Consider the following 119779-nt stretch of genomic DNA (forward strand, 5'->3'; position numbering starts at 1 on the left):
ATGCCTCCAAAACTTTGGTCAAAATGAAGACCAAAGGGGAATGGAATCATAAAACAATGTTGCCCACTATTCAGTTCTACAAGAATCAAGTTATTAGCCACTGCAGTCACTGACCTATGGTACACCCTGAAATTAATTCAGGACAAAGCTAAGGAAGAGGCACTTTGTTCTCTGGGAAAACTGGCAAAACTGGCCCTTAGAGAGTTAGATATTTCCAAGAGAAATTTTATGAACCCAATTTCTTGCATCTTCCTATATTTAGAAAAGCACACATGCATGCGTGCATGCATGCTCAGTCACTTCAGTAGTGTTCAACTCTGCGAACCCATGGACTGTAGCCTGCCAGCCTCCTCAGTCCATGGAATTTCCCAGACAAGAATACTGGAGTGGGTTGCCATTCCCGTCTCCAGAGGATCTTCCCAACCCAGGGATTGAACACAGGTCGCCTGCATTGCAGGTGGATTCTTTACCATCTGAGCCATCAGGGAAGCCCTATATTAGTAGCTTTGTAAGCAGAATTGATTCCCAGGTAGCACTAATGATAAAGAATCTGCCTGCCAATACAGAAGACACAAGAGACTCGGGTTTGATCCCTGGGTAGGGAAGATCCCACGGAGAAGGAAATGGCACCCACTCCAGTATTCTTGCCTGGGAAATTCCATGGACAGAGGAGCCTGACAGGCTACAATCCACAGGATCGCAAAAAGTCAGACTTGACTGAGCACACATACACACAAAAGCAGAATTGAAAAATTTATCTTCTCTCTCTGAATGATCCCTCCATAAATTGGAAATTCTTAGGTTTCAAACAGCCTTAACAGGCTTATCAGGTCTAAGAAAGGCCACCTCCTGACAGATGAAAGAATCTCAAGATATCTTGGGGACCTCAAAAGAGAGGAAGTCATCCAAGTCTATAGACACTGCAGGTGATGTCTGATCACAAGTCCTTGCCATGGCTTTCCTGGTCTTAAGAGGCTTTTTGAAATTTGAATCTAAGATTATGAAAAGTTCCAGCAAAGCCAGTTTTTTTAAAAACTCTGTATGCTCAATCACATGTGTAAATAATCAAGACAAGTTTATAAAAATCAGACTTATTTTACACACAAAATACTCTTAATTTAGCTATAGTTAGTAGAAATAAGGGTAATTTTAGACAGAAAAGAAAATATGTTTCAATAATACAGCTTTGTAAACATTCTTTGACATAAATCATACCAATGTTTTCTTAGGTTAGTCTCCCAAGGCAATAGAAAAAAATAAAATAAAATAAACAAATGGTACCTAATCAAACTTACAAGCTTTAATGGTTCTAAAAAGAACCATTAAAAATGGAAAGACAACCCTATGGAATGGTAGAAAATATTTGCAAATGATGCAACAGACAAGGACTTACAACTCGTACAACTCAACAACAAAAACCAAACAACCCAGTTGAAAAACGGGCAGAAGACCTTAATAGACATTTCTCCAAAGAAGACATACAAATGGCCAATAGGCACATGAAAAGATGCTCAACATCGCAAATTATCAGAGAAATGCAAATCAAAACTACAATGAGGTACTACCTCACACCAGTCAGAATGGCCATCAATAAAAACTTTACAAATAACAGGGACTTCCCTCATGGTCCAGTGGTTAAGACTTCACCTTCCAAAGCAGAGAGTACAGGTTTGATCCCTGGTCAGGGACCTAAGATCCCGCATGCCGGCCAAAAAAAAAAAAAAAAAAAACATAAAACAGAAACAATATTGTAACAAGTTCAATAGACTTTAAAAATGGTCCACATCAAAAAGTCTACAAAGAACAAATGCTGAAGAAGATGTGGAGAAAAGGGAACCCTCCTACACTGTTAGTGGGAATGTAAGTTGGTACACCCACTATGGAAAAAACAGTATGGCGGTTCCTCATAAAACTAAAAATAAAATTACTATATTACCCAGCAATCTCACTCCTAGGAATATACTTGGCCAAAACTATAATTCAAAAAGATACGTGCACCCCTGTGTTCACAGCAGCACTGTTCACAATAGCCAAAACATGGAAACAATATATATGTCTATAGACAGATGAGTGGATAATACATATATATATATAGGAATACTATATATATATATATAATGGAATACTACTCAGCCATAAAAAGAATGAAATACTGCCATTTGCAGCAACATGGATGCAACTAGAAATTATCATACTAAGAGAAGTAAGTCAGAAAAGGAAAGACAAATACTATATGATATCACATATATGTAATCTAAAATATGACACAAATGAACTGATCCACAAAACAGAAATAGACATGGAGAACAGACTGATGCTTGCCAAGAAAGGGGTGAGGGAGAAGGATGGACTGCAAGTTTGGGAGTTTGGGGTGGGTAGATGCGAATTATTACATTTTGAATGGATAAGCAACAAAGTCTTAATATATAGCATAGGGAACTATATTGAATATTCTGTGATAAATCATAATGGAAAAGAATATTAAGAAAAGAATGTATATATGTGTATAACTGAGTCATTTTGCTGTACAGCAGAGATAGGTACAAGATTGTAAATGACTTCAATTTTTTTTTAATTTTAAAAATAATACACTTTTGTGGATATTAAGTTCTAGTGCTGAGGTTTGGTTGTTGTTGCTGTTTTAGTTGCTAAGTCATGTCTCTTTTGTGACTGCATAGACTGTAGCCCACCAGGCTCCTCTGTCCATGGGATTTCCCAGGCAAGAATACTGGAGTGGGTTGCCATTTCCTTCTCCGGGGGAATCTTCCCAACCCAGGGATCAAATCTAAGTCTTCTGCACTGGCAGACGGATTGTTTACTACTGAGCCATTGGGGAGGCCCCTAAGGTTTGGCATTCACTGACTAAGACTCACTTCCTAGATGACTCCTTGTTGCAGTGTTATACTATTATAAAGTTTAATTAAATTACTAAAAGGACATCCTATAATAAGTTTCTTTCTGAGCTTATCATAGTAATCTATCTTGGAATAAAGATCAGATGCCTCATGACCTGCAACTAGGATATTATGCATACTGGAAAAGATACCATTTAAAGGACTGCCTCCAACCTAGAAGGAAGGACCCTTATCAAGTTCTCTTAACTAACTCATACACCACAAAACTGAATGGAACTGACTCTGGATTCATATTTCTCACTTACAAAGTGCTCCTGCATTGGACTGGTCTGTACAGAAGACTGCTGATCTCAAAATCACCTTAAACCAATGCTCCAACATAGGAGGAACTACACCCACATCATGATGAGAAGAAAATGACATCAGAAGCAGAAAACTATCCCAAGGTACTAGACCTGACCTGTATATTTACAGTGCTTTCTTAATTTCTTGGATGTTGCTGTTTTGTCACTAAGTTGTGTCCAACTCTTTGGCCCCCATGGACTCTAGCATGCCAGGCCTCCCTGTCCCTCACTATCTCCCGGAGTTGTGCCCAAGTTCAATTTCTTGGAATCTTGCATAAATCAATGTTTTTTCCAGCTGCTCCTCTATTGCTCCCCAGACTTCAGTCCCCTTTCGCCACAGCTAGCCCACGGAGTGGTGGGAAGAGGGTCAGGTAGGGGGAAGACAAAGAAAGAATTTGATAAGAATTCATTCTTCCCTCTCTTTGCCTGTTTTCCATAGATCCTCGATCCCACACTTACCTACATCCAATACTTCTGGGTCACCTTGATGGATTTCTCCTCTCCAAGGCTCTAATTGGATGGCCCTTAGGAAATTTATTCTAGAAGAAAGAAGTTATAGTTCTGTTTTGGCCAGTATTGATAATTAGTAGATGGGATTCCCTCACTTGGCCAATCAATCATACTTGCTCTGACCACGACCATAAATGACTTTTCTTTTAAAGTTACTCAAGCTCAGTCAGAGCAACTAGATAAATTTCAATCAAAGAACATAACCTTCTTCAGTTATGGAATAGATTAATATGATTAACATCAGGCTACGATCAGCTAAGTTTACAGCCCCCAATGTTAGGAACAAATGAATCATACTAAGGTTAATCAGCCTAATGACACTACATAATTGAGCTGGGTGCCTTATGGGCAATGCCAAAATAATCATTACCTTGAAGATAGAGATTGGACTGGAACAGACCAGGTCAAATGACCTGGGGATATACTGGGCCACACTTAATCAAAGTTCTTACATAAGTATGTACTTTATAACCCTATTAATGTTACTAGCTAGGAATTCCCTGGTAGTCTAGGGGTTCTGACTCCATGATTTCACTGCCGAGTTTGCAGGTTCAATCCCTGGTCAGGGAACTAAGATTCCACAAGCCACATGGTATGACCAAAAAATTATCAAGCAAAAAAACACAATGTTATTAGTTATATTACTTGCAGTCTGCCTATTTTACAAGACTATTGTTTTTTGCATTACCAAAGTATGACTGAACTTCCAATAAAAATAATGATGGCTAGGTAACTTGAAACATTTGACCAAATACAGTTCTATAAGATCAATGATTGTAATAGTGTAACTCTAGTGTAACTCTAGATATGAGACTAAGCAACAAGAGGGAACCATTTCCTGGACCACAATAGACTAGTACATTGTGTGGCTTATCAATGAAATCCTCGCCTGACCTGGGAATTAATATTCCTAATAGTGTGGAATCCTAAATGGTCATAAAATGCCTCCCAAACTTTGGGCATATGATGACAATAATGGAGCTGCTGCTAAGTTACTTCAGTCGTGTCCGACTCTGTGCGACCCCATAGATGGCAGCCCACCAGGCTCCCCCATCCCTGGGATTCTCCAGGCAAGAACACTAGCGTGGGTTGCCATTTCCTTCTCCAATGCATGCAAGTGAAAAGTGAAAGTGAAGTCGCTCAGTCATGTCCGACTCTTAGCGACCCCATGGACCGCAGCCTACCAGGCTCCTCTGTCCATGGGATTTTCCAGGCAAGAATACTGGAATGGGGTGCAATTGCCTTCTCCACAACAATGGAGCCAACTAAAGAGGGGTTTCCCTTGTGGCTCAGTTTGTAAAGATCCCCTGGAGAAAGAAATGGCTGCCACTCCAGTATTCTTGCCTGGAGAATTCCATGGACAGAGGAAGCTGGTGGGCCATAGTCCATGGGGTCTCAAAGAGTCGGACAGTGCCAAGTGACTAATACTTTCACTTTCATGCCAACTAAAGAAGGTCATTCACCACCTGCTTCTACAAGGATTGAGTCATTAGCCAATGAAGTCACTAACCTTTGTTGTGCTGTGTTGTGCTGTGTCAATATGTATATATTGACCTCCCCCCTTACCTCTTGGGAGCAGTTCCTCAGAACTTTCTGAAAAGCCGTCTCCAGAGCTATAGACCTCAATATCTCCAAATAAACCTGAAACTCACAACTCTCGCTTTTCATTTCTCTGAAATCTTCCTCTTCACCTCTTTGGAGCACTGCTCAAAGTTCTTTAAGAGCTGGTCTCCCAGGTTATAATCCTGAGGTTGGTTCAATAAAAATGTCCATTTCTTTCTTAAATTGACTATGATTTAATTTTTTTCATCTACAGGGGGCCGTATTTAGCATGCCCTAGATGGTTACCAAAGTAGTTTTCGCCCATCTCAGAAATGGGCAGGAGGGAGACTTCCGAAGTCCTTTCCTCCTGGAAGCCACCAGCTGTCAGTCATCGCGCTAACCACGCCCCCTCATACAAGGCCCGCGCTTACGCCTGAACGGCTAGGGCCAGACCTCTTCCCTGTCCCTCTTGGGAAACGAAATACACTAGGGGGTTGGGTGGAGAGTGTCGAGGGTCTCTGGAAAGCGGACGGTGAGAGGGAACAATGAATTCTTTCCAAATTCTTTGTCTTCCAGAGGGGCCCTTACCTGACCCTTTCACCGTCACTCGGCGGGCTAAACCATCTGGAAAGCGTACTGCAGTCTGGGGAGCTATAGAGGAGCCGCTGGACTCAGCGCTTATCAGCGCCACCCTCCTGACTCACATCCCAGGGCAAGACTACCCTTACATCATCCCCTGAGGATCCGAGGCATTTCCTTCTCTTTCCCTGGCCAGACGTCATTTCCTCTCCCTCCAGCATCCTGCTTCTTCCCTAAAGACAAGGTTGATTCTTACTCTCCTAGAGACTTAGTTTTCTCATCTCTAAAGTGGGGGTGGCCTTGACGTAATGACGTGCGAGCTTGACAGACGAGCCCTGTGCAAAGGAGGGAGGGATGGAGAAAAAGGACTCTTGGAAAAAGCATTTCCACAGAAGCTCGAGGCGCAAACTAACACCCTCTTCTCCCAAACGACGTCTTGCACCACGCTAAGCTTGTGACCCCATGCACATGTGTGGTTTTTTGGGGGTTTTTTTGCATTCACAAGACCGAATTTTGGTCAATGTGGGAGTAGGTTGTGAAATGGCCCTTGTGACAATCCCACCCTGGTATCAGGCACAGCAAATGGACTTTCACTCCATCAGCTGCTGTTTTGCAACAGTCCTCGAGGCTCAGCTTGGTGAAATCCTCATTTCTGCTGACAGAATTTTCCCTGAAGGAAAAGACCTTGATTTGTAGATAAAACTTACAGTGCATTTGTGTATCAGTTCACAGGGTGGTTGGGGCGGGGTGGGCCGGGATCAGCCAAACCTATCCTGGGGTTTGGTGACATCTAGTGGCTAACTGGAGAATCTTCGCTTATACTAAGAATGTTCTGGAAAATTAACTGAGCAGCCTGGAAAGCAAAAACTCCTACTTGTGATCCCTCTGAAAAAAGCCTGCTGAAAGCCTTAGGAGGGCAAAGTAAATAACTGGCTCGGTATGACATGTGTTGAAATGGTACCTTGCTTTCTTGGCAATTGTGACAGAAGTTAGAAGTCATTGGAGAATTTCAAATCACTGCCCACTGTATCCTCAGCATGATTTTCAATAAAAAGTGTCCTTGAATAAAATGGAATCAGGTAATACCAATTTGGTAGTTGCTTCTGACTTTAGAGCATTTCTCTGGGCCTCAAGCTCTAAACAGACCAAGGATTTCCAGGCTAGGCAGGAAATCTACAAAATCATCTATCAAAGTTCAGGTGCAACTGGTATTGGCCTGAGGGCATCCAGGCCTGAAGGCCATTGAGAAGTGTAATTGTTAATGGCCACTATGATATGGATGGAAATGTAAGGTAACCTTAGATGTCACAGGTTTTCAAAGTCCTCACAGGAGATGCAAAGTATTATAAACAGCCATATGCAATTTATACTGTCATAGAAAGTTTAAACTACTTGATACAGGATAGTGGGGGAGGCAATCAAGAATCAGGGAGCAAGCAGCTTCTCAAGAGTTGCATTTTAGGGTTTAGAGGCCTGTAGCCATTAGAGAACTATGATGAAGCACAAAACACGGTCTTGAGACCAGCCACATCAGCAGATTCTCGAGCACCACCCCCGAACTACTGAATTTCAGAAACTCTTAAGAGTGAGCCCCAGTAACCAATGGTTTAACAAGCCCCATAAGATGATTCTGGCGCATACTAAAGTTTGAGAACCAATGATTTAAAACAAGCTTTAAATGCCCCCTTAAAAACCTTAAAGAGCTGATTCATTTCATTGTACAGCAGAAATCAACACAACTTGTAAAGCAATTATCCTCCAATTTAAAAAAATACCTTAAAGAGTGTTTAGAGACTATTAATAAATTCATGGAGGACACCAAATTGTTTCTGTAACATAGGTCTGCTTCTTCTTTTAAACATATAAAGGTGTCTCAGATCTTCTAAACTGACAGTTAAATGAATGGAAGAGGATTATTTACTGGCCTTTACTTCTTTGGATTTTGGAACATGCTGCCTTGAAAAAGTACAATGTCTCCAGAGTAGCTCAAAAGTCCTGTGGATGTGATGAGGATAAACATAGAAACAAACACAAAGATGCTCCATCTCAATATTAGTCTAAGGAAGACAAAGTAAAATAATAATGGGATACAACTTTCAACTAACAAACTGGCCAAGATCAAGGAGAAAAATGTGCTTCACTGAGGATGCTATGAGGATCCTATGAGGATTCATTCATATGTGGATGCTAAATTTTTAAAAATACACTCCTAGTGGAAACACAAAGTACCATAATCTTTCTGGCAATATAAATCAGACGTCTCAAAAATGTGTGGACCTTTGACTAAGCAATTCCACTTCTAGGAATATATCTTAGAAATAATGATATGTGCAATGATGTATGTATAAAGATTTGAAGGTATATTCATAATAATTAAAAATTAAAACCAATTTAAATTTCACCAGCAGAGGACTGTTATATAAAAGAAATGGCTTGTAAGATAGAACATAATAAAAATGAAGCTGTACAAGATTTTTCCAGTTTTTAAAAGGAAGATTTATTTAACAAGTTTCACTTAGTACAATACATCTAATGGAAATCACAATACAAGGAAAGATTTAAATCAAAGCCTCAGAATTTCATACAAACGACATGACCAAACTCCTAAAGTATTGGTATTACATCTCAAAATTGTCCCAGAGCTTTTTAAAAAAAAAAAGTGAAAGTGTACACTCACGTGCCTTACAGGATATTAAACCAAAAAGCTAGAATTAACAAACATGCCAAATGTTTTCACTTGAAATCGTAGACATAGCTCCTATATTTGAGTTTTACAGAAAAGCATGTTTCTCAACATGCATCCAAAGTTTTCAATGTATCATGGTATAAGAGCAACATTTAACATAAGTGAAACTGCTTTAACCTAAATAGGCTTACTGCTTAAGTACACTCCTACAACATAACTAACTTGAAGAAAGCTGAAAGTTGTTTTAACAGTTATGGTCAATACTGAACTTTGTTATTACATCCTAGGTGAATGTTTCAGTGTTCAAAATTATTGAGCTTGAAGTTTTAAAACAATCCTGATTTCCACTTTACAGTAAGCATGAATTACAAGCCTGTAATGCAAAACTGTTAAACTTAATTTTTGTTTCTTAAAAAAAAGAGAGAAAAAGAAACAAAGAAAGAAAGAGGGAGGGAGGGTAGGAGAGAGGGGAGGAGAAACAAAGGAATGAAAGGAAAAAGAAAAGGAAGCTAGCTGACCAAGAGTGATCAGAATCAATGATAATTCCCATGTACCAATCATACTGGATATGCCTGACACCATTCCTGTTCTAGTTAACGCCCATAGATGCACAGCTGTTATTTCTGTTGTTGTTTGGTACTCCTTCTCTGCCTAAGCGAGGTTTGATTGATAGTCACTGGAGTTTTCCTGCAGAACTTGGTCATATCCACTCATACTACTCTGACCACCATATCCACCTCCGTAACCACCACTCAGCTGCTGACTGGCAGGACCTCCATAACTAGACTGGTTGGATATGCCCATGCCTCCCATCATTTGGCTACCATAAGCTCCACCACTTGCCCCGGCTGTAGAATTCAAAAAGAGTTCTACGTAGCTGTGATCATAGGCTCCCCCACTTGTGCCTGCGGTAGAATTCAAGAAGAGCTCCACGTATCTGTGTTGCATGTTAGCTTTGTCTTTTGCCATAGCTGCCACAGCATCTTCATGAGTAGCAAATTCAACATCTGCCTCACCAGTAACTCTGCCATCAGGTCCGATTTCAATGTGTACTCTCATGGGATTAAGAGGTGAGAAGAAATTGTAAATATCATTCTCAGTGGCTCTGTAAGGTAATCCCCTCATGTGTACACAGTGCCCTGTGGTGCTCTGAAAACTGGACCCACCATCTCCATATCTATGATCAGACATTCCTGAAAAACAGTAATTGAGGTCTCTTCCAAATCTATCAGATCCAAAGCCATATCCATCATTATAGCCACCATAGTCGTCATAGCCTCCATACCCTCCACCATAGGCACCCCTCCTCATCCTTTCAAAACCAGCCCCTCTGCCAATGCTATTATACCCTCTGCCAGCCCCTGGCCTATCATAGGGACCTGGCCGCTGCATAGCCATGAGCTTTCGAGGGGGGTCATAATGGGTTCGGACTTCAGCTCTGCTACTCTTGAAGATTTCAATGTACCGGTGCCCTATTCTTTCCTTGTGTTTCTTTAAGGCCTTTTCAGCTATCTCCTGTGAAGCAAATTGCACAAAGGCCTCCCCTGTGCTCCGCCCCTGAAAGTCCACCGGCAGTGTCATCCCATTTGGCACAATTTCCAACCCTGAAAAGAACTGAACAATCTCTTCCTTGCTACAGCCAAATGGGAGTCCTCTAAGCCGGACGAAGCCATCATTGGCAGTATCAGGACTATTCGGACCTGTGTGCTTCAACACCCAATCCATTTCAACACTGTTGGACTTGAATACTTCAACATATCTGTGTCCCATGGTTTCTCTGTCCTTCTTCAGAGCCAATTTCACTTCATCTTCAGACTCAAGTTCAACAAATGCTTCACCACTTGGTCTGCCTTCTCTGGTGTAGATGAAACGAATACCTGATGTGCCGTTTTGGATTTTACAATCAGAGAAGAAGCGCATCACTTCATCAGCTGAGCAGGACCAGGGCAGGCCCCTGACCTTCACCACGAACCCCTCCCTGCCTTCTGTACTCAGCATCATTGTGGCTGTTGAATTCTTGCTGGCAGGTTCAGTTCAATGTAATTTCGGTATAGCTGAAAAAAAATTAAGACTACTGTCATGGAAAAATGTTCATAATATGGTTAAGAGAGAAAAAGCAAACTATTAACAGAAAACTCAATTACACTGATAGCTTTTTCTTAAGACATTTGTATAACAGAAAGACTTCACCAAATGTCTAACTCATTCATTCATTCAACAACTATTTATTTGATACCTATTTTATGTGCTGGATACCATTAATGGTGGCTATTTCTGGGTGGTAATATTATGGGAACTTTGTTTCAGGGAAACAAAGAAACTTTGTTTCTTTGGCCACTTCTGTATGTTCTAGGTTTTCCACATTCATCATATACAAACACAAAGTCAGGAAAGATATACAAAAGATGAAAAGATACACAAAATGAATGGCAACTAAATCAGTGAGACATTACCACATAAAAGACATCTGATTATATAAAAATGGAAAACTTCATTACATCAAAAGATTTAACATAAAAAACAACAAACGAGAAGATAACTACAACAAATACATTACTATCTTTATTATATTGAAAAACTCATACAAATTTTAAAAATCAAGTAAATATTAAGGCCAAAGAGATAAATGGAAAAAAGACATTGTAGAGAATTCACATCTTCATTTTACATTGTTCAGTTGCCAGATCCACTACTAGGTTCTGGCATATAAGGATCAATAAGCCCAGAAAGGACTCATGGTCCTACAGAGGCACTGTACTGAAGACAAAATGAGCAAATAAATATTTCTCTACTATGACATAATTATGGACAGGGTGAAAGGGTGTTAAAAAGCAGGGATTGACTGGTCAATTCTATCAGCATAGAATAGTTAAGTGAAAAGGACCAACCGGCTCAGGGATCCACAAATTCTAAAAATTATGATGGAGAATAAAATAGGAGGAGGCACGGCAGGAAATAAGGCTGGCAAGGAAAAGATCCATCCAGGAGGTCTTATCAGACAGACAAAGGCTAGAGGCCTTTTAAGGGTTTTACATGGGGCACTGAGGGGAGGAGAGAGAGGGGGAGGGAGGTAAAGGGAGAGAAGTGGGGGGGGAAGGAGAAGAAGGAAGGTGAGGGGAGGAGAGTCAAGTAATCAGAACCTTTCAGAAAGATTACCATGGCAACAGTGTGACGCTCAAACAAAGGGGGTTGGGGTGACACTACCAAGAGCAGCTACAGCTCTGTTAGAGATACTTAAGGTATTTATCTAAGGCAACAGCACTTTTAAAAAGGGGGGGGGAGGCAAGATACTTTTTAAAAGGGAGAGGCAAGATATGATCTATGCACTCAAAGCAGTGGACTCTGGGAGACTAGGTAACAGATTAAATATATGGGCAATAGAGATGCGAAGATAGAGAAGAGTCTGGGAAATGTTCAAACCTCATCAATCATCAGAAATACAAGTTAAAACTACAATTAATTGCTGTTTTTCATCCATCACCACAGTGAAAGTAAAACAGGAAGGAAAAGTTGATACTGATATTCAGGGTTCCCAAACTAATACACTCCCAGAGCAGTGAAAGTTGATGCAGTATCTCTGGAAAGAAATCTGGAAATATGTCATGCCTTTTGATACAGTAAATCCACTTCTGGTTATATGCCCTAAAAAGATCTGAAATTCAGACAAAGGTTTATGGAGCTAAATATTCTTTGAAAGATATTTTACTAAGAAAGATGAAATATTAACCACTTTAAAAATTGGAAATCTAATAACATAAGAAATTACTTATGCTATAATCTTAAGTGACCCAAGATCATAACTGTTTTATAACCACAACTGTGAGAAAAATATATGTTCATATATCCTTCGACCATGCTAGAATTCCTTCCAGGAACCTGGTCAACAGAAATGCTCACAAATGTTCACTGTTGCATTGCTAGTGATGGCAGAAAATTAGAAAAGTAATTACCCAATAATAGGGGAATGGTTGAGTGAATTATACTTTATCATTAAGACAGAAAGCCAGCAGCTGTTTTTTCTTAAAATCTGCCAGAGGGATCAGGTGGAGAGGGAGGTGGGAGGGGGGACCGGGATGGGGAATACATGTAAATCCATGGCTAATTCATTTCAATGTATGACAAAAACTACTGTAATGATGTAAAGTAATTAGCCTCCAACTAATAAAAATAAATGGAAAAAAAATTAAAAAAAAAAATCTGCCCTGACCCTGGAAGATTTCCAAACTAAATTAAATGAAGGAATAATGTATAGTATGAACCTACTTATTTTAAAATATAAGCAGGCACATCTATATGTATGTAAATGCAGAGAAGTTCTGGAAGCATGTAAGTTGTTTTTTGAGAAAAGGAGCACTGTAAGGTAGCAAGAATGTAGAGAAATTTCACTTTTTACCCTATATACTTCTAAATAGTTTAATTTTTAAAAATCATTGTAATTGGAATTTTTTTTAAAGTTAGGAAAGTACATGCATGGGGAATTTGTCACATGTTAATACAGGCTACTCTGAGTGGTAAATTTATGGTTTTTTCAACTTTTTTCAGTTCTTTTGTGCATTCCTAATTTTCTATAGAGAAACTTATCTTTCAGCAAAAAAACAGAACAAATTAAAATGTTTACTTTTGTGATATTTGGTATAGCAAATTTGATTAAAATTTCTATTTCTGAATGTGCATGGTTTATCTGACATGGTCTGGGAACAATGGACCTCTTGGAAAGAAAGTGCAAAGTGTACTAATGTCCCTAAAACTACACCAAAGATTCAAGTCAACATTCACTAACTCCCTAAAATGTGCCTGAACAATGCATGTGCAGTGCTAAGTCTTCCTATAGACCATTTTCAGGTCTGAGTGACAGATTTACACACTGGTTTTTTGCTTGCCTTAACTCTTGGACAACCCATTCTGTCCCTACAGCCCTCTAGGCCTTAACATCCCGTGTGGGGACACGGAGGTTCTGCTTCATCACTGTGTCTCTTGGGAAGGCCACGAGGACACTGTTGCCTGAAGTAGGAACCCAGATTCCATTTGTGAGTTAAGAATTTGTGCGTTTATGTGCGGGTTATATACAGACGTTTACAGACCGAAATAGTTATCTGCGAGTGATGAATTACGTGTATTTTTTTTTCAATTTATAGCATACCGTTATTTTTCCAAAGTCCAAAAATTGAACATGTAGCTTGTTAAAAGCCGGAAAAATAAACGTTATTTAAATATTTAATTCAGCAAAAACATTCATTGGGCGCCGCGGTCAGGCACGCAGTTATTTGCCTAGATGTGACTCTACAGATCAAATCCGCTTGGTGCCTCTCCCTACAGACAATCAGGCACTGGAGACTGGGTCCCTGAATGGGTGGACTAGCATTCAGACCACTGGACTGAATCTGTTTTTCCTAATCCAGGGACGTGGTTTTCCAATGTTTTTCAGCTTACGGTTTCTCTTAAGGGTCCTTTGAGACCCGCCCAGACAGACAGATATACAAAAACACAGACAGTCACGAGCGTCCACCATTTCCCCACCAGGCGCAGCAAAGGCGGCTTCCCGGCACTGAGATGGGGGAAGGGGGAGCGGGGGAGGGGAAAGCAGGGAACGAAAAAGGCGGAGGCGGCCCGCGGACCCCGCTTTGGTCTGCATCATCACCACCCCCGGGTCCCCGGTTTCCACCCACACACCAACCTCTAACGATACCGGATAATTTTCCTCTTTCTTTCCTCAAACGGCTTATAGCGAGACGGTAGACGACGACCAGAACTACTTCTGCTCACGTAAGCGATTGGTCACGTGAGGGCCTACGTCATGTGAGATCTCGGTCACGTGAGCACCGCTAGGCTCTAAACCCGGATCATTAAAGTGCCGCACTTCCTTCTGGTATAAAAATAGGGCGGGTCGATATTCAGAAAGAGGGAGAGTGGTTGGTGGCGGCGCGTCGTCCTTGACTGGTCATTGGTCGGCCTCTGGGGATACCATCCCAGTTGCTGGAGAAACAGTCACGTCACGGCTTAATAACTCACCGGTGATTGGTGATGGGGACCAAAGCGGGTTCCGCGGACCGTCTCTGCCTTTTTACCCCCGAAGGTTAAATTTAAAAACCCTAGGTGACTCTTGGAAATCTGTGCTGTATGATGACAGCGATGATGAAACCGTTGAGCAGAGTCCTGTGGCTGGGCTGCGTGCTGGTCTTTTGCTTCCAGGTCCTGGTTCCCTGCGGGCTCCCTGGGGCTTGCGGCCTGGACAACGGCTTGGCGATGACCCCTACCATGGGCTGGCTGCACTGGGAGCGCTTCATGTGCAACGTGAACTGCCAAGAAGAGCCAGATTCCTGTATCAGGTATCAGAGATTTGGGGTACCTTCTTCCCTTCGCCTTTCCATATATTTTTCTGGATGTGTTTGGAAGGATGGAGGGTCTCAGCGAGAAAATTTTCAGCTGGAGAGAGAGCTCCCTTATCGCTGCTGCTTTTTTATCCCCAGCAAACTGCCCTGGATGGAGACTAGCCCTGAATTTTCTCTGTGAACCCTGGATGGGGACTAGCTCTAGATTTTCTCCATGTGACCCCTTGGGGTGGGAGTCTGGCCAGCGACCTCTGCTTCTCCACCTCTTTCTGCCTGTTCACTCACCTAAGGTCTTTCTCCATTTACCATCCAGTTCGTTCAGACCCTTATTGAGAGCTACTGCTCCGTCTCTGCGGGGTACTAGCACTGAGAACAGCTGTGGCGAATAGGAGAGACGGGACTAAGATGCGTGTCATTTCTTCTTTTGGGGTCACGGGTTCCTTGGCTCTAGTTTGAGGGAATTTAGAGAGACCATAGTGTCTCCTAGATCTCCGCACCCCATAGCTCTTGGGTATGGCGCCTGGTTGGAAGGTTATGCGGAGGATCGTTAGTTGATAAGACGAGTGTTGATCCTATCAGACTCACACATCCTTTGTCTGCAGATTGGGAAAGCAACTCTTACCCCAGGGAACCAACTCTGGTGATCTGCAAAACAGTTCTTATCTCACACAGGTTGACTAGATAACCCATTTGAAGGACAAAGCACAGTGCAATACCAGACCCCCTCAATTAGGCATATGGAAGGAATGTTCTTACCCCATGCTCATGCTCAGCCCACGTGTCCGACCCTTTGCGACCCCATGGACTGCAGCCTGCCAGGCTTCTCTGCCCATGGAATTTTCCAGGCAAGAATACTGGACTGGGGTGCCGTTTCCTCCTCCAGGGGATCTTCCTGACCCAGGGATGGAACCTGCGTCTGTTTCATCTCCTAATTGGCAGCCGGATTCTTTACCACGGCTTCCTAGGTGGCGCTAGTGATAAAGACCCTGCCTGCCGGTGCAAGAGATGAAAGAGACATGGGTCCAATCCCTGGGTCAGGAAGATCCCCTGGAGAAGGAAAGGGCAACCCACTCCAGTATTTTTGCCTGGAGAATCGCATGGACAGAGGAGCTTGTCGGGCTACAGTCCATAGGGTCACAAAGAGTCGGACACGACTGAGTGAGGGCTCAGGCAAGGAATATTCTTAGCCTGGAATCTATGGGGGAATTAATGCAAATCTGCAAATGTGAGTATATGTGTTTTTCTGGAGAGAGGATCTTGAGCTTTGTTCAGATTCTCAAATAGACCTCTATCTAGAAAATTTTAAGAATCACTGACAGATACTGTTTAAAAACACAATAAAGACAGCCTTGGTGCAGAGGCCCCTCTATAAGCAGCGGTCATGGTACATACCAGTGGCCATAAGTTATTCCTTTGAATGTCTTTACAAATATTGGTCGAACATGACAGAGTTAATTGGCTTTCTAAGTTTCAGACTAAATCCATCATGACTTTGGAGTAAATTATGGCCATCCCATATTTCTGTCTTTTCCTTTTTTTCCTAAGCGGTAGTTGTCTTATTTTTGTATCTGATTATGAAATTAATGCATGATTATGGCAAAAAATGTGGATAGTAAAGAAGAGTATAAAGAAAATAAAGATTCCCCTCATTTCACCATCCAGAAATAATCATGGTTAAAGTGTTAATATGCAACTTTTCCATTTTTTCTATGTAAATAAAAGCACAAATTTCTTTTTAAAGAGATTTTCAATAAAAATGAGATCACGTTTATGTCACGAGCAGTTAACAAGACTCTGAAGTCTGCCTGCCTGGGTTCAAATTCTAGCTTATTATTACTTTGCCAGGTGATCTTGGGCAAACTGATGATCCCTTTGTAAATTGAAGAATGAGTGCCTGGCGCAGAATGAGAGTTTCATAAGTGCAGATTGTATGTATATGCCATACTTTATTTAAACAATCTTCTGTTCATAACTATTCACACTCTTCAATTTTTCATTATTATGAACAAAACTTGCTAATAACCACCCTTGTATATCATCTGATTTTTTTCCTTAGAAGTCTAAATCCTGGGTCCAAGGGTATGCTCATTTTGTTTCATATCAAACTGTCCTCCCCCAAAAGTTTTACAAATGCACCTTCCCAACAACCATGTGGGCTTCTGTGGTGACTCAGAAGGTAAACAATCTGCCTGCAATGCAGAAGACCTGGGTTTCAATCCCCGGGTCAGGAAGATCCCCTGGAGAAGGGAATGACTACCCACTCCAGTATTCTTGCCTGGAGAATGCCATGGATAGAGGAACCTGGTGGGCTACAAAGAGGCAGACAGGACTGAGCAGCTCACGCTTTCACTTTCAACAATAGTGTATGAGTTCCTGTTTTCCCCCACAGTCTGGCCAACACTGCATTTTTGTTGTTCTTCTGAAATTTGCCAATCTGGTAGGTATTTTTATTTTCATTTATTTGCTTACTGATAAAGTTGAACATCTTTTTATAAGTTAAATTGGCTGTTTGTTTGCATGATTTCTTTTCTGCACTGCTTGTTTGTTCCGAATTTTTCAATTGGAGTGTTTGGAGTTATTTTGTCTACTTTTTGGGTTTTGTTTGTTTTGGGTCCACCATAAGTTGTGAACTCAGTGGTAATTTTTTTTTTTTTGTACCATTTCGTACAGCTTGTGGGATCTTAGTTTCCCAACCAGAGATCCAACCTAGGCCCTTGGCAGTGAAAGCTCAGAATCCTAACAACTCGACCACTAAGGAATTCCCAAAACAGTGGTTCTTGCTGTATGTTGGTTTTGATATTTATGTATCAAACACCAGGTTTTTTCATTATGATTTCTGGCTCTGGCATCATGCAAAGAAAGTTTTTTCCTATCTGAATATAAAATAGAATATAAAATTTATATTTTTTACTAGTATTTTTATGGGTTTTTAAGTATTTAAATCTTTAATCCAGATGAACTTTGTTCTCCTATAAGCAATATTATTTAATATGTACTAAATTTCATGATATCAAATGGCTTGAAGGATCTCTTTTCTAAACTTCCTCTTTGATTCTATTTATCTGTGTATTCTAATGCTAATAATACAGCACCAGCTTCATTTATCTTTTGCAGACTATTCATGTATATAACTTTTGAGGTGAAGTTTTTGAGTCACGGTGCAAACTTCCTTAAAAAGTCATTTGGGGGATTAGTTAAAGGTTTTATTAAATGTCTAGAAGTGTACAGGGAGAGTTTGCTTTTCTTTAATATTGAGTTTTCTTATTCAAAAACAATGTCTCTCCATTTATTCTCATAAATTAGAACATCATCAGTCAGTCAGTTCAGTCGCTCAGTCATGTCCAACTCTTTGTGACCCCATGGACTGCAGCATGCCAGGCCCCCCTGTCCATCACCAACTCCCGAAGTTTACTCAAACTCATGCCCATTGAGTTGGTGATGCCATCCAACCATCTCATCTTCTGTCGTCCCCTTCTCCTCCCGCCTTCAATCTTTCCCAGCATCAGGATCTTTTCTTTTTTTCATCAGTGTCTTTTCAAATGAGTCAGTTCTTTGCATCAGGTGGCCAAAGTATTGGAACTTCAGCATTAGTCCTTACAATGAATATTCAGGACTGATTTCCTTTAGGATGTACTGGTTGAATCTCCTTGCAGTCCAAGGGACTCTGGGAGTCTTCTCCAACACCACAGTTCAAAAGCATCAATTCTTTGGCACTCAGCTTTCTTTATAGTCCAACTCTCACATCCATACATGACTACTGGAAAAACCATAGCTTTGGCTAGACGTCGTTGGCAAAGTAACATATATGCTGTCTAGGTTGGTCATAGCTTTTCTTCCAAGGAGCAAGCATCTTTTAATTTCATGGCTGCAGTGATTTTGGAGCCCCCCAAAATAAAGTCTGTCACTGTTTCCATTGTTTCCCCATCTATTTGCCATGAAGTAATGGGACCAGATGCCATGATCTTAGTTTTCTGAATGTTGAGTTTTAAGCCAACTTTTTCACTCTCCTCTTTCACTTTCATCAAGAGGCTCTTTAGTTTTTCTTAGCTTGTGCTTCATCCAGCCCAGCATTTCACGTGATGTACTTCTGCATTTAAGTTAAATAAGTAGGGTGACAACATACAGCCTTGACATACTCCTTTTCCTATTTGGAACCAGTCTGTTGTTCCATGTCCAGTTCTAACTGTTGGCTTCCTGACCTGCATACAGATTTCTCAGGAGGCAGATCAGGTGGTCTGGTATTCTCATCTCTTTCAGAATTTTCCACAGTTTATTGTGATTCACACAGTTAAAGGCTTTGGCATAGTCAATAAAGCAGAAGTAGATGTTTTTCTGGAACTCTCTTGCTTTTTTGATGATCCAGCAGATGTTGGCAATTTGATCTCTGGTTCTTCTGCCTTTTCTAAATCCAGCTTGAACATCTGGAAGTTCACGGTTCATGTATTGCTGAAGCCTGGCTTGGAGAAGTTTGAGCATTATTTTGCTGGTGTGTGAGATGAGTGCAACTGTGCTGTAGTCTGAACATTCTTTGGTATTGCCTTTCTTTGGGATTGGAATGAAAACTGACCTTTTCCAGTCCTGTGGCCACTGCTGAGTGTTCCAAATTTGCTGGCATATTGAGTGCAGCACTTTCACAGCATCATCTTTTAGGATTTGAAATAGCTCAACTGGAATTCCATCACCTCCACTACCTTTGTTCATAGTGATGCTTCCTAAGGCCCACTTGACTTCACATTCCAGGATGTCTGGCTCTAGGTGAGTGATCACACCATCATGATTATCTGGGTCATAAAGACCTTTTTTGTATAGTTCTTCTATGTATTTTTGCCACCTCTTCTTAATATCTTCTACTTCGATTAGGTCCATACCATTTCTGTCCTTTATTGAGCCCATCTTTGCATGAAATATTCCCTTGATATCTCTGATTTTCTTGATGAGAGCTCTAGTCTTTCCCATTTTGTTGTTTTCCTCTATTTCTTTGCACTAATCACTGAGAAAGTCTTTCTTATCTCTCCTTGCTATTCTTTGGAACTGTGCATTCAAATAGGTATATCTTTCCTTTTCTCCTTTGCCTTTTGCTTCTCTTCTTAGCAATTTGTAAATATCATCATTTATTCAAATGAACCCTGCACTTAATTTTAAAATTACCTCTGGGTATTTTAGGTTTTGTCTGTTGCTCTTGTGAATGGTGTCTTTTTCTCTGAATAGGTTATTGTTGATATCTAAAGAAGCTACTGATTATGTTTACTTTGTAGTTTTACTTTACTGAACTGTCTTCTTAGTTCTAATAGCCTTTTCAGTTTCATGTATTTCTCATTCCTCTTTTAATTGTTTGGGGTTATTAGGGGTAGAAGGGGAAGGAGTGAGAAGAAAAAGGCCAGTCCATTTTACCTTCATTAGTTGTAATTATTACCAAATTATTACTGGGTTGAAAAATAAATTGCAAAGCCTCGAGATGCCTAATAAATCAGAGTACCCAAGCATTTGTCTAATGAATTGTAATGATTCTTGGAATTTGTCTTTCAGCGAGAAGCTCTTCCTGCAGATAGCTGAGATCATGGCCTCAGATGGCTGGAAGGATGTAGGTTATGAGTACATCTGCATTGATGACTGTTGGATGGCTCCTGAAAGAGATTCAAAAGGCAGACTTCAGGCAGACCCTAAACGCTTTCCTGGTGGGATCCGCCGCCTAGCTAATTATGTGAGTGTATGGTAATTCTCTTTTTCATTCAGGTGACTATAAGCATATCTGTACATAATCTTGCTCAAAACACTTGGAAAGTAAAATAGCTGTTACTATCCAAACAATGAATTGTAAGGCTTATTGGGTGGAATTTTCATCCCATCAGCAGATCTGTGTTTTGCAATAGTTCTTGAGGCCCATCTTGGAGAAGTTCTCTTTTTGCTGAAATCACTGAATTCTCTAGGAGAAAAAAGGAACTTGGTTCTTGACATGCATGCATATATTGCCATATAAATTTTGAGCAGTTATCACAATTGAAATATAGACTACAACTTTAGAAGATAGAAGGAATATATTCTGGAGATTGTTAAAAGAGTAATGGAGCCAGACACTAGCTAAAGGCAGTGAAGACAGATACTGAGTACAATTCAGTACTGTTGTAATAGGGGAAAGAGCCAAGTTAAATCCAAAATACACCAAAGATGAGTGGAGTTTTAAACAGCCAGATTGTGGGGGGTCAGTGGATGAACAATTACTAAGAGGAGATATCAGGAGGCGGGGAAGCAAGCCAAGCACTTAGACATCAAGGGTGGGGCAAAAGGAATTTGATCAAATATTAAAAGGTGGAGGGGGGAGGGTGACTTTGCAGGATTCTTACTAAAACTAGACAGGGAAAGCTAAGGTAGATGCCTACTAGAGAGGGGGTTCAGAGGTGCCTGAGGTTCAGTCAAGGAGAGAGTCTTTGTCCAGATAAATCTTATCATTGCCCTGAAAATGTAATTTTTAAGATCTCGTCAAATGAAGATCAGAGCAGCTGACAGCTTTCACATCAGTTCTATGCTATTGTTACAAGTAGAGTTTGCTCTTTATCTCCTGACAAACTAATCTGGATAATTTTATGGACTGGGGGGCAGGGGAAAGCCCCACCCACCCAGTATCTACCTGGTGAAGTGTACTGGTCTCTGCCTCTAGCCTGAAGTGGTTCTCTCTATTTCATGATTGCCCTTCTAGCGAGGTGACTCTTTTCTCTCATTTCAGGTTCATAGCAAAGGACTGAAGCTAGGGATTTATGCAGATGTTGGAAACAAAACCTGCGCAGGCTTTCCTGGGAGTTTTGGATACTATGACATTGATGCCCAGACCTTCGCTGACTGGGGAGTAGATCTGCTAAAATTTGATGGTTGTTACTGTGATAGTATACAACATTTGGCAGAGGGTATGTTTCATCCACAAGATTTAGCCAAGAGCAAAAGGCAGAACTTTGAGGACAAGGTAGCTAAGCATCCAAAGAACTAATCCTCGCTTTGGAAATATCCAGTCACAATACTGGAAATAATGATTCTCTGTGTCCCAGAGCTCCTGCCTCTTCTTTCAGTTTGTCCACGCATTTATTCATTCATGCATGTAAAAGCCACGTGTACCTAACCACAGCTAATGTCGTGAACTTTTCATGTAAGAGAGCTCTGGGTTGACTGCAGATAATTGTTAACTCTCTGTCCATCACTGAGAAAAGAATCCCAGATGTCAAACAGTCACAGAGAGAAGAGCATCTTCCTTCCTGCCCTTCCTCAATATAGGCACCATCCCACACTCTCGCCTCAGAACAATCCCAGCAGTCTGGGTGGCACTACACACAGTGTAACCACAGAGTCACCTCTCTGTGCTGCTGGTTTAAAATAGAAATGTGGCCCTTCCAGGCAGCTTCTTTTAAAAATATACAGCCCCAGTTGGAAATTCTTTTCTTTATTTTACACATTGTTTTCTCATACAGGTTATAAGCAAATGTCCTTGGCCCTGAACAGGACTGGCAGAAGCATTGTGTACTCCTGTGAGTGGCCCCTTTATATGTGGCCCATTTTTAAGGTGAGCTAGTGAGCCCAGAATCTCACAGAGCCTTGCTGATAGACTTTCAGAACTCAAGAGCAAAGGAGATGAAGGTCCCTGTCAAAGTCCAGCCTTACTTAACAGTTTCATCCTGCCATTTCTCCCAGGATCCATCCACTTCTCACCATCCCCACTGCTGTAATTGGAGACTAAGCCACCATAAACTGGGAAGCCAGTCATCTTTGATTCTTTTTGTCTCACAGTTCACAACCTATCTGCAGCAATCCTTTTAGTACTGCCTACAAAATATATCCTGAATCAGCCCACTTCATTATCATGTTAACCTATTCAATTTCCTTCTATGAGCTTAGCACTATTTACCTATTTACCTATTGTCTGTCTCCTCCATTAAAATGTAAGCTCCAGGAGGGCTGGGGCCTTTTCTGACTTTATCAGTATATCCCTACCTTATGGTAAGTGTTGAATAATTACTTATAGAATGAATCCCTGCTATCTTCTTCTGATCTCTGCAAAATTCTCTAACCTCTTTCTAAACATCTTAAACCTCAGATAGCCCACCTGCCTATCTACAAACTTTTATTTCTAATTAAACATAACAAATTATATTCCTGGGATTCAAATTGCCTTATCATCTGCTGACTGAGTCCTGTGTGATTTGGAACTTTTAGTTATTAAGATCATTTTAGTTATTTTTTAATTGAAGTGTAGTTGATTTATAGTATCATACTAGGAAATCACTGTATTTGCTTCTGATTATAGAAGTAATACATGTGCATTTTGGAAAAGTTTGATGGTGAAGTATAGAAAAAATTAAAATCCTCCATAATCCCAATACAGTAGTCCCCCCATCCCATAGTTTTGCTTTCCACGGCTTCAGTTACCAAAGTATTAAATGGAAAATTCCAGAAATAAACAACTCTAAGTTTTAAATTGCACATGTTCTGAGTATCGTGATAAAATCTTATGCCATCTCGCTCTATCCCACCTGGGACATGAATCATCCTTTTTGTCCAGCATATGCATGCTGTGTACGCTACCCACCCATTGGTACCTGTATGGGGAAAAAAAGTACTACATATAATATACTGTCTGTGGTTTCAGGCATCTACTTGGAGTCTTAGAATGCATCTCCCACACATAAGGGGGGACTGCTGCATCTAGTTACTGTTTGCTAAATTTCCAGCAAAAACAGTGTTAGAACCATTTTAAGTTATATAGCCTACTTCTGAAGCAAACGTCTTTTTTTTTTTTAATCACATATCTGTATTTATTTATTTATTCCCCCCCCCCTTTTTTTTTAGTTGGAGGCTAATTACTTTACATCATTACAGTAGTTTTTGTTATACATTGAAATGAATTAGCCATGGATTTACATGTATTCCCCATCCCAGTCCCCCCTCCCACCTCCCTCTCCACCCGATCCCTCTGGGTCTTCCCAGTGCACCAGGCCCGAGCACTTGTCTCATGTACCGAACCTGGGCTGGTTATCTGTTTCACCCTAGATAATATACATGTTTCAATGCTGTTCTCTTGAAACATCCCACCCTCGCCTTCTCCCAGAGTCCACAAGTCTGTTCTATACATCTGAGTCTCTTTTTCTGTTTTGCATATAGGGTTATTGTTACCATCTTTCTAAAGTCCATATATATGTGTTAGTATACTGTAATGGTCTTTATCTTTCTGGCTTACTTCGCTCTGTATAATGGGCTCCAGTTTCATCCATCTCATTAGAACTGATTCAAATGAATTCTTTTTAATGGCTGAGTAATATTCCATGGTGTATATGTACCACAGCTTCCTCATCCATTCGTCTGCTGATGGGCATCTGGGTTGCTTCCATGTCCTGGCTATTATAAACAGTGCTGCGATGAACATTGGGGTGCACGTGTCTCTTTCAGATCTGGTTTCCTTGGTGTGTATGCCCAGAAGTGGGATTGCTGGGTCATATGGCAGTTCTATTTCCAGTTTTTTAAGAAATCTCCATACTGTTTTCCATAGCTGCTGTACTAATTTGCATTCCCACCAACAGTGTAAGAGGGTTCCCTTTTCTCCACACCCTCTCCAGCTTTTATTGCTTGTAGACTTTCTGGATAGCAGCCATCCTGACTGGCGTGTAATGGTACCTCATTGTGGTTTTGATTTGCATTTCTCTGATAATGAGTGATGTTGAGCATCTTTTCATGTGTTTGTTAGCCATCTGTATGTCTTCCTTGGAGAAATGTCTGTTGAGTTCTTTGGCCCATTTTTTGATTGGGTCATTTATTTTTCTGGAGTTGAGCTGGAGGAGTTGCTTGTATATTTTTGAGATTAATCCTTTGTCTGTTGCTTCGTTTGTGAAGCAAACGTCTTAACAATGAAATTCCATTATATTAATGATAAGCATTTAGCTTTCCTCAGAGACCTTTAATCTGTAAACTAAGGAGGCTACAAGTGCCTTTTTATTTTTTTTCCATTTATTTTCTGTTTTTTTTTTCCATTTATTTTTATTAGTTGGCGGCTAATTACTTTACAATATTGTAGTGGTTTTTGCCATACATTGACATGAATCAGCCACGGATTTACATGTGTTCCCCATCCCGATCCCCCCTCCCGCCTCCCTCTCCATCCCATCCCTCTGGGTCTTCCCAGTGCACCAGCCCTGAGCACTGAGAGAATAGCATTGAAACAAGTATACTATCAAGGGTGAAACATCACCAGCCCAGGTTAGACGCATGAGACAATAAAACATGATTGTTTTCCTATCACAGGAATGTTAGTAGAAAGTAAACAGAAGAGTTCTCTCTGTTTTCACAGCCCAATTACACAGAAATCCGAGAGTACTGCAATCACTGGAGAAATTTTGCTGACATTTATGATTCTTGGCAAAGTATAAGGAATACCTTGGACTGGACATCTTCTAACCAGAAGATAATTGTTCCTGTTGCAGGACCAGGAGGTTGGAATGACCCAGATATGGTAAGAACCTGAGCCCTCTGGTTCAAGTTCCTGAAGTGGACCTGTTTCCTTCCTACTTGACACCCAGGACAAATCAGAAGGGAGAAGTTCCTGGGAGGAGGCTTTATGTGAGAGTAATCAGAGCAGGATGCCCTGAAAGGTGACTTGTCTCTATGTCTAGGTAACTTTAAGAAATGTTTTATCTCCCTTGAATTCTTACTTCGTTCTTTGTCCCAGTTGGTGATTGGCAACTTTGGCCTCAGCCGGGATCAGCAAATAACTCAGATGGCCCTCTGGGCTATCATGGCGGCTCCATTACTCATGTCCAATGATCTCCGACACATCAGCCCTGAAGCCAAAGCCCTTCTTCAGGATAAGGATGTAATTGCCATCAACCAGGACCGCTTAGGCAGGCAGGGGTACCGACTTAGAAAGGTAATGTTCTGTTATTAGAAAACTAATGTTCTATGGGAGAAAATAGAAATTGGCCAGGAACATCTTCTCCTGCCTTCTCATTTACAATTCATCCAAATGTTTATTTGGGGTGTGTATTTTAAGATGGTTTAATACTCAAGTACCAAGTTTGTCTTGGACTGAAATCTGTTACTTTATAGAGGATATGCACTGATCTTTTAAGAAGGCATTTTTTAATCTTGATATCATAATCAATAATGAGGCCCCTTTGTGCTACTTTTCTCTAAAAGTGCTCGATAATTCTAAGACATAATGCCATAAATAATATGGCAGCTTATTGCTAGTTACCAAACTATCACACCTCTTTTCCTGGCTTGCTTTTCAGGAGAACAACTTTGAGGTGTGGGAACGCCCTCTCTTGAACTTAGCATGGGCTGTGGCTATAGTGAACCTGCAGGAGATAGGTGGACCTCGTTCTTACACCATCTCTGTTACTTCCTTGGGTCGAGGACTGGCCTGTAATCCTGACTGCCTGATCACAGAGCTCCTGCCTGAGAAGAGGAAGCTTGGGTTTTATGAATGGACTTCAAGTTTAAAAACTCAAATAAATCCCACAGGCACTGTTTTGCTTAGGCTAGAAAGAACAAGCTCAGTTCAGTTCAGTTACTCAGCTGTGTCTGACTCTTTGTGACCCCATGGACTGCAGCATGCCAGGCTTCCCTGTCCATCACCAACTCCATGAGCCTACTCAAACTCATGTCCATTGAGTGGGTAATGCTATTCATTCATCTCATCCTCTGTCATCCCATTCTCCTCTCACCTTCAATCTTTCCCAGCATCAGGGTCTTTTCCAGTGAGTCAGTTCTTTGCATCAGGTGGCCAAAGTATTGGAGCTTCAGCATCAGTCCTTCCAATGAATATTCAGGACTGATTTCCTTTAGGATGGACTGCTTGGATCTCCTTGCAGTCCAAGGGACTCTGGGAGTCTTCTCCAACACCACAGTTCAAAAGCATCAATTCTTTGGCACTCAGCTTTCTTTATAGTCCAACTCTCACATCCATACATGACTACTGGAAAAACCATAGCTTTGACTAGGCTTCGTTGGCAAAGTAATGTCTCTGCTTTTTAATATGCTGTCTAGGTTGGTCATAGCTTTTCTTCCAAGGAGCAAGCATCTTTTTATTTCATGGCTGCAGTCACAATCTGCAGTGATTTTGGAGCCCCCAAAAATAAAGTCTGTCACTGTTTCCATTGTTTCCTCATCTATTTGCCATGAGGTGATGGGACCAAATGCCATCTTAGTTTTCTGAATGCTGAGCTTTAAGCCAACTTTTTCACTCTCCTCTTTCACTTTCATCCAGAGGCTCTTTAGGCTTTCTTTGCTTTCTGCCATAAGGGTGGTGTCATCTGCATATCTGAGGTTATTGATATTTCTCCCAGCAATTTTGATTCCAGTTTATGCTTCATCCAGCCCGGCATTTCACATGATGTACTCTGCATATAAGTTAAATAAGCAAAGTGACAACATACAGCCTTGACATACTCCTTTCCTGATTTGGAACCAGTCTGTTGTTCCAAGTCCAGTTCTAACTGTTGCTTCCTGACCTGCATACAGATTTCTCAGGAGGCAGATCAGATGGTCTGGTACTCTCATCTCTTTCAGAATTTTCCACAATTTGTTGTGATCCACATAGTCAAAGGCTTTGGTATAGTCAATAAAACAGAAATAGATGTTTTTCTGGAACTTTCTTGCTTTTCTGATGATCCAGCGGATGTTGGCAATTTGATCTCTGGTTCCTCTGCCTTTTCTAAATCCAGCTTGAACATCTGGAAGTTCACAGTTCATGTATTGCTGAAGCCTGGCTTGGAGAAGTTTGAGCATTATTTTGCTGGTGTGTGAGATGAGTGCAACTGTGCTGTAGTCTGAACATTCTTTGGTATTGCCTTTCTTTGGGATTGGAATGAAAACTGACCTTTTCCAGTCCTGTGGCCACTGCTGAGTGTTCCAAATTTGCTGGCATATTGAGTGCAGCACTTTCACAGCATCATCTTTCAGGATTTGAAATAGCTCAACTGGAATTCCATCACCTCCACTACCTTTGTTCATAGTGATGCTTCCTAAGGCCCACTAAGGATGTCTGGCTCAAGGTGAGTGATCCCACCATCGTGATTATCTCGGTTGTAAAGATCTTTTTTGTACAGTTCTTCTGTGTATTCTTGTCACCTCTTCTTAATATCTTCTGCTTCTGTTAGGTCCATACCATTTCTGTCCTTTATTGAGCCCATCTTTGCATGAAATGTTCCCTTGGTATCTAGAATTTTCTTGATGAGAGCTCTAGTCTTTCCCATTCTATTGTTTTCCTCTATTTCTTTGCATTGATCACTGAGGAAGGCTTTCTTATCTCTCCTTGCTATTCTTTGGAACTCTGCGTTCAAATGGGTATATCTTTCCTTTTATCCTTTGCCTTTAGCTTCTTTTCTTTTCTCAGATATTTGTAAGGCCTCCTCAGACAACCATTTTGCCTTTTTGCATTTCTTTTTCTTGGCGATTGTCTTGATCACTGCCTCCTGTACAGTGTCACAGACCTCCACCCATAGTTCTGGCACTCTATCAGGTATAATCCCTTGAATCTATTTGTCACTTCCACTGTATAATTGTAAAAAATTTGATTTAGGTCATACCTGAATGGTCTAGTGGTTATCCCTTCTTTCTTCAACTTAAGTCTAAATTTGTCAGTAAGGTGTTCATGATCTGAGCCAGTCAGCTCCCGGTCTTGTTTTTGCTGACTGTATAGAGCTGCTCCATCTTTGGCTGCAAAGAATGTAATCAATCTGATTTCTGTATTGACCATCTGGTGATGTTCATGTGTAGAGTCTTCTCTTGTTGGAAGAGGGTGTTTGTTATGACTCTTGGCAAAACTCTGTTAGCCTTTGCCCTGCTTCATTCTGTACTCTAAGGCCAAATTTGCCTGTTACTCCAAGTATCTCTTGACTTCCTACTTTTGCATTCCAGTCCCATATGATGAAAAGGACATATTTTGGGGGTGTTAATTCTAGAAGGTCTTGTAGGTCTTCATAGAACCATTCAACTTCAGCCTCTTCAGCATTATTGGTTGGGGCATAGACTTGGATTACTGTGATACTGAATGGTTTGCCTTGGAAACGAACAGAGATCATTCTGTCATTTTTGAGATTGCAAGCTAGACTGCATTAAAAAGCTTCCTTTACAAGTGACTACCCTGCTTTTGTCCATCTTCAGCTGTTTTTATTTCCTTGAATAAGATTTTCCACACTTGAGCTATCTGAAAATATTTTGGGGAAAAGCCTTTGAACCAGATATGAATAGCTGAGAAAGAATAGCTTAGTAATATTAATAAGTAAAATAATAATTTACAGACATACCTCATTTCATTGCATTTAACAAATACTGTGGGGGTTTGAGGTTTTTTGTTTTTTTTTTTCACAAATTGAAGGTTTGTGGCAACCTTGCGTCTGTCACAAGTCTATTGACCCTGTTTTTCCAACAGCATTTACTCACTTCATGTCTGTGTCACATTTTGGTAATTCCCGCAATATTTCAACCTTTTTCATTATTATTGTATTTGTCATGGTGATTGTGATTTACTATGGCAAAAAATATTGACTCTCTGAAGACTTAGATGATAGTTAGCAATAAAGTATTTTTAATACATCCATTGTTTTAGATATAATGCTATGGCTAGTATTTAATAGATTACAGTATAAACATTAAGTTTTATATGCACTGGAAAACCAAAAAACTGGTGACTACCTTTTTATCTGTTGCCTGTATGGGAACTACAGACCAGGCACTATTCTAGATGCACAAGGTGTACTGACCTCACAACAACCCTGATGCAGGTACTTAGTCACTGTAAACTACAGCCAGGATTTTAAAACAAGGCTGATGGCTCAACTGGTAAAGAATCCACCCACAATGTGGGGAGACCCCAGTTCAATTCCTGGGTCAGAAGACCCCCAGAAGGGAGAGTCTACCCACTCCAGTATTCTTGGACTTCCCGGATGGCTCAGCTGGTAAAGAATTGACCTGCAGTGCAAGAGACCTGGGCTCAATCCCTGGGCTGGGAAGATCCCCTGGAGAAGGGAACAGCTATCCACTCCAGTATTCTGGCCTGGAGAATCCCATGGACTGTCTAGTCCTTGGAGTCCCAAAGAGTTGGACACAACTGAGCAACTTTCACTTTTTAACCCTTACACCACTACCTACTTGGATGGCACTAATTCTTAGCCTAAAGGCCAGTACTTTGGCCACCTAATGCAAAGAGCGAGCCAACTCATTGGAAAATACCCTAATGCTAGGAAAGACTGAAGGCAGGAGAAGGGGGTGACAGAATGAGATGGTTGGATGGCATCACCGACTCAATGGACAAGAGTTTGAGCAAACTCTGGGAATAGTGAAGGGCAGGGGAACCTGGCATGCTGCAGTCCATGGGGTCACAGAGTCAGACACAGCTGAGTGACTGAAATGAACTGAAAGGGAATATAAAAAGAAAACTACTTAGTTGAAGGGAAAAAAAAAGCCCTACCCTAGAAGGATTACCCTTCATAAATAGACGATTTACAGGCAACCCATGCATGTGTGCTCATTTGCTTCAGTTGTGTACTACTCTTTGCAACCCTGTGGACTGTACCTCACCAGGCTCCTGTCCTTGGCAAGAATACTGGAATGGGTTGCTATGCCCTCCTCCAGGGGATCTTCCCATCCCAGGGATCAAACCAGTATCTAGTACGTCTCCTGCAAAGGTGGGTTCTTTACCACTCACTATGCCACCTGGGAGGCAATCCAACAGACCACATTACTGAATTTTTATGGAAGAATCTTGTCAGGAAACACCCCTACACACACACTTAACTTTCTAAGTCTAGAAACAGTTGTTTTTGTAATCCAACAAATGCAAATGGCTTTCTTTCACCAACAGTTGGTACATTATGACCTAAAATACCAATGTCTGGAGAGAAGACCCCCTACCCTTCAAGATGAATTGCCTTATCTTGAGGTCCTATAGCAAGGCAATGAACTTCAGATTGGGGTATGGAGGAATGAGTCATTGGAGGATTTCCAACCTTCCTTTTCCTCTAATTGGTTTACCTGAGGACCAACCTGCAGCTAATGCTTCAGGCCTACTCCTTTTCCACTTCCCCTTTTACTATCACCCTTATCCCACATAAGCAAAAAAGCTGTTCAGCTCACCCATGATGAATGCAGGACAGTTCAAAAGGCCCACTCAAAATACAATATGCATGTTGTAACATTTCCTTAGCCTGTCAGGTGATAACTGACTTTTTTTCAATAAAACTGGAGGACTATTAACTGGCTATAATTGTCAGTTAATAAAATTGGAATAGAATTCACAAATTCAGACGTAATTCATCCACAGAAACTAACTTGGAAGGAAACACCTCCATCTCCAGTTACCAAAATGCATAACTTAATTGCTTCACCTCCAGTTTTGCTGCACAAGAATACAAAAGCATACAGACGATTCCAACTGTTAGGCACTTTACAACATGAACAGGTTATTCCCCATAGATTCCACTGGGGAGTTTAGTAAAGAATCCACCTGCCAAGCAGGAGACTTGGATTCAATCCCTGGGTTGGAAAGATTCCCTGGGGAAGGAAACGGCAACCCACTCCAGTTTTCTTGCCTGGAGAATCCCATGGACAGAGAGAGGAGCTTGGCAGGCTACAGTCCATGAATGAGTCCATGAACAATACTATGCCTAGAGAACTGGGTTGAAATTCCTCAACTTTAGTTGACTTAAATTCTGGTGAATTTAGTAGTAAACATGAGACAAAGTATGTCACTCCTGGTGAACCCCATTTTCAACATGGACATAACTGTCCCAAGTGCTGAAAGTAGCAAACCCATCACAGCATCTGATGTGATATCAGTCAGATAACTCCTAATGAGTCAAGAATCCCAAACCATCAAGCATAAATTTCCCAAAGAGGATTTTATTGATGGCGTTTTTATTTCCCTTTCAAAAAAACCAACTGGAACTAAATGAAGTAAACGATCTCAAACTTTTATTGTCTTCATAATAAAACAAAGTATGAAGCTCAAAATTGGATCACTTGGCCCTGTAATAGAACAGCAAAAAAAGTGAATTTTTATAGTTTGTGAACAATCTTTACTCCATCAAGAATAGACACATCCCTTATTAAAAACCAGTCTTCCCATTTCCCCCTTCTTACTCACGTCAAAACTCCAAAATCTATGGATCTTAGTTAATATATTGAGAGGACTGACTGCCCCTGATCTTAATGAGGGGCCACAAAAAACGAGTAGGCAGAAATCTTCACCTCTCAACATTACAACACCTCTCAACATCTTCCCTGGTAGCTCAGACGGTAAAGCATCTGCCTACAATGTGGGAGACCCAGGTTCAATCCCTGGGTCAGGAAGATCTCCTGGAGAAGGAAATGGCAACCCACTCCAGTATTCTTGCCTGGAAAATCCCATGGATAGAGAAGCCTGCTAGGCTACAGTCCATGGACATGCTGAGCAACTTCACTTTCTTTTCTTTCAACATTACAAATCCATATAGAAAAAACTGCACCTTTCACCCCATAGTTATACCTTTCTCTTCTTATCACCTCCCAACTCAAAATGCTTGCATCTCTTAATAGCCAGCATTCTCTTCGATCTACAGTTGGGCTCAACACATTCAAGCCTCAGTACAATCTTCTTTGTAGTTTTAGCCTGGAAAAATAAGTCAAAGCCTTCATAAATCACTGCAGAAAATCCTTCTTCAAAAATATGACTGCCGGGTCAAGTACTACATACAGCAAAGTTCTGCAAAAGTTGTGACAATTTGTCTTAAGCTATAGGGAGAAAACAGAATTGTGAAAATAAGTGGATGTTGTAATGACCCAAGGACAAAAGAGCAGATAAAACCAAGGAGGGTCTTGGAATGCAGGAACAGAAAAACCAGACCCTTATGTCTCCTTTCCTACCCCATAGGGAGAAGGTATTTGCCTACCCAGTATACATGCCTCATCCAATCAGCACATGATCCCACTCCTTGTACCCTGAGTATAAAAGTGGACTAAGGACCCCTGTTCAACGTCAGTTCTCCCTTGAGCTAGCCCGCTGTTCTAACAGCGTCTCCCATTCTAATAAATTTTATTTCCCACTCATTCTGTCTCATGTCTTGAAATTCTTTTCCAACCCGCACCCAGACCACGACAGATGTAAGAGAAAATGGTGGCATTATCTACTTGAAATCAAGTTCTCCATTCATATCAAATATCATAGAGGATTTCTTATCAAATAGGCTCTCATCACACCACCTTGGCCTTTTAGCAGTTAAGGATTCTGCACAGGCAAAAACGGGTCAACTGAGTCCATGCAACTATACTTCAAACAGCATCTGCAACCCATTAAACAAGGTTAATAAATATTACTTAAATCTACTCTTCAGAGACTACAATTACATCGAGATTTTATGTGATATTACTTAACTCAGAAAGTACACTTCCCACAAATACTCAACTTTTAAAGCTGCTCCTGTAGTCAGAATTCTCTTGCTGCTAGTCTGCAGTTCTCAAAAGGGCAAAAACATAGGTACAACGTCCCCATCTCCTAAACAAGCTACCCAAATGTGGAAATGGAAATTACTACCTTGAGATCAAACCATTGGATCCATTAGGTCCAATGTACCTAAATGAACACTGAAATCATTCCTGAATACTTTCTGGAACCAGGCTGAATGAGGAGCTAAGTGATAAAGAAATGCTGTTTGTGGGAATGCTATGCTGCAAGCATTGTGTACTTTAAGGGGTAGACAAGTTACCTGGGGTGGAACAGAAATTCAGACTGAGAACCACAGGTTATTCAGGAAGTCAGTGACAGACCTAAATGGCTATTTTAAGAACTTTTAAGACTTCGTCAGGTAAGTAGCTGACTTCAGGCTTCTGAACAGATCTGAGACACAAATAAGAGAAGGATTCTTACTGCAAGTATGAGAATTCCTTAGGACATGACAACAGATAAGAACAGGGCAAAGGAGAGGATTTACAGTTGTACTCAAAACTTCAGTCCTTAGGAAAGCAGGTCTCATTCCTTCGTGTTTGCCTCTTCACAAAGAGGACAAAAAATATAAAACAGTGAAGCAGTGCAATACTGTACACTGCAGTCAGACCTGGACTGCACTCCCAGCTACCTCCACTGACTACTAGATGTCTCCACAGGTAATTGAGGTAACTTCACTGAAACTATAAAAACACACACCTATATTGTAGACGTGTGTGGGCTAAAAATAAATGTGAAGTCTCTAACACGGTCAGTGAGAAGCATATCAAACGGTAATTATTACGAACCTTTTTCCGGAAAATCGGCTTAGTCTGCCCACCATAGCCACTCTGCTTCCTGTCATAACGCCGCTTTCCTGGGAGAATGCAAGGTATTCGTCAGGGTTTATAAAACATAACCAATCAGGACACATGAAAAAGTCTTCTCATCGATTTTACCTTGGACTTTCCAGCAGTAATATCAATCAATGCCCAAGTGGGAAAGGGAGGGGAGACTGGGCTCGCGTATTCTATTACTACACAAATGCTGCATTAAAACCAAATCACGTACAAACCATCTTACCCTGGGCATATAGAGAATCCTTGCCCTTCTTGTACTGTGTCACTTTGTGGGGCTGATGCTTCCCACACTTCTTACAGAAAGTCCGGCGGGTTTTTGGAACGTTCACCTAGTAAATAAACCGTTCAGAACATAGTGTTATCAGACCATCGGCAGAAAGCCCAACCCGACCCCGCTGAAGCTAAGGCATCCCATGAGGACTCGACTCTCAAACTCCTCGCCAACACACAACGATGACTATAAAGTGGCCAGCCCCATGTACTTAAAGTACAGCGGCCTCCACCGAGTCCCAAACTAAAATAAGAACATATTCCCGCTGCCGCTGCCTAAATTTACCCCTTAGATCTCATCACTTCAATTCCTGGCCCCAAAGCCCAGTCCCTTTGGGCTCGATCCTGGCAACACTGGGTTCCTTTGGTACAGCGAGTCCACGCAGGAGCCTGGTCACATCCCGAGACGACACCATCAACAGAGAGGAAAAGATTAGACTGGATGTTACCAGACCCCACACCAAGATCCTACCATGTTTGCGAGAGCGATACCAGCACAAAAAGAATGAGGTCTGGCCGGAAACGGAAGTATATAGGAGGTTTCTCGTCGCGCTTCCTCATGGGAGTCGGTGGGAACAACCATAGAGTCTCAGGCTCTGTGCACACCTCCCTCTGGCGTCTGAGAGGACTCAACTCAGAGCTGCAGGCGCAAGCTTAAAGAAGGGCTCCGGCTGAGGCTGATCTACTCTCTTCAACTTCCTCTCGCCCCCCTCCAGCTTTGCAGCTTTTCCTCGCTTCCTCACTTTTGGCAGATACTGCTGCGTAGCAGCGGTAAGTGAAGGAAGCAGTGCTTCCAGACCGTCTAGCTTCCATGTGCCTATCCTTGAGGGAAGCCAGGACCAGAGTGAACTGTACGAGCCCTCCACCTTCATGTCCGATTCCTGTTCCACTTCCAGGTCACTGGGAACGACATCTTTCAGTGAACTATCGGTTCACTGAACGCTTACAGGGAGCCAGTGCTCTAGTTCATCTATCACATCGCTATTTGGTGCATTCAACAAATGTTTATTGAATGCCTATTCTGTGTTGGGCACCGTTCTAGCGGAGGGTGGACAGGCTTAGTCGCTTCAGGTGTCCGACTCTTTGCGACCCTATGGACTGTAGCCTGCCAGGTTCCTCTGTCCATGGGATTCTCCAAGCAAGAATACTGGAGTGGGTTGTCATGCACCACTCCAGGGCATCTTCCCAACCCAGGGATCGAACAGGCAGTCTCTTAGGTCTCCTGCATTGGCAGGCGGGTTCTTTACCATTGAGCCACCTGGGAAGCCCTCATAAATGTATAATTACAGACTAAATACTTTGTAAGAAAGGAACAGTGCTCAGCATTAAACAGCCCCCATTTGTTTAGGGAGCAAGTTGGCTGCCCTAGGTTCTGCAAAGTGAGGATGAAATTGTTCAGCTCCAACAACGGCAATAACCAGGCCAAAAGATAGAACGTATCCAGCAGCTCACTTCTCTGCACATCCGGTGGAAGGCATGTGCCAGGTTTCAAGAGAGTCCAGCAGAGAAAGACTGAAGGGTTCTGGGCATTTTAAGTGAATTGTCCCATAAGATTCTCACAGTAATTCTAGGAGGTAGCTGATACTATTATTTCCATTTTACAGTAGAGGAAACTGAAGTCATAGGGTGTTAAACAATTTGCCCAATGCTGATAGTATTTAGTCTGGAGGAGGAAATGGCAACCCACTCCAGTATTCTGGCCTGGAGAATCCCATTGACAGAGGAGCCTGGCAGGGGTCTCTAACAGTCCATGGGATCTCAAAGAGTTGGACACGACTGAAGGGACTAAACACACACAATAGTATTTAATAGAACCAGGGTACAAACACAGGTGATCTGACTCCAGAGCTTGGGTTCCTTTACCATAATATGATTGTTGTGGCCTGGTAATTATAATCACTTCAGTTGCTCAGTCGTATCCAACTCCTTGTGACCCCATGAACTGCAGCACGCCAGGCCTCCCTGTCCATCACCAACTCCCAGAGTCCACCAAACCCATGTCCATTGAGTCAGTGATGCCATCCAACCATCTCATCCTCTGTCGTCCCCTTCTCCTCCTGCCCTCAATCTTTCCCAGCATCAGGGTCTTTTCCAGTGAGTCAGCTCTTTGCATCAGGTGGCCAAAGTATTGGAGTTTCAGCTTCAACATCAGTTCTTCCAATGAACACCCAGGACTGATCTCCTTTAGGATGGACTGGTTGGATCTCCTTTCAGTCCAAGGGACTCTCAAGAGTCTTCTCCAACACCACAATTCAAAAGCATCAATTCTTCTGTGCTCAGCTTTCTTTATAGTCCAACTCTCACATCCATACATGACCACTGGTAAAACCATAGCCTTGACTAGACGGACCTTTGTTGACAAAGTAATGTCTCTGCTTTTTAATATGCTGTCTAGGTTGGTCATAATTATAATAACTAACAACTATTGAACACTTATTATATGCCAGGCATTTTCCTAACTACTTCACATGCTACCTGTTTTAATCCTAACAACCCAGGTGATATATACCTTTATTAGTATTTAACAGGCATGAGACATTAAAGTTAATTTAATGGTATGACATTACCCAAAGTCACACCAGTGGTTATTATATGGAGCTGGAATTTGATCCCAGGTAGTTTCAAGACCACAGCCTGGTACCTCACCATGGCATCACAAAGGGCAGCAGGAGCATCTACAGAGTAGAGAATGATGAAGAGACAGAATTGGCAGAGACCCAGGAGGAGGTGTTGCTAGATTAGAGGCTAAGGAACCTGGAGTTCGTGCTTGCATTACCCTCCAGGAACACCCTTGAGTCTAGAGCTGACTCTGATCAGCTCTATTTTGTTGAGCAGTGTCTGGGAATGAGATAAAAACATTACCACTGCCTACCACATTTCCCGAAAGTTTCTTTGCCCAACAGCCAACCTATAGGCTCAGAGCATTTCCTTCTTCTCCTCAGGCTCTTATGCAGTGTTACTGGCCTTCGAGGTGTTTCTAGAGATTTCTGACGTTAGCTACATGGAAATATGAAGACAATGGACATGGCCTCTCTTAGTCTAATGGACCTTAGTTCTTTCTATCACACCTCATGTGGCATGGCTTTGGTTTAGATTCCTTCACCAATCCTGGTCTCTGGTTTGAACATGATCCTGCTCATTGATTACCCTTAAGATGAGGAACTCAGAATTGAACACAGGACTCCTAGACGTAGCCTGGCCTCTCAGTGTATGTGACTTGTTCACTTACCTACATCTAGACATTGGCACTATTTGGGTGCACTCCTTCTGTCACCTGGACAAGTGTGTGAGAGGAATGCGCATGGGCAGAGTGAGGGAAAGTGAGTGTCTGTGACCAACTCTCAGGCAGACCCCTGGAGCACCTATTCAGAGGTGACTGGTGAAAGGATAGAAATTGTCAATAAAATAGATCGTGCAACACTGGCTGCCCCTTTATCTTGTGTGGATGTGAGGATTAACTAGTCAACTAGCCTACAAATACTTTTGAAAAATGTCTTGTTCCCTTAAAAATTCTAACAGACTTCTAGTGGGATTTATGATCTGTTTCTACATATAGCACCTGTGCTGTGCTGTGCTGTGCTTAGTCACTCAATCGTGTCTAACTCTTTGCAACCACATGGACCATAGCCCACCAGGCTCCTCTGTCCATGGGGATTCTCCAGGCAAGGATACTGTAGTGGGTTGCCATGCCCTCCTCCAGGGGATCTTCCCAACCCAGGGATCGAACCCAGGTCTCCTGCATTGCAAGCAGATTCTTTACCAGCTGAGCTACCAGGGGAGCCCTACATATGGCGCCTAGGGCAAGTAAATATGGCAGTGGCTGATGTGTCAAGATGGGCAAGCAGATCAGTCACCCAGGGCTCTGTGGCCATCATGGTCTATGGCCAGTACTATCTGTATGTCCTAGCAGAGCCCTCCTAGAGACAATTGCTGCTAGAATGTGAGCTAGAAGGTGGCTGAGGAAACATTCAGGCTTCAAGCAACACATCTTTTATGAGACCAAAGAGAAAGTTGTAAATGAAGAGTTAATCTCCGAGGCCGAATCTAAAATGGAGAAAATCAGCATCCACAGAAAATGGGAAGGACACATGTCAGTGTGTGGGCTTACACTCAGACATTTTTATCTGTAGGAAAAAAAAGTGCTTTCTTAGAAAATGACTCAGCAGGGGGAAGTCTTGTCTCTACCTCTGTCAGGATCTGTACTTTGGGGTCCCTTCATCAACAGTCTCCATCCTTCACTGTCAAGTTTAACTGTGTTGCCTTGAGTCTCTGCCTTAGAGGACATGAGAAGCTAAAGACACCCTCCCTCGCCAGTCCCTTTGTTTTGTCTCCACAGATCTGCATTTCTCCTCTTTTCTGGAAGTCTCCACTCCCTGTGTTGACCATCCCAATGGTCCTTTAGCGATGTCGTCCCTTTACGTTGGGGAGGTTGGCCTGAGGACATGTCTGCTCAACCCAACCTGGTCTAGAGTCTCAGTAGCCCCAGTCATGTAGAGAAGAGTTCTTTCAGAGCAGACTCAACTAGTACTGTCAGAGGTCCCAAGCAAATGAAGGGCGGGGACTGCTCGGGGGGAGGGGGGTGGAATAAGGACAGCAGCAGGGAACCAGATACCATGCTGCTGAGAAGAAGAAGAAAAAAAAAGACATTGGTTTAAGTCAGGAAACAAAAAAAGGGAACTGAGTGGCTGTGAAAGGGTGGGGTTTGCTCAGACTGTCCTTCCTCTCTGGACTGTAAGAATATGTCTCCAGGGCCAGTGTCTTCTGACAACGAGTCCCAACTTCCAAGTCCCGGCATCTCAATGCATCCGGGGAGCTGCCTGCATTAAAGTCAGAACTGAGGTGGGTCCGGGGCATGGCAAGGGCTGGACAGCAGCAGCAACTGCCTTTCCTGGGACCTTGAAGGTCAGAGAGAAAGCGTGGCTGGTGCCATGTAGTCTGAGGCCAGAGGAGGCTGATGGAGGGTGGGAGTGTCATCAGCCCAAGGCCCTGGTAGTCCCTTCTGATGATCAGAAGAGGCTGGAAGGGTCTTTTCTGGGGAGGTTATAGTTGGGTGGAGACAAGAAGAAAAAAAAGTGATATGAGGTGACCATCTGAACAGGTAGCAGATGTTGGAAAGAGGCAACTCTGCACAATTTGGCAGAAAAGTAAGCTTTCATTCCTGTGGCTAAATAAGCCAGGATAAAAATAAACTGTTTGGGTAATATTGTCAGAAGACCCCAAATGGATCCTTGTGTCAATGAGACCTTTGGAAGAAGAAATTTTTAAGAGGCAGATTGTCTTAAAAAACTGGTCAAAGCGCACATGCTTTTGAGTTCTGTAAGCTACGGAAAGGCTCAACCAGAGTGGAAAGCCTCTGGCTGCATTGGGCCAGTATTGCTGGGATCAGAGCTGCCTTGTTGGAAGGACTGTGTGTGCCAACCTCGTGGTAACAGTGGGTAAGAGACTGGGCCAGAAGTCAGCCTCAGCCTCACGGCCCAGACAGTGTGGCCAACCCCAGAGGTCGCGGGGAAGATTTTTCCTATTAAAACTGCCTGCCATGTGCATGGCTTTTTTTTTTCTAGGCTCCATCGTTTGCTTCTCTCCTTTCCTCTCCTCTTCATCTGCCTCCCCCTTCTCCTCCTCTTCCACCTTCTCCTTTCTCTACCCGTATCCCCTCTTCTTTATTCCCTCCTTTATTTTGTTCATGACCACCCCAGAACAGAGTCAATGCATAGTAAATTCATGGGGAATCTCAGTGAATTCTTCTTACCCCTTTCTTCCCCTGCTGTTTTCCCTTTGCCCTTTCCCCCTACTTGCCTAGTGCCTTCCCCATAGGATTGTCGTGAGCAGTGTGTTATCCTATGTAAAGTAGTTAAAATGGGATGCAGCAATAGTCAGTGTCCCTATCTCAGTGTTTGCTATTATTTGTATTCTGCCTGAGACCTGTCAGGGTCCCCAGAGGGCCCTTCTAGAACAAATATGTGGTGTCTAGAATAAAAGAGATTGCTGGCCCTGACCAAGACATCCCTGGGTGAGTGTGGGATCTCCAAATGGAATCCCGGTCCAGTTTCCCAGTCACCCTGCTCTGCAAGCTCCAAGTCTCTGTCTCATGTTGTTTGTTTCCGAAGATAGGGCAGCAGCAGAGCCCAGAGGCAGGGCTCTGTACAGCTCAGGGGTTATCTTCTGTGCTGTTAGTTACATGCTGCTTCTGCTCCTTCCCTCATTTTGCATGCCAAGCCCCTGACCAAGGGTGCTACGGCCTCTTGGAGCCTCAGTTATTTGATAAAAAATGTCATCTACCAAATAAGCCACAAGATGCAAATACCCTAAATAATCTAAAGCATTCTACTGAAATGGAATCCCTTAGTGTTAGCCCTGTCTGGTCTATTCTGACCCCTTCAGACTACTTAAACTGACTACTTGCTTTCAAGTCCAAATTTCTGTGGCTTATGGCTAGCGATGTGTTTGTTTAGAATCTTTCGTAAACTCCTCATGGTGAGAACTAGTGCAACTTTCCATCCACTTCTAGGGTCTGGGTGCAATTTAAAATTATCATCAGTATGATATACTATTTCCATTCGAGCAAATTTCCTATAGAGAGTTTCCTTTCAGTGGAGTAGACCCGTACCAGGAAGTGACTTAAGTAAAGGGGAAGACATGGCTTTTGAAAACCAGTCTGAATATTCTCCAAAGAATCATCAAACACCTGCTGCTTTTTGCCTGTGGATGCCATGCCAATATCTGATGGCTAGGACCTGGGAATAAGAGTGACGTAGAATTTTCAGGGAGGCAGTGCTCAGTAAGAAGTTAGAGACAGACCTTGACCTAATTCACTCCAAAACTGCTGGGTTATGCAAATGAAGCCATCAGGGGGAGGGGGAGAGAGAAATGCTCTGAGGACCCTGAAACAAATGGGCCACGTGTGACTTTCGGTTTCTCTGGAGGTTCATGTGCACTGGCTGAGGGTGTTGGGAGAGCATTTGAAAAGCAAAAGCCTTAATCCCAGGCTTTCCACCTCCCTCTCTGTGAGCAATTACCACATGCCCTCAGGGTTAACATCAGTTAGCTGAACTTCCAGGAGAAGCTATTCTCCCTGCCTTGCATTCCCAAAATGAAAATGAACTATAGTTAAACTCCTTCCTACATATTTATCTGTAATAGAAACAGAATAAAAAGAAACTGATTAGAAGTGGAGCAGAAAAGAGACATAAGTATGGAAAAATAGGTTCTCCAAAACTATTTGGAGTGGAAATCAGTTACAGTGTTTCTGGAAACTATTTTGTCAATATATTTCAAAATGCAAAAGGCACAAACTTTTTGACTCAATATATGGTGTTTATATAGAGATCCTAACAACATGGGAAAATATCCGGAATAATGTTAAACAAGAACTTTAGATATTTTGTGGACAACGTATGTTGGGTGAATGGATGGATGGATGGATACTTAGGTAATAAGTATCTAAGTATAAGAATAAGAAAAATAAGCAAACTATAAATATTAGGTGCAATATGATCTCAAATATAGTCAGAAAAACAGAGAAAAAGAATGGAAGGAAACATACCTAAAGATTAATGTGTCTGGATAATGAGCTTATAACTGTTGTTTCCTTTTTAATATCCCTGTACTTAAAATGTTTTCTATAATGAACATGTTTTACTGTGACATTGAGGGAAAAAATAATATGTTTAAACCAGGGAAAACAAAAGCTAAATTGAGAAAGAAGGCCAAAGGGTCACACAAATCCAGAGTGAAAGACGGACATCCTAGAAGTCACCCTCAGGGCAAAGAAGCAATGCTGAAAGTATTACCTGTTGCTCAGGGTAAACTTGCAGATTGGTTATCTGGCTCTCCTTTCATCACTTGGCCAGAATCTATTGTGTCTAGTGCAGGGCAGAAGAGTTGACAGAGACCCAGAAGTGTCCAAAACCATAGAAGAAAATTTTAAAATGTTAACAACATGAAATGCTGAAGAAGAACCAGAGTGCTGAGACCTCTTAGAAATGATTGCTGCTGCTGGTGCTGCTAAGTCGCTTCAGTCGTGTCCGACTCTGTGCGACCCCATAGACGGCAGCCCACCAGGCTCCCCCGTCCCTGGGATCCTCCAGGCAAGAGCACTGGAGTGGGGTGCCATTGCCTCCTCCGAGAAATGATTGCAGTAGATGAGAATTTCCCAGATTAGCCAGCAGCCAGGAAACTGATTTTGCTGGAAGTCTTCATCACAAATTTGGTCACCTGTAGCACTGACCCTGAAACATCATCAAATAATTAGCTTTCACTGGGACCTGAACAGACCTTTTTGAGGACTTAACAAGAGTAATTATGGCTCTTTGTTGCTATGGGTATAATATTTTAATGACAACTTCTCTTCTGGTTCCGAGATGGGGAAATTCTCAATCAAAATCTCAATCAAAACCTGAGAGATGCTTCTTGGACCTGAGAAGAGATTTGTAGTAGGCCTATCAGTATACTCTACTGTACTTAGAGACCACTGATAATTCTACCAGATTTCATAGAAAACACTCAGGAAGATTGAACTAAAAAAGGAACAAGGGATTACATAAAGTGCATAGTCCAACACGCAAGCTGGACTGGGTTTGCCACTTTGACTAAGTAACTGAGAATTCATTCTGAGAGTGGAAAACTATGACCACAGGTACAAGAATGTTCATGGTAGCATTCTTTATAATTGAAAACAAATAATCTAAGTATCCATCAATAGGAGAACAGATAAATGTGATGTATTCATCATATAGAATACTTGATACATATCAAAATGAATTAAAATATATGAACTAGAGCTACCAAAGTAAAAAAAAAATCATAAAGTGTTACATTGAGAAAAAAAGCAAGTTGCTAAACAGTATGTAACACATAAATTCAAATGTGAAATGTGTAAACCAATGCTAAATATCTCTTTTGGATACTTACTTAGTATTACCTATTACATGGTAATACCTACTATTACCTATTACATAGTAATAGTAATATTACCTACTATTACTTGCCTACTATTACCTATTACATAGTAATAATATAAAAACATGCCTAGGAATGCTAAATGCTAAATTCCAGATATTAATAGCCTGTAGGGAGGGAGGGGACTAAAATTGTGAAAGAGCACACAAGGGAGTTTTGACTGTACGGATAGTATTATAGTTCTTAAAAAAAAAGAAAAACAGAAACAAAGTGGCACAATGTTAGGATTCTATAGAGCTAATGGTGAACCCATGAGTGTAATGTTATTTTCTTTTCTTTCTGCCTATATTTCATAATATAAAAGAAAGTACATTCAAACAAAGTTTTATATGCACAGTAAGCAATAACAACCCTAGAACAAAGAGTTGGTGTTCCACATAAACGCTATGCTTCTATCCCTTTAACAATGAAAAATCCTGAAGGAAAAAATAGCTGGTGAATCTAAAAATCCACCAGTTAAACAAGATCTCCTTAGAGAGGATTTAAAGGAAAACATAAGAAAACCCTGGTGGAACTGAGAAGAGCCCTCATATGGGAAAAAGTACTGTTATCAGTTAAATGGGACAGACCATCCTTTCATATTTAGAGGAATATTGCAGAGGAAAGTGCCCCTGGATCCTGAATTCTTTCTTACTTATCCCCACACTTACCACCATTTCCTCCTTTGTTGAAAGTTCTTAGAAGATGGAGAGGGTTCTGTCCCCACTGCTCTTTGATGATAGCCATGGGCAGTGACAGAGTGTTGAGGTGAATGACATCACACTTCACTGAAGGCAAAAAACAAAATTCCCTCTGGGAGGCAATGAGGTACAACTAGAAACGACAAGGCTGTGGAGTCACAAATGGATAGATCTAGGCAAGTCACATAACCTCCATGAGTCTTGCTTTCCTGTTTGTCATAAGGGGTAAATGAAAAAATGTGTGTAAAATGTGTGATGATGGACTGCACTAAGAGAAGCAGGAGTTTCCTCCCATTCCCCTGGGGAGAAAAGGGAATGGCTAGAATCTTGCTGGGCAATTAAGTAATGCTTTAAAGGAGAAGTAAACACAAAATGCAGCTTATTGGATATTTCTGTTTTAGTAGTTATTTGAACTATGACTGACTGTTTCTAACTAGCATCTCCCAAGACCTTTCCTAATCATAGCCGGGCTGAGCCGTTTTCTGATTTTTGCTCTGATGTTGTCCCTAATGATGAGCAAAGATAGGAATCAAAGGTGGTTTACTTTCCCAATTCTGCAAGTGCTATTTTTATTAATTCCTTGGCATAGGGCAGTTTTTTTAAATGGCTGAACTCTTACTACTAAGCATTCTCTTTTGGAACTCTACTGCTCCATAGGGAACCTAAAGGCTGCACAATGTGGCCGTGTGAAAATCCTGCACCTGTAGATTAATAAAGAGAACATCATAACACTGTAACTTTATTTTTTAAATGAAAAACTGTGTGTGTCTATTCTTTTTTCTCCTCTTTCTTTCCCTATATGATGTGTGTGTGTGTGTGTGTATGTGTGTCTGTAACATTCATGTCACTTCCGTTTCCACCCCACCCCCACCACTTGAGTGAGGTGCAGGGTCAGCCCTCACTGTGCATCTTTGTGGTCAGTTGACTCTGTGGGCTGCTGAAATTGTTAGAAAAAAATTAGGACCTTCCATAATAAGTACCCAAAGAAGCTGCAACTATCCTCTAAAGCAAAGTGTCCATTACACACCAACCTTCAGGAAGATATAAAAGCAGATGCCTCTCCTTTCACCATTAATGGACCAATGGTGACTAAGGAAGAGCTACCACATTGTCAGACCATGTGTGTCTTGAATGGATCACAAGGAATAGGGGGAAGCAATCGAAGAGGGAGCAATCAGGCCATGGAAGTCCCAGCAGTCCTCCAGTTCGGTGACCTACAGGTAGAGGCCATTTCACCCCATGCTCAGAGAGGCGATGGCTAGTGAGAGGCGTACTTACTTCCTCATACTTAGACCAGCTCTAAACCCTACCCCAAGACAGACACTTGAAAGAGAGGAAGGCTTCCTCTTGTACAAACTGGATTTGTTCTGAAAAACAAAAAGAAGAGGCAGCTTCCAGAAGGGCCTGTCTTATGGGAAATAAGAGGAGAGGCCAAGGCTGAAACAGATGCTGGGTCGAGCGGGGAGTGTATTCACCAAGAGCTTGCAACAAACCTAAAGGTAAAATGATGGGTGTGCTTTACTCAGCTAAAAGAGGCACAACTGGACGTGGTTTGTTCAGATGCTTCTGGACCAATTTACTGGTCATGTTTTTTTTTTTACTGGTCATGACTTCTTTAGGGTATTACTTTCTTTTTTCTAAGTTGAATCTTTGGTTGTGAATAGGTACTTAACTGGAATTCACCATGGGAACAAACATGATATTAGTACAGGATCTCGATGAGTTGGCAGTACCTGAGAGCCAACCATTATTAGTCGGTTATCACTACTTCTGATTAAATGAAAAATCTTAATGTTACAAAAACTCTTTTTGGGGATTGAGCTGAATCTGAATGCTATAACTCTTGTCAGTTTATCACTCCTGTGAGAGAAGATTTAAACCCGGGAGTCAGGGAACAGAGCTGTGTGGCAAGGTATAGGGAAAAGTGTACTTCTTGGCCCAATTTTCTCAAAAGATCATTTATAAAAAGTTGAACAAATCTATCACCAGAGAACAGTGGCATCCAGACGATGAACAAGTAGCAAAGTGATCATTCTGAACATCCCTGGTGTTCCTGTAACCTATTTTTGTCTCCTCAGTACAATAATAGAACTGTTTACACCACAAGAAAGAGCAAAATAATAGTGTGGATAGCCTCAGACTTCGATACAAACCATTCCCTTGCTTTCCTGGTGTGAGAAGTAACTTATGTTTGTCAAGTAGGAAAAAACTACTGACTTTATTCTGCCACCAAAAGCATAAGGAATTTAGTTAAAACAAAACAAAACCTATCCCCTTCAGGAAAAGAACTTACCTCCAACAAAACTGGATGGGGAAGAGGCTGATCATTTGGTGATTTTTTTTTTTTCAGAATTTTTTAGTGCTCTGTTTTTGTGTCAGTATTTATGTCTTCACTTTATCTTTCTAATGAAAGCTGTGGGTTAATATTACAAGATGGTGCATTTAAGTGAATAACTGTGTGTTTTGTGTGAATTAAAAAAAAAACCAAGGGTGACTTTGTGTAACTTTCTTTGCCTTTGTATATTTCAGTTACCCAAACTGAATCTTTCTGAATTATCATTAAGTTTGTAGAGACTAAACAAGTTACTTTTCATAAATGATCAAAGACGGCATCTCTAAGAGTTGATGATCCTATCTGAAAGAATGCATCTAAGCAAAAAGGAAGGGAAAAGCAAAAACCAGCAAAACAACTGCCTCTCAAAAATTGTTTTTCAATTTTAGAACAAAGCTCAGCCAGAACTACAAAGGATGGGCAAAATCGGTTGGGTGGCAGTTAGTATATGTCCACAACTGCAGGTGCAGCCTCCATATCCTTATTAGACCCCTTGGTTACAGACCCCAGTGGGACAAGGTATGAAAAATTACACTCACTGTCTAGGAAACCGGGAACTGAAAGTCCAATATCTGCCTCAGTGGAGTTCTGGCACCTGCATTATACCTTCTGGGGATATTAGGGCCAACAGCTGCACCGAGACTTTTTATTGTTCACAGATTCTGCACATTTAGTAAAAGGGTGGTTAGAGTAGAGTTGCTTCTAGACGTTACCAAGCACATGGTACATGTCCTTGATATCCAGAACACTCCATTGACTTATGCAAGAACCCAGTTTATACGAACTCATGATGTAGAACCAATCATCCCAATTGAGTGTGCATCCATTATACCTGAAAATTGGCAGCAATGAGGGTTATGGAAGGAGGACATCAAGGTAAGAAGATGGTTCTTTGTTAGCTTTGAACATTTCTGTTCTATTTGAAAGTAGGTGGCTAGGCTGAGGGGGAACCAGGAGGGATGAGAAGGATCAATGTGCTGGGTCCTCAAAAACTTTCATTATCAATAGCACCCAGTGAGCTCCAGAAAGAAGCGATGGCTGCAGTGATATTGGAGAGCATCTTCCTGAAGCGATCCCAGCAGAAAAAGAAAACATCACCTTTAAATTTCAAGAAGCGCCTCTTTCTCTTAACCATGCAAAAACTTTCCTACTATGAATATGACTTTGAACGTGGGGTAAGTTTCTCTGCTGTGAAACCTGAGTTTTAAGGACTTGGCCTTAAATCTGCCTTGGTGAGAAGGTAGATCCTTTTCGGTTGGAGTTGGGGGGTGGAGCAGGATGGAAGGGACCTAAGTACACTTCAAACTCAGCAAAGTATTTCCTAACCTAGAACTGGGAAGTCATACTGGAACAAAAATTCAAAGGTGCTAAGAAGCTATCAGGGAAATCTCACCATGGATTTTCGAAGTTGGTGAGCATTCATTAAATGATTGTTGAGAATGAAATCCAAGAGTTGGAAATTGTTTCCTTATTTTTTTATGTTAAAGGCACACATAGTCAACCACTCTTCTATAGCATTTGCCCTCCATCTGGTAGTTAAAAAAGATCAGGTTAATAGATCTGGAAGTTGTTTGGGTTTGGTTTGTTTGCTCATTTATTCAAAATGACAGGTCCTGGTATAGAGTGTGGGTGTCACCTCACTATGTTGAATGATGAAATAGCAAAATCTAATCATCTGGTTGCTTAATCACTCTTAACCTTTCTCCATTTCTTCCTCATTCTCTTTCTCAGAGAAGAGGCAGTAAGAAGGGTTCAATAGATGTTGAGAAGATCACCTGCGTTGAAACAGTGGTTCCTGAGAAAAATCCTCCCCCTGAAAGACAGATTCCGGTGAGAAGAGACCATTGTTAGAACCAGGAGCAGGGGGTGGGGTGGAGTTCAGAAACTTGGAACACGTCAATAAACAGTAAATAAACTGGTGATATTGTGCAGTGTGGGACACATAAAGGTCCCTTATACCAATATGCTCTTTACTCCACCACATATTCGTTATGCTGAGTCTCAACGTCTTTTTCCCCAGATGCAGAACAACTCACTTAACTGGAAAACTTGTAACATCAATTTTAAGATGATATCAGATCAAGTGTTCAAGCTGATCAGAGATGATTGGTTTTACTCCCTCAATCACCGGGATCAGATTTACAGGCTTGAGTTAGTCTGCAAGCCAGAACCCTAGGGCTCTGAGTCTTGAGATTCTCACTGCTTCTTCTCTCATTTCCCTGAAGACATAACATCTACTGATTTCCTGATTTTTTTAAATATCATTTTTTTCTGATGACAAGAGTAAATGCATATTTATTACAGAAACTCTGCAAAATACAAAGAAAGCACATAAAGAAGATAAAATTATGCATAATCTCATTTAGCTAAAACAACTATTAACATGCTCATGTATGGACTTACTGATGTTTTTCTCCATTAACAACACATACACTCACACTATTATACATGTTATATATTTAAAACACAGAATCATACTAAACATCTTGCTTTGCCACTTACATTTTCAATTTAACAATATATGAAAACTTTTCCCCAGGACAATAGGTAATCTTTAATAACATGATTTTAATGACTATATAGTGTTCCCTATCGTGGATATATTCTAATTTGTTCAACCAGTCTCCTATTACTAGACATTTAAATTGTTTCCAATTATTTTATATCAGAAATCATGTTGAGGGGAACATTCTTGCATACATCTTTATGCATCTTTGTTATTCTTTCCTTTATAACAACTTCCTAGGAGTAATATTTTGTTCTTTAGGAAATCTGTACAGTTTGGTTATTTTTATAGTTTTATTCTATTTCATTTTGTAGAAGTAGAATCTGAATATTATATACTCCCACAAGCTGTATATGAGAGTATCTATTCCTCTACATTCTTTTCAACACCAGATAATTTAAATATTTGCTAATTTGAAGGCCAAAAATGATATTTAATTGCTGACTTATTTTGTCATTTTTTTGATACTCAATTATACATCTACAGCTCATTTATACTTTTTTCCATTTGTGAATTGCCTGTTAATTTTTTGGCCCTTTTTTCTATTGAAATATTTACCTTATTCCTAGTACTTTTTAAGAGATCTAGATATATTAACATGATAATATATGTTGAAAATATTTTTCCAGTTTTTCATTTATCTTTGAATTTTGTTTATTTTTTTAAACCATACTGTGTTTTAAAGTCTATGTCATCAAATTAGCTCATCTTCCTCTCAATTGTTCTTAACTTTTAGCATTATATTAGAAAGGCCTTGCCTCTCACAAAATTATATATAAATATTCACTTTTTTCTGTTATTCATAGTTTCATTTCTTCATAAGCTCTTGAATCCATCTGGAATTTACTTCAGTGTATGGTGTGAAATAGCTACCTTAACTACTCTCCTACCTCTGCCAATATTAGTGGTTAAATGTTTGTCCCAGCATCATTTATTGAGTAACCTCCATTTCCTCAATAATTTGAGAGTTTTTTGAATGAGGGTGTGCTGGATCCTATGGCTATGTGTCCCCACTGGAATATAGGAAGCCATCACTAAGGATTAGCATTGTCCGTGCAGGATAGTCTTGTGGAACCACTGCAAAAGACTCCCAGTACCTTAGGAAATCCAGAAAAGAGTAATGCATCAACCAATAACTATGATTTTTTCTGTCATTGCAGAGAAGGGGAGAAGAGTGCAGTGAAATTGAGCAGATCTCAATTATTGAAAGGTTCCCTTACCCCTTCCAGGTGAGGTATTTTCTCTTATTAGCTCACAAGGGGACCTGTAATGTAATCATCAGGGATGACATGGGCTGAGGGTGTTTGCTTTTCTATTTTCCAGTCAAACATAGCTTTTTTTACTCTTTACACCTCAAAGAGAATCCATAATGGCACTAATTCTACTATGGTGTGTCTTGTATATGATAACTGCATTGAGAAAGATGCTGTTTGTTGAGTGAGCATTTCACTTCCTTCTGGTTCTGCCTATCTGTCTAATGGTGGTCATGTGGGTTGAAAAGACAGAAAAGGGGAGGGAAGGAGTAGTATTAGGAAGTTCAGTGTGGGGAAGACTTATTAGATTTACGTATAAACTTAAATTCTATTCAAGTCTGGGATAACTGAAGAGCCACATAGACATCTGTTTGATAGATGCAATGTAAGCCATCAAAGAGAGCAAGAGCTTCAGATTCAACTAATCTCTGATTTGGTTTGCTTATGTCCTTAGAACTCTGTAGGCTACATACCGTGAATAAAGCAGTCTGTGCAACAGTGAAAGCCAGAAAAGGAAGTGGAAAGTCTCAGGGGAGGGGGCTTTCTGTCATGGATTTATGAGCACAGCAAGACTAACAAGCAAAAAGAAAAAATGTAAAAGGATCTTGTTCATGTCCCTGACTATAACAAAGTTTACAAAACCTGTAAAGGGAGGGTTGTTTTAGACAGTTTTTACTACCATTGTTTTTCACTAAGTTGATGTTGTAACTGGCCTGGTGGATAATGGTAAATAGCAGATAATTCAAAATTAATTTACATTTGACTTTAGAATCTACTGTGATGATGTCTACTAAATCTGTGAGTATTGAAACCATGTTTTACATGTTTTGTACATCTCCATAACACCTAGCACAACGTCTTGTACATGTGTAGTGTTCAAAAACTACTGACTGATTTGATGATGCTGCTTAATATATACTTCACTCTTTTTGAAATAGGTCTGTAGTTCCAAACTTAGTTTATTTTGGCTAATATTGGCTAGGGGATGCCACTAGGCATTGGGGGGAAAATTAGACATGAGTTAAAATTTTGCTCATATTGATGAAGTTTATAATTCATATGTACTAATCAAGACTTGTTACATAAATCATTACTTCAATTATCTTCTATACAAAGCTTAATAAGATCATAAAATATCCTTCATTGGAGAAACACAAAGATTATGAACTAATATTACACACAAATTGAAACACAATTCAGGAGGACCTAGAATTCACAAAGCTAAGAGTTTCTTAGTCCTACATCCTTGGATATGAATTGTTCAGGGATTCTTCTCATGACACCAGCCCCACTGCTCACTGAAGATCCTGCCTTTTTGTATTCCACTGTCATTATACAAAGTTGTAGCTTAAGATTAGTTCCTTCAAGGGCTTTATTTTTTTTCCGACTCCTAACTGCTGAAGTCTATGTGTCCATTGCCCCAGGTTGTATATGATGAAGGGCCTCTCTATGTCTTCTCCCCAACCGAAGAACTGAGGAAGCGTTGGATTCACCAGCTCAAAAATGGTGAGAATTATTTGGAAAATAAACTAGTTTCCAAAGGAAGGAAGGGAGGGAGGAAGGAAAGAGGAAAATTGAGAGAGGGAGAAAAAGATAGAGAAAGAAAGAAGGAAAGAAAATGGGGACAGGGAGGGAAGTAGAGAGGGAGAAGGAGAGAAGAAAAAAGAATGGATGTAAGAAAGGAGGCAAAAAAAGAAAGGGGGAAAGGGAAGGAGGGAGAGAATGAGAAAGGAGAAGGGGGGGCAAGAAATATTTCATTTTCTTCAATATTAGTGATACAATTGACAATAATATTCCATCTTATTTGATGAAAGATCAGGTGTTAGACTAAGAGTTTCAACTCAGTTCTTCCACTGTCTCTTTAATGCAATTTTGTAATTATAAGCTCCTCCATTTCCCTACTTACAAAAAGGTCCCATTCTTTACACCAGTTTACAATGGTGGTGTGGTGTGGCACTCAATGGTTATTTCAATATTTTGAATCATAGATATGAAATATCTGGTTCCAAAAAAATTAATATATGAGAGTGCTTAGGGTCAGAGTAAAGACCCTGGTTCCAAGTCTTATTCTACCACTGCTAGGCTGGGTGACCTCTGGTAAGCAGGCCAACAAGCTTCTTTGAGGTTCAAGTTCTTTTTCTGAAAGAGGAATAATAATGATGTCCATGGTACCTACCTCTGGGAGGTAATGTATGTGAAAGCACACAGCAGCTGTAAAGCACTGTACAAGAAAGCACTGTACATCTTTTCATTGTTGGTAAATATTTTCTAAAGAGTTATTTTCTGTTCCTTGCTTTGTGAGGACCTCAATTAAACATAGTTCAGTTGTTCACATAGACCATAGAGTGTGCTCAAATAAACTCGACTGTAAATGCTTACAGCACAGGATGCATGCACACTTATTTGTGTGTATATATAGCCACATGTCAAGTGACTGAGAGATTAACTGGTTGAGTTGACATCAGGAAAGGCTGCCTAGAGAAACAGGAAGGATGGCAGACTGATAACAGCATGGTTGGGTTATTGCATGACAGCCCTTTGTCTTAATAAACATGTAGATTCTGATATTCAGTGGTTGACTACACCAGCTTTGTTCAGTCCCTTGAATGCAAGTCTGATTGGCCAGTACAAAAATCATCAGATCTTTCGAGCCAAAAGAGGAGAAAGAAACAGAAGGGTCATTTACTTAGTTCTTTTTGTGTGTCAGACACTAAGCTAGATATCTTGTAATCATTATCTCATTTAATTCTCACAGCAACCTTGGGCTAAAAACAACTAACACCTAATGAGCATTAACTCTGTACCAGGCTCTATGCCAAGCGCTTCAAACATACTAGCACATTTAATCCTGCCAATAAGTTTATTTAGTATGTATTATACTCCTAATTACAGATGAGAGAACTGAAGCTCTAAGAGGTTAAGTAAGTTGCTCAAGCGCACATAGCTAGTGAGTGGTGGAGCCTGGGTTCTTACTACGTCCCTAAGTCTGTTTGACTCTGAAGCCTAAACTCACTGCAGAGTTTTGTGCTGCCTGGTTCTCAAGCCCAGAAATTGCACCTGTAGTTGGCTGCAAGATATTTTAAGAGTAAGGCCATGTGGACATTACAAATAGGCGATATCTTGCACCATGTAGTTCAGTTCCTGGCATGTTTTGAAGAGGTCACCTTTAGCCTTGAGGGTTCAAAATGAGCAAACACTTCAGTAATGCTTATTATGATCCAAGATCTTAAGTCCTTTATGTACATTAGCTCATTTCTTCTTCCACTGCCTAATCAGCCACCCTTAGGCAGTTAATTTCACCATCCCCATTTTAGAGACCAAAAAAACAGAGGTACAGGAGGTTAAGTAACTGGCCCAAAGGCACTCAGTTAGTAAGTGGCATGGTCAGGCTTTGAGCTCAAGCTCCAAAGTCTGTGCTCTAAACCAAGATGCCACCTCCAAGGCAGAGAAATACATGCAGAGGCTGAGCTGGAGTTCCAGAGGGCATATATATTTGTACTTCTTTGGTTCTCTCCACAGTACCTTATACATTGCCTTGCACACAGAAGGCGACCAACAAATAGGTGTGTTAAATGATTTTTCTGCAGAACAACAACCACCAACTTGGGATCCACATTGATGGACAGCTAGGATTTAGTTTGGAAATAGAAGGTGGGACAAACTAGATGAGCGAGAAACAAAAGGGAAAAAATGTGGTGTGTATGAGTTAGTAATTCCTTTAACACTTCAAGCACCAATTTCAAAACCAGTTTTAGGTTAGCTCAAAAATACATAGAGTGCCCACTATATTCAATTTATGAGCAATGACTGAGGATAAGACTATTCAGCATGTAAATTTGTTTTATTGACTCTGATATTAACCTTACTATTTTGATTATGCCCTGCTATTAAAGTTTCATAGGTAAGTAAAATTCCAACAGTAAAAACAAAACCGAAACAAACAGAAACCACTACTACTTCAGTTAGTTCATTGGTTCAATTTTGCCTTCTCTTCCCTTGTGTTTTACCGAAAGCTTTTTTTTTTTTTTTTCATTTACTCCAGAATCTACTTGGGCTGACAAGCCCCAGAGTAGCTGCCTTGCAACAAACACCACAGTTGTTGGGAGATTTAGATGCAAATCCTAAAGATCTCAGAACAGCCCCAGATGCTGGCAATGCCAATAATGAGATACTCTGGAAGCTGTAAAATCCCACTCTAGTGATAAGTTATCCCAATCTGGGGTAAAATGCACCAGTTGCAAATCACTAATATGAGAAGGGGGCCTCATGGTATGCAGGCTACCTCTGTAGCTGTATTGGCTGTGAAGAGGCACGAGGGAGCCTTCTGAGGTGCTGGATCTGAGTGGTGGTTAAATGGTTTTACACAAATGTGGCTAGCTGGATATCTCAGATTGCATGTTTTATTATATATTAGCTATACCTCAATTTATATATTTATATGTAAGCTATACCTCAAGGGCTTCCCTGGTGGCTTGGATGGTTAAAAAAAAAAAGCTGCCTTCAGGGTGGGAGACCTGGGTTCTCCCTCTGGGTTGGGAAGATCCCCTGGAGAAGGAAATGGCAATCCACTCCAGTATCTTGCCTGGAAAATCCCATGGACAGAGGAGCCTGTCAGACTACATGGAGTTGCAAACAGTCAGACATGACTGAGCGACTAACACATTCACATTCATACCTCAATTTAAAAAGTAGGATGTCAGGTATCTCATATTGAACTGCATTTCTTTTCAGTGGTACTTTTCATGCAAACCTTGTATCCCTGAGGACTGAGCCCTGAGCTCTCTCCTTCCATTTCATTGAATATGGCAGTGGGTACATGTTACAGCACCACAGATACTTGTCTTCATTTGGTCAAGCTCAATAGAGCCTATCCTAACTGTAGCTTAAAAATAAGCGAAAGACCTGACCTCACCAAAACGAATGAGTGGCATTTGTGAAACTCCAATGATGCATATGAAGGGTAATCAATCAGTCATGCCCCAAACAGAATTTGAGCCATTATCCTGATAAAAATGGATATGAGAGATCAGTCCATGATATACTTGAAATGTGCATCAACCATTAGTGCTTCCTGGTCCCATGTACTGGTGAAGTAAGCAGTTTTCTCCTAGTTCTCCCACCTGGATGCTGTCATAATCAGCTTGGGATACCACAACAAAATATCATAGATCAAGTGATTTAAACAACAAACATTTTTCTCACAGTTTTGGAAGCTGGGGAGTCCAAGACCAAGGTGTTGGCCAGTTTGGTTGCTGGTGAGAACTTTCTACCTGGCTTGCCGACTGGTCACTTTTCTCACTGGTTCTCATATGGCAGAGAGAAACAATCTCTCTCTGGTCTCTTCTTATAAGGACACTAATCTCATCTTGAGGTTCCACTCTCATGACCTGAGTACGTCCCTAAGGCCACATCTCCTAATATCAGAAGGGAGGCATCATTATATGAATTTGGGGGGACAGAAACATTCAGTTTGTAACAGACACTGCTTTGCAATTCTAAATAGTTGGAAATACCAGCTCTGCATTAACCAACAAAAGAAGAGTGTCATCTTCAAGGGACCTCTTAATTATTTGGAAATGTAGGGTGGGTTCTTAATGACTGTGCTGGAGGTAGGGGGGTAGGAAGTCCTATAGCCTCTCATTAGCATATTAGGATAGCTGAATTTATCAGAGCAGCTAGTTGTTGATTAAAAATTTTTGAAATGTCTACTGGTGCTGAAGTGTGCACCCAAGGTTCTTCAAATCCCTCAGTGACAGTGGTGGCACAAGGGAGGGGTGGCGGGGGGGCAGAGGGTAGGAGCAATCAGTTCTAGCTAGGAAGAGTATCTGGAACATTGTTCAAAATTGCTAGAGTCAGTTCAGTCGCTCAGTCGTGTCCGATTCTTTGCGACCCCATGGACTGCAGCACGCCCGGCCTCCCTGTCCATCACCAACTCCCGGAGTTTACTCAAACTCATGCCCATTGAGTCAGTGATGCCATCCAACCATCTCATCCTCTGTCGTCCCCTTCTCCTCCTGCCCTCAATCTTTCACAGCATCAGGGTCTTTTCAAATGAGTCAGCTCTTTGCATCAAGTGGCCAAAGTATTGGAGTTTCACCTTCAACATCAGTCCTTCCAATGAATATTCAGGACTGATTTCCTTTAGGTTAGACCGGTTGGATCTCCTTGCAGTCCAAGGGACTCTCAAGAGTCTTCTCCAACACCACAATTCAAAAGCATCAATTCTTCGGCGCTCAGCTTTCTTTACAGTTCAACTCTCACATTCATCCATGACTACTGGAAAAACCATAGCCTTGATTAGACAGACCTTTATTTTTTTTTTTAGAAACAGAAAACTTGAAATTTATTATAAAGATGTATGTAATAAGAATGGGCTTATTCTGAAAACAAAACAAAATGTCTTAAATAATTAGAAAAGAGTTTTACTGGCCAGAGATCAGGCAAAATATGACTTTAAAAATAAGGCATGTTCCAAAGACCATTCATTTATAATCTGGTATTGAAGTTTACGTAAATGAAGTTACTGATAATATAAATTTTTTTGTTAGCAATATATTTTATTTATTACTAATCTACTAACTTTAAAGCCTAAGTTCTGTGAAACAACTTTTTTGGGGGTTTTATAATATTTTTGGATGTTATAGATACTATTGTTGACAAAGTAATGTCTCTGCTTTTTAATATGCTGTCTAGGTTGGTCATAGCTTTTCTTCCAAGGAGCAAGTGTCTTTTTATTTCATGGCTGAAGTCACCATCTGCAGTGATTTTGGAGCCCCCCAAAATAAAGTCTGCCACTATTTCCACTGTTTGCCATGAAGTGATGGAACCAGATGTCATGATCTTTATTTTCTGAATGTTGAGCTTTAAGCCAACTTTTTCACTCACCTCTTTCACTTTCATCAAGAGGCTCTTTAGTTCTTCTTCACTTTCTGCCATAAGGGTGGTGTCATCTGCATATCTGAGGTTGTTGATATTTCTCCTAGCAATCTTGATTCCAGCTTGTGCTTCATTCAGCCCAGCATTTCACATGATGTACTCTGCATATAAGTTAAATAAGCATGGTGACACTATACAGCCTTGACGTACTCCATTTCCTATTTGGAACCAGTCTGTTGTTCCATGTCCAGTTCTAACTGTTGCTTCCTGACCTGCATACAGATTTCTCAAGAGGCAGGTCAGGTGGTCTGGTATGCCCATCTCTTTCAGAATTTTCCACAGTTTATTGTGATCCACACAGTCAAAGGCTTTGGCATAGTCAATAAAGCAGAAATAGATGTTTTTCTGGAACTCTCTTGCTTTTTTGATGATCCAGAGGATATTGGCAATTTGATCTCTGGTTCCTTTGCCTTTTCTAAAACCAGCTTGAACATCTGGAAGTTCACGGTTCATGTATTGCTGAAGCCTGGATTGGAGAATTTTGAGCATTACTTTACTAGTGTGTGAGATGAATGCAATTGTGTGGTAGTTTGAGCGTTCTTTGGCATTGCTTTTCTTTGGGATTGGAATGAATACTGACTTTTTCCAGTCCCGTGGCCACTGCTGAGTGTTCCAAATTTGCTGGCATATTGAGTGCAGCACTTTCACAGCATCATGTTTCAGGATTTGAAATAGCCCAACTGGAATTCCATCACCTCCACTAGCTTTATTCATAGTGATGCTTCTTAAGGCCCAATTGACTTCACATTCCAGGATGTCTGGCTCTTAGGTGAGTGATCACACCATCATGATTATCTGGGTCATGAAGATCTTTTTTGTACAATTCTTCTGTTTATCCTTGTCACCTCTTCTTAATATCTTCTGCTTCTGTTAGGTCCATACCATTTCTGTCCTTTATTGAGCCCATCTTTGCATGAAATGTTCCCTTGGTACTCTAATTTTCTTGATGAGAGCTCTAGTCTTTCCCATTCTATTGTTATCCTCTATTTCCTTGCACTGATCTCTGAAGAAGGCTTTCTTATCTCTCCTTGCTATTCTTTGAAACTCTTCATTCAAATGGGTATATCTTTCCTTTTCTCCTTTGCTTTTCACTTCCCTTCTTTTCACAGCTATTTGTAAGGCCTCCTCAGACAGCCATTTTGCTTTTTTTGCATTTCTTTTTCTTGAGGATGGTCTTGCTCCCTGCCTCCTGTACGATGTCACGAACCTCTGTCCGTAGTTCATCAGGCACTCTATCAGATCTAGGCCCTTAAATCTATTTCTCACTTCCACTGTATAATCGTTAGGGATTTGATTTAAGTCATACCTGAATGGTCTAGTGGTTTTCCCTACTTTCTTCAATTTAAGTCTGAATTTGGCAATAAGGATAATAGAAGGCCTACAGATTTTTTTTCATTTATTTTTATTAGTTGGAGGCTAATTACTTTACAATATTGTAGTGGTTGGTTGGCTTTGTTATTGTTTTAAAATCCTCTACAGACAATGTAGCCCCTTTTAGCTTGCACTCCATCTGATCAGCTCCCAGCACTCTGCATTTGGTGCAATGGTGAAGGAATATGCTGAAAAAGTAAGGGATGAGTGTGTAGGGGCAGGAGACACTGGTTAGAAGTCTTCAAATCCATGTTTAGAAAAGCATCAAGATGGCAATTTAAAAAAAAAAGAAAGAAAGAAAAAAGAGACAGCACTTTTTCTTCATTTGCCTGTAAAATGCACCTGGCCACCAGTAGCTTCTAGGCCTCCTCCAAAGTCTTAAGTGAGTAGAGGGTGACTAGCAAGCTCTTAAGGACTTAAGCTGATCTTTACAAAGGAAGGTTTTATTTTGTTTTTATTTTTATCTTTTAAAAAAAATTATGCAGGGCTTCTTTTTAGCATCAAATGCTGAAATGAGTATGTCCTCAAATATGCATATTCTTAGGCCAGCCTAGATCTTTGCCCCAAGGCTAGCTATTGTCAATTATTTCCTTTGTCTTTGCTTCTCTGTCACCTGGCAACAGGATCACAGGATGACTTATCTAATCAACTTCTGGTTAAAATTCTTACAATGCCACAATATTAAAAACTGTAAAACTAATTCCTCCAATGTGCAACCCACCCTATTGTCTATTCTGAGAGATCTTTTGGGCCTTACAGCCCTGTGAGGGAAATAGAACTGCTGTGTTTGTCTCCCATAAGGAGCTCAACCCTTGTGGCCACTCAACCTCAGTGGCCCTGGGAAGACTGAACTATGTTTATTCTAGAGGCAAAATCACCTTCATTTGATCCTGAGCCCTGTTCTGTTGACTGTCTTATGAACAAAGAAAGTGCGAGGCAGGAGTTTTCACAAAGACAAATAGCTCTAAAAGAGCACTCTAGGAGCTGAGGCATTGCTATATTGAGAGCTGGAGTGAGAGCTGGCTTGTCATATTGTTTCCCTTTTCTGGGAAAGACCACCAGAGTCAACACCTGCTTTACAGGAAGATTGTAATGGCTACCAGGAAACCATAGATAACATATTTTTGTTCTGGGGCTCTGGAGACATCAGATACTCTTATCGCTTTGGTCACTGGTTGGGAGATAGTCATCGTAACCGAACCACTGAAGAGAATGACACAGGAATTCTCCACGGCGAAGCATGTGAGCCAACTGGTCCTGTGTTTGCTTCCCTTTAGGGTGGCTGAGGAAGGGGCAGCTGTCTGAAGCTCACCACTATGCTCAAAGAGGAAAACATGCCTATGGTAGATTCTCCCACACGTCAAATGTCACCTCTCTCTCTCTTTTCTCCTCTTACAGTAATCCGGTACAACAGTGATCTGGTACAGAAATATCACCCTTGCTTCTGGATTGATGGGCAGTATCTCTGCTGCTCTCAGACAGCCAAAAATGCTATGGGCTGCCAAATTTTGGAGAACAGAAATGGAAGTAAGAGATCTGATCAATATAATCTCTCCCTCCTTTGACTCTATCCATCACTTTCTCAGGGTTCTATCAAACCCAGGTTTGTACATTTTGGCCAGTGTACAAAGGAGCCTAGGAGAGGGGATGGGTGGGAACTAAAATCCAGCTGATGCTCTGTTCTTTCTAGCTGGGCAAACTGGCACTGGGCTGTAGCCATCAAGACTACAGTAGCCTTTACTATGTAAAGGAACCAAATACAAGAGTAAAGTTCCTGACCAAACCTGTCCCTGGGCCCTTCCCAAATATGCACTCTGTATCACTGGTTTCTTACTTTGCAGGCTTAAAACCTGGGAGTTCTCACCGCAAGACAAAAAAGCCTCTTCCTCCCACACCTGAGGAGGACCAGGTATACAGGAAAATTGGGTGCTGCTTCAATGGAAACTTACAGTTACACCCAGAAAACAGACGAGTCTTAGAATTCTCCCTGGAATATGGCAGTGTAAACTGGTATTCTTGTTGAGATAGGGGATTTGGCCTTCTAAGTAGGACTTCCTGTTCGGTGGAGAGACAGAGGCTTATTACGAAGCTCTTGGCAACCATTTAATCCAATCACTTGTTTAGAACAAAACAAAGCCTGATTTTTTTTAATGAAAAATATTTTCAAACATAAAATTGAAAAATTTTAACAGTGAATGCCTGTATACCCAATATCTTGATTTTACCACTAATATTTTACTTTAAAACTTGATTTCGGGGGTTACTTTTGGAGATCTAGAAAGGCTTTTCTCATATATTGTAGGTAAGCAAGGCAGGAATTATTATGTTCACTTTACAAACAAAGAAAAGAAGATTCAGAGCCACTTAGTGGGTCCATGTACTAGTTTAGTGCTAAGAAGTTTTCCAGATGGTGGCTGTACATGGTTTTTGCCCAGGAAGCTTTATGAACACTGATGCCTGGGTCCAACCCTCAGAGATTTTGACATAATTGGTCTTTGAAACTATCTGGGTGTCGGGATTGTTAACTGCCCTCAAGATGGTTCTGATGTGCATTCCATGCTGAGAGACCCTGCATGGGTGCTTAAAAATGGTTGTTGAATGAATGTTGAATAAACCTTTTATTTTGCCTGATTTGGGTTAGAATGGTTGGGGAACAATAGGAGAGTGCCTGATATCTAGCCAATCTCCCCAACTTTTTTTCCCTAACAACACAGATCTTAAAAAAGCCACTGCCCCCTGAGCCAACAGCAGCACCTGTCTCGACAAGTGAGCTGAAAAAAGTTGTAGCCCTTTATGACTACATGCCAATGAATGCAAATGATCTACAGCTGCATAAGGGCAACGAGTATTTTATCCTGGAGGAGAGCAACTTACCCTGGTGGCGTGCCCGGGATAAAAATGGGTGAGTTCATGTCTGCTCTCCCTGATCCTTGTGTCCATCTACTTTGTGCTTAGTCGCTCACTCATGTCCAACTCTTTGTGACCCCATGGACTGTAGCCCACTAGGCTCCTCTGTCCATGGGGATTCTCCAGCCAAGAATACTGAAGTGGGGTGCCCTCGTCCAGGGGATCTTCCCAACCCAGGGACTGAACCCAGGTCTCCCACATTGTGGGCAGATTCTTTACCATCTGAGCCACCAGAGAAGCCCAAGAACACTGGAGTGGGTAGCCTTTCCCTTCTCCAGGGGATCTACCTGACCCAAGAATCGAACCTCCTGCATTGTAGGTGGATTCTTTACCAGCTGAGCTGCCAGGGAATCCCTCCCACCTACTCTACACACATGCAAGATCCTGCAGCATAATTCCCCTACTCAGTATCCTGATCAGAAATTGTTCTTCCCACATCAAAGGGAATATGCTCTCCCTGCAAGTACTTCCCAGAGCTCAGCTCTACACGTGGCCCCCTCCCTGAGCTCACGTGTTGTGGAGCACAATCAATGCTGCAAGTGCAGAAGCTACACACTTCACTGCCCTAGCTGTGCATTGGCAACATGATCCTCTTTGAGGGTGGGACATTTTATATACCACCATTTGAGACCGGTTCTGAGCCCCAGGATACAAGGTAACCAAATCTGTCTCTCACCCAGATTGGGGAGTGTTGGATGATCAACCCTGTTGTCTCCTCTACAGGCAGGAAGGCTATATCCCTAGTAACTATGTAACTGAAGCGGAGGACTCCATAGAAATGTATGAGTGAGTATGCTTATGTTCCCAGTACAGAATCTTCACAATACAGTATAAACCTTTTTCATACTTTCAACAAAATTTTTATTTCAAGATACTTATTAAAATCAACATCAACTGGGTCAAATGATGCCACCAGTTCAAGTGATAGTGCCTACATCTTACCCTTATCCCAAACACCCTGTTGATGGAATCTGGAGAGGTCACCATACCCCCTCCTCTCCAAATCCGAAGAACTACACTCAAAGGAAAACACAGCCTGATAGGAAACATTTGAAAGGGTGAAAAATGGCAAACTATTGTGGTTGTCCATTCTCCCGAATCATGGAAGTGGGTTGTCTTTGAAAGCCCTGACCCTCATCTGTTCCCTGCAACCTTCTGCCACTTACTGTCCATTTCCACAATTCTTCAGCACCAAGCAGGCTTTGGGAAAGCGATATAGTGTGCTATGAACATGACAGGCACTCAGTAAATGGCAGTTGAGTGAACTAACTGACTCAATGGCATGGGTGAGCCACAGATAGCACTCTTATGAGCTACGCAGGCCATGGCCTAGAAACCAGCCAAGCACTCTCCCTTTCCAGGTGGTATTCCAAACACATGACTCGGAGTCAAGCTGAGCAACTGTTGAAGCAAGAGGTAAGTGTGTGACCACAAGTAAATGGCAGTCTCTTTGCACCACAAGCAAGGATCCTGAATTGAGAGCTGGCTGCTGTCCGCCACCTCCAGGCAAGGCAGTGTCAAGATTCTCATTTTATGGGGTCCCAATTATACTTTTCAGTGTCAAAAGCAATGAGGCTGCAGCTCAAATGTGGAACTTGGCAGTGAAATCAGGGCTTCTGTTTTGTCTTGGGTTTGGGCAGTTGGGATGCTGGTGGCAGTGCCATTTCCTCCTGATGGTCAGCTTCTTTTCCCATCTTTTCAGGGTAAAGAAGGAGGCTTCATTGTTAGAGACTCCAGCAAAGCTGGAAAATATACTGTGTCTGTGTTTGCCAAATCTACAGGGTGAGTGTTACTGTTTTAAGGCCCTGGGGACAAAGAACAGGGGCACCCATCCAACAGTTCCTTAATGAAGTGCTTCTCCCACTTCCTCTGTCCCTTAAACTCAAATCTCACCTCACTTCACTTCTTGGGTCCTTTGGGCCCTTGTTCCCGAGTTGCTGACTTAGCGTCCACTTCTTCAGGGAACCTCAAGGGGTGATACGCCATTATGTCGTGTGTTCCACACCTCAGAGCCAGTATTACTTGGCTGAGAAGCACCTTTTCAGCACTATCCCTGAGCTCATTAACTACCATCAGCATAACTCTGCTGGTAAGTACAAGGGGAACCAGAGAAGAAGGGTATGACAAGTACCAAGAGAAGGAATTTAGGACAAGGTGGTTAGGTGAAACATTAAGCCTCATGGGGTAGTGAGGATTAGCTGTGAAAATGAACCCCTGTGATGCTGGACTGAGGTCAAATGAAGAGGTGGTCAAAGGCAGACCTTACACCCAGTAGGGACTGACTTCTTATTTGGTGATTGATGCTCAATGCTAAGGAAGGACATAGAAGAGACTGGTAATTAATCAATCAGCAATATTCATTGAATTCCTAGCATCTACTCAGTAATTTTCTTGTTACTAGAGAACACACAAAAACTATTACTTTAGGTCCTTGCCCTTAAAGAACATACAGGTTCAAAAACATCAGAAGAGAGTTTCTAAGCAGTGTAGACATTCTAAAAACTGGGAGATTGGAGAGAACATGAATACATGGGAAAAACTTCATCAAGAAGGCTTGCAGCTGTCCACCACATCCAGGCAAGGCAGTATCAAGGCTCTCATTTTACGAGGTTCCAATTACAATTTTCAGTATCAAAAGGAGAGGGAGGATATGAGTTAAGCCTGGGCTGGAAGGTGGGGATATATTTAGCTGGGGAGCATACTTCAGTTAGCATTTTCTTTTTCTTGTCCCTGAAAAACGTTTGTAAGAGGAGACACTTCCAGAAAAATTCAGGTTCATGGCAATCTTTTGGGATTCAAAATGTACTAGAAAGATGAATATTGGAAGTGTGAGGCATTAAGTGTGCAAGGCATCTCACTCCCTGCTCTGCACCAGCAGCATGACCCTCTCTGTATGTTCTAGGACTCATATCTAGGCTCAAATATCCAGTGTCTCAACAAAACAAGAATGCACCTTCCACTGCAGGCCTGGGATACGGTAAGTGCTTATTTCTCTAGGGCAGGGTGGACACGGAGAAGGCAATGGCACCCCACTCCAGTACTCTTGCCTGGAAAACCCCATGGACGGAGGAGCCTGGTGGGCTGCAGTCCATGGGGTCGCTAAGAGTCAGGCACGACTGAGCTACTTCACTTTCACTTTTCACTTTCATGCATTGGAGAAGGAAATGGCAACCCACTCCAGTGTTCCTGCCTGGAGAATCCCAGGGACGGGTGAGCATGGTGGGCTGCCGTCTATGGGGTCGCACAGAGTCAGACACGACTGAAGCGACTTAGCAGCAGCAGCCAGCAGCAGGGTGGACCAGCCAGTTGCAAGCACTGCTACATCTGACAGACCCAACCAGACCTTGCCTCTCAATCATTCTTGCAGTGCACTGTTCCATCCCAGCTGCCACAAGGAATGTTAACACATTATTGACCAGAGACCTATAAATGCCAGAGACGTTAGTTTCTGCAAAAATCCCCCAGTCAATAATGTGTTAAGACAGAGACAAATAAAAGTTATCTAATGAGTTTTCTCCCTCTGGTGGCTCCTACTGGGACTGCAAAAACGTAGATTCATAAAGGCTTGGTTTTTTTTTCAATTGTGGGGAAAAAAATCATAAAGGGATTTTTAAAAGAGGTTGTCTGATTGATCTTCTTGCTCTATGCCTGACTTGTACCAAAAATTCCCAGACTCCTCCAATCAGTAATCCCATGTCCCTGAGATTTACCTGAGCAAAGATGAATTTATACCCCTGAGAATTTCCCTTTTACTGCTTGTCTATTTCTACCCCCAGTAGGGATTCTAATCTATTGTAGAAATTATACATACATGACTCAGAGAATCATATCAAGGCGTTGTTATTATAGGATCATGGGAAATCGATCCAAAGGACTTGACCTTCTTGAAGGAGCTAGGGACTGGACAATTTGGAGTAGTGAAGTACGGGAAGTGGAGGGGCCAGTATGACGTGGCCATCAAGATGATCAAAGAAGGCTCCATGTCTGAGGATGAGTTCATTGAAGAAGCCAAAGTCATGATGTGAGTTACAGTCCAAACTCAACTCTCCATCCAGTCTAGGAATTAAAAGGATGATTCCCACTGTGGTTTAAGGTGATTTATAATAAGGGAGATTTGGGAGCTGGGCCTGAGGTCAGCCTTTGATTGGTGTGAGTCCTAACTGCTAAGGTACTCATTTCTCTTTGAGACTGATGGAGGATAGTATTGCTCATGGGTGGGTATCATCTTGATAGCATTTGAGGGTAAATGTAGAGAATGAGACTTTCAAAAGGAAGACATTTTAATGTACCCTTAGTGTTCACTCAGCCCTGGAGTTGTTTCCTGTTCTATCGATGGCTCCAAATCCTGGTTCACCCTCACATATTAGGCACTGTTAGAGTTTAGGGTAGGAAAAAGGTTATTATGATCTCTCATTTGACACTCTACTCCAAGGCCAACTCCTTTCCTCCTCAGTTCCTTTCTGAATGATATTCAGAGTCAGAAAGGGAGGACTGGTTCATTGCCTCTCCTGTAGGAATCTTTCCCATGAGAAGCTGGTGCAGTTGTATGGCGTCTGCACGAAACAGCGCCCCATCTTCATCATCACTGAGTACATGGCCAATGGCTGCCTCCTAAACTACCTGAGGGAGATGCGCCACCGCTTCCAGACTCAGCAGCTGCTGGAGATGTGCAAGGATGTCTGTGAAGCCATGGAATACCTAGAGTCTAAGCAGTTCCTCCACCGAGACCTGGTAGGATCTCAGAAGGATTGGTCTGGGTCCAAGGGCTGAGGGGGTGGAAGTAGCACAGGAAGACATACCATCCATGGCTGAGGAAGGTGGCTGGAGCCATGACTTCAGTTTTATCTAGAAAATACTAAAAGTTTGGTGAACCTCTGCCCTAGTGGTCAGCCGGTCAAGGAACTCCAGCCTCAACACAAGTTCTGCCACAGTGGGAGCTGAAGCCCTCACTCCCAGCCCCTCCTACTGTGACAAGGAAATGGTGGAGTCCTCCAGGGGCAGAAGGGCAGCCCTGCTTCCTGATAGGACTGCTTTTTAGCACAGAACCATCATTCTGATTATATCAGAATCACAAACTGGGTGTCTGTTGGTGCATTTTTAAATGTTATATTAATATATTAGTTAGCAAACACTTGAAAACATTTCACATTAAAGAACTGTAAATTCATACAGCTTCTCATGAAAATTGACATCATCTTGTATCACCAGACTCATATTCTCATAGGCCATGTTAACTGTTGGCCTATAAAATATGGGCTTGGTATTACAAGATGGTCTAGCTGATCACAGGAAAGTGGCTGACCTCCCTTAGACCAAACACTTTCCTGACATCTCCACCTACCCACTTCACTCTATCACTTCCCCTGCCTGGCCTCCCGGGGCATGTTTATTTCAGCCAGGCCAAGGCAGAAATAGCCCTAGTCCTGCTGGTAGAAAAGCAGAAAACAAAACACACTTGCCTTCTGTTCTCTCTTAATTCTCTCAACATTTCAATGCAGGAAAGGTTGTCATGGAACTATCAATATGAGTGAAATCGTGCTGCAAGTCCTCAGAGCTTTACAAAATTAAGACTTTACTTATTATGGGGGTTGCTGTATATGTGATGGAAGTACATCAAAATTCCTCAGTGGCATCAGCTGACTCCTGTTAGGTGGGAAGGTGTCTCTGGGTAAAGGAGATGAGTCTTCCCTCCCCTGGTGGGCACAAGCTTTGTGCCTTTAACCTGTGCTCCAAGGACAGAGTCTCACTGGTATCTGTTGCACTACAGGCAGCTCGAAACTGTTTGGTTAATGATCAAGGAGTTGTTAAAGTATCTGACTTTGGCCTGTCCAGGTGAGTGCAGTCTTTTTCACCTTTCCCTCTAAAAGTAAAACTGGCACAGTATAAACGTGAGATGACATTATAACTTTTAATCTTCTCACTTTCCCCTTATAATTCTAGTTTTTCCCACCATCTTTCTATACCTTTTCTTTCTCTGAATGGTTTAAGTCACTTTTCATCTTTCTGTTTTATTGTTATAGCCCTTTCTTCTCCTTTCTCCTTTGCTCTTTTTTAAAAAGCTAATTTCCCCTATACTCTGTCTTGTTCTGTTAATCCTGTTGACTTTACTCTGTCTCCTTTCCTAATGAGCCTAATTGCCACTGTTGACTGCAGAATTGAAGGAAGGGAAGGGTGAGAAAAGAGGAAAGGGAGTACCTATTAGACCTTATTCCACTTAATCCTTGCTGTAACTATATTGTCAATCAGGAAAGCTAAGTTGGATATGAAAACAGGAATATGTTAGTAATGGCATTTGTAAAAGACACTGGTTGGCCTGTAGCATTTGTGCAATTCTTATGGCTCTGCCAAGAAAATTTAAGCAAATATCAAACTCTCCAAATTGTAACAGCAACAAGTCCTGAATCCTTTGCAGGTATGTTCTGGATGATGAATATACAAGCTCAGTAGGCTCCAAATTCCCTGTCCGGTGGTCTCCACCAGAAGTTCTTATGTACAGCAAGTTCAGCAGCAAGTCTGACATTTGGGCTTTTGGTGAGTGGATACGATTACATGGATTATACAGCTCAAAGGAAAAGGAATGCTGTGGGGAAATTCACACTCTGCAACCTGCACAGAGAGACTGATATTTGTTCTTGCTTTCATTCATCTAATCCTTAGGGAATCGGGCACCACAGGGGTTTCTGGGGATTAAAAACAGTAAAGTAGACAAGATTCCTGCCTTCTTAGAACTTAGAATCTATTAAGGGAAACAAACAATTCATTCAGTATTCCACAGCTTCTTGAATACTAATTATGTACCAGGGACTCTGCCAGACCCTATAACCACAAAGACAAATAAGATGCTGTCTCTCTCCTAGAGGAACTAATGGTCCAGGGCAATCCTGATTACCTCCAGCGTACTCAGTACTATAGCAGAAGTTTGAACAACAACATCAAAAAAAGCCCGGGGATGGGGTAGGGGGTGGAACGAGCTGAATGTAATGTTTGAGGTTGATCTAGGAACACTAGGATCCCTCCTACCCAGAAACAGCACATTGTTTTTTTCATTTTCTAGGGGTGCTGATGTGGGAAATTTACTCTCTGGGGAAGATGCCATATGAGAGATTTACTAACAGTGAAACAGCTGAACACATTGCCCAAGGCCTACGTCTCTACAGGCCTCATCTCGCTTCAGAGAGGGTATATACCATCATGTACAGCTGCTGGCATGAGGTAAGTGTTTTAGTGGGACCTCTTAAATTATTTCCTTGAACGTACTTTCCCATTTAGCTGACCAAGCACCCACACCCTACTCTCCCTCACCATATAGTAACTGAGCACAGACAGATAGCTGTACACATTCTCAAACCCCAGCCTACATCCCAACCCTTTCATGGCCAGTTTTTCCAGGCCCACTCCAATTCTCACTAGAGGAGCACTAGTTTTTTTCTTTAGTCGCTCAGTCATGTCCGACTCTTTGCAACCCCATGGACTGTAGACTACCAGGCTCCTCCGTCCACGGGATTTTCCAGGCAAGAGTACTGGAGTGGGTTGCCATTTCCTTCTCCAGAGGGTCTTCCCAACCCAGGGATCGAACCCGGGTTTCCCACATTGTAGGCAGACACTTTACTTTCTGAGCCACCAGGGAAGTCCCAAGAGGAGGAGCATTAGAAGACCCCAATACCATTTTGGCTTTAGGGAGAGGGGTGTCATGGGGCCATGTCACCTAGCATAAGTAGGCAGCCAGAGGCATTCAGACAAGAGTATGGACATTAAAAAAGAAAACTAATTAAAATTTGTGTTCATTCCTTTGGGAGTCATTGGCCCTTTCTTCTACTTTACTAACTGCACACTTTCTCTGGCTGTGGTCCTAAATGAGATTTTTTTAAAATGCTAACACCTGAAAGGGAACTAAAATAGGTAGTTCTCGTGGTTTTTTTTAATACAGTGCATTATGGGATATGTGGGTAGATGTGGTATTTTGAAAATAAAGAGCCTGTCCCACTATTATTAAAATGCTTTGCTGCTCTCACCTTGGGTTCTTCAGGGGTGCCTACTCCATTTTCTATAGATCCTTGGCAACCTTAATTTGGCAAACTAAATCTCTAGTAGGAAATGAGTGCTCAGCTCTCAGTTCTGCCCCATTAGTAACATGGAAAGACTGACAGTGTCCAGCAAGCACGTATGTGAATCTGGAGCCACCCTAGTGGGGTAAAAAGTAGGCATCTGGATCAGAACATGGCTCTTTTCCCTTTGACAAATGACTGAGGTCACAAAGAAAGTGTGGAGAAAGGGAGAACCCCAAGAGTCATTTCCCTCGTCTCTCCTGTGCTGGGCAGGATTGAGGGTAATTGACTGCTGCTCTCTCCCAGCTAGCTCATCCTCACTCTGCTAGTTAAGTATTTCAGATAGGTACTTTCTCCACAGCCTGTTAACGAAGTAGTCATGAAACTAGAATCACATCAGAATCTCTGGGGAACTCTTGAAACTACAGATGACTGGGCCTTACTTCCAGAGATTCTGATTAGGTATGTCTAGAGTGGAACTTGGGTATGTCTTTTAAACCTCCCAGGAAATTCTGATACTCAGGTTTCAGAATCACAGATTCAAAGGAACAAGAAGTTGATGACTTTTGGGTTCTGATGGATTGAGACTTTTCTTACATGAATATATCTTGAATCACTAAATACCTCAGGGGCTTATGGACCATGGCTATCACAAAAGGCCTTAGTCTGGAGGCCAGATGGTGGTAATAAGAGGTCCCAGGTGCTTAGGATGCCTGCCCAGTGAAGCAGCTCCTCCTCTTGACATGTTCATTCCTTTGTTAACTTTGGCTTTAGGATGGTAGAAACAAATGGTTGAAACCAAACCAAAATTATCACAGCTTATAGGATTTCAGTTCAGTGAACCACTTAAATTTGTTTGGTAGCCACTTGAGGGTCCAAAATAAGAATGCATTGGTATGATGAATTTGGCTTTAGTTTCAATCAGTGTTTGTGAGAATAATTTTCAAAATTTCCTCACCACATTAATAACCCGAGTTACTAAAGATTTAAAGTGCACAAGGACTTTATGGAATACTTCTATTTCTCTCTCTCTCTTTTTGGGTAATCCACAGGGTATGCTACTGGGCATATAGTATAACTTCGTAAACATTTGCTGTTTACTCATTGTGTTTCCCTTGAATTCTGGACTCTAGCCCACTATAACACTCTATTTTTTTTCTTTGGTTTTAGAAAGCAGATGAACGTCCCACTTTCAAAATTCTTCTGAGCAACATTCTAGATGTCATGGATGAAGAGTCCTGAGCTCACCAATAAGCTTCTTGGTTATACTCCTCTCCTCCACAATCTCAATTTCACTTTCTCTGAGGAAATCCCAGGCCCTTTGTGCCCTTGCTGAATACACAAAGGCCCCTCTCCAGATCTAGGAATGCCTTTCTATCTCTTCCCTGGGATACTATTAATACCTTCTGAGCAAAGGCCAAGGAATTTTTGTGCCTGGTATTTTCCCCCAGAGAGGAAATTTCCCAAAAGTATTAAAACAGACTGAATGTGGGATGGAATCATTTGGAGGGAGGGAGGGATGTAAATAGCCTCACAATGGGTCCAACAGCTCTTTGGGTAGGCAATAGAGCTTGGGGGGAGGGAGGTAGAACTTGGCAGGAATAAAATGGTGTCATAAAAATGGAAGGGGAGGGTGTTTTGATAAAATAAAATTACTGGAAAGCATGCAAGTTTCTTGCTATTTGGATTAATCATGCAGCCTCCCTGAAGCGCCCTATCTCGGTGTTCCAGGAAACTACTGTGTGGGATTGGTTTGTCACATTTCTACTTTCAGAACTCCACGGGATTCTCCACATTTAACCCCTCTGTGTTAGTCGCTCAGCTGTATCTGAGGAGCTGTATCTGATAGGAGGGACAGTAGCCCCAGGCTCCTCTGCCCCTGGAATTCTTCAGGCAAGAATACTGGAGTGGATTGCCATTCCCTTCTCCAGGGGATCTTAACCACCCAGGGATGGAACCCAGGTCTCCTGCATTTCAGGCAGATTCTTTACCATCTGAGCCACCAGGGAAGCCCTTTTAGGCCCTCTGACTCTTGGTAGATTCTGCTTCTGAAACAGGTGGTGGTGGTGATTTAGTTGCTGAGTCGTGATCAACCCTTGAGACCCCATGGACTGTCGCCTGCCAGGCTCTTTAGTCCATGAAATTTTCCAGGCAAGAATACTGGAGTGGGTTGCCATTTCCTACTCCAGGGGATCTTCCTGACCCAGGGGTCAAACCCGCGTCTCCCGCCTTGTAGATGGTCCATTGTAATGCAAGGTGATGCTTTACCGCTGAGCCCCCAGGGAAGCATTTGAATCACAGACAGTGATCACAAAGAAATCACAAACCCTGGCATGGGGTAGGCATTAGATATCATCGGAATGAATCTGACAGGTGGAGACAAAATCTGCCAGCGCCACTTTTTGCTACGTCAGGCGGGGTAAATTCCATTAAAGAACTAGAGCCAGGGGCCCAGGACAGCAAAGCTACAGGCCCAGCAGTCCCTGCCGAGCACCAGCGCGGCAGCGGGGAAAGCGTGGGTCAATTTGGAACCCGACTGGGGCAGGGCTGTTGGGCCAGTCGGGAACGGGCCACATGGTCCGAAGTAACTTCCTTTTTTTAACCTTCTTCTTTTCTTTTTGAAATAACGTCCCGACAGCGCCACGGAGCTGGGCGGACAGTCCTGAGACCTCCAGTCGCAGACACGGCGCCGCCGCGGGGTCGCGCACGGGGCGGAGGGAGGCGCGTGGACGGCTGGAAGGAGAGCCCAGAACCCGAGACGGGGTGGGGGGGGGGGGGAGGAGGGACGGGGACAGGTCCCGGGGGGGAAACGGGGGCGGGCCGCGCGCCCGCGCAGTGCGCTCGCGGGGCGGTCCCAGAGGCAGCGGGTTGTGGTTCCGGTTCCGCCGCGGAGACACGTGAAGGTCGGTGAGTTGCTGTGGAGTTCGTCTGCGCACGCGTGACCGCTCTGGGATGGATTCCTCCTCGTCTTCCTCCGCGGCGGGTTTGGGCTCGGTAGACCCGCAGCTGCAGCATTTCATTGAGGTGGAGACTCAGAAGCAGCGCTTCCAGCAGCTGGTGCACCAGATGACGGAACTTTGTTGGGTGAGGTGCCTGGGGCTGGGACCTGACCACGGTACCTACTTGCCTGTCCTTGCCTCGCGCAACTCGCCCCGACGGCTAGGATTCGGGCAAGGGACAGGACCCGGCAGCACCCCTTGGTTTCCTTAGGTTCTTCAGGCTAAGCCGGGAGGGGAAAAGGGTGACTCCGCTTCTCAGGAGGGGTGTCGCTCCGGACCTCGGCTTTGTTAGTGCAGAGGATTGGGTATTGTAGAAGACTTATGCTGTTGTCTCAACCAGAACTTTAGGCTGGTTCAAGGTTGAAGCTACCTAGTGCTGGTCACCAGGACCGATGAGCGCCCCCACTATTGGTATTTAATGTTTGGCATCCTGCGTCCCAGAGAATCAGTGAATCTCCCGTCCCTGCACTCCTCAGAGTTTGCCTTGATTACTTAGTTGCTCTAACCGTCCCTGCTGAGGAGTGGCTCTAACCCACGAACCAAAAAAGTGGAGTAATGTCTACCAACATACACATTTTTTTGCCTTCTTGTTGGATTGTTGTGTAATACCAAGCCGTTTCAGGTCTGAAGGTTGAGGAACTGAGTATGCCCTGTTAGGGGACTTTGGCAAAAGGGTAGAAGGCATTTGTTTGTAGCTTGGAATCAGAGTGTTCTCTGGCTGCCAAGGACAGCATAACTACTCTGCCTTGACATACAAAATTCACAGAATTCAGAAGCCAAGGATAAATTTCCTTGAAAGTGGAAAGTCTGAGGCTTGTGTACACAACAGAATAATGAACGAAATTCATTTGAATTATAAACTTATGGTATAGCTGGACTCTGACCCTTAACAAATGATTGCTTAGTTCCCATCTGCCTTGAACTAGAGCGGTTTGATTCTTTTAAATATCTGATTCGATACATTTGGACCAGGTGGTGGTGTGGTTAAAGACTCCTTTAAGAATCTGAAAGCAGTGGGCAATTTAGGAAAATTCATAGAATTTTCCATTCGTCTTGAGAGAGGATTCAAGAGCCTCTGGTCTCAGTAGATATTATGGAATCTCCAGTCATACTTTTTTTTTCCTTTGGTAGCTTTTATGGTGTCTTGCTGCAATGATCTATCCTTTCACCCATTTATTCTGCAGTTAATTTAAAGGCACTTAATGCAAGCAGCATTGTAGAGTTGTAACCAAATTCAGTGAAGGGATAACTTTCTTTGTATTTTGTCATTTGTCTTGCTCTGTAATATCTTAGCACCATCATTTTCTGACCCTGTGACTTAGTATCTCTGTGCCACAGCTTCCCTCTTTGTAAAATGAAGATTAATAATAAACAGAATCTGTTCCATAGGGTTGCTGTGAGAATTTAAGGCTGTGGAAAATTGCCACAAAGTAAACTGTTGAGTGTGAATTGTGATTAACATATCAGAATCTGTTTTTAGGTGAAGTTTTTCCTCTAAGCAACAAGAAGGTCCACCTTCTTCTTTTTTTTTTTCCAAATTCCCTTTGTAATTCTGTATCTTGTCCTGAGCAGGAAAAGTGCATGGACAAGCCTGGGCCAAAGTTGGACAGTCGGGCTGAGGCCTGTTTTGTGAACTGCGTTGAGCGCTTCATTGACACAAGCCAATTCATCTTGAATCGACTGGAACAGACACAGAAATCCAAGCCAGTCTTCTCAGAAAGCCTTTCTGACTGACCTCAGCATTACCTCTTTGGAAAAGGAAGGTAGTTCAAGAGATGAAGAGCGGTTGATGGGATAGTTGAAGAAAAGGCTATGGGGGAATTGGCCCCCACCTTTGTCACTCTTGGGACATCCTGTCATCTGAGAATGAACAAAGACTAATTTTTGATGTGGGGGATTTGAGGGTCAGATGTATTTGGGGTTGTGTTTTTTTAATGCTAATCTTGTGAAAACAATTGACAGATGAATGAAAAACTCTACTAGATGCATATTACTGTTTGTGGGATGATGCTTTTCTTGTAGTCCCATTAACTGCTTCCTATAATTTTAATAGTGGAATTGCTCTATAATTTGATACTGGGACCAGATAGGTAATAATCTGTTATTTGTGTGGATTCATTTCAGATTTGGGGGGAGATCAGTATACATCTTTGTGTCTCTCAGAAATGGCAGCAGTAGGGGAAGAGTAATTTGGTACTCAACTGTAGGCCTCCTTATCTAGTGTTTAATTATCAGTGCTGGAAAAAATATATTTCAACTTTCTAGATTCTCTGTCTCCCTTATACCATGATTCACTTAAATATCTATATGACATGATCTCGAGCTAGTACAGGTTGCCTGAGAGTCTAGAGGCCTTTAGTTAAAGGAATCTAGCCAGTGAACGTAATTTTCATACTAAACTGCCAGAGAAGAAGTTAATTTACCCTGTGTGTCAGAGTTCAAAAAAATTTAACGATGTGCCTCAATGAAAAAATTAAGATTTGGGTCAGTCAGAAACTAACAGCAGTATCAGGTCGAGGTGCATGCCTAATGTAAATCAGTGTAGTTTCCATTTACTGCATCTTTTAATCACTGAAATAAAAGCTACAAGATTTAAGTCTGTGACTGAGAAGGCTTTGTATTCTGATTATCACCTACACCCTGGAGAGATTTGGTTTCAAGTGGGCTGGTTCCAAGGCTGAAATGTAGTCAGCCTGGGTACCTGTTCTGTGCAAGTTATGGCACGGTATTACAGCAACCCCTGACCTTTCTGAGAGAAAAGAGGACTTTGAAATGAGATGGAGGAGAAGGAGTTCAGTACTGACGGTCAGTTACCTGAATGTAGTGGAAGAGATTCTCGAAACTGGATCCCATTCCTCTTACTTCACATCCTAGTGGAATGGAGTATAGACCTAAATTGGAACTCTTGTCGGGAGCCTCTAGTGCCAATCCATGAAGACTGGGAAATACACATTTCTAGAAGTCTCTAGTCCCTGCTTAACTTCCCACATATAGGCACTACAAGGAAAGTTTGAAAACTAGAAAACACAATAAAATAAACATTTAAGTACTTACTCTGCCATACACCGTTTTGGGGACCAGGATGTCAGCAGTGCTCAGAAATAGTCCCTGCCTTCATACAGCTTCTGTTTTAGTGAGGGGAGACAGGCCACAAACACATCCACATGTCAATATAAGGAGTGCCATGCAGAAGAAGCAGAGTGAGGATATCAGGGAATGTTTGTGGGGCATTGTTATTTTAGCTAAAGATGGTAGGAGAAGGCCTCCTGGGGGAGGTGACCTTTCAGCAGAGACCTGAAAGAACTAAGCAACCAAGTCATATAGGTATCTGAGAGAAGAACATTTCAGGTAAGGGTGATGCTAAGTCCAAAGGCCCTAAGGAGGGAACACCAGTGTAGTAGAAGAATCTGAAAGTGAGTGTGGCTGAAGGTGAAGTAAGGAGGATAGTAAGAGATACATTGGAGACTGATTGAAGATGGGGCCTGGGGATGTGCACTGATCATTTTTTTTTGTTCAGTCACTAAGTTGTGATTCTATGTAACCCCATGGACTGCAGCATGCTAGGCCTCCCTATCCCTCACTATCTCCTGGAATTTGCCCAAGTTCATGTTCGTGTCCCACTGGAGGAAGGAATGGCAAACCACTCCAGTATTCTTGCCTGAAGAATTCCATGGACAGAGGATCCTGGCGGGCTACAGTCCATGGGTCACAAAGAGTTGGACAGGACTGAACAACTACCATACACATGTATTTTTTTTACTGTATAATTTCTTATTTTACTGTATCATTTATTCTTCATTACCTTTGGACACAAACCGATTTGTCTGTTCTTACAAAGTAGTATTGCTTGCTCAGCTAACATACATAGTAAGAGGTGAGTCTCAGATTCAGGCAGTACACTTGAGCACAAAGTATATGTTTGTTGCTGCTAGACACAAGGGGAAAGAAAAAGTAGACCATTTGCCCACATCCTCTTGGAGGTTAAGTCCCAGAGCAACAATTTGAGCTCTTGTTTGTCAGTCTCAGAAATTTATTTCAGAACCTTGATAGAAAAGGTACTGTCAGCCCTAATGACATTCAAAGTCCTCATTTCAAATATTGAGGGTAGAAAATTCAAACCTCAACTGTAAAACAAGAGGACTGGATTAGCAGACTTTTCCTGAAATGAAATGGAATCTAGGATATAAAATAGAAATACAAAGTTGCTCTGGTGGGGGCATTGTCTGGAGGCCTTCTTGTCTCCTCCCCCTCCCTGTGCAACACCTCCCCCTAGTGACTAAGGCACTGTCTCTAGGGTCTACCCAAGCATTCTGTGAAAACTGGAACCATACTATCCCTAAGGCCCTTGCCTATGAATGAGCATCAGGGATAACTGATACACAGAAATCAAGTAAGAACTTGGTATTTATGCCAACAAATCACGAGGAGTGTGAATTAAAAAAAAATTCAGTAAACCCCATGTAAAATAGCCTTTACATGGAAAGCAGTCGATGGTCCTTTTTTATCCAATTTTCCCTTAGTACAAAATTTTGGCCTAGGGAGATTTTAATCCAGTCCTCCCAGTAGGGCTTCTTTTAAGATTCCTTATTCTCTCAGCCTCATTTTTTTGTTGTTGGCATTTTGCTGGACTCAAAAGAGATTGATGGAAAAAGTCTGGTAACTTTCATTTTCATTCCATGGAGGAGTAAGGGTATTGTTAGATTTATTGATCATAGACAATAGGGGCTTCCCTGGTGGCTCAGATGGTAAAGAACCTGCTTGTAATGCAGGAGACCTGGGTTCGACTCCTGGGTCAGGAAGATCCCCCTGGAGAAGGGAATGGCACAGTATTCTTGCGTGGGAAATCCCATGGACAGAGGATACAGTCCATGGGGTCACAAAAGAGTTGGACACAACTGAGTGACTTTCACTTCATTCACAGAAGACAATAGGTATGGACCAAAAGGAATATCTTAAAAGGTATAGAGGAAAAATGGCCAAGAGCTGTGAAAAGGAAGCCACAGGAGGTACCACTAAAGTTGTTGAGGGCCATAGGCTGCCATTTCTTGAAAAGAAGTCATGACAGCAGTAGGGAAAAGGCAAAACTACATTGGAATGACTGCATAGGTACTGAAAATACCCAAGGCCCTGTTCAGATAGTTTATCTGAATGCTTATACAAAGCACAAGACAAATAGTATCCAGCCCAGGGCTGGTTTGTGATTGACTTCCCTAAAACAAAGGGTCACAAAGAGACATGACTGAGTGACTTTCATTTCAAGGCAATGTCCAAACTTGATACCTGACACAGAAAGTGAGCCAACAGAGAGCAGATGAGAATACACACCAGTAGGTTACTCTGGCCATCCTGAGGTTCCACTATGAAGACAAGCAAGTAGAACTGATCACTACACACAGGGCAAAAAAAGATGAATCCTGCAATAAAATAATTACTATTGTTATCATTTATATAAGAAATGCTAAAGCAACTTGACAATTAAATCATTACATTCTTAACACCCTAACAAGTGATCAGCATTTGAGCAATTAGCTGTTTAATGTATGAATTAAAATTTGTGTATCTAGAGCTATGTCTTGGAAAAATCACTCAAAAAGGAAAGCCTATACAATATAATTATGCTACACAGAAATGCATAGAAGGGACAATTAGGATATGGAAAATCAGGATTCAGATGTACTGACCAGGAATTCCAGATGAACAAAAGGATCAACAGAATTTTGAGATGTACCTGCAGTATAATGATAACAATAGCTATGCTTTATTGAAGTTATGCATACTATTTGCCACACATTGTACTAAGTATTTTATATTGGATCATCTTTTAAAAACAATTCTGAGTGAGAAGATCTATTATACTCATTTTGCAGATGGAAAAGCTGAAGTTTGGAGAAATTAACTTATTCAAGGTTACACAGTTAGTTGGTTGTAGGGCTAGGATTTGAACCCAGGTAGTTTGCCTCGAACTCATAGTCTGAAATACTATACTAGGCTGCCTCCTAAAGTGTTAAAGATAGGAAGTAATGTTCCTCTAGATGATGGGGCCAGATGCTGGGAACGTATCATTCTAGAAATACCATGGAAGAGTGGAAAGAGCCTAAGTTTTAGAATTAGGCAGAACTGGGTTCAAATCTTACCTCGGCCAGTACCTGTGTCCCATTGGGGAAGTCACTTAACCTTGGATCATCATTAAAAAAAAAATTAGATGGTAATGCCTGCCTTACAGGGTTGAAAAATGAGATTACATGTAAAGCGCTTGACACACTGTAGATACTTTAATGTAGCTATTATTTATTATTACTCAGGACTGAGCATCTTTTTACAATTTTAATTATTTTTTATTTTTTGGCTCTGGCGAGTGGCATGCAGGATCTTAGCTCCCCAACCAGTGATGGAACCTGGGCTCCCTGCATTGGGAGTGCAGAGTTTTAGCCACTGGACCACCAGGGAAGTCCCAGAGCTGAGCATCTTTGATAACCCTAGCAGAGTTGTTGTCTGGGAGAAAAAGAGAAAAGCAAGGCGTCACTTCATGAAGCTAACTGATGAAGTGATAGAGCTAAAGGAGACTGTAATGTTGAGTTTTATCTTGCAACCATTGGATAGCTGTTGGAAAATTTTAAAGTGGAATAATATGATACTTGTGCTTGTTTCATGATGAAGTACTAAATGCATGGTATTAAAAGTTTCAAACAATAGAGAATTGCTTAGAGTAAATGAAAATCCTCCCCTTACCCTCATATGCATTTAGAAAGATCATTTTCGCAGCTCTATGGTAGTTGGATTAAGACTGGGAGAATAGTAAATGTGTTTATTTTGCTAGTTCAGGCAAGAGGCTGAAAGATTGAATTCAGAGTGAAAGTGGGGATGGGCAGGAGGGGACATTTTAGAAATATGAGAGAGCTGTGAGAGGAGAAAACTGGAGTAAAGTAGAGAGGGAATAAAGCATGATAGGGAAAGAGATAGGGGATAGAAAAATGTGCCAGTGAGATGATGCCTTGGGATTCAAAGGGGTGCAAAAGTGACTGGGAAGAGAGGAAGATAACAGAACTTACTCTGTTGAACAGGCTACAGAAAGCAAGTTATACAAATGGTCATTCTCAGTGTCTGGGTAACCCAAGGAATTTCTCACTGCACCCAAATTTAAGGGACAAGTAAACTTTTCAAAGGAAAAGTTAGAAGCAAACTAAGAGGAAAAAAAATACCAGTTGAGTTTTAACTCTGTATTCTGATAAGGTAAGGAAGAATGAGTAGAAAGACAACAAGGAAAAAGAAAAAGAAGAGGTTGAGGAGTCAGCCGTACAGGCGTCCCTCCAGGGGTATTGGTTCTAGGACACACACCCCCACCCCTGCAGAAAGTAAAATCTCCAAGTGTTCAAGTCCCTTATAGAAAATGTTGTATTTGCATGTAATTTACACACATCTTCCTATATACTTTAAATCATCTCTCAGTTCAGTTCAGTTCAGTTGCTCAGTCGTATCCGACTCTTTGAGACCCCGTGGATCACAGCACGCCAGTCCTCCCTGTCCATCACCAACTCCCGGAGATTACTCAAACTCATGTCCATCAAGTCAGTGATGCCATCCAGCCATCTCATCCTCTGTTGTCCCCTTCTCCTCCTGCCCCCAATCCCTCCCAGCATATGGGTCTTTTCCAATAGATAATGTATAATGTGCAATACAAGGTAAGTGCTATGTAAATAGTTGCCAGAGTGCAGGAAATTAAAAGTTTTGCTTTTTGGAACTTTTTGGATTTTTTCCCAAATATTTTTCAATCTGCAGTTGGCTAAAATCCACAGAAGCAGAACCTGTGGGCCCAGAGGGCCTACTGTTAAACTGATAAGGTGATTAACAAGATCTCTCTCGGTCTTTATTCTTTAGTGGGCTTCCCCAGTTCACACAAAACTCGAAAGCCAAAAAAGAAAAGGTTATTAATTTTGTCTACATAAATATCTAAACAGCAAAAACTTCCATAAGCAAAGTTAAAAGGAAAACAAATGGGGAACAAATATTTGAAACTTTTCTACAAAGGACTAGTTTACTTAATATATGAAGGGCTCCTCTGGTGGCGCAGATGGTAAAGAATCTGCTTGCAACGTGGGAGACCTGGGTTCGACCCCTGGTTTGGGAAGATCCCCTGGAGGAGGGCATGACAACCCACTCCAGTATACTTGTCTGGAGAATCCCCATGGACATAAGAGCCTGGCGGGCTACAGTCTGTGGGGTTGCAAAGAATCAGGCATGACTGAGCGATTAGCACCACTAAATCTATTCCAGAAGTCTGACTTCTAAGAATTCAGCCTACAGATACATTTACAAAATGAGGAACCACTTTATATATTGATATGGAAAGAGCTCCAATACATATTGTTAAATTGAAGCAGCAAGATTCAAGTCACAATATGCTGCAATTTGTGCAAAAGAAGGGATTAAAATAGATGTACACATTTGTTTGAATAAGCATAAATTACCTCTTGAAAGTGAAAGTGTTAGTCACTCAGTCATGTCCAGTGCTTTGCAACCTCTTTGTAGCCCATCAGGTTCCTCTGTCTATGGAATTTCCCAGGCAGGAATAATGGAGTGGGTAGTCATTCCCTTCTTCAGAGGATCTTCCTGACCCAGGGATGGAACCCAGGTCTCCTGCATTGCAGGCAGATTCTTTACTATCTCAGGCACCAGGGAAGAAGGATATTGTTAACATTGTTTTCAGGGAGAGGAACTGGGTGGTTAGAGGGTAGGAGTGAGAGGGGGACTTTTTACTATGTATCTTTTCTCTGTGTCTTTTGAATTTTGAATCATGTGACTATATATTATTTTAAAAATAAAATTTCTCCCCACTTCAGAACTCTGAAATGTATACTAAGAAGCAGAGAGGTGATAGAATAACTTCTAGGAATAAAAATCGTATATCAGCTATAATAATTTCAGATGCCCATTAGTTACGAATGGATTATTTATATATCTAAAGACATCAAATAGGGATAGGATAAGGGTGGGGTGAGTAAGACATTCGCCTTGTGTGCAAAATTTAAAGGGATGCCAAAAAACTCAGTGATCAGGATAAATATTTTAATGTAATAGCTTAAAAATAAAAATTAGTGCAAAAATCCATGATGAACAAAAATGTAAAAAATTTAAATAAAGACAATGCCATACCAAGCCACACTGGACTGTGAGGAAAACGGGAAAATGTGGACCCCGTGTACATGTTTTTGGGTGTTCTTAAATGATTAATTTAAAATTAAAGCAGTTGGAAAAATTGAAAAGTAGATACATTAAAACTCACAGCGTTGTTTAAATTGCTTATCTACACTAAAAGCCAAATTAAATTTTACTTTCCTGACTTTATTGGAAGCAAACTCATCAATAATAATCATTAAAACCAATAATATTTCATTAAATATTTTCTTAGGCCTAATAAGAATATGTAGAATTTGGGGAGAGTGCTAATACGCTGGTGGAACTTAAATGCAAGGTAGATATTGAAGAATCTCTGGAAATCAGAATCTCAAGGTAGACGTGGACTATTTAGTTATGCTATGCTAAGGAGTTTAGGTTTTATTTTGAAGGTGATGGTGAACCTCTAAAGTATTCCTGAAGTATTTCAATCTCCTTGTAGGAAGATTACAATGACACCCATAAGAAAGTCCAAAAAAGGGTAAGACTGAAAGTAGGGACCTGATAGGTTAAGTTAGAAATGTAATTCCAAGGTAGATTGGGTAAATTCTGATGACTAAATAAGAGGAGCAAGGGACTTCCCTGGTGGTCCAGTGGTTAAGACTCTGCACCGCAGGGGGGAATGGTTGGATCCCAGGTCTGGGGACTAAGATCCCACATGCCTCAGAGTGTGGCCAAAACATACTTAAATTAAAAAAAAAAAGAGGAGGAAAAGGGGAAAAATGAGAAAAGAACAAGAAATTTTTAAAAAATCAAATAATTTTGAAAGAGAATTCTAGAAGTTCAAAAAAAGTTTTAATATTAAAAACTCAGTGAATAGATTAAACCATAGATTGGGCACAACTAAAGAGAAAAAGTGCTAAACTGGAACACAGATATACAAAATATAACACAGAGATATAAAGAATTAAAAATATGAACGACGTAAAGAGACAAAGAGGACAAATGGAAAAAAAAAGTAATATTCAAAGAAGTAATGGGTAAGAGTGTTCTAGAACTGATGAATTAAAGATGTGAATTCTGATTCAGGAAATGTGAGTCCTGAGCAGGAAAAATACAAACTAAATTCACGTTTAGACCATTTTTTATATACATATATACATCAAAACAAATGATCCTAATGATAATACTCAACATTTTCTATGTGCCAGGATTGTTCTGAACATTTCACTCAAAAGACAATCATTTTACTATATTGGGGTATTTTTCTTCCAGTCTTTTATCCATGCATGTTTATGTATAAAAACAATAATTTTGAAGAAAAATATACTACACATATAATTTTGTATTCTAGTGTTTTACTCAGCATCTTTCCATAAGCATTTTCCCATGTCATTAAGCAGCAGTAGCAATAAGGGCATAAATAACAACTAACAATTTACTGTTGTGGTTATGAACATGGGTTTTTGAAGTCAAGCTTTCTGTGTTTGAATCCCAGGTCACTACATATTAGCTGTGTGACTTTGGATAAGTGACCCATTTTCTCATTTTCTGCTCCCATTTTCTCATCTATGAGAACCTACATCCTAAGAGTTATTGTGAGTTACTGTTTAACTAAGCTATCTGCCAGGCACTGTGCTAGGCACATGAATAATCTCATTCAGTACTCACAAAGTTCCTGTGGGTTAGAACTGTTATTGCCCCTGTTTTACAGATGAGAAAAGTAGGGCTTAGAAAGACTGTTAAGTGATTTGCCTAAAGTCACACAGCCAGTGATGGTACTTAAACTTGAATTCAGATGTCTCCAAAAACTATTATCTTGTCCTGCTACACTCTTCTTCAATATGTTTGAATGTTTGAATGGCTTCATAGTATGTAGGGATCATAAAGCTCATCACAATATCCCCCAAATGTTGCACATTTAGATCTTTTCCACTTATTTCCTATTACAAATAACCCAATGAAGAACATCTTTGCCCATAAAATATTGTGTGCACTTCAGGTAAACTGTTTAGGGTAGTTATTCTGAAGTGGACTTAGACTAAGTAAAAAAGTTTGAACATTTTAAGGCTCTTAACAAAGTTGGCAAACTTTTCCAGAAAGGTTGAAACTATTTACATATCCATAGGTAGTTAACAAGAATAAAGTTGAATATTTTTTTTACATATTGACCACCTACTTAAATGCTTTGCCCATGTTTCTTCAGAGATGTTCATTTTTCTAATTTGTATGCAATATAGTTATATATTATGTTAGGTGTATATATTATATATATACATACATATATATATATATATATATATATATATATATATATATATATATACACCAGGTGGTGCAGTGGTAAAGAATCCGCCTGCCAATGTAGGAGATAGGAGTTTTATCCCTGGGTCAGGAAAATCCCCTGGAGGAGGGCATAGCAGCCCACTCCAATACTCTTTCCTGGAGAATCCCATGGTCAGAGAAACCTGGTAGGCATGGGGTTGCAAAAGAGTCAGAAATGACTGAGCAACTAAACAACAACAAATTTATTCCCAGGATGCCTCTCTTATTTGGATAATTTTCCTAGCAAAGTTGCTTCATCCTCAGAATAGAGTAAATATTCAAAGACTGGGACAATCTCTCTTCTACTTCCTCCCTCCCCTTTCCTTCGTTCCTTCCTTTTAAAAAAGTTTCTTTTTTATAGTGCAGGCCTTGAGAAGTGAGATTCAACTGTAACTCTAGGCCAAGGCAACAGGAGCTGAAGTTAAATTTGCTTTTGCTTAGCCACACAGAAATGGATCTGAATGTAGGACAGAGACAGAAATATACTCTTGAGATGATTTTTTATTATGTAAAAGTAAGTAAATGTATATCTATGCTTATGTAACTATGTCTGTGTATGTGAGTGTGCATGTAATTATGGGAGGAAATGAGGTTTTACTGAAAATATGTGGGAAAAAGAGAAACCCTGAATGCTTGTTGGCTTATTCTAAACCTGACTGTGATCCATGAAGAAAAAAACCAAACTTTTTAATCTGAGCATTGAGTTAAATATAATTCCAATAGGTTGTACATTGAAGAATGCTTACTGAATATTAGTCCAACCCACATTCCTTCAAGTGTGTAGCCACCATGACCTAAATAAAGGCAGAAGTATTATTAGTTTATTAATTCTAAAACAGTGTAATATAATAAGCTTATATTGCAACTATTTATATTTTTCTTCAGGTGAAAAGAGAATTGAAAAATGTAACTTGTTTATAAGCTTCAGTAAGGAACTTGATTTTTTTTTCTTATTAACATTAGTTAAATTTCTTTTATTTGTGAAACAAGATATTTACCTGATTTTTAAAAAGCTCAATTGTTTTTTCCGATTATTATTAACATGCATATTAATTGCAAAAATAAATCAGAAAATACAGAAAAGTGCAAGGAAGAAAATGTGTTAATGGAAAGAAAAGAAAGAAAAAGAGAAGAAAAACTAAATAATCATTTAAAAAACATTGAGATTGCTCTAACAGAACTGCTGCTGGTCACTTTAATAAGGCCTATCTTCTGTAAGATAAAGTTTCCTCCAGTTAAAATACTGGAGCTGAGAACCAAGACTAGGCCCATGTAGAAGTCAGAGTGGCCAGACACTGTGTCCTTCCAGCAGTGATTCTCTGTTGAGATAAAATACTGAGATGGACAATTTGTCCTGATTGAAAAATAAATGTTTGAGTTTGAGTTACATCTGTGAAAAATGGCAGATTAGGAAACACCAAAAGTCCTTCCCTTGACAAAAAAGCAAGCTGTCAAACACTGTCAAAATCAACTTTATAAGAACTCTGGAAACAAAAGTTTATAGCAACTGTAGTTGTTGAGTGACATCACCAAAAATGGCAGAATAGGGAACTCCAGGGTTATATCTACACAAAAACAAATAAGACATCAAAATCTGTCAAGTTTTGCAGAATTCTAGAGTCTAATTAAAAAACACAACAAGCAGTGGAAAGTTTAGTGAAGAAAAAAGTGGCTACATTGTAGTAAGAGTGCTTTCCATCACCTGCCTACCAACTCTTCACTCCCCAGGTCAGTGGCAGCAATGAAGAATGACGTCTTGCACTCTTGGCACAGGTTGATATTGCCAGAATGAGAAATACAGACCTTGTTCCCAAACATTATGGGCTTCCCTGGTGGCTCAGATGGTAAAGCATCTGCCTGCAATGTGGGAGACCCAGGTTTGATCCTTGGGTCAGGAAGGTCCCCTGGAGAAGGAAATGGCAACCCACCCCAGTACTCTTGCCTGAAAAAGTCCATGGATGGAGGATCCTGGTGGGCTACAGTCCATGAGGGTGCATAGAGTCGGACACGACTGATCGACTTCAATTTATTTCTTTCTCAAACATTGTGATTGTTTGTTTCAACCTGACTAGTGACAGTCTGGTATAAGGACCTGACTTTATTTCACCTGAATTAGAGCATTCCCATGGCTTCCTTGGTGGCTTTTGCCAAAAGCATTTTAAAGCAAAAGTATTGTCTGGAGTAGCCCAGGGAAAGGGATGACAGTAGGGATAGGAAATAGCTTGAAAAGCCTGGAAAAAAGAAGTTCGAAAAGAAAATGTCCAACAGTGGTCATGTGTACCAGCGAACTGAGAAAGCTACATGCATACCAACAGCTGGACTCATATTCAAAAAAGGCCATGAGAAGATCTAAGCTTTCACCTCTGCCTGATCTTCAGGATTTGCACAAACAAGAACTGATGGTTAAGGCAGAGTTCTAAATGTAGTGGCTAAGCATTTAAACAGTCCCCAAACACATAGTCAATCTACAAATGTTGGGAGAGTACTTTTATTTCCTCTTTTTTCCTTTCTGTATTTCTTTTCTTGATTCCAAGCAATTAAGCAAATTCTGTCAGAATACTAGTTGACCACTCAGTTAATGGAATACAAACCTGACTGTCCACATTATACACTACAGTATTTCCCCCCTTATCTATGAAGGATATGTTCTAAGACCCCTAGTGACCAAATCCTGTATATACTATGTTTTTTCTTATACATACATACTTATGATAAAGTTTAATTTATAAATTAGGCACAGTGAAAGATTAACAATAATAATAAAATCAAGCAATTATAATAGTATGCTATAATAAGAGTTATGTGAATGTGGTCTCTCTCTCTCAAAATATCATATTGTACAAACTTAATGCCTTTTCCATTTTAACCAAGCCCTTATGCACTGTGGCCATAACTTTTCGCAGTTTGAGGTGCAGCAGCAAAGCTATCATGAATTTCTTTTTCCTTCTTCATAATTTCACAGATAGAAGATTTATTCTGTTGATCTTACCAACCTCAGCAGACATTTTTTCTCTCCTTATTAAGTCAAGAACTTTCACTTTTTTATTTAAAGGAAACACTTTAAAGCTTCTTTTTGGCATATCTGAATTGCTAGCATCACAACTCTTATGCATGGGGGCCATTATTAAGTAAAATAAGGGTTGTTTGAACACAAGCACTGTAATGCCCTGACAGGTAATCTGATAACCAAGAGGGCTACTAAGTGACTTATAGGCAGGATATGTTGGACAAAGGGATGATTCATGTCTCAAGTGGGATGAGATGGGAAAATGAGATTTCACCATGCTACTCAGAACAGAATGTGGTCCACTGGAGAAGGGAATGGCAAACCACTTCAGTATTCTTGCCTTGAGAAGCCCATGAACAGTATGAAAAGGCAAAAAGATAGGACACTGAAAGATGAACTCCCCAGGTCGGTAGGTGCCCAATATGCTACTGGAGATCAGTGGAGAAATAACTCCAGAAAGAATGACGGGATGGAGCCAAAGCAAAAACAATACACAGTTGTGGATGAGACTGGTGATAGAAGCAAGGTTTGATGCTATAAAGAACAATATTGCATAGGAACCTGAATGTTAGGTTCATGAATCAAGGCAAATTGGAAGTGGTCAAACAGGAGATGACAAGAGTGAACATCGACATTCTGGGAATCAGCGAACTAAGATGGACTGGAATGGGTGAATTTAACTCAGATGACCATTTTATCTACTACTGTGGGCAGGAATCCCTTAGAAAAAATGGAGTAGCCATCACGGTCAACAAAAGAGTCTGAAATGCAGTACTTGGATGCAATCTCAAAAACGACTGAATGATCTCTGTTCATTTCCAAGGCAAACCATTCAATATCACGGTGAGTCTATGCCCTGACCAGTAATGCTGAAGAAGCTGAAGTTGAACAGATCTATGAAGACCTATAAGACCTTCTAGAACTAACACCCAAAAAAGATGTCCTTTTCATTATAGGGGACTGGAATGCAAAAGTAGGAAGTCAAGAAACACCTGGAGTAACAGGCAAATTGGGCCTTGGAGAACAGAATGAAGCAGGGCAAAGGCTAATAGAGTTCTTCCAAGAGAACGCACTGGTCATAGCAAACACCCTCTTCCAACAACACAAGAGAAGACTCTACACATGGACATCACCAGATGGCCAACACCAAAATCAGATTGATTATATTCTTTGCAGCCAAAGATGGAGAAACTCTATACAGTCAGCAAAAACAAGACTGGGAGCTGACTGGGGCTCAGATCATGAACTCCTTATTGCCAAATTCAGACTTAAATTGAAGAAAGTGGAGAAAACCACTAGACCATTCAGGTATGACCTAAATCAAATCCCTTATGACTATACAGTGGAAATGAGAAATAGATTTAAGGAACTATATCTGATAGAGTGCCTGATGGGTGGAGGTTCATGACATTGTACATGAGACAGGAATCAAGATCATCTCCAAGGAAAAGAAATGCAAAAAAGCAAAATGGTTGTCTGGGGAGGCCTTACAAATAGCTGTGAAAAGAAGGGAAGTGAAAAGCAAATGAGAAAAGGAAAGATATACCCATTTGAATGCAGAGTTCCAAAGAATAGCAAGGAGAGATAAGAAAGCCTTCCACAGTGATCAATGCAAAGAAATAGAGGGAAACAATAGAATGGGAAAGACTAGAGATCTTTTCAAGAAAATTACAGATACCAAGGGAACATTTTATGCAAAGCTGGGCTCAATAAAGGACAGAAATGGTATGGACCTAACAGAAGCAGAAGATATTAAGAAGAGGTAGCAAGAACACACAGAAAAACTGTACAAAAAAGATCTTCATGACCCAGATAATCACAATGGTGTGATCACTCACCTAGAGCCAGACATCCTGGAATGTGAAGTCAAGTGGGCCTTAGGTAGCATCACTATGAGCAAAGCTAGTGGAGGATGGAATTCCAGCTGAGCTATTTCAAATCCTGAAAGATGATGCTGTGAAAGTGCTGCACTCAATATGCCAGCAATTTTGGAAAACTCAGCAGTGGTCACAGGACTGGAAAAAGGTCACTTTTCATTCCAATCCCAAAAAAAGGCAATGCCAAAAGATACTCAAACTACCACACAATTGCACACATCTCACACGCTATTAAAGTAATGCTTAAAATTTTTCCAAGCCAGGCTTCAGCAATACATGAACCATGAACTTCCAGATGTTCAAGCTGGCTTTAGAAAAGGCAGAGGAACCAGAGATCAAATTGCCAACATCCTCTGGATCACCGAAAAAGCAAGAGAGTTCCAGAAAAACATCTATTTCTGCTTTATTGACTATACCAGAGCTTTTGACTGTGTGGATCACAATAAACTGTGGAAAAATCTTAAAGAGATGGGCATACCAGACCACCTGACCTGTCTCTTGAGAAATCTGTATGCAGATCAGGAAGCAACAGTTAGAACTGGACATGGAACAACAGACTGGTTCCAAATAGGAAATGGAGTACATCAAGGCTGTATATTGTCACCCTACTTATTTAACTTATATGCAGACTACATCATGAGAAATGCTGGGGTGGAGGAAGCACAAGCTGGAATCAAGATTGCCGGGGGAAATATCAATAACCTCAGATATGCAGATGACACCACCCTTATGGCAGAAAGTGAAGAACCAAAGAGCTTCTTGATGAAAGTGAGAGAAAAGTTGGCTTAAAGCTCAACATTCAGAAAACTAAGATCATGGCATCTGGTCCCATCACTTCATGCCAAAAAGATGGGAAAACAGTGGAAATAGTGGCTGACTTTATTTTTCTGGGCTCCAAAATCACTGCAGATGGTGACTGCAGCCTTGAAATTAAAAGACACTTGCTCCTTGGAAGTAAAGTTATGACAAACCTAGACAGCATATTAAAAAGCAGAGACATTACTTTGCCAACAAAGGTCCGTCTAGTCAAGGCTGTGGTTTTCCAGTGGTTCATGTATGGATGTGAGAGTTGCACTATGAAGGAAGCTGAGTGCTGAAGAATTGATGCTTTTGAACTGTGCTGTTGGAAAAGACTCTTGAGAGTCCCTTGGACTGCAAGAAGATCCAACCAGTCCATCCTAAAGGAGATCAGTCCTGGGTGTTCATTGGAAGGACTGATGTTGAAGCTGAAACTCCAATACTTTGGCCACCTGATGCGAAGAGCTGACTCATTGGAAAAGACCCTGGTGCTGGGAAAGATTGAGGGCAGGAGGAGAAGGGGATGACAGAGGATGAGATGGTTGGATAGTATCACTCACTCAATGGACATGGGTTTGGGTGTACTTGGGGAATTAGTGATGGACAGGGAGGCCTGGCGTGCTGCAGTCCATGGGGTCGCAAAGAGTCGGACATGACTGAGTGATTGAACTGAACTGAACTGATAGCAGAACAGTGTGCAAGTTAAAACCTATGAATTGTTTATTTCTGGTATTTTCCATTTAATATTTTCAGATCATGGCTGATGGTGGGTAACTGAAGCCATGAAAAATGAAACTGAGCATATGGGGGAACTAATGTAGAGATTTTACAAAATAGTTTAGAAATGTTATTAAACAAACACAAGCCACAATAGGGAGCAAACATACACCCTGAGGAAGGGGAACAATCATATTTCAATAGTTGCCATGTTATAACATTTAAAATATCCAATTTTCAACAAAAAGTACAAGACAGGCAAAGAAGAAAGAATGGCATATTCACAGGCAAAAAAGGAAATTAATAGAAACTGTCCCTAAAGGAGCTGAGACTAAGACTAGACAAAGAGTTTAAGACTTTAAATCAACTGTGTTAAATATGCCCAAAGAACTTAAGGAAACCAAGAATTTCACTAGAGAAGAGAGTTTTTAGCAAGATTTGAGCAATAAGAATCAATGAAATTGAAGATATATTAATCCATATTATCCACTCTGAAAAGTAGAAAAAGAATGAAGAAAAATTAATAGAGCCTAAGAACCTGATGAGACACTATCAATCATACTAACATATGAAAAATGGGATTCCTGGATGGAAGGAAAAGAAAAGGGAATAAAAAACATTTAAAGAAATAATAAATGACTGATAACCTCCAAAATTTTTTTTTCATTTATTTTTCTTAGTTGGAGGCTAATTACTTTACATCATTGCAGTGGTTTTTGTCATACATTGAAATGAATTAGCCATGGATTTACATGTATTCCCCATCCCGGTCCCCCCTCCCACTTCCCTCTCCACCCGATCCCTCTGGGTCTTCCCAGTGCACCAGGCCTGAGCACTTGTCTCCTGCACCCAACCTGGGCTGGTGATCTGTTTCACCCTAGATGATATACATGTTTCGATGCTGTTCTCTTGAAACATCCCACCCTCGCCTTCTCCCAGAGTCCACAAGTCTGTTCTATACATCTGAGTCTCTTTTTCTGTTTTGCATATATAACCTCCAAAATTTGATGAAAGACATGAATCTATATATACACCAAGAAGCTAACAACTTCCAAGCATGGTAAATTCAAGAGATCCACACTGATACACATTATAGTCAAATGTTCAAAATACAAAGCCAAAGAGAGAATTTTGAAATATCACAGAAAGAAGTGACTCATAATGTGCATGAAAGCCTCAGTAAGATTAAGAGCCTGTTTCTCTTCAGAAGCCATGAAGGCTGGAAGACGATGAGGTCACATATTCACAGTGCTGAAAGAAAAACACTGTCAAGCAAGAATCTTATATGTGGTCAAACTATCATTCAAAAAAAGGTAGAAATTAAGATATTTCCAGATAAGCAAAAACTGAGAGAGTTTATTACTAGTAAACCTGTCCTCAAGAAATGCTAAAACTCATCCTTCAGGCTGAAATGAAAAAACACTAGAGCATAACTCAAAGCCATATGAAGAAATAATGAACAACACAAAGATAGCTACAGAGGTAAATGTATAGGCCAGTATTATTGCATTTTTCATTTGTAACTCCTATTTTTCCCTACAATATTAAAAATACCTAATATAATTTTAAATCTATGTTATGAACACATAATGTATAAAGGTTTAATTTGTGACATTAATGACAAAGATGGGGGAAAGGGCTATATAGATGTAGAGTTTTTGCATGCCATTTAAGTTAAATTGATATCAATTTAAATTAGATTATTATAACTTTAGGATGTTAAATGTCTTCCCCATGGTAACCACTAAGAAAATATCTATAGAATGTACACAAAAGGAAATGAGAAGGGAACCTAAATGTGTCACTACACAAAATCAACCAAACACAAAGGGAAATGAGGGACAAAAAAAAGCTATAAGACATATAGAAAACAAATAGCAAAATAGAAGAAATACTTTATTTTTCCTGAGGAGTAAGGGATCTGAGCTCCACACCAGGCACTCTAATCCTGCACAGGAGAGAAAAGACCCTCAAAGTCCTGGCTTTGAAAACAAATGGGTAATAATCCAGGAAAACTGCAAAACTACAGAGAACAGAAACCCACTCTTGAAGGGCTTATGTGTAACCATAGCCCTGGCACAACAGGAGGGTGCAAGCAACCCACATAGGGGACATCCCTTAAGTGCCTGGCTCTGGTGTCCAGGTGGGACTGCAATTCAGGGCCCCACAGACATCTATGTAAGGCAATTCCTTCAAGATTGTGAGAGGTAACCAATTTACCAATATGTAGAAACAAATGCAGAGTTGGGCAAAAGAGGAAACAGAGATTGTTCCAATAAAAAGAACATGACAGTGCACCAGCTCTGAGCACTTAGCCTCCAACTAATAAAAATAAATGGAAAAAAAAGAAAAGAACATGACAAAATCTCAGAAAAAGCACTAAACGAAATGGAGATAAGCAGTCTACCTCATAAAAAGTTCAAAGTAATGGACATGAAGATGCTCACCAAACTCAGGGAAAGAAAGGACAAACACTGTAAGAACCTCAACAAAGAGACAGAAAATATGAAAAAAAATACCAATAGAACTACCAAGTGACCCAGCTATTCCCCTTCTGGGTATTTTCTGAATGGGACAGAAACACTAATTTGAAAAGGTACATGCACCCCCGTGTCCACTGCAACATTATGTACAGTAGCCAACCTAAGTGTCCATCAATGTATGAATGGATAAGGAAGATGTTGAATATATATACAATGGAATACTACTCAGTCACAAAAAGGTTGAAATCCTGCCATTTGTGACAACATGGATGGACCTGGAGGGTATTATGCTACATGTATAAGCATATATATTCTGAAATTTCACCATGCTACTCAGAACAGTGTACAATATATACATATATATTCTTTTTCAGATTCTTTTCCATTATAGGTTATTATAAGATATTGAATATAGTTCCCTGTTCTATATAGTAGGTTCTTATTGTTTATGTATGGTAGGGTATATTTGTTAATCCCAGGTGCCTAATTTATTCTTCCTCTCCCTTTCTCTTTTAGTAACCATAAGTTTGTTTTCTATGTCTGTAATCTATTTCTGTTTTGTAAATACATTTCTATCATTTTTTAGAGTCCACATCTAAGTGATACCATGATATTTGTCTTGCTCTGACTTCACTAGTAGGATAACCCCAGGTCCATCCATGTTGCTGCAAATGGCACTATTTCGTTCGTTTTCATGACCAAGTAATATTCCATTACATATATATCATCATTTATGTTGCTTGTTATTTAAGTCTTTGTTACTGTAATAATAGTGCTGCTATGAACATTGGGGTGCATGTATCTTTTCAAATTTAGAATTTTCATCTTTTCCAAATATACTCCCAGGACTGGGATTGCTGGATCATGTGGTAACTCTCTGTGCATGCATGTGTGCTCAATTGCTTCAGTCATGTCCAATTCTTTCTGACCCTATTGACTAGCCCGCCAGGCTCCTCTGTCCATGGGACTCTCCAGGAAAGAATACTGGAGTGGGTTGCCATGCCCTCCTTCAGGGGATCTTCCCAACCCAGGGATCAAACCCACATCTCCTGCATTGTGGGCAGATTCTTTACCTCTGAGCCACCTGGGAAGCCCCATATGATAACTCTACTTTCAGCTTTTAAAAGAATGTTCATGCTGTTCTCCATAGTGGTCACACCACTTTTTATTCCCACCAACATTGCAGGAGAGTTCTCATTTCTTCACACCCTCTCCAGCATTTATTTTTTTGTTTTTTGCTTCCTTTTGTTTATTTGTTTTTTGACAATAACAGAAAATCTGACATTTATTGCTAGTGAAAAACCAGGGCAATACTTAATAGATTTAATTCTCATTTGAAAAATTCAGAAAACTGAGGTTTCCCTAAAGGAAAACAAATCACATTCAGAATGTTTTTTAAGCATTGTGCTGATCATAACTCTGTCCTTGGGGAGTACAAATGGAACTAGCAGATGATAACAACATTTATTATTTGTAGACTTTTTGATGATGGCCATTCTGGCCAGTGTGAGTACCATGCTCATTGTATTTGTGATTTTCAGTTCTCTAATAATTAGTGATTTTGAGCATGTTTCCATGTGCCTGTTGACCATCTGGGAGATGGTTTTTGGAGAAATGTCTATTTAGGTCTTCTGCTCATTTTCTATATTGAGCTTGGAAGTTGTTTTCATATTTTGGAAAATAATCCTTTGTCAGTCACATTATTTGCAAATATTTTCTCCTATTTCGTAGGTTGTCTTTTCATTTTGTTTATGGTTTCCTTTGCTGTGCAAAAGTGTATGTGTTTAGTTAGGTCTCATTTGTTTATTTTTGTTTTCATTTTCTAGGAGATGGATCCAAAAAAAGCTGTGACTTATGTCAAAGAGTGTTCTGCCTATGTTTTCCTCTAGGAGTTTTATAGTATCCAGTGTTACCTTTAGGTTTTTAATCCATTTTGAGTTATTTTTGTGTATGGTATTAAAGAATGTTCTAATTTCATTAATTTACATGCAGTTGTCCAGTTTCCCCAGTGGCACTTATTGAAGAGACTATCTCTTCTCCAGTGTATATTCTTGCCTCCTTTGTTGTATATTAATTGATATGGTCAGTTGATTTTCCACATGAGTGCCAAGACCACTCAGTAGGGGAAAGGACAATCTCTTCAACAAATGGTTTTGTGAAAACTGGATATGATGTCCACATACAAAAGGATGAAGTTGGACCCTTACTTTACACCACATAGAAAAGTTAGTTCAAAATGAACCAAAGACCTAAATATAAGACACAAAACTATAAAACTTGTAGAAGAAAACGTAGGGGAAATCTTCATGATATTGGTTTCAGCAACAATTTCTTGGATATAACACCAAAGGTACAGGGAACAAAAGAAAAAATAAATTAGATGCCATAAATTTTTTAATTGTGTGCCAAAGGATTATATCATGATTATGAAATAGCAATCCACAGAATGGAGGAGAATAATTTCAAAGCATATATATTATAAGTGATTAGTTTATAGAATATATGAAGAATGCCTACAACTCACCAACAGCAAAAGATAAAAACCAACCAACTCCACATACCTCAACATAATAAAGGCCATATATGACAAACCTACAACTAGCACTACACTCAATGGTGAAAAGCTGAAAGCATTCTCCCTCAGATCAGGAACAAGACAAGGATGTCCACTCTCACCACTTTTATTCAACATAGTTTTGGAAGTCCTTAGCTACAGCAATCAGAGAAAAAAAAAGAAGTAAAGGGAATCCAAATTGAAAAAGAAGTAGTTAAACTATCACTGTTTGCTGATGATATGATACTATACGTAGAAAATCCTAAAAAGGCTATCAGAAAACTACTAGAACTCATCAGTGACTTTGGTAAAGTTTCAGGTTACAAAATTACTACACAGAAATCTGTTGCATTTCTATACATAACAATGAAAGATCAGAAAGAAAGTCAAGAAGCAATTCCATTTACCATCACATCAAAAAGAATAAAATACCTAGGAATAAACCTACCTAAGGAGACAAAAGACGTATACTCCAAAACTGTAAGATGCTGATGAAAGAAATTGAAAAAGGCAAAAACATATGGAAAGATACACCATGTTTGTGGATTGGAAGAATCAATATTGTCAAAATGACTATACTACCCAAGGCAGTCTACAGATTCAATGCAATCCATCTCAAATGGCATTTTTCACAGAACTAGAACAAAAAAAATATCAAAACTTGTCTTGAGACACAAAAGACTCCAAATAGCCAAAGCAATCTTGAGAAAGAAACACAGAGCTGGAGGAACCAGGCTCCCTGACTTCAGACTATACTGCAAAGCTACAGTCATCAAAACAGTATGGTACTGGTGCAAAAATAGAAATATAGATCAATGGTACAGGATAGAAAACCCAGAAATAAGCTCATGCACCTATGGTCAATTAATCTATGACAAATGAGGCAAGACTACACAATGTTGGAAAGACAATCTCTTCAACGAATGGTGCTGGGAAAACTGGACAGCCACATGTAAAAAAAAAAAATAAATTAGATCATTCTTTAACTCCATACACAAAAATAAGCTCAAAATGAAGTAAAGACCTAAATGTGAGACTGGACACTGTAAGACTCCTAGAAGAAAACATAGGCAGAATACTCTCTTACACAAATCACAGCAACACCTTTCTCAATCCATCTTCCAGAATAATGGAAATAAAAGCAAAAATAAACAAAGGAGATCTGCTTAAATTCAAAAGCTTTTGCACAGTGAAGGAAACAACAAAGAAAACAAAAAGACAACCCACAGATTGGGAGAAAATATTTGCAAATGATGTGACCATTAAAGGATTAGTCTCCAAAACTTACAAATAGCTTATGATGCTCAACAGCATCAAAACAAATGACCCACTAAAAAAATGGGCAGAAGACCTGAATAGACATTTCTCCAAAGACAACATACAGATGGCAAACAGGCACCTGTTCAACATGGCTAATTAGAAAAATGCAAATCAAAGCTGCAATGAGATATCACCTCACACTAGTCAGAATGGCTATTGTCAAGAAATCCACAAACAATAAATGCTGGAGAGGGTGTGGAGAGAAGGGAATCCTCCTACACTGTTGGTGGGAATGTAAATTGGTACAGCCACTATGGAGAACAGTATGGAGGTTCCTTAAAAACTAAAAATAGAGCTACCATATGACCTTGCAATCCCACTCCTGGGCATATATCTGGAGAAAAACATGGTCCAAAAGGATACATCCACTGCAGTGTTCATTGCAACACTGTTTACAATAGCCAAGACTTGGAAGCAACCTATATGTCCACCCACAGAGGAATGGATAAAGAAGATGTGGTACAATGGAATACTACTCAGCCATTAAAATGAATGACACCACACCAGATAAAAATAATTAGGGATTAGGAAAGAATGTGATTATTTATTTAAGACAAGGGACCTATCAACATATGCCAGTAAGGTTCACAGTTGTTAAGAGGTGGATGGAAATTGGGTCTGAGCTTCCTAGCAGCCATAGAAAGGAAAGTTAATTACATAATTCACACTGTCCATAGGATTCTAAACACACAATTACTTAACTACCGCAGTTATGGAAGATAATTTTCCTTTGAATTATTATTAAATAATTCTTTTTGATATAATAAATGCCATCAATAATTTTCTACAGTAAATAAAAAACTAGTTTCATCGGTCCATTTTGTATTGCAATCCTCGATGTACCCCCACCAAATAATGCTAAACTTCAGTGGCTGAATTCTCAAAGGGACAAAAACGGTTCTGTCTAGATCTGAAGTTTTGGCAATTTAGCTTCACTGAAGGAAAAAAATTGCATATCCAGAAGAAATGAGGATACAACAAATAGTTTTCTAAATATATTTATTTCTTACCATGAAGTTTGGATAAGTGAAGGCAACAGAGACATCATCTTCTAACGGGCACCCCATAGTATTTCTAATATTACCCCTGTGTCTTTAAGGGGGATATCTCTGACATCATTTTAGGAAACCCTGGCGTCTTTTAGGTCTCGTGACGCAACAGGAAGCCATTTTACAGTCTCAACGATATAGACCAGAGAGCTCCCTGAGGTACGTCCCCCAGCTTCTCAGAATTTAATCCAACATTGGGAGTAATGAGCCGCCAAGATTCCCAAATTCCTACTGACCACGGAGCTGAAACTTCTGGCGATCATGGAGCCCAAACTGCTAAAACTCCTGCTGCTGACGCTCACGGTGATGACGCCGTTGCCGCCATTGGCACCCAGGCTGCTGCCCAAGCCTCTATGGAAAACTTACCCCAAGAGAAAGGTAAGATGTTTTTTCCTCTAAGTATCTTTGAGAGAAACGAACTATTAGAAGTTGTTTGAACTGCAATGCCGGTTTAAGAAAAATAAACGGACTACCTTCTCTCTCTTGTGCAAAAGACGTAAAATAGTGACCTCGTGAGAAGGGATAAGCTAATTCCGTTAGAGTAGTTGGGACTCGGATTCTAGTTATTTAATGGGTTTGCGCGTCGGTGTATTTGTCACCAGGCGAGGTCACCTCTCTGAGGAACAAATCCGTCCAACCCAATGGATTTTGCAGTGCAACCGATGTGCTGGCCCTTGTACAGATATCACTGTGTACTGGCAAAACTCCCGCGGCCGTTCCAAGGGTCGTTCCTGGGTCAAGGGTGTTTGTTCTGCAGCCTTGTTCCATGAGGCCCTGGAGCGGCTGTGTCCCCGCGCCGATCAGAACCTTTCGTGCCGCCCCTCCCAGGCACGCGGCGAGCTGGCCGCCGCCTCGAGGCCACCCTCCAGTCCGCTGGGCTGGCGGTGGAGGAGGCGTGGTGAGGTGGGGAGGGGTGGCATGCAAGGCTCCTACCTGTGGCTACAAAGTCAGCCGGTCGCCTGCATCCCGCCAACACGGGACGCAGCCTGGGAGCCAGCTAGCCCTCTGGAAACCCTCTGGACAGAGAGGCGGTCCGGGCGCCAATCAGCGGAGGAGCGGGTGAGTCCGGCGGTCGAAGGGCCATGATGGGCACCAAAGGACTTCGCGCTGTGCTTCCCTTCCAAGCTGGCCTGGGGTGACGCTAAGGCTTAGGGCCCCTTGGACCCGAGAGAGATTTTCTAGGGAAATGGGATCAGAGCCGCTCTCTGCCCTTGGGAGCTTAGTGCCCTCCCTTGGATAAGGATGGAGTGGTCATTGCCTCCAGACTGCAGCCAGCGGCAATGAACTTGAGAAAGTACCAGCTTAGGCTTGTGCTGAGTTGTGCTGCTGGGAGCACGCGATCAGGTACTCTAAATCTAGCTATAATTCTAATTCCAATTGTAATTCTGGTGAAATGAGATGGAGCTGTGTGTGTGTGTGTGTGTGTGTGTGCACGCGCACACGCGTGCATGAGAGAGAGAGAATGATGGAGTGCAGTCCTGTTAATTTAATTCGGTATCAAAGAGTGCTTGCTGCAAAAAAGTGGATGCCTTTTCTTGAAGATGATAAAACCAGTTCATTGTATAAAGTGAAAGTGTGTTAGTCACGCAGTCATGTCCCACTCTTTGCGACCAGATGGGCTGTAGCCCGCCAGACTCCTCTGTCCGTGGAATTCTTCAGGCAAGACTACTGGAGTGAGGAAGCCATCCCCTTCTCCAGGAGATCTTCCTGACCCAGGGATCGAACCTGGGTCTTCTGCATTGCAGACAGATTCTTTACTGTCTAAGCCAAATTTTCAGGTAGCAGATCTTAAAAAAAAAATCATTAAAACTCATTTCAGTTAAGGGTGTTTACCTTCTTTGAAATGATTCCAAGTTCTTACATTCTTTCTTTCGAAAGAGAGGAGTTGCCAGAAAGGCACTGAAACGAACAAAATGCCCTAGTCTTAGTTCTGCTGGGAAATCTAAAAGTTACTACTGATCTGATAAAATCTTGCTTAGCAGCTAGTTCTTCTGTACTTCTACTACTTCTGTAAATCTGTACTTCTGCTCCCTATCATAAATGTTTGTTGCTTTTATATTAAGCAGTGCATCCAGTTCCAAGATTTTTTGTTTAATTAACTTTTCCCCTTACCTTTACATTTAGTTTTTGTATTTATGTGTGCATCTGTTTGTATAACTGTATGAAGCAGGAAAAAGAAAGAAATGACTACCACAAATCATCAGTCCCCTTTTCCCTTTTTCTTTCTGTCTCCCTCCCCCTTCCCTTGCTGTCTCATCCTGGATGTCTCATTTCAGTTCTTGATTTCTCTTGTGCTCCTGTGCTCTTCTGGTAGTTTCTGAAGTCAACCTAAAGGACTGACTGGTGAATGATTTACCTATAAAAGGGTCTCAGACTCACTTGTATATGGTTTTTGTTTTTTTTTCTTTTTCTCTATGTTAACTGATAATGTTAAATATTCTTTGTCCCCCCCTTTCCAATTTCTTCTTTTATTGAAGTATATGATACCCAGTACTATATGTTACAAGTGTACAATATAGTGATTGACAGTTTTAAAGGCTATGTTCTGTTTATTATTATAAAATATTGTATACATTCCCCATGTTGTGCAGTATATTCTTGTAGCTTATTTTATACCTAACAGTTTGTACCTCTTAATCTGCTACCTCTAAATTTCCCCTTCCCCTTCCCTCTCTCCACTGGTAACCACTAATTTGTTCTGTGTATCTGTGAGTCTGCTTCTTTTTTGTTATATTCACTTGTGTGTGCTTTTTAAAAAAAGTTTCCATTGCTTTTAAGTGAGATTTGAATCAAAAACTCAATTCAATTAATGGTTTACAGAGTATTAGGAACTGTACATTATCCAGAGCTTTTTGTCTAACTTAAAAGTATAAGATTTTATAACTTGGTGTATAGCATAGTGTCCTTAGAACATAAGAAAACTTTGTCAGATTTCATACATGTACATGGCTTTATTTCCATTTTTGAGAAAATATTCCTCAGAAGTAGTGTGAACCCTGAAACCCAAAATGCAAGCCATTACAGATGTATCTCAAATAGAAGTTAAAATAAGATGAAAAAATGAAGATTAACTTGGAGATTATTCACTTTACAGAAGGTGTATTTTATGTGTGTGTATGAAGTAAAGTGAAAGTTGCTCAGTTGTGTCTGACTCTTTGTGACCCCAGGGACTATACAGTCCATGGAATTCTCCAGGCTAGAATGCTGGAGTGAGTAGCCATTCCCTTCTCCAGGGGATCTTCCCAACCCAGGGATTGAACCCAGGTCTCCTGCATTGCAGACAGATTCTTTACCAGCTGAACCACCAGGGAAGCCCATGTGTGTGTGCACGTGTGTGCGTGCATGAGTGTGTGCTCAGTCGTGTCTGACTGTTTGTGACCCCACGCCAGGCTCCTCTGTCCATGGCTCCTCTGTCCATGGGATTTTCTAGGCAAGAATTCTGGAGTGGCTTGCCATTTCCTCCTCCAGGGGATCTTCCTGACCCAGGAATTAAACCCACATCTCCTGTGGCTGCTGCATTGCCAGGTGGATACTTTACCACTTAAGCCACGAGGGAAGCCCGTATGTCATAGTGTGTGTGTGCATGCATGTGTGTGTGTGGCCCATATGTCATAGTGTGTGTGTGTGTGTGTGTGTGTGTGTGTGTGTGTGTGTAGCTTCCCAGGTGGTGCTAGTGGTTAAGAACCCACCTGCCAATGCAGGAGACATAAGACATACAGGTTCGATCCCTGGGTGGGGAAGATCCCCTGGAGGAGGGCATAGAAACTCACTCCAGTATTCTGGCCTGGAGAATTTCATGGACAGAGGAGCCTGGCAGACTATGGCCCATAGGGTCGCAAATCTTTGGACATGACTGAAGCAACTTAGTTCACATGCTTGCAAGGTGGCTTTTAGAAATAATCAAGATATATCAAATAAGGTGTTTCGAAGCTGTATACACATCATTCCAGTGAGGGTTATTAGCAAGATATTGTATAATTTAACCAGTACTACCAGAAGTGGTCGGTAGAGGGAGCAAGAGGAGTTTTTAGTAACTTTCTGTTGGTTTTATTTCTGGTTTGGTGAACTCAAAAAAGAAGAGATGAGTAGAAGCCAGGATGAACCTCCTCACGAACTTGAGAACCAGTTTATACTGCGTCTGCCTATGGTAAGAAACCCTTGTATCTCAGAACAAATATCGTCAGTGCCTAAGTATTAGCTCTGCTTGGATTCTTAAATATTTCTCTTTATTTAAGATAGGCTATAAAACCAAGAACATTTGTTTCCCAGGAGTTGTGTTCTGTTGGCAGTTCTATCCCAGCATGTACTCTTTTAAGCAGTATTTCTTTCATCCTGCACATGCCACTTATCTTCCTGGTTGATTTCCTGGCAAACGGGTAGGACGATGATGGACTTAGTCACTTATCACCGATGCTAAGAGCTTTGCTCACTGGACAGCCAAGACAGGATTCTTTTAAAATAGAGTTCTTTTCTGTCACCTCAAAAGGGGAAGTCGAGTGTTCAGCACTGTCTCCTCAGATTCATCACCATGGGAGGCTGTCGAAGCTCACCTCAACATTGTGTTAGGGTTTCTTTCCCCCGTTGATACCTGTGTTCAAGTATTATTTAGTCTAAGAAAGGTATAGTAAGGATGGGCTTCAGAAAGGTATTTCCCCACTTAGGGTTAATTAATATACCCTATAATTAGTCGGACATGACTGAGCGACTGAACAACAACAACAGATATACCCAGTAAACTGCAGCTAAGCCTTCCTGTAGCAACTACAACTGAAGGGTAACAGTGAAAACCAGGAATGTATAGCTAGGAGAAGGTGTTATCTGTAGCTACTAAGAGACAATAGTGAGATTAGAGTCAACCTCTTCCTAACCTGACTTCACAGTGCACAGTATCACATGGCACTCTTCCTAACGTGTGAGAAGTTTAAAGTTTTATTTAAAGAAGGACTGTCTCTGACATATCTTTCTATTAGCTGCTAAGTTGACAGTTGATCCTTCTGATTTCTCAATTTACCTCCTTTTTAGGAATATGCTTCCACTGTCAGAAAGATGATGCATTCTGGAAGTTCCTCCATGAAGAATAAACTAAAAATTGACTTATTTTGTAAGTAGTTAATATCCATTCACCATACATTGAACAGTAATTCATTAATGGATTGCTGTGTGTCAAGCATAGTATTAGATGCCCAAGATGTGGCAAAGAATACAATGTGGTCTCTGCCTTGATGAACTCAGAGACGCTTCAGTCACTCGCATCTCCTCTTTTTTAAGAGGAGAGAAAATAGAACTTGCATAAAACTTGAGGTAATTATCATGGTGTGTATAAAAAAGAACTTGGAGGTCAACTGTGGGATTTATGTACTGGTGATTGTCTCCTAGACGCAAGTTTTTCTGACTGTCTAGGGGAATAACAAGTGAATTTACTATTTTTTGTTTACAAAAGTGACATGTCTTTATCTCTATAGTATTTATTAGATTTTTAAATACGGAGAGGTATGTGAAGAATAAAATTTAAAATGGCCCATAATCCCAGCACTCAGGTAGTGTATGATTGATTGTTTCTCTCTCTCTCTCTCTGGCTTTTGTATAAAATTTGATCTTTGTGACTTTAACTAGAGATTATAACTTGAGACTTATTAGTACTATCCTAGAATCAACCCTTCCCTTTGAAAACACCCACATTCAGTGACATGATCGAGTGCTCCTAACAATGTCCAAATGAATGGATTTGAACGAATGAAGTTGGCCTTTCAAGATGAGAATGAAAGATTTACTGCTTCATTCGCTTTTAGTTTACAACCATTACCAAGAAACTTAATCTACTTTTGATTGAGTGACATAAACTGGAAAAAAAAGAGCTCCATATACTCCACTTTCTTTGCTCTGGGAAGTTGATAATTGTGTACCCAATTCTAGCATTATGAGAAATAATGTTTCAATGAAAGACTCGTCTGTCCCACATAAGTCTTCATTATTCAAACCATCAGTTTTAAGAGTACATTGGGAAGATGTGAACTTTAATTTTTTCTACTTTTCTTCAGCTGACAAACGTCGTGCGGTTGTTGAGGTAGGCAATGTCTCACTAGCTGCTAAGCTGGTTGATTTGCCTTGTGTTATCGGAAGCCTAAAAACTCTGGATAGAGAAACTTTTTATAAAACGGCAGATGTTTCCCAGGTATGGACAAGCTTTCTTAATCTATTCACCCTTATATCCTTTTAGGATTTCCTTTCTCCCTCCTTTTCTTTCTTTCTTTCAATTCTCCTTTCACCTGTTTGTCATTTCTAATTTCCAACTCAATTGCACAGGAATACAATGTCATGTGCTAGTTTGGTGTTTGACCCATCACTTTTCACTACTTAATTTTACAAATAGCTTTTAGAGCCTCCTGTTTGCCATTTACCATTATTTGAAAAGCATGAACATCTGAGATCTTCGTCTGAACTTCCTGCTAGCTCTGGAGGTTTACACTGATTCTTGTTCATCATCTCTACTGTTGATTTTTTGGTTTTCTTTCCAAAGCAAAATGCTAAGATATATCTTTTATTTTTCAGCCATATTCCTTCTGCAGTGGTAAGCACTCGAGCAAAAAACAAAACAAAACAAAAACCCCTCAGCGTCCATATGTAGTGCTGCTGAGATAGAGAGGGAATGAATATGAGTCTGTGTAATACTTGGTTTTCTGGAAATTCCAAGTAACATTCTCCTTCTGTGCCCCAGGATTTCTGGTGGTAAGAATGGTCATGATCCATTACTAACTGAATATTTGTAGCCATAGTCAACTTCTTTGTCTTTGTTAAATGTAGATGCTTGTGTGCACTGCTGATGCTGATGTTCACTCTTCTCATGAAGAACCAGTAACCTCTACTGATCCTAAAGCAATCAGGAAAACTGAAAAGCAGAGACAGAAGAAATATACCTGGAAGCATGGCAGTAAGTCAACAACAGTCCCTTGCTCATTCTGGCTAGCCACATTTATCTGCTGAATTCTGATTACTTGTGAACCAGGGATCTGTTGTCACACTTAGGTATTTGGTTCAGGAGCCATCTAGACACTCTTAAAAGAACAAGTCATGTCATGAGCCTGTAGCTTATAGTGTGCGCTTTCTCTGTCCAATTCAGATAGCTATGTGACTAGCATCAATCATATACACATTTCACCACGTTGAATTTTTTTCAGTTACTCCACCACTTAGGAATGTCAGAAGGAGAAGGTTCCGCAAAACAATAAAAAAGGTTTGTGGCATGCAATTTCTGTGTCTTCTGGGTGGACTGGAAGAGGATTATGGGGGGGGGGGAGTGAGACAGTCAGTCGGATATTCATTTGTTCACTCACTTATATGTCCAGTAAACATTTATTGAGTGTGAGCAACATGACAGGCACTGTGTGCTAACAAATGGAAATATGTAATGAACAAAAACAGACTGGACTCTTGATAAGGCTAGTGTTTAGGAATCTAGATGTGTCATGAATTTGAAACTTCTGCTAATGCTTTCAAATGTTTCCAACTTTTCTTATTTTAAAGTGAACTCAGCCAGAACCTGGGAATTGGGAAATGTGGTTGTATTTCTAACCTTACCTCAGATTTGTAGAACCCTGGGAAAACTACAAGAGTACTATGCCTTGGCTTCTTTTTTAATTAAAATTTTTATTTTGAAATAATTGTAGATTCACATGCAATTGTAAGCAATAAAAAAGAGATACCATGTACCCTTGACCTTGTTTTTCCCATTGTAACTTTTTGCAAAATTATAGTACAATATCACAAACAAGAAATTGACATTATCACTATTCACTAATCTTTTTCAAGTTGCTCCAGTTTTACTTGTACTCCTCTGTATGTGTGTGCATGTGTTTGTTGTTGTTGTTTAGTCGCTAAGGCATATCTGACTCTTTGCAACCCCATGGACTGTAGCCTGCCAGGCTTCTCTGTCCAAGGGATTTCCCAGGCAAGAATACTGGAGTATGTTGCCGTTTCCTTTTCCAGAGGATGTTCCTGACCCAGGGATCGAACCTGTGTCTCCTGCATTGACAGGCAGATACTTTACCACTGAGCCACCAGGGAAGTCCTTGCATGTGTTTAGTTCTATGCAGTTATCCCATGTGTATGTTGGTGTATCTACCTACATCATCAAGATACCAAACAGTATTGTCACCACCAGGATCCCTCATCTTGCCCTTGAAAGCTACACCCACCTCCCTCCAAACCCCACCACCAGGCTCTAACCCCCGCTAATCATTAATATGTTCTCTATCTCTATAATCTTGTCATTTTGAAAATGTCATATAAGTGGAATCATACAAAGTATAACATTTGAGACTAGGTTTTTTTTCCACTCAGATTAATTCCCTTAAGGTCCCTGCAGACTGTTGCATATATGACTAGTTCCTTCCTTTTTATGGCTGAGTGGTAGGCTGTGTTATGAATATACCATAGTTTGCTTAATTGTTCACTCATAGAAGAACATCTGGGTTGTTTACAGTTTTTGACTGTTATAAATAAAGCTGCCAAGAGGTTTTTGTGTGAACATAAGTATTCATTTCTTTGGCATAAATACCCAGGAGTATAATTACTGGATATGTTGCATATTTAGTTTTATAAGAAACTATCCATAGCATTTTCCAGAGTGGCTGCACCATTTTACATTAGCACCAGCAATGTTCACACAATCCAATTTCTCTCCAGCATTAGGTGTTGTTGCTAGTTTTTAATTTTAGTCATTCTGATAGATGTGTAGTGATCTCACTGTGGTATTTGCTTTTCCCTCGTGGCTAATGATGTTGAGCATCTTCTCAGGTACTTGTTTTCCATCTGTATGTCCATTTCAATGAAGTGTCTGTTCATGCCTTTTGTCTGTTTTCTAAATGGATTGTTTTTATTGTTGAGTTTTGAGAAGTTCTTTTTTATATTCTAAATACTAGTTTTCTGTCAGATACGTGGTTTTCAAATATTTTATCCCAGTCTGTAACTTGTCTTTTCAACTTCCTCACAGGGTCTTTCAAAGAGCTAAGGATTTTTGTTTGATGAAGTCCAATTTATTGATTTTTTTTCTTTTAAGGATCTTGTTTTTCATGTCCATTATAAGAACTATTTGTCTAGCCCAGATCCTGAAGATTTCTCCTATTTTTAAAAAAAGTTTTACATTTAAGTTAGCAATCTATTTTTGTGTTAATTTTTGTACTTGAGGGTTAGTTCAAGACTCTTTTTTTTTTCTTTGCATGTGCAAAATCTCCAGCACCGTTTGTTGAAAAGGCTGCCCTTTGTCCATTGTATTGCTTCTGCACCTTTGTCAAAAATAAGTTGGGCAAAAAAAAAATAAGTTGGGCATATTTGTGTGGGTTTTTTTCCTGGGTTCCCTATTCTGTTCGACTAATCTGTGTGTTGATCACCAATTCCACAGTGTAGCTTTGTAATAAGTCTTGGGATCAGGAAGATTGATTTTATTTTTTTATTCAAGATTATTATAGCCATTCTAGAGTTTGTATCTTTCCATATACATTTTAGAATAAGTTTGTTGTGTATTACAGAAAACTTTGTTGGAATTTTGATAGGAATTGCATTAAACCTATAGATCAGTTTAGGAAGAATTGATAGTTTTACTATGATTAATCTATGAACACAGTTGCCTTGGCTTTATACTGTTAAGTCTAGAGCATCTATTTGTCTACTAAATAGAAAACTACATTAAGAATGGGTCTAGAACTCTTTAAACTTTAGTAAAATAGAACAATTTTAATATAACTTCATCGTTTACTGTGTTCTCTTTCATAGCTTCCTGATTTCAAAAAAATTGAAGAAATGGACGTTTCTGAGGTAGACAAAGCATAATATAACCTTATTGTTTACCTATAGTGGATTTTATTTTGCAGCTTTTAATTTCAAACAAACCCCCCAAATTATCAAGTTTACTTTTGAGGCTTCCTTCTCACCTCTAACCCCCACTCCCATACACATAGACTGAATTTGATTCACTGAAAAATGAAGAATTCATTGTTTAATGTTTGACAACTCCTAGAGCAGAAGATGCAATTTGGTCAGTAATCTTGGTATCTTAATATGCTTCTTTTCTGTGATATTTATTTTAAAAAATTTTCTTGGAAGCCAGAGTTCACTTTTACCAGAAGTTTTTTGCAATTGCTTATTCCCCCTCAAAGTTCCAATTTCTATTTGTGGCATGATGAATTGGTTGCCATGGAGATAATTGTCTAAAACTGGATTTAAGGGAGAATGTGTGGCTAAGGTCCTGTTTTTATAGGAAACTCTCTAATAATAAAGATGTGGGAAAGTAGAATCTGGGAATTTGGGTCTTTATGCAAAATTACTTCTAAATAGCAAAAAATCATAGTTCTTTGCTAGTATGGGTCAATGCAAATAATTAACAACTGAGACTTAAGGGTGGTACTTCTGAGAGAGTCTTTAATATAGAGTTGCAGATTGAAAAGATTAAATGTCTCAAGTAATTGATTGGGAAAAATTAAGCTTGCTGTACAAAAATATAGACCCTGATCAAAGTTTTCTTCATAAATAGCGTTGTTTAAAGTAGAAATTTGATTGGATGTATCTTAAAAGAAGCCTAAATTTTTGAATTCATTCCTATGTAGGAAAAGGCCATTCCTGCAAAACACAGGGTGTTAAATGACATTACTGGTATTCCTTTTTTCCCTACTCTGGTTCAGCACTTTGGATCTCCTGATGTGGAAAAGGAAGTGAAAAGACTGCTGTGTGCAGATGCCGAAGCTGTCAATGCCCGTATCCTTTTATACTAAATATTTCCTATGCAGTTTGTTCCACCCCAAATGCACTTGGTGACAAGCCCTCATTTCTGGTATTTGTGTGCTGACGTTAATGTATAGAACTTAGAATTTGGGGTAATGTTACTTTCTAGCTAGGAACAGTACAAATCATGTGATAGAAATCATTTACTTGTGTAATTCAGTATAAAATACTTATCCATACTAGGAATCCAGCTACAAATGGCCTGAAGTTGGACTAAATTAAATAGCACTTTCAGACAGAGAGCCTTTTCCCTTTCAACACTGTCTTCTTTCTTTCTGCCTTTTCCTTGACCTCCTCCCCTTTTAGGGTGGGAGGTCATTGCTGACGATGGAAAGGAAATAGAATGTCAAGGCTCCACTCGTAGCTATGCGATAGCCTCAGGAATGAATGACTGCAAGCAGGGTCATACCTTACCAGGTATGATAATAAAAGCAAAGCAGAAGATTCAGAGAGAACAAGTATTGACTGTGTGTAGGCCCATTCTCCACAGACTCACAGACCAATCAAAAAAATGGATGCCTTTACCCTTCTTGCCCCTTATTGGTCCCTCAAGTTAAGGGGTTTTATATTGGGGTTCTAATATCCCATCCATCACTGCTATTCTAAAATTCCTATGGGCCCTTGGGTTGTCTAAATATTTTGATCATTGAATACATGAACGAATCTTATACTGTTTTGTATTTTCTGTCCTTGTTTTATAAAGGGAATCATCTTCTTGTGAGAAAAATTATTTATGAAATTCATTGGTTGCCCAGTAAACTTGAGGGGAAGGATAATTGCAGCTGGAGTGGGAGTCATTTGAAAAGCTTCAAATGTTTTCACCTTCCTCTTTTTTAAAACCTTTAGAATGTTATGTGCTTCAGGAGATGTGCAATGATTCTATCAATAACACTGAGGATAATAATGATGAGGAGGAAGATTGTGATGATAAAGAAGAGGAGGAAGATTATGATGATGAGGATATAGAAAAGAAGCTACAGGTCAGGTTCACTGAATATGGCCACTATGAGGCAAAGGAGGAAACCAGCTCAATGGGTAAGTTAGAGGGAAAAACAAAAGGGTGGGACAGAGTGGGTGCCAGTATTAAAGACTGACTTTGAACTTGCATTCAATGCAAAGTTAAGTTTGAGAAATTATTGCTCAAATATGTACTGGAGTTTTAGTTGATTTGGACCTTGGTCCACTAGTTTAGGCCTTGTGTAGATACCTGAGGTTTTTGTCTATCTGTGTTAGTCATGGAAATTCAGAAGCACACTCAATACACGGAGAAAAAGCTCAATGAGATTCAGCACAGGGCACAAAGACAGAAGGAGCTCATCAGGAAAGTGGAAAACCTGACACTCAAGGTAAATTCTTGTTGGCTGGTATAAAGATCTCTTGATATCTTACTTTCAAAATCCCATCTCTGTGTTTTCCACTCATCTCATCTCTGTGCAGCATTCTAGTTCATTCATGAACCTGAGCAACCTCTTTAGAAATCCCTAATAAAAGATAGCCGTATTTTGTTTTACCTGAGTGATTTTGTTCATCTTATATAAGAGTTTGGGGGAAGGGACCAGCAGACTTGAAATAATAATTGCCAATATTGAACATTTAATAATGTGAAAGGCATACACAGAGCTAAGCATTTTCCATGTGTTACTACATTTCATCTTGACATCCCTGTAATACAGGTACTATCACTAGTCCCATTTTATAGATAAGAAATTGAAATTCAAAGAAGTTCAGTAATTTGCCAGGGACCACAGTAAGTGGTAGAGCATAGACTGAATCCTATTGCTCTGTACCAAAATGTATTCATTGCAACAAAAGAGAATTAAAGTTAATTTTTAAATTTTATGATGCCTGCTTGAATAAGAATTAATATCGTGCTTGAGTTTTACTAATACAAATTAATGCATATTTTATTAATACACATTTCAGCAAAAGGAAAATGTATGTCTAGGCCATATTTCTTTCCCTTTTATAGTGAAGGAAATTCTGAAGCATTCAGGGAATTTCTTGCCAGATTTCTTTTTCTGTAGAGCTTTTGTCATTGAAGGGGAGAAACTTGATACATAACTGTACTTATTTAGAGCGTTGTCCTTCAGAATAACCAAGTGAGATAATAGATGTGGACATACTTTGAAAGATACAGATATCGTGATTACTATTGCATGCAGTATTATTTAAGAATGATAATAGTCTGTCCGAGTGCAGGGGAATGAAAGTCAGCAACAAATTCCAGGCCAGCTTTTTTTTTTTTTTTTTTTTTTTAGTTTTCTTACTCCTGATTTTATTTTTTATTTTATTTTATTTTTTCATTTGTTTTTATTAGTTGGAGGCTAATTACTTTACAATATTGTAGTGGTTTTTGTCATAGGCCAGCTTTTTAAATGGTTCACTACAGTCAAAGGATTTGTGCTAAGCTAGAGAAAGGTAATATGCAGGCATTCCAACTGTTTGTTTTAGGGCAAGAAAAAAATGTTGTGTAGGGTCAAAAAACCAAATCACATGGCCCTGTAGTTGGAGAGCATAGTTTTTATACTCTAAATCCTTTTTAAATTTTTTTTATTGAAGTATAGTCGATTTACAGTGTTGTGCCAGTCTCTGTTTCACAAAGTGATTCAGTTACACACATATAGACAGTCTTTTTCTAAATCTTTTTAAAAGTCTTTTGTTACAACAGACAGTTTTTTTTAATTTATCAAATTATTTGCCAAACTCTTTGTCTCTCTTGATTCTCTTTTCCTTTGAGACTCAGCATTCATCATTTATATGATTTGCTTTCCAGAATAATTTACAGTCTGTGCTGGAGCAGCTTAAGTTACAGGAAGAAGAAAAAACTGAGCAGGTGAGAATGTGTTTTCACATCAACCAGAAAATTATTTGTTTGATACAATAAATTATTTGTTTGATACAAAGAATCCCCAAATCTCATTTCTGGCTATTCTTTTCATAGAAATAGTAGTGGCCCAAATCTTCTAAATGAAGGTAGCAGTTTGAAGCAAAGCCTTTGTGAAAATTCACTCATTGAGCAGGTATTAAATGCCTATTAAGTGAAAAGCACTGGATATACACACAGTGTTGAATAAGACAGATACAATACTTGTCCTAATGGAGCGAACAGTCTAGCAGGGAAGATCAACAGTAAACAAATTATAATACAAATATGAAGGTGCAAATAATAAAGAAGGGCTGTGAAGGAGAGTCAGGGGTGTGCTTTGAATAAAGAGAGTCCTGAATTAAATTGGGAGGGGGGATCATAATCAGCCTTTCTGGGGAAGTGATATTTAAGCTGAGACCTGAAGGGTAAGTCCAAGCAAAAAGGATACGAAAAGCTTCTTGGGTGGAGCATATGCCAGGTCCCACATTGGAAAAGACCTTGGTCTCTTTGAGGACCTCTGAAGAATTTAAAGCAAGGAAGTGACTCAACATGAGGTTGGTGAAGTATGCAGAGGCCATATTGTATGGTCCCTTGCAGGCCATGATAAGGTGGATGGGTTTAGTCTTAAAAATGCAATGGAAAACCTTGGAGAGTTTAAATCAGGAAAGTCACATTTAATTTAGAAGTTTTAAAGATCCCTTTGATTATTTTTTTTCCTTTGATTATTAATATCTGGAGAATGGATTGTGGGAGGACAGGACTAGAAGCTGAGAGGGCAGTTAGGAGGCTGTGTTGTAGTCTAATAAAAGATGACAGTAACTTGAAATAAGGAGGTGGAAATGGAGATAGAATAAATATTTTTTCTTTTTTTACTGAAGTATAGTTAACTTACAATGTTGTGTCAGTTTCAAGTGTACAGCAAAGTGATTCAGTTATATTTGTGTGTATGTGTGTGTATATATATCCATCCATCCATCACGTGCTCAGTCATGTCTGACTCTTTGTGACCCCATGGACTGTAGCCCGCCAGGTTCCTCTGTCCATGGATTTCCCAGGCAAGAATACTGGAGTGGCTTGCCATTTCCGGCTGCATGGGATCTTCTCGACCCAGGGATTGAACCCAAGTCTCCTGAGTCTCCCACATTGCAGGTGGACTCTACCGCTGGAGCCATCTCTTTTCAGACTCTTTTCCATTATAGGTTATTACAAGATACTGAGTATAGTTCCCTGTGCTATACAGTTGGTCCTTGTTTATCTATTTTATATATAGTAATATATATAATTTTTATTCTTTACCACTGAACCACCAGGGAATTATATATATTATATAATAATATTATTATATTATTATATATATATTATATAATATATGTAATATATTATTATATTATATTATTATTATAAATTATTATATAATATATATAATTCCCTGGTGGTTCAGTGGTAGAGAATCCACCTGCCAAGCAGGAGATGTGAGTTTGATTCTTGCCTGGGAAATCCCATGGACATTGCAAAAGTCAGACACGACTTAGCTACTAAACAGCAACAAACACGTATATGTTAATCCCAAACTCCTAATTAATCCCTCCCCACTCTTTCTCCTTTGGTAACCATAAATTTGCTTTCTATGTCTGTGGGTCTATTTTGTTTTGTATATAAGTTTATTTGTACCATTTTTTAGATTCCACATATAAGTGATACTATATTTGTCTTTCTCTGGCTTACTAATACTTCACTTAATATGATAATCTCTAGATCCATCCATGTTGCTGAAAATGGCATTATTTCATTCAGAAAGAATATATATATTTGTAAATGCAATAAAATGTTTTATAACTTTTATTGGGATATAAATTCTTGTGCCATACAATTCACCCATTTAAATTGTACAATTCAGTGACTTTTAGTATGTTCACAGAATTGTGCATTCATCACCACAATCAATTTTATATTTTCATCACCCCCAAAAGAAACTTGTACCCATTAGCAGTCACTTCCCATGTCTTCTGACCCTCCCACACACTCCATATACCCATCCCCACCCCCCAGCTCTAGGTAAGCATCAATCTTCTTTCTACTAGCCTACTTTGCCTATCCTGATTATTTCATATAAAAGGAAATATAAAATACATGGTCTTTGTGTCTGGCTTCTTTCACTTGGCATAATGTTTTTCAATGTTAACCATGTTGTGGAATGTATCAGTACTAGATTCTGTATTACGGCTGAATAATATTCCATTGTACAGATATACAACATTTTGCTTATCCATCAGTTGACACTTGGGTTTTTTCCACCTTTTGGTTATCATGAATAATGCTGCTATGAACATTTATATATGAGAGAATATATTTTAAAGTTAGAATTGATGGGACTCAGGTCAGTTTCTGAGCACTGAAGGAGAAGGGAGCATTAAGGGCATAGGCTTGATTTCTAACTTGAAAGACCATTATTTAAAGCCCCAGAAGAGTGAGCAGAGTGAAGAGAGAAGAGGGCAGTGTGGGATTAATGAAGGTCAAGCAGCTGTACAGAAATGTATGCTGGTTCTAGCACTATACTGTTAAGAGTGGGATAATGGTTTTAAAGAGACTGGTGGTCTTATTATGAGGATGGACTTAGCATGGGGCTCTTTTTAGTTATTTTTTTGGCTGCCCCATGCAGTTTGGAGAATCTTAGTTCCCTGACAGGCATTGAACCTCAGCAGTGAAAGTGCAGAGTCCTAACCACTGGACCACCAGGGAATTCCCTATCATGAGGCTCTTAAGGTAGTGATGCCATTCCCCCATGTCCATCCCCATACCAACAAGGTCAGGAAAACTCTCATGTTCTGTATATGCCCTTCCCCTCGGCACATCACTCACCCAAGTACTGCTTATATACAACCATGTGTATATAACGGTTAATGCCACGATTGCTTTAACACCCACTAAACATCTTTATTTTCCTCCATATAAGTAGTTAATGTTGGAGAAGTGCTATTTTCAACATAGAACTATTGCTGTACTCTTTATTCACTTAGAGTCCTTTGTGTGCTGTGTGCTGAGTTGCTCAGTCATGTCTTACTCTTTGCGACCCCATGGACTGTAGCCCACCAGGCTCCTCTATCCATAGGGATTCCCCAGGCCAGAACACTAGAGTGGGTAGCCTTTCCCTTCTCCAGGGGATCTTCCCAACCCAGGGATCAAACCCAGGTCTCCCACATGGCAGGCGGATTCTTTACAAGCTGAGCCACCAGGGAAGCCCTTTGTGTTAGCTCATTTATTCAACACAGATTTATTGGGTGCCTACTTAAAGTTAGGTTCTGCAGGGAACTACAAAATGCTTATGACACAATCTCTGTCTCCAGTTGGGGAGAAGTCCGTAAGAGGTATAGGAATTTAAAGGAATGAGAGCTCACTTATGTCCATGGAGATTAGAGAAAACTTCATAGAGAGATGGTGTTTAGGGCCTTAAGAGGTGGGTAGGGTTTTAATAAGCTTCCCAGGTGGCCCAGTGGTAAAGAAATCAGCCTGCCAATGCAAGAGACTGGAGTTCGATCCCTGGGTCGGGAAGATTTCCTGGAGCACAAAATGGCAACCCACTCCAGTATTCCTGCCAGGAGAATCCCATGGATAGAGGAGCCTTTGTGTCCATGTGGTCACAAAGAGTCAGACACGACTGAGCAACTGAGCACACAGACACAGGGTTTAATAAAGAAATAGAGAAAAAAGGCATTCTGTATAGAAAGTAGCATGCACAATGGCTCAGAGGTGGTGATGCTAGGCTTAAGACTTTAGATTTTTGGTGTAGTTCATAATAAACCTTAAAAGCTTTTTCACCTGGAGAGTAACTCAGGAAAATTTCTGTGCCAGAAGTATGTAGGAGACATTGAAGTAGGGAAAGATTAGAGGAAGATGCAAGTGATAGAAGGAATCTGAACTTAAAAGTTGATTGGCACTGTTCTTTTTAACAGTTTAAGACCAAGTAAGATAACCTTATAAATGCCAAATGACAGTCTTTCCATTTGGTTTATATAAGTAAATTCTAGATAAAGTAATGGGACTTAAGATTTCAAATGAATTTTTCATGTTTTTTCTCCCTCTCTCTACAGCTCATTTATCTACAGGAAAAACTGAACTACTTCCTGAAGAAGTGAGGAGAGTCTTCAACCTGGCACCCAGGCCTTCAGTTCACCATCCAGACTGAAGTCTAGATAAACTGTGCCTGTTTCTTTTCCTTTCATTGCCTTATGCCAAATCATTTGTATTTGCTTCTCTGAACCTTTTTTTTTTTTTGCTAGTTCTGTAGGACCTGAAGACCCAGCTCAACTATGAGACTTGGCTTCTTTTTATAAAGTTTTAAGATTTACTTAAATGCTTCTCTACTATGGTGCCATCAGATAATTTGGCCATGCTTGCCAAAGGGAGACAGTCTTTTATAACCTGAAGGCTATATAGCCAGTCTGCATAGATTTTAGCTTTTTCTTCTGCTTGTTTCAAATATTTACTGAAACAGAACAAAGTCAAACCATTTCTGCCAAGTGCTAGAACCCGCCACAGTGAATTTAAGTGCCTACCTGGCAGCAGTTGATACTAAGTTGTGAGGTGTCTTTGTTCAGCCATTAGCAGCTGCTTTCCTGCTCAGGGGATATTTCTTGCTGCCGCCATCTTCTTTCCACTGTTAATATTTTTAGAATTGTGCCTGGTGGTTATTTGGCAGCTATGGGAATAGTTAGAGCAGAGGTGAAATTCTGAGCTGTTATCCTTATGCTGAGCCTCGTCATCCTAACCCCCAGCAGAAAAGGTTAGGAAAAAACAGATACCTGTGAGTGTTACCTGGTAGCCTACTGGTTAGGATTCCAGGCTTTTCACTGGTGTGGCCAGGGTTCAGTCCCTCGTCTGGGAACTCCTGCAAGATGCATGGCCCAAACCAAAAACAAATGCCTGTGAAAACATCCTCAAAAACCCTGGGCCAGTTCATTTTTTTCTAGCTGTGTTAAGATTTTCTAGCCTGTGTTTTTAAGCAATAAAATTCTTTAAGTGGATTACTGTTACTTTATTAAAACAGTTTCCATGAGAAGTACATTCAAATCCAAAAGGAAACTGGTGAGACAAGCAATACATTCTGCAGTTAGGAAATGACGAAAGATGCTGTCAGCACTGGGGCATCCTTCTAAAGAGCTCTTAGGATGATTCCTAATGAACCAAGCAAATCATCTCATATTCACAACACATTGAGCTTTTGAGTGAAGGCACAGAGAAGTGATAAAAATGGCAGCTCCAATATTTGCACTGAATTATGTTGTAGTTGAAGGAACACAAGGTTAGAACCCTGGCTCTGCTACCTAACTTGGGCAAGTCCCTACACCTCTTAGAACTTCTGTGTCCTTATGTGGAAATTAAGGGTGATAATGCTTATCACCAAGAGGCAGCTGAAGGTTTTTTGGAAGTAGCCCAGCTTGACCCAGGTCTGGTCTCAATTGATGAAGTTGGTGCCACTCTAGGAAATGAGCCCCCAAGTTTTCTCTGCCACTTTTAGTGCTCCCATTCCAAGTTGAAAGTAATAAGCCAAGGGCAGAGAAGGGGAAGTCAATATGTATGGGCTGGGCCTGTGCAGAAGGATGAAGATACAAGGAATGCTTGGGGGGAAATACAGGGAAGAAGTGGGACTAAAGGGAAGGAGAAAATGAAGCCAAGCTTAGGAGAGAAGTTAGAGGACAGTTTGAAAACCAAGATGATTTTTTTTCAGAAACCCAGAATTTAAAAGATGAGAAGAGGTGGAGAGGGAGGTGGGAGGGGGGATCAGGATGGGGAATACATGTATATCCATGGCTGATTCATGTCAATGTATGACAAAAACCACTACGATATTGTAAAGTAATTAGCCTCCAACTAATAAAAAAAATTAATTAATTAAAGGTTATTAGGAGACAATAAAAAAAAAGATGAGAGAATAGGGAAAAGGAATTGTCATAGGCAGACGGGGGAAGAGGCAGGATTTGGAAAGAAGGTAGGCCTTTCCAGGTGAAAGATGGCAGAGGACTAGGGCAGAAATATAAACAGTACCCTGGGGACATGGCTGGAGAGACTGCAGCCAGAGAGCGCGACGCATATGCCACATGTGGGGCCGTCATGTGGAAGAAGTAGAAGAGTCCTAGTCCGGCCTCTGTCTGATACTGCACCCCGAGAACAGCCAGAGCTCTGGTGAGAGGCCATGGGGAAGAGAAGACAACAGGACTAGGAGCAAATTCATGCATCTGTGGTGCCCTTCTGTTCCCTCCAACACCACATCTCCTAACCCTGGGTAACTGCTTCACCACTGTCCAATCCCCACCAAGTTGGCAGCAATAAGCTGCCCTGACTCGCTCCTCACCCCCAACACACACACATGATACATCATGAAATTTTCCTTCTCTATAGCCCAGTGATTCTGACTTGGGCATGTTACAGAACTGCGCTGTCCAATAGGGTATCCACTAGCCACATGCAGCTTTTGAGCACTTGACCTATGGCTAGGCAAAATTGAGGTGTGTCTTTCCACGTAGGCAAGGCTCAACTGCAGGAAGCCCCAGGCCTTGGTGGAATGCTCCATTAGCCTCCTGGAACCTGGAAAGATAGGCAGTCTCATGGGGATTCGAGACACTCAGCTTCCTGTTTGGAGGGAGGCTGTCATGGGGCAGTTTCTCATCTGCCTCCCTCATTCTGGTGAGGCATGGGATTTTTCTGCCTGCCTCCCTTCTCCCCTGTCCTTGCCCCAGAGGGTTCTGCTGCAAGCCATAAAGCTGCTTAGGGGGAGGTGTGGAGTTGCTATTCAGGAACACAGTGTGCCGCCATTCCTGTTGCATGTCATCTGGCCCCTTTTGTTTCAGTGTTATCCTGTGCAACAGGGACAAAGGGAACAGATCCCATTGCTGACCTTGCTTTTACTGTCTCTTCAGTAATAAAGTGCCTGGCTCTATGTGGGTTTCTAGTTTTTTACCAGCTGAATTTGTACCCTGCTTGACAATTTCTGAAAGTGTAAGTGAAAGTGGCTCAGTTGTGTCTGACTCTTTGCCACCCCATGGATTGTAGCCCACTAGGCTCCTCTGTCCATAGGGATTCAGGCAAGAATACTGGAGTGGGTTGTCATGCCCTCCTTCAGGGGATCTTCCCAACCCACAGATCATACCCAGGTCTCCCACATTGCAGGCAGATTCTTTACCTTCTGAGCCCCTAGAGAAGCTCAGGAATACTGGAGGGGGTAGCCGTTCCCTTCTCCAGGGGATCTTCCTGATCCAGGAATCAAACTGGGGTCTCCTATATTACAGGCGGATTCTTTGCCAGCTGAGCTACCAGGGAAGCCCCTGACAATTTCTAAGACTTAATAAAACAATAAAATTGAAAGCAGGGAGTCAGATGCTTTAAGTACACCACTGTTTACAGCAGCATTATTCACAAAAGCCGGAAAATGAAAATAACCTGAGTCCATCCACAGATGAAAGGAGAAACAAAATCTAAAGTACACATATAATGGAGTAATATCAAGCCATAAAAAGATATACAGTTCTTACATATGCTACAACATTAATAAACCTTGAAGTCATCATGCTAAATGTAATAATCCAGTCACAAAGGAATGAATATTATTATTCCACTTATGTTAACAGACATATTCATCGAGACACAAAGTAGATTAGAGGCTACCAGATGCTAGGGGCAGGAGGAATGGAGACTTATTACTTTATGGTTTCAGAGTTTTTGCTTGGAGTAATTAAAAAGTTTTGAATATAAATAGTGGTGATGGTTACAGAACACTATGAATGTACTTAATGGCACTGAATTGTACACTTAAAATGGCAAATTTTATGCAATATATAGTCTACCACAATTTTCAAAAATTACTAATATGCCGAAGAACACTGAATGTACACTTTATTTTTTTTTCTTTTTCTTTTTTTTTACATACACCTGAATGTACACTTTAAATGGGTGAATTGCATGGCGTGTAAATTGTTTCTCAATAAATCTGCTTTCTAAAAATAAAATAAAATAAAATAAAATAAAATGTCAGTAATGGTTTTATACTGATTACATGATGAAATGAAAATATTTTGGATATATTGGGCTATTATTAAAATTAATTTCATTTGGGTTTGTTGGGCCTTTTTTATTATGGCCGCTAGAAAATTTTAAGCTGCATATGTGACTCACATCATTTTTCATGTCAACTTCATTGACAATGAAGTCATAGATTGGTGAGAAAGAAGATTGGTGGTGGGGAAGAGGGACTGACAGGGTTTTATTTTGCCAGAAAAGGGTATTAAAAAAGAACTTACCACCAATTCACAGGGACATTTAACACAGACATCCCCCCAAAATATATAGCCATAATCTCAGAATAAAGGATAGATTTTTAAATTGAATATATGTAACTTTATGGAAACTCACTGCATTGTCCATATTTTTCTCTTACTGCTTTAGGGTGGTGAAAAATTCCTCAGACTGATGAGGACAGTGTTGAAGAACCATTGCTATAAAGAGCTAATTCCATG

At 40.6% G+C, this 119779-nt stretch overlaps 6 protein-coding genes across 13 annotated transcripts; 4 read left to right on the top strand and 2 right to left on the bottom strand.

Annotated features, from left to right (window-relative positions):
- Positions 1–8302: 8302 nt before the first annotated feature.
- Positions 8303–14317, bottom strand: HNRNPH2 (heterogeneous nuclear ribonucleoprotein H2). 2 transcript variants are annotated; one of them, XM_020872919.2, is made up of 2 exons: positions 14191–14317; positions 8303–10570 (listed from the first exon to the last, which is right to left on the bottom strand). In XM_020872919.2, exon 2 carries the CDS (start codon positions 10515–10517, stop codon positions 9168–9170), a length of 1350 nt encoding a protein of 449 aa, XP_020728578.1. In that variant the 5' UTR covers positions 10518–10570; positions 14191–14317; the 3' UTR covers positions 8303–9167. The 2 variants fall into 2 exon arrangements, with proteins under 2 accessions (XP_020728578.1, XP_020728579.1); XM_020872920.2 differs by having other exon boundaries at positions 14203–14314.
- A 147-nt stretch (positions 14318–14464) lies between these two features.
- Positions 14465–32902, top strand: GLA (galactosidase alpha). Of its 3 annotated transcripts, none has more exons than XM_070461803.1 (7): positions 14465–14842; positions 20372–20546; positions 21567–21744; positions 22300–22391; positions 25167–25328; positions 25545–25742; positions 32727–32902. In XM_070461803.1, the coding sequence occupies exons 1-7, from the start codon at positions 14634–14636 to the stop codon at positions 32796–32798; spliced, it is 1086 nt and encodes a 361-aa protein (XP_070317904.1). In that variant the 5' UTR covers positions 14465–14633; the 3' UTR covers positions 32799–32902. The 3 variants fall into 3 exon arrangements, with proteins under 3 accessions (XP_070317904.1, XP_020728581.1, XP_070317903.1); XM_020872922.2 differs by lacking the exon at positions 32727–32902 and adding an exon at positions 26107–28956 and having other exon boundaries at positions 14470–14842; XM_070461802.1 differs by lacking the exons at positions 14465–14842; positions 32727–32902 and adding exons at positions 19216–19600; positions 26107–28956.
- On the bottom strand, positions 31768–35003 carry RPL36A (ribosomal protein L36a). Its single transcript, XM_020872942.2, has 5 exons — positions 34878–35003; positions 34359–34464; positions 34085–34152; positions 32343–32465; positions 31768–31843 (listed from the first exon to the last, which is right to left on the bottom strand). Exons 1-5 carry the CDS (start codon positions 34986–34988, stop codon positions 31823–31825), a joined length of 429 nt encoding a protein of 142 aa, XP_020728601.1. The 5' UTR covers positions 34989–35003; the 3' UTR covers positions 31768–31822.
- A 4087-nt stretch (positions 35004–39090) lies between these two features.
- BTK (Bruton tyrosine kinase) lies at positions 39091–71058 on the top strand. The gene is made up of 19 exons (XM_020872940.2): positions 39091–39244; positions 47384–47550; positions 48107–48205; positions 50042–50110; positions 51559–51640; positions 59840–59968; positions 60283–60350; positions 61156–61343; positions 62072–62134; positions 62710–62764; positions 63051–63130; positions 63310–63437; positions 64251–64325; positions 65198–65369; positions 65863–66079; positions 67116–67180; positions 67761–67879; positions 68403–68560; positions 70564–71058. The coding sequence occupies exons 2-19, from the start codon at positions 47410–47412 to the stop codon at positions 70633–70635; spliced, it is 1980 nt and encodes a 659-aa protein (XP_020728599.1). The 5' UTR covers positions 39091–39244; positions 47384–47409; the 3' UTR covers positions 70636–71058.
- Positions 71059–72263: 1205 nt separating this feature from the next.
- TIMM8A (translocase of inner mitochondrial membrane 8A) lies at positions 72264–74988 on the top strand. Its single transcript, XM_020872911.2, has 2 exons — positions 72264–72477; positions 73965–74988. Exons 1-2 carry the CDS (start codon positions 72346–72348, stop codon positions 74124–74126), a joined length of 294 nt encoding a protein of 97 aa, XP_020728570.1. The 5' UTR covers positions 72264–72345; the 3' UTR covers positions 74127–74988.
- A 22750-nt stretch (positions 74989–97738) lies between these two features.
- TAF7L (TATA-box binding protein associated factor 7 like) lies at positions 97739–116293 on the top strand. 5 transcript variants are annotated; one of them, XM_020872931.2, is made up of 13 exons: positions 97739–98011; positions 101710–101780; positions 102656–102734; positions 103672–103805; positions 104435–104561; positions 104809–104864; positions 107402–107443; positions 108307–108379; positions 108713–108823; positions 109253–109441; positions 109640–109752; positions 111180–111239; positions 115361–116293. In XM_020872931.2, exons 1-13 carry the CDS (start codon positions 97837–97839, stop codon positions 115403–115405), a joined length of 1275 nt encoding a protein of 424 aa, XP_020728590.1. In that variant the 5' UTR covers positions 97739–97836; the 3' UTR covers positions 115406–116293. The 5 variants fall into 5 exon arrangements, 4 of the variants coding, with proteins under 4 accessions (XP_020728590.1, XP_020728594.1, XP_020728595.1 ...); XM_020872935.2 differs by lacking the exon at positions 97739–98011 and adding an exon at positions 98512–98692; XM_020872936.2 differs by lacking the exon at positions 97739–98011 and adding an exon at positions 98512–98692 and having other exon boundaries at positions 101713–101780.
- Positions 116294–119779: the final 3486 nt, after the last annotated feature.

The sequence above is a fragment of the Odocoileus virginianus genome, chromosome X, assembly GCF_023699985.2.
Source record: "Odocoileus virginianus isolate 20LAN1187 ecotype Illinois chromosome X, Ovbor_1.2, whole genome shotgun sequence".
In the NCBI taxonomy this organism is placed as follows: domain Eukaryota; kingdom Metazoa; phylum Chordata; class Mammalia; order Artiodactyla; family Cervidae; genus Odocoileus; species Odocoileus virginianus.

Coding starts and splice junctions, on each gene's coding strand:
- HNRNPH2 (XM_020872919.2), bottom strand. CDS start 10,517: ATGATGCTGAGTACAGAAGGCAGGGAGGGGTTCGTGGTGAAGGTCAGG.
- GLA (XM_020872922.2), top strand. CDS start 14,634: ATGATGACAGCGATGATGAAACCGTTGAGCAGAGTCCTGTGGCTGGGC. Junction 14,843..20,371: donor GAGCCAGATTCCTGTATCAG/GTATCAGAGATT, acceptor TTTGTCTTTCAG/CGAGAAGCTCTTCCTGCAGA. Junction 21,745..22,299: donor TATACAACATTTGGCAGAGG/GTATGTTTCATC, acceptor TTTCTCATACAG/GTTATAAGCAAATGTCCTTG.
- RPL36A (XM_020872942.2), bottom strand. CDS start 34,988: ATGGTTGTTCCCACCGACTCCCATGAGGAAGCGCGACGAGAAACCTCC. Junction 34,153..34,358: donor GGATTCTCTATATGCCCAGG/GTAAGATGGTTT, acceptor GCATTCTCCCAG/GAAAGCGGCGTTATGACAGG. Junction 32,466..34,084: donor AGCCGATTTTCCGGAAAAAG/GTTCGTAATAAT, acceptor TTATTTTTCCAG/GCTAAAACTACAAAGAAGAT.
- BTK (XM_020872940.2), top strand. CDS start 47,410: ATGGCTGCAGTGATATTGGAGAGCATCTTCCTGAAGCGATCCCAGCAG. Junction 59,969..60,282: donor TTTGGAGAACAGAAATGGAA/GTAAGAGATCTG, acceptor CTTACTTTGCAG/GCTTAAAACCTGGGAGTTCT. Junction 61,344..62,071: donor CGTGCCCGGGATAAAAATGG/GTGAGTTCATGT, acceptor TCTCCTCTACAG/GCAGGAAGGCTATATCCCTA.
- TIMM8A (XM_020872911.2), top strand. CDS start 72,346: ATGGATTCCTCCTCGTCTTCCTCCGCGGCGGGTTTGGGCTCGGTAGAC. Junction 72,478..73,964: donor AGATGACGGAACTTTGTTGG/GTGAGGTGCCTG, acceptor TGTCCTGAGCAG/GAAAAGTGCATGGACAAGCC.
- TAF7L (XM_020872931.2), top strand. CDS start 97,837: ATGAGCCGCCAAGATTCCCAAATTCCTACTGACCACGGAGCTGAAACT. Junction 108,380..108,712: donor TGCCGAAGCTGTCAATGCCC/GTATCCTTTTAT, acceptor CTCCCCTTTTAG/GGTGGGAGGTCATTGCTGAC. Junction 111,240..115,360: donor AAGAAGAAAAAACTGAGCAG/GTGAGAATGTGT, acceptor CTCTCTCTACAG/CTCATTTATCTACAGGAAAA.